Source organism: Monodon monoceros, unplaced genomic scaffold, assembly GCF_005190385.1.
Source record: "Monodon monoceros isolate NGI ecotype Baffin Bay Population unplaced genomic scaffold, NGI_Narwhal_1 Super_Scaffold_11, whole genome shotgun sequence".
Classification (NCBI taxonomy): Eukaryota; Metazoa; Chordata; class Mammalia; order Artiodactyla; family Monodontidae; genus Monodon; species Monodon monoceros.
The window spans coordinates 61,658,025-61,802,203 of record NW_021703767.1 but is presented as its reverse complement, the minus strand read 5'-3'; the positions used below and the strand labels follow the sequence as shown (position 1 = coordinate 61,802,203).

General features: G+C 40.3%; 1 protein-coding gene across 1 annotated transcript; it reads right to left on the bottom strand.

Annotated features, from left to right (window-relative positions):
• Window positions 1–32,815: 32,815 nt before the first annotated feature.
• Window positions 32,816–123,193, bottom strand: GAP43 (growth associated protein 43). Its single transcript, XM_029214848.1, has 3 exons — window positions 123,018–123,193; window positions 74,251–74,860; window positions 32,816–33,508 (listed from the first exon to the last, which is right to left on the bottom strand). The coding sequence occupies exons 1-3, from the start codon at window positions 123,045–123,047 to the stop codon at window positions 33,420–33,422; spliced, it is 729 nt and encodes a 242-aa protein (XP_029070681.1). The 5' UTR covers window positions 123,048–123,193; the 3' UTR covers window positions 32,816–33,419.
• Window positions 123,194–144,179: the final 20,986 nt, after the last annotated feature.

Here is a 144,179-nt window from a genome sequence, read left to right as displayed (position 1 = left end):
AAATTTGAGGCCATCATTCTCCCTGATAAACTCTTTCCTTTCTTTTCCTCTTTTTGATTGGAGACAATGGTAAAGAATGGGGAGGGAGAATCTGGCTAATAAGTTCCTGCGTCCTTTTCAGCCGAAGCAGCTCAAATTATGAGTATGATTTCATGAGAGGAAAAGAGAAAGTGGCCTCAGGGGGTAGATTTTTGAAAAACACAAAGCTATGTATACAATGGCGTGGAAAGAATCAATATGTTACCAATTCATAGAATCATAAAATTTCATGAGTGAGAGATGCCTTAGAGACTATCTAATGTCCTTTTACAGATGAAAATACAAGCTCTAAAACGTATGACTTCTCCCCTCCCCCACCAAATCGCAATTGGTTGGAAACTGAAGAATACTAGGCACGTGGGAAAAGGTCCAACTTCTTCTGCAGAAAGTTCAAGGTATGGACGATCTATGCGCCTATGCCTTTTAAGCCTCATTTCTCACTTTCTCCACACATACAGTCTACACACCAGTCTCACAGAATGCAACATGCACATTCAGACTTCTGAGACTTTGCTGATTCTGTTCCTTCAGCCAGAAACACTCTTCCCTCTTATTTCTGCCTATTAAAATCTAGCATCTGATTTAGATCAAATGTCCTCTTTTCTATGAACATGCTCCTGATTCCCCACTAAAATTATTCTGATTAGGGGAATATAGAATGGTAGTTAAGAGCAGATCCTTTCTTGAGAGGAAACAAGATATTTTCATAGTCTCAAAGTACATCTCCCAAGATACTTATCAATTACAAAGGAAAAAAACAGTAATTTTATGGTAGGGAAGTCTAACAGACATCACCTTAGCCAAGTGCTCCAGAGTAACATCACTAGTCATAAGATATATGGACTTTGTGTATCCCCTGAAATGATGTACGGAGAAGGATACACCATCACTTCTGTGATATTCATGTCCAAAAGGCATAACCTCCATTTACTTGTGAGAAAACAATAGACAGGCCAAAATTGAGAGACATTTTACAAAATAACCAAGCAGGACTCTTCAAAAGTGTCAAGTTCATGAAAGAAAAGGAAAGAATGAGAATCTGTCACAGATCGGAGGACACTAAGGAGACACAAAAACTAAAGGCAATATGTGATCCTGCATCCAATACTGGGCCAGAAAAAGGACATTAGGGTAAACATTGCTTAAATCCTAATAAAGTCTGTAGTTTAGTTAATAATATTCTACCGACATTCATGTCCCAGTTTTTCATAAGAGCGCTATGGTTATGCAAGATGTTAACATTAGAGCAAGCCAAGAGAAGGGAATATGGAAACTCTTTGTACTATTTCAGCATCTTTTCTGTAAGTCTAAAATTATTTATAAATGAAAAGGTTTTTAAATTTTTTTTGAGAAGAAAAGCACATCTCCTAGAAGCTGTCTCCCTGTATGACCATGGGCAAGTTACACTTCTGGCTCTTGATTTTCTCATCCTTAAAACAGGGGTAGTCATAGTGTTTGCTTCATTGAATGGTTATGAGGATAAATGAGTTAAAACATATTAGTGTCTTTAAGATTATGCCTAGCAATTAATAAGCTCAATAAGCTTTGGTTGTCTAATCATTTTGAACAGCTATTCCCCGTTGCCACTTTTAGACCATTCTCCTTTCCTTCTCTCTGAAACTCCCCCAACTTTGAATCCCATGACATTAGGTTATAGCCTCCATTACCCTTTACATCTACCAACACCTAAGCCATTTTCCCCTCTTTTCATGAGTGTTTGTACTTTTGGCTCATTGTAACTCTCTCTAATAATATGATTGCCTTTATTCTTCATGATTTCTTAATAAGCAATTAAAAAACTTTTTTTCTTTTATTAAAATTTATTTTATTTTTGGCTGTGTTGGGTCTTCATTGCTGCGTGCGGGCTTTCTCTAGTTGTGGTGAGCGAGGGCTACTCTTCGTTGTGGTGCACGGGCTTCTCATTGAGGTGGCTTCTCTTGTTGCAGAGCACGGGTTCTAGGCACACAGGCTTCAGTAGTTGTGGTACATGGGCTCAGTAGTTGTGGCTCACAGGCTCTAGAGCGCAGGCTGAGTAGTTGTGGCGCACGGGCTTAGTTGCTCCACGGCATGTGGGATCTTCCCAGACCAGGGCTTAAACCCGTGTCCCCTACATTGGCAGGCAGATTCTTAACCACTGTGCCACCAAGGAAGTCCCTCTTCATGATTTCTCTATGCACTGAGATGATCCTTCCAATAACCTCACCTCTCAGTTTTTTTTAACTCTCTTCCTCCAAGATATCTTGTTCTTCCCCAACTTCAATCACTTATTCTCCCATTATTTTTCATTACCAATAACTGCAGATCCTCAAGAACCTTATATTCTTGCCTCCCATTCTCTGACCTTCATTTTCTAAATTTCTGGCTGAATTTCCTCTAGTATCCGAATCTGAACAATGCTTTGCTTTGGTGAATCTCCAGATTTTGGATCCTACCACTCTGTTATTGCTTCCTGCCCCCTTGTTACCCTCACTCTTCTCCTTACCCACCTAAGTTCTTTAGCCATTAAAATCACTCTCTTAACTCTCCACTTCTTTTGTTTCCTTGTACATGCTTAGTTAAATTTCATGCTGGAATCTAACTGTGTTTGCTCCAAACTGCACCTGTGCCATTGAACATAACTAGAGAAAAATACACAGCCACACTAACTTTACATTTATGATCCTGAATCTGAAGTGGGCTCTCACCAATAGCAAGCAATCAAACTGTGTGATTCACTTCTTGCTCCCAAGCTCCTCTACAACTATTCAGATTTTTTCTTTTCTTGCCTCCAACATCTCCTTGTCTCACCTGATGACTTATTTCCCACCTCCCTGAAGAAGCTGAAACAGCGGAAAATATCCAACTACACTATCATCTACCAGCATCCGTACCTACGTACACCTCTTCCCTCCTGTTACAATAGGTGATTCCCATACTCTTATCCAAAGCTAATTTCTGCATTCGTGGATTAGATTCTATTCATTCTTGTCTGTTCAAAGACATTGATCCAGCAAGTTCCCTTTTCTCTCTCCTAATTCATCAAATGTTTGCTCTCCACTTATTTGTTCCCGTAGGCATATAAACATGATGTTCCTACTCCTGTTCAAATTTCCAAAAGAAACAAGGATGAATGGCTGAGTTTGGATTGAATGTTAAGCTATGGTGAAGGCAGCAAGGCCATGTAATAGAAATCTGGCTTCCAGGGGATTAAGAAGAAAGGTCTGGGCTTCCTTGGTGGCGCAGTGGTTGGGAGTCCGCCTGTCGGTGCAGGGGACGCAGGTTTGTGCTCCGGTCCGGGGGGATCCCGCGTGCCACAGAGCGGCTGGGACCGTGGGCCATGGCCGCTGGGCCTGCGCATCCGGGGCCTGTGCTCCGCGGCAGGAGAGGCCACAGCGGTGAGAGGCTCGTGTACCGCAAAAAAAAAGGTCTGCTTAGATTTGACTAATATATGTATTGCATGACTATTTTTCAGGAAAGAATTTGGTAATAAGAGAGCATGGGAAGTTTCAGGAACAGGATGATTAGAAGGAAGCATGGTCTAGGAGGTGCCATGTGACTAGAAATTCAGGTTCCCTAGTCCAGGAAGTCAAGGAGAAGTGTTTAGGAATGATGTATCAACTCGACACTGATTGGCAAGGGTCAGGGTCTATAATGGCTGGGAATAGCCCCCAAATAGAACAAGTGGTAGAATCGTATCAGAAATCTTTAATATGATTTCGACAGAATTAAAGACATCTTGAAGAGACTGATAAAAATAAAACTTGAATTCACCAATGTATAAGTGATTTTTTAAAGTAAGTTCCAAATATAGTGACTCTTAGAATCCGAACAATATTTGCTATCAAATGAGACTTCTTCCACAGAGACCTCTGATGTTGGAGAAATTACTACAACAACCTGCCTCAACACCGGTGCACATTATAACTGCAAAACACTTGAAGCCCATAATTCAGCAGGCTCCTCTAATACACAAGATAAGAGAAAAAAGAATTGTTCTGCAGTACAAAACAGTACAAATAGTACAAAACAGGATCCGTGAAAATAGGGGGAAAATGAGTTTCAGCTTGAATCATCTGGGGAAAATATCCAAAGCACTATATACTCAATACGCAGGAGCACATGGAACACTAATGCTAATGAAAGAGACCTTGAGGTGACTGTGGGTGGAAAATTCAATGTCAGCTGGCAGTCAGAAGAGGCTTGGCCCACAGGACACAGGAGGAGAGGGAACAGGGTGACCCTTCCAGTCCACCCAGGGAGGTTGTATCACCCACCGCTAAACCGGGGTCATGGGATTACATCACTAAAATAAGAGAAAAATTGAGTCTTGGTAGAGAGGCAGGGGGTAAGGTGAAGGCACTAGCCAAATGGGAACTGAAGATGGAAGACTTAGTTCAATGGCCCAGAAGTCTTTCAATTTGTTGAATTGGTTTGCCCCTAAGTAGAAGTGAGAGAGGGTTTTTTCCTTCTTCTGAAACAAAACAGAGGACTGCCCTAGTTTTCCTCCCCTGAACTATTTATGTAAAGATCCGATAGATCAGAAGTCGTTTCCTGAAATTCTCTTGGCACTCTCAGATGGCAGAATTGCTGAAAGTTATTCTGTCTTTGAGATGAGGGCAATTATGGAAGTGTAGATAAAAGGAATGGCATTGGAACAAATGGTTAGGAATGTAAGAAAATCAAAGTTGAGGGCCTTTCTGACAGATGGTGTGAGAAATGGCAAGATGTATTTCAGGCCTGGCAAGAAGGCTAATCTGGCTGTCCCTAGGGAATATTTATTAGTCAGGGGCTGTTTAGTTACAAGAAATAGAAATTCTCTCAAGCTAGCTTAAATTAAAGGGTATTTAGTCTAAGTACTAGAGTACCTCATGGACCCCAAGAGCAGGAAGGCTGGCCAAGCCTCATATTTGTGTAGAGCTAAGAGCAGGTATGCCTTCAAGAACCAAGGCATCTACTTTTTTTTTCTTTTTTTCTTTTTTGCATCTACTTTTTAATCTCTCTCTCTCTCTCTTTCTGGGCCTCTTATTTTTCTGGATTTTGTCTCCCTTTACGTGCTTCTCTCTGCAGAGTGCTCCTTTTATCCAGTTCTTAGCATCCATGGGCCCCAAGTAGCTGTGGCAAAGTGACAGTCACACACTCTTGCATCCATGTTACCATCTAAGCCCAGTAATATTACAAAACCAACTGAGTTGTTGTGTCGTAAATCCAAATTCTTTGGACAGAGAATCTGATAGGTCTAGTTGGGTCAGTTGTCTACCCCTTGTCCAATCGTCTGTGGTCAGATGGCTGGAGCCTAGGGCTACTCAGGAATATCTGGCATAGTGAGCTCAAAGAGCTTTTGCATAAGGAAATATAGAGGCAGGTGGGAAATGATGGATCAAAGGAGGGTTAGGAAAAGGTAACTTGGGCCTTTTACATCGAGGGCTGTAAATGCTAGGCTGAAGGGCTTTTTTTATATGATAAATAATTTAATTCATTTATTTAAGCCAATCATTTAAGCCATTTAAGCAAAAGAGAGTTAAACCAATAATTGCTATTACAAGATTACTGTAGCAGCAGGGGAAATGGAAGAAAAAAATAACTGAATATACAAAGACCAGGATGAAGATGGCAATAAGCTTCGCTTGGCATAATAAGATTTTAAGCTGGGTGATGGCTGTGAGAATAGAAAAAGAAAGAAGGATTTGAGAGAATCCTGATAGAATTTGTTACACCCCAGTTGCAGGAATAGAGATGATGTACTATATGAATTCATGTTAAGAACAGAGAGGAGCTGTATAAATGTAACAATAAATGTATCTGAAAATAAAGACTGAAATGCATGATGATGATATTTTGCTAACAGACACCATGCATCTGAAGGAAATTCATGCCATAAAGTCTGACAAAATCCTGGAAAAGCCGGCCTAGCAAGCTGAGGAGAGAGTACAGGTGGAAGACAGGGACAAAGGACGATCCTCCTGGACTTGATTGTAATAGAAGGGAACTTGGGAGGGTTTCCTTTAAAAGGGCTGGTTGGGAACAAAGGAGCATCTAAGGGGGGTAACATTATTTTTATCTGTTTATAAAATAATTATAAAACTCCTTCCTCTTACTTTCTCTTCTAAAAGAATATAGGATCTCTTTCCTGGCTTGATCATGAGACTTCAGCTCGGAAGCAAAAATCTATCTTGCTGGCCTTAAAGTGATTCCTCTCATCTGCACAAAAGAAAGAATGCGTATGACCTCACATAGCTGCCTTTCATGGTGCTTCGCTAAATTTTTGATTGTGTAATTTCCCTATTGCCAGATGATTATGCATGGCAGACTGATTCAGAGGCCGTTGTCTGTTTTGAAATGAACCCCTAGAGTGCACTAATGGGATTTTATGCCATTAATGCTGAATAGAGTGGGATGAGAAATCGCTTTTCTGATCTGTCTGCTCCTTGGTCTTGGGGCTCAATGAGAACACAAGTGGCTACCATGAGAAAAAGAATTCACTGAGATGTTGGTGCCTCCATCCCCTTCCTAAGCTCCTGCAGTGAATGAATGTGGCTTTACCTTTCTCATCTTTTTATCTTTTCTGGTTTTATTTAGGACACCGAGTCATCAGCTCCAATTTGTCAGGGTGGGTGAGTCATCTATCACCTTCTTTATAGCCCCACATCATCCAGAATAAAAAGCCTTGTGCCATGGAGACATTTAAAATCAGAGACCGTCAGTTTTGTAGATCAGGCCTTGTAACGTTTTGGTTTTTTTTTTTTAGAGAAGAATTTTCTTTGCAGATTTTCCGTCTCTGGTCCTTCTAAGTCTTTGAAGAATCCACCATTTTTGTGCCCTGTGGTCAAGGAGGAAGGTGAGCTGAGCCATGGCTGAGCTGTTTATACTTCTTTTGTCTTGCTACCATGAAAATCGCCCTCCAGCTCTATCTTACAAGGGAGAAACCTGAGAGAGGTTGAAGCTCAGAGCAGAGGCTGGATGCCTCTTTCTCTGCAGGACAGCTTTTCAGTTATTAATTTACAACTGGGGCTCAGCCTGCTGCTTCTCTTTTCTGGCAACAATCTAGAGTGCTTGTTTTCAGTACATCCACATTAACAAAATCCCTTTGCAACAAAACAACCACACTGCTTTGGCGTGTTTCTTACAAATTGGTTTTACCTGCATCATCTTTCCCTCTTGCTGTGGGGGACACCTGGAAAAAGTAAAGAGGAGCATCTTCACCTTCATCCAAAACCGTTGGTGAAAACTAGTAATCCATTGGGATCAGCAAGGAGGGGGGAATTGCAGGGCTAGAGGGGTCGGTGCGTGGGAGAGCTTCAGAGACTAGCAGAGGAGAGATTCAGAGCTCTGCTAGGACCTGAAGAACCAAGGCTAAGTCCAATGACTATTACTCCTACTTGCAGAGCTCCTGCTTCACTGGCACAAAAGCCATCTCTCTCCCTTGTAGTCCAGCCATACTGAACAGGATGAAGATTCATGTCACCCTCCCTCACATGTCCTAGAGGCGGTGAGAGGCTCTGAACTAACCTCTAGAAGGTGTTGAATTTAATCCCAAGATGTAGGCATTGTTATTACCAATTTACAGATATGAAAACTAAAGCTAAAAAATAGTAACTTGGCTAAGGTCACACAGTTACTAAATGCAAAAGAAGTTTAAAATTCCAAGCTTTTTGTGTCTCATACCCTTTCTACTACACTACACTGATTTCAAGCTTTTTTAAAATTAACGTAAAATGTTATATGTAAAAATTGAAAACTTGAGGAAGAGATAAGTTTTAATTATATACAGATAACAAATGCTAATTCATGGAGATCTTTAATTATAGAATTTATACATGCAGTTTTCTGAATTTTATTAAATAATAGCACTCATTAAGCCCTCAATTTTATAGGCAATGATCCACGTGCAGGGGGAATTTGAAATAATACTAATATTAAGACAATTCTATTTTAGGGTGGGAAGGGTCGTTGATAAATTGAGGTGGGAAGTAGAAATAAAAACCTGTCTCTCTCCTTTTTATGTTTTTCCATATCCAGAGTATGGTAAAACCAAGGTAATATATTTTGTGTCTATACGAAATTGAATTTAGGAATTTGTACCGCCACAGAGTAAAAATGAAAATCGGACTCAGAATTAATACCCTCACAAAATATAAAACTGAATCTATGTGCTGAATGTCACCTGGAAGGGAACATTTCCACCCCTGTGGACTAAAGCACTGTGGCAGCAGTGGGAGTTTACTCTGCTCTCCACCAGGAAAGTGCAGCCTTCTGCCTGCTCTTCGCTGTCTCCAGACAACTGCTCCAACCATGAGGCTTCCGGATGGCTCTGCATCTGGAAAGGCAGGTGGACAGAAACAAGACACCTCACTCAACGACATGCCCCTGTAGAAAGATCTGTGGGAGGCATATGAATACCTGGTAGTTGGGATGATTCTGGGCGCATTAGGATGATTTCATAGCAGCCTGGCACAATCTGTGAACACTTTGATAAACATTTCACCCTTGCAAAGTGCGTACGCGGTCGGATGAACATTTTCATGCTACAAATAAATATGTGAATGCCGTGGCCTCCACTCCCACCCCACTCTGCTACCTTTCAACCATTCTACGAGAAGGGGGAAATGTGTATATGTATATGTATGCACATATGAATGTTTATTATGTATACAAATGTATATGTGTGTATATAGGTATGCATGTATATGTACTGATATATGTATAAATACACGTACACTTGCTCATCCATATAAATATATAGTTTGCTTAGGAAAAAATAAAAGAAGAAGAAAAGACTTTTATATCCTAAAATAGAGGCTTTAAAATAAATCTTTGAAATGATGAGTTCTGGATCCTACCTGTAAACAGGGCAGGCTAACCCCCTGGACATCTCTGTAGTCTTGAATTAGTCTGCTTTGCTGTTAAATGTCAGGGGGACAGGTGATCCATTTCAGACAACTCGGTTGAAATTTCAGCTGTCCCACACAAACATCTGCCAACACCACCATCCCCTCAAATGTTCTACATTGAATCATATTGTCCCTAAACCTCAGAGAGGATGACATCTAGGTAAATAGTAGGCAGTTTAAACTGTACGACTGTAGCTCAGGAGAGGTGTCTTACCTCAAGATACAGTTTGTTTGTTTTTTAACTCATTGGCACACAGGAAGTAGATGAAGCAATAGACAGGAGGAAATTGTCCAGGGAGGATGTATAGACTGGGAAGAGATAAGAATGGAGGACAAAATCTAGAAACATTAGCATTAAGGAACAGATGAAGGAAAAGAAGCCTTGAAGAAGACTGAAAGTGAACTTTTTAGAGGTGGAAAGCAATCCAAAGAAGCCAAGAAGAGAGAGTTTTGAGAGGGTATACTGGATAGAGGTCAAGTATATTTTTTTAATTCTTCTGAATAATTAATAAAAAGAGAAAGCATCTTAGTGAAAAATGCCAAGGGAAGTACTAATATTTTTGAGTATCCACTGCGTGAGCTAATCACTTTGCATATGTGTTAGAATATGAAAACATTTACTGAACTTGGATTTTATGGATAATAATTCAAAATTTAAGAAATTTTTAAAATGTGGAACTATAAGTACATTTTCTGAGGAATCATGGATCCTAATTTTATCGCTGCCAGAAACTTGCACAATGACCTGGAACAAATCACTTTAACTTTCTGAGATTTTGTTTTCTCATCCATAAAATAAAAGAGAGGATTTGGAAATATCTCTAAGTTTCTACCCAACTCTACATATACGCTGATTCTGGTAAGTAGCATTACAGTACATTGCATGCTACATATAGCAAAATACTCTAGAGGTTGAGTCTATCAGCCAAAGATCCAATCCTGACTCCACTGCATTTAGTTACTTATTTGTTGAGGGACCTTTATGGAGATTATTTAACTTTTCTGTGCTTTAGTTTCTTCACATGTAAAATGCAGATAATAATAATAATAGCTCCTACATTACAAGGCAACTGTAAGAATTGAATAGGTAAGTCAATGCTTATAAGGCCTTAGTACGGTCCCTGCAATATAGTAAGTGTTCAAGAATTGTCTTGTATTTGTTGTTGGTTATATTGTCATAATCATCACAGATAAGGTATTTTTGATATCTTTAAATTTTAATATCTTTAAATTCCTATTTCACAATCAAGACTCAGCAGGAAAGAACCAGTCCAGTAGAAGAGCTGTTTCAGACTGTACTTGATTGAGTAATTAAAATCACAGCTTTAAAAATGCTTAGTTATCAGACGAGTTGGCAAAAATTTTAAGCATCAACCTGTGTGCTGTGTTCTTTCTCCTCCTATCCTTGCTTATGTTAAGGAATTATATTAATCTACATTTCAAGTAATAAGGGAAGGTGGTGGTATGGGACTGCACATCACACTGCACACTTTAATTAATCAGTGATAGTGCTGACACTTTAATTAATCAAGGCATCTACTCATGGTGATGTTTGTAGAGTTGGCCATTGTCAACTTAAGGCTATGGCAGGATTGCTGTTTGTTCAAACTAAGATTCCTCATCAAATATGTGCTCCAGTCACAGTTATAGACAATGCACTTAATGCACTGTGAAAAATACTCCTAAAATAAGTGCATATTTCTAAAAAATATGTGTAGAATATGTGTAGAATGCCCAATGGTCAAATCATCCAAACTTATGGGAGAATTTACTGTGTTAGCAATTTAAGAAGGATCTGGCCAGATTTCTGCATCCCATGATTCCTTCCAGGCTGCTGATAAATGATGTCAATTGAGCTACAAATCTTCCTGAAGAGTAGGTAATTTGGACCATCATAGGGAATGTTAATGACCACATGACACACACCTGTTTTATTTGATTTATTAAAAGTTTTTTCTTATTTAACTGGAAATGGTGCTGCACAGCAGAATTTAAAGTTGTGGTTCTCAAACTTGGCTGCACACTAGAGTCACCTGGGGACATTTTAAAAACCCCAGCGCCCAGTCCATACAATATAGCAATTAAATTAGAATTTCTGGGGCTGAGACTCAAGCTCAGTTTTTAAGCCTCCCCAGGCGATTCCAGTGTGTGGCCAAGCTTTACAGTCAGAGCCTTTGAACCTTGCCACTCATTCTTGCCAAAATCTGATTCATGAATTTTTATGTGTAAATATGTGTGTTTGTAAACTATTGCATAGTTTTAGCTGTAACATTTTTCCTTTCTAATTCAACTGAAGGAGACTTTATTTTTAAGTCTGAGATTATAGTTCTATGTCTCTAGCTAGATAGAGATAAGTTCACTCGAAGTGTGGTGTGTATTTTCAAGTTTGAAAAGGGCTGTCTTAGAGCATTGGTTCTTACCAGTCATTGAGTCATTTGAGAAGCTTGTTAAACATGCAAATCCCATGTCCCTTTACTTCTGATTTCTAATTTAGGCCTGAGATAGACCCTAGAAAAGTGCATTTTTTAAGCTAACATCCCAGGTGTGGAGCTGGGATATTATAAAGTTGCAGAAGCCTGTGCTCCATCCCTATGTCTTCTGATCCAGACAATCAGGGTAAGGCTTAGGATATCCCTAAGTTCCTGTTTCATAATAAATCATCCCAAAACCTAATAGCTTAAAACAGCAACCATTTACTATTGCTCTGAAGTCTATGGGTGCTTCTTTTGGTCTCAGTTGGCTTCAATCATGCATCTCCAGTCATCTGGGTAAAGGCTCTGCTGAAGTTGGATGGATTCCCTCGCGGTTGGGGGTTGGCTGTTGGCTCTTTGTTGCCTGGTTTAGGACAGCCTTGGTTCTTCTCCATGTTTCTTTGACATCCCTCCTGCAGGGTAGCCCAGGCTTTTTCATGGTAAAAGCAGCAGGACAATAGAGAGGGCAAAAGTCTACAAGATGCACCATCTCTTCTGCCACATTCTACTAGTCAAAGCAAGTAGGAGGCCAGTCCAGATGCCCAGATTAGGAAATAGGCACCACCTCTTAAGGGGAGAAACTCCAAAGTCATATTACAAAGGACATGGACACATAATGGGCTCAAGAACTGCAACCATTTTTGCAATAGACTGACCACATCCGGGCATCTATTTTGTTAACATTTTTGCATATATTATTTCATGTAATTGTCACAATAATCTGAGGAAGTATGTAGTATTAGCTACATTTCACTGAAAACAAGGGACCAGAGGGATCCAGAAGATATAAAATGGTTGCTAATGTTATGTAGGGACAGGCTGCAGGTACAATTTGCAGATAAATATTTTAACTTAAATGAGCAGCAGACGATGAGGTCATTACCAGTTTGGCAATGAGATTGTCTTAAAGCGTAAATGTGCTGATTTTGTGAGATGGAGGTATTTTATGAAAGAAGAGGTTGGCATTCAAGATTCAGTTTCATTTCACTCTCACAGCCCTCTTTTGGACCCTAATCCTGATGTATTTTATCAGATTCTGACACAGTGGGGCATATGCAGTTGAAACCTGATGCTTATGTTCAGCTCCATCTCAGGCCTTAGAGATGGGAAACTGGAGGATTCTACTCATTTGACCCTTGTAGAGAAGTTGACTGGTGATCTACTTAACTGAGGCGGCAAGGAAGACGCCTTGGAGGCGGCTGTCATCCAAGAGAGCCTTGGAGTTATTTGATTTCTCTCAGCCTCAAATTCCTTCTCTCTCAAAGAGGATTTACTTGACAAGATAGTTATGGTACCTGGCACATAATAGGTACTCTGTAAAGGACAGCTGTTAAAAGAGCTAGACTTTGCTCTAGAAAGGATTCATGTTTGGTAGATAGGCAGTAGTATTAAATGAAAGCTACATATATATATACATATTTTTTTTTCCTGTTTTCACTTTAGTAAACCAGGATTAAAATCATCGAGGGTCCGTGCTATGTCACTGTATGAGGCTATGTTACTCCTATGACTGAGAGACATCAGATGGATGATAGCAGGGAAAGGAGCTGGGTGAACAGGTCTGGAGGTGGAACAGGGGCCCCAAGGTGGTGACGCGAAGGTGCCCTCTTGAGAAGCGTGAGGTCCATTCATGCTTTAGTCTTGTTTGCTGACCCTTCACCAAGCCCTTTCGTGGAGGCAATTTCTCATTATTTGATCCCTGGTAGACCCTTGTCTAGTGGGGAGGGCAGACTCAGGCAGAGAAAAGACATAGTCAAACACCATTTCCCAGAATGCACCATTCCTCACTCCCTTTCTTTCAGATCTGGGAGAGGCTGGCAAGATCCTTGGGAGGATGAGCATTTTCTTTCTGCTCCTGGACCTGGGAGTAAGCCCCTGCCACACATGCACACACCTCCTGCTGTGCTGCTTCCTCTCAGCTGTCTCCTCCAAGGTCTCTTCCCTAATGGAGGAGAAGGTGAGCATGAAAGAAACTGCTAAAGGCCCATGAATATTTCAAAGGGAAAAGCCAAGGGACTCCATTAAACCTTGTACACTTTTCTGTAAATGGAGAAGGAGCTGAATAATGAAATGCTCAGAGGTACTAAGGTGATTTCAGAGCAAAACAGGCAGAGACTAAATAAAATGCTTCTCACAGTGACAAAATCTCCATTTCTTCTCTGGCCTTTCCCCCTCTAGTTTCTCTTGGCCAATTCTTTTCAGACATCCAACATCCTTGTGCCTATCAGCACGAAAAGGCACACAGAAGCCAAATAGCAAGTGGTTAAAGATAAACCTTTCTCTTCCAAGAGTCCTGGTTTCTCACATTGACTGGCATCATCTTGAAAGGCATTTTATTTCCATGTTAAGATGAAGAAAGTCAGGATCAGGGAGAGAGTGATACAGCACTGATTTTATTTATTTATTTATTTTTAAAAGATTTTTTTTGATGTGGACCATTTTTTAAAGTCTTTATTGAATTTGTGACAGTATTGCTTCTGTTTTATGTTTTGATTTCTTGGCCGCAAGGCATGTGGGATCCCAGCTTCCCGATCAGAAGTCAAACCTGCACCCCCTTTACTGGAAGGCAAAGTCCCAACCACTGGACTGTCAGGGAAGTCCCAACACTCACTTTAGAATAGTGTGATGAGACTTAAACATGGCAAATCACATGCATCTCAGAGCACAGATTAATCACTTATTAAATGTTCCTTCTTTTTATTATGTATTCCTCTTCCACACTTTTTCCTATATTCGTAGAAACTCTCTTCTTTACCCAACTTCTTTCCAAACCACAGCTGTGCACTGCCTCAGCCCCATCGGTCAAGTCTGCAGCCAGGCCTGGCATCTCCGACAAGCAGTCAGCGTCGGCCTGACAGACGCATATGTCATAGCTGACCCAGTCCTCTTTCTAATGGCCCTGGGGAAACAGGGCTTTTAAGCCCACACATGCATGCAACAAGCTAGAAAGCCTTTATTAATGTCAGGACCAGTTAATTCAGTAGGCGTATAATAGGGGATACCTTCTGCTTTCTGGTCTGGTGGGAAAATATGCCTCTTTCCCTTTCTTTAGCCCCCTCCATACAATATAAAAATCAATTCTGAGTTGTCAGACTATCCATGTTTGTCATTATCAATTCAGAGCCCAAATGGGTGTCTCTTTTGAACTCTGGCATTACTGGAGTAGGAGAAATGGGAACTCTTTTCCCATTGACGAGCTCTGTGTAAACTCCTCAAGGATAGAGATGGCCTAGGCACTGACCAAGATGCTTTGGAATCAGTTAATCTGTAAAGTATTCTCCAGATTAAAGAATTTTCTCTGGGCCATTGAAAAGTACTGCAGTTTCTACTTGCAAACTATCCTAGTCAGTTCAGGCTGCTATAACAAGATACCATAGACTGGATGGCTTATGAAAAATGACAATTTATCTCTCACAGTTCTGGAGGCTAAAAGTCCAAGATCAAGGTGCCAGCATGGTCGGTTTCTGGAGAAGACCCTCTTCCGGGTTGCAGACTGCTGACTTCTCCATGTGTCCTCATGTTGTGGAAGGAACTAGAGAGCTCTGTGGGGCCTTTTTTATAAGGGCACTAATCCCATTCTTGAGGGCTCCACCCTCATGGCCTAAGCACCTCTCAAAGGCCCCACTTCCTAATACCATCACATTGGGGACTAGGCTTTAAGATACGAATTTTGGAGAGACACAAATTTTCAGTCCACATCACAGACATTATTGCATGACTACTGAATCATCAGCCTCAGCATTATATGCTGGGTGGGCAAAACACACTTGGTCCCTGCCCTTAGTAACCTAGAGTCTAATAGATAACTGAATTTAACATCTAATCAGCAACTCACTGGGTAGACAATTAAATGGGTGATTTTAATTTTAATACAGTGGAGTGCTAGCAGAGAAGTTAAGTGCCATGGTAAGAGGAACCTTAAAGCAGATGGGGACAGTCAGGAAAGACCTCTCAGCAGTGGCGGCATCTGAACTGAGTCCTGAAATATGAGTAAGAATTAGCCAATTGTCTGATACAAGACATAATTTGTAGTTTCATCAGAGCAAATTCTTTCAGACAAAATGCTATATACCTGATCTCAAATTTCGTCTTTTTATGAAGACTCCTGCTTTACTGTCCTATTGCAAATTAATCTTACCTGGTTTTGATCTTCTGTAGCTCATTCCCTTATACCTATAATTTAGCACTTAAACAAAGTCAAAGCTTTCATTGCTGCTTTACAACTATTTCAAGTCTTTTCACTCCCATTGAATTTGTAAGCTTCTCAAGAGTAGGAGTTCTATCAATGTGAATTATATATTTCTAATATTTCCTGTGTGGTTTTGTCAAAGGTCAACTATCTGGAAGGCAAAAACCATGGATTCTACTCCCAACTCTGAAAATTTTTGCATAACTTGCTGAAGTTCTCATGGATATTGATTGCCAGTTTTAGTTGCCCCATCTATAAGATGGGGATGATATCCCTCCCTTAGCCATTTCATGGGATTATGTAAGGTTAATGAGAGAATACCTCTAAAATTCTTCTTAAAGAGTAAAATACTGTAAATTGGGCTTATTGAACATACCTCCTGCTAATTGCCTTTTATTGACTAGAATGCTAGACATTCTATCCATTACTGCCTCTATCAGTCAGGACAGGTGAGATTAAGCTGCAATAATGAACATCCCCCAAATCTTAGTGAACATCCCCCAAATCAACTAAGGTATATTCTTAACTATTTAACTTGTCCCCCCTAGATTGCAGCTGGAAGGTGGGAGCTCTGCTCTGTAGTCTCTCAGGGACACAAGCCATTGGCCATCTTGAGTACCACCAGTTGCAGAGATGGAAAGAAAGAATTTGAGAGTTTCACACGGGCACATATTTGCTTATGTCAGGAAGCCACTACTACTTATAACTCAGTGCCTAGAACTAGTCACATGACCCAGACACAGCCACAAGGAGAACAAGAAGTACAACCCTAGCATGTGGCCAGAAGACAGAGAGCCATGAAGAGTTGGCGAATAGCAGGAGTATTCTGGTGGTACAGGCATTAATGGTCCACCGTTTTTGAGTATCTCCCAGTGTAGTGAAGAAGATGGAAACATAAAGACGGCACAGTGATGGTGAGAAAAGGTGACTTCACAGAGCTAAGGGACACAGTGGACCAATTTATTCATTCAGAAAATATTTATTGGGTGCCTACACTGTGCCTGGAACCAGGGATCCCAAGAATCCAATTCCTGCCTTCAAGGAGCACATGATCTTGACAAGATAAAGAAAGAGACAAGAAGAGCGTTAATTAAGTGCCACCTTTGTGCCAAGCTCTGGGATACCTTTCTGATTTGATCTTCACCACAATCCCACAGAATCGCTAGTGTCCCCATGTTACACGTAACCTAGTTATCTCTGAGTTCTCTATGTTATAGTGACAGAGCAGGATTGGAACTAGGTCTGTCTATTCCAAAGCAGTGCTCTTTTCACCATGCCATGCGGACTCACTAGTCAAAGAGAGAAAGTATATGAGCAGCAAACTACAGCATGGGAAATATAGCAGCATGACCAGTGCATGCACTGTGTACTCTGTGGGCCCTGGAGAGGCAACTAAATGTCTGGAGAGTGTCTGAAAGGTTTCTCCATGGAGGTGACATTTTAGCTGGGGCTTTTGAAAGATGAGTCAATATTTGCCATGCAAAAATCAATTCAGTCTAAGTAGTAATAAATGGGGCTTAAAGAGGCAAACAGCCAAGTTGTTTATCTAATGTCAAATGTCCCTGCGATCACACAGTTCCATATGTCTTCCTTGCCACCAGCATCCTTCTAAATTCTCAGACTCACAACCAAACAGCCACCCTCAATTTCTCTCTCTTTTTCACCCTTTACATCCCGTTGGCAATCTATCACCAACTTCTGATAAATTCTTCCCTGTGTTATTTCTCAGGAGTCCACTACATGACCAAATCCCAAAGAGGGCAGTTTCCTGGAGGAGGGGAATGTTGCCCAGCGTAATCATGGACCTCCAGTCTGCTTAAGTCACAGAAGTAGACCTGTCAGCAGAGCTGGAGTCAATATTGTGGGAGTAGGGTAAAACTGTTTCTCTCACCCCACTTCAGCACCTGCCACTTTAGCTCTGCTTGGTGCTGGCAAAGAAAGAAGAACGATTGTTTCTGAAGGTGTGACGTGAAGCTGGAATAATGGTAAAGGGAACCCTACTTATAATAATTATGCTTCAGCATTTCCCTGCAGATATTTCCTTCTTTTAGCTCCTTACAGAAAAGTAAGAGAAGATTTCTGTCTTTCTAAAAAAATTTCCCCTTTCGTTTGTTAAATAAGCCAACTTAATATGAGAGAGATGAAAAAAGAATCAGCATAGAGTATTAATATAGATTTTGAGGACTCTGGATTTATGCTCTGCTCACTCTCTTAACTATTCAACCTGGTCATACCAATCAGAACATGTTCTTTTCTTTTTTCTAGTCGTCAGCTTTGTAAATTTTACCATCAGCAGAAAATCCAGCTATTCTTTCTTTTACTTATGACGAAGTCTAATACAAAGACAAAGCAGTTAGAAATGATCTGGAAATTTTGTCAGTGATGCATGATTCAGCTTGCTCTTACTTTATATAATTTGAGATTGCTCTCAAGGTAAGGGCTTACCCGTGTTAAGGAAGATTTAGCCGGCAGGATGCCAGAGCCAAGGAGGGAGGTGCCATTTTGCAAATGACATTATATTTACTCAAGTTTTCTAAGCAATTTCATGTTAATTGAATATAAAGTAGTTATAATAAACCTGGAAGATGGCTTCTAAACTGGGCTGAAGATGTTTGAAATTGAGATTTTTGGGGAGTCTTGAGTAACAGGAGAAAGTGTCAGTTCTGAATCTACATAGGAAATGGAGTGAAAAGGTCCTCTCTAATATATCTGAAAAAGATTTAGGGAGGAACTGAGAGGCAGGAGGTCCCTGAGTGCTAGGACAGTCACAACCTGGAAGGTAGACAATTTGAAGATGGGTACAAATTATGTTTTCTGATTCCTAAAATGTGGATTTTTCACATGTTAGTATTTCTAAAATGAGATTCATCTTCAAGAGATGTATATACCTAATGTGATACTGTTCCTTTATTTATTTATTTAGTTAGTTAGTTAGTCAGTTAGAAAAGAAGCTGTTATTTAGAATTATTTTAATGGCTATTTGTATGAAAGCTCTGTTAAAATCTTTTGGTAAGTGTTTCATTGGATCATTTACATATTATATACATTTTATATATCTTATATGTACTTTTACTATTGAGTTGTAAGAATTTTCTTTCAATATTTGTCTCAGTGTGTAGTTTGTCTATTCATTTCCTTTCTACTGTCTTTGAAAGATCAGGTGTTTCAAACTTTAATGAGATTCATTTTATCAAATTTTTCTCTTATAAATCATGATTTTTTTTGTCTTATATAAGAAATCATTGCCTATCCCAAGATTACAAAGATTTTCTCTTATATTTTATAGATGTTTTATAATTTTAGCTTTTACATTTAAGTCTATTACACCTAGAGTAACAGACTCTAAGTGTAATAGACAATGTTTGAGTTCAATTTGAGTATGAGTTCAATTTCATATATGATTTGATGTAAGGGTTGAGGTTTATTTTATTCCATACAGTTATTCATTGTTCTAGTGCCTTTTATGGAAATAACTATCCTTTTCCCCATTGAATTATCTTGACTCTTTATCAAAAATCAATTGAACAAGGCCTTCTCTGGTGGTGCAGTGGTTAAGACTTCGCCTTCCAATGCAGGGGAAGTGGGTTTGATCCCTGGTCGGGGAGCTAAGATCCCACATGCCTTGTGACCAAAAAACCCAAAATGTAAAAGAGAAACAGGGCTTCCCTGGTGGCGCAGTGGTTGAGAGTCCGCCTGCCGATGCAGGCGACCCGGGTTCGTGCCCCGGTCCGGGAAGATCCCACATGCCGCGGAGCGGCTGGGCCAGTGAGCCATGGCCGCTGAGCCTGCGCGTCCGGAGCCTGTGCTCTGCAACGGGAGAGGCCACAACAGTGGGAGGCCAGCTTACCGCAAAAAAAAAAAAAAAAAAGAGAAACAATATTGTAACAAATTCAATAAGACTTAAAAAAAATGGTCCACATCAAAAAAACAATCTTAAAAAAAAAATCAATTGAACATATTAACTGTGGGTCTACTTCCTAACCTGGTATCCTTTTCCTTTGACATATGGCAATACATATTGTCTTGATTCCTGTAGATTTATAGTAAATTTTACATTTATATTAAATTGTACAAGCTAATTCTTTCCCCAATTTATGTTGCCTATTTTAGGCCTTTTGCCTTTCCAAATAAATTTAAAAATCAGCTTGTCAATTTTTCCCAATAAAGCTTGCTGGGATTTTGATCACTAATCAGTGGAAGACAAATTACAAGCACAGTGACATACCTCTACACACCCACTAAAGTGCTAAAATTATAATGACTGACATTATCAGGTACATTGGTGAGGGGCGATTTGGAATAAGTGGAACTATACCGCATTGCTGATTAGAATAAAAAATGGTATAACCACTTGGGAAAACAGTTTGTCAGCTTCCTAAAAAATTAAATATTCACTTACTGTATGATCCAGCAATTTCACTCTTAATTATTTACCCAAGAGAAATAAAAACATTTGTTAGCACAAAGACTTGTATGTAAATGTTAACAGCAATTTAATTCATAATAGCCTCAAACTAGAAACCATCCAAATATACAACAACAGGTGAGTGCATAAATAGATCATATTGTATTTATACAATAGAATAATATTCAGCAATGCAAAGACATGAACTACTGGTACGTTAAACAAGCCGGATAAATCTCAAAAAGATGCTGCTTGAAAGAAGCCAGACACAAAAGCGTACATACCATATGATTCTTTTTATGTGAGAATCTGGAAGGGACAGTTCACATATATAGTGATAGAAAGAGGATCACTGTTTGCTGGGAGTTGGGGCAGGGTTGGAAATGGACTGGGAAAGGGCAAAAAAGAAAGCTTTGGAGGGGTAATGAAAATATCCTGTATCTTGACTGTAATGAGAGTTACACAGGTGTATACATTTATCAAAGCCTATTGAATAGTATAGTTAAAATACATGCATCTAATTGTATGTATATTATACACCAATAAAATACATTTTATATTTAGTACGGTGAACCCATATTTCCTTCCTTCTTGAAACACTCCTCTTTTTCAAGAATTTTACACTTTCATGGCCTTTCTCCTGACTTTCTTGGTGTTGCCTCTTGGTTTGTTTTATTAGTTCCTTTCTATGAGCTTCCCAGGGCTTAGTCTTCTCTCTTCAGTTTGATTGAAATACTATCTACAGTATTCAACTTTTATAGCTCCAGCTCAGCTCTTTCTTCTATGTTAGAGTTCCATAAATTCATCTTCCTACTTGACATCTCCAATTAAATGTATCATACGCATCTCAAAATTAACATATCCAAGCTGAACTCATTTAATCTTTCAAACCTGTTTCTCCCCCACTCTTTGCTTCCCCAGTGAATAGCACCATTGTATACCTAGTTATTCATGACAAAAGTTTGAGAAACATCCTGTATACCTCCCTTTCTCTCGCACTTCAGATACAGTCTATCAGCAACACTTAACCATACCATATGTATTAGTTAGTGTTCTCCAGAGAAACTGAACCAACAGGATACGTACATAGAGGAAAAGAGGTTTTATTATAAGGATTGGCTCACATAATTATGGAGGCTGACAAGTCCAAAATCTGCAGGATGAACTGGCAGACTGGAGAAACAGAAGGGCTAATGTTCCAGTTTGAGTTCAGTCTGTCTACTGGAGAGCTCTCTCTTACTTGGGGAAGGGTTAATCTTTTTATTTTATTCAGGTCTTCAACTGATTGGATGAGGTCCAACCACATATTTAAGGGTGATCTGCTTTACTCGAAGCCCTCCAATTTAAATATTAATCTCATCCAAAAACACCCTCACGGAAAACCTAGAATAATGTTTGATCAATTAGCTGGACACCATGGCCCAGCCAAAGAACACATAAAATTAACCATCACATCATATTTAACCTCTCCCCTCCTTCTCTACCATCATTTCCCCAGTCCTAGCCACCATCATCTTTCAGCCTCCCACTTCCATTCTTTTTTGCCTGCAATCCTCACTTTACACAACAATCAGAGTTTACTTTTTTTAAGATAAATCAAATCACACTGACTCCCTTGAGTTCCTCAGCAGCTTCCTGTTCTACTTAGGGTAAGGTGCAATCTCCTTATCAAGGCTACCATAGCCCAGTGACCTGGCCTATTCTACCCTGGCAGTCTCACACTATCCCACTCTCCCCGCTAATCATCACCTCTAGCCAGACTGCTCTGCTTTTGTTTCCTAGAACACAGCCAGCTCTTGCCCACTTCAGGGCTTTGCACATGCTGTTTCCACTGCCTCATATTTTCCTCCTCACTTCTTCCCACAGCTTCCTTCCTCTCACTCTCATTTCCAGTGTTTCTGTTCATTCCCCATCATATCTCACCTAAAGAATAACTTTAGCCTCCTCGCAAGATGCTTCACCTTTGCAACATCTTTGTACTCTGCAGTGTTTTCAGTTTTCTTTTTTTTTTTAAATCTTTATTGGAGTATAATTGCTTTAAATGGTGTGTTAGTTTCTGCTTTATAACAAAGTGAATCAGTTATACATATACATATGTTCCCATATCTCTTCCCTCTTGCGTCTCCCTCCCTCCCACCCTCCATATCCCACCCCTCTAGGTGGTCACAAAGCACCGAGCTGATCTCCCTGTGCCATGCGGCTGCTTCCCACTAGCTATCTATTTTACGTTTGGTAGTGTATATACGTCCATGCCACTCTCTCACTTTGTCCCAGGTTACCCTTAGTTTTCTTTTTAAACTGCAAATCTAGTCTCTAAAATATCTCTAATATAAAGTTCTTAACCTTTTTTGTTCCATAGATCCTTTGGCAGCTGACCAAGAATCAGCACTCATTATTCTCCTTCTCAGACTATTGCCTGAAAATAATCAAATAGTATGCATACAATTACAGCACAAATTATTGTGAAATAAGTTACTGAATTTTTTCAAAAATTTGTGATACAGTTATCAATGTGCTTCTTTGTTAATAACACGATGTAGCAGTAGATCTCATCACCAAAATTTTGAAGATGAGATTAGCATAAACATTTTAAGGTATCAACAATATGAAATAAAAATACCTAATTTCTTTTGATAACAAGGTCACAGGTATTGGTAGTATTGTAACCAAAAGTGGAGTCCGGCTGCTCACGGCTCAAAAGCCACTAAAGAGGCCAGGTTGGTGGAAAGGAAAGTTTGCTTTATTTTGGATGTCGGCAAATGGAGGCGGAGAGGGCGGATGCCTGCCCAAAAGCCGACTCCCCTCCCGTCAGTCAGGGGTCAAGAGCTTTTATAGACAGAGGGAGGGGGCTACATGCCGAAATAATACAGTCAGCTCTGACAGTCATCTTGAAATTGGTCATCAGTGGTCTGACCTGCATCATCTTGATTGGTTTAGGTACAGTTAATCTTCAGTTCCAGGGCAGGTTTGTTTCCATTTCTTTGAGGCCAATTCTTGGAATTGTGGCAACTTATGTCATGGCTACAGCCTGGTCATCATGTAGTTAACTTCTTCCACTTGGTGGGGGGTTTCAGTATCTATGAGACAGCTCACGGGATATGGCTCAGAATATTATCTATAGCCCTTAAGGAGGAACTAAAGGTCCTTGACTATGCTTAATGACTAAACTACTATTATTTGGTCTCCTTTGACTGTTCTCCTTTGTTTCTGCATTTTCTCACTTGTCCAATTAAACTTATTCTTTGGCTAAATTTTTTCCACAGACAAAAGGCAGGTTGAGGACATGGGGGTGGGGGGCGAGGACCATAGGGTCCTGCTCCATTTCAGTACCACTATATTTTGTTAGCTACATTCATAATTGAAGGTGTTATGACTCAATGTTTCTTCTCCCCCCCAAAATTCGTAGACTAAAGCCCTGACTCTCAACATTACAGTACCAAATGTGAGGCTTTGGGGAGGTAAATAGATTTGGATGAGGTCATGAGGGTGGAGCCCCCATGATGGGATTAGTACCGTTGTAGGATGTGAAAGACACCAGAGCTCTTTCTCTGCCATGTGAAGATACAGCAAGAAGGTGGCAATCTGTAAGCCAGGAAGAGGGTCCACATCAAGAATCAAATCTGCTATCACCTTGATCTTGGATTTCCCAACCTCCAAATCTGTGAGAAATAAATGTCTGTTGCTTAAGCCATTCAGTCTATGTATTTTGTTTTAGCAGCCCAAGAAGACAAAGACAGAAGGAAACACTATAATAATTATTATTTTACACAATAATCAGTAAAAATAAAGATATATTTTATTTTCCATCTAAGTTTACAAACCCCTTGACTTCTATCCCAGATGGATTCTAGTAGTTGAGTCCCTATATACCAACTATTTTTACAATAAAGTCAAAACTCCTTAGTTTTCTAAACAATTTACAAATAATTCCAGCACTTTTTTCCAGCCTCATCTGTATACAAAACCACATATCCCCTTATAATCTAATCTCCAGACATACAGACCTCTTGCCATGTCCAATTCTATCAAGTTGTTTTGTGTCTTTAAGTCTAAGGGTGGTCTCTCTGGCTGGAATATCTCTCTCCAACTTCTTCACCCAACAGTCTTCTTCATCACTTAAGACTAAGCACTTCTGACTTCTTCCTGTCCTCCAGGAAGCCTTTATTATTCTCTGCACAGTTTAGTTACACGTCTACCTGGTTCTCACAGAACTGTTTATTCCCCTACAGCAGCCCTCACAACCCTGCCCTGCCCTTGTTTCATGTCAGCATCCTTTAACTGTATGGAGCACATCTTATTTCTTGTGTTATCTCCTGTGTTTAGGGCAGTGCAAGGGTTTAATACATTTCTGTGGAATCAATTGACGTCCTGAAACTGTAGCAGATTCTAGGCTCCTGTGGAGTAGTCAGAAAACAGAGACTGAGCATGTATAACTAGGAGAAGTGAGTCCATCTGAGTTGATGGCTTTAAAGTAGCAGGTAAGGATTTGAACTTAATAATATACAACATGACACAATAGCACCAATTTATGCATCACAAAGACTATTTGGAGAAAAGGCCAGCAAAGAGGGGAGGCAAAACATCATGACTTTGCCTGTTCAGGGATATGATAAAGCCCCTTTCCAGAGCAGGCCTGGGGTGCTGGATAATCATCCCTATTTTAAGTGATACCCTTGTTAAATGAGTTCTTCCTATATCCAGGATAGATACTAGTGACAACTGGTTTTATTACAGCTGTTAATGTGAGGCTCCAGTGTTTTAGTTTTTATTTTTGTTTTCAATTTTTTATTTCTTACCTCACTTTCTACACCTTATCAAATTATTATATACACATATATATATATACACACACACCATACACATATTAAATATGTATATATGTATATATGCATATATACTCATATTTACATATATGTGTGTGTATCATGTATAAATATAAATATAAATAAATAAATAAATATATATAGTATCTTTCTCATCTGGCAAAAAAATTATACTAATTTTTATGTTATTAAACACCTACTCTATTGCAGCATAACAGTAACATACCCAGAGTAAATATTTAAAAATATTTGTTCAACATAATTTGCTAATAGGAAAGATCCATGTTCATAAGATGTATAATTACTTTCATACCATATGCTGTTCTGTTGTAAAATAAGGTTTGATATTTAAAGGTGATACCTATGATTTCAAAATTAGATCACATCCAATATCCCACTCTTCTAAATATACAACATGCTTTATGACTTTCACTCCGAGTTTGGGGGTGGGGAAAGTGTCATTGGCATTCCTGAAACTCACTTCCAACCTTGGCTACCATGTTTTTCTCCTCAGTAGCCATTGTAGCCTCAGTAGCCTCAGTATTGTCTCTCAGCATTTTCAGTTTGTTAGTTAAATCTTGAAAATATCAAATCAAAATGTGAGGGAAGAATGAGGATATACTATATACTTTGGACAGCAAATCACCATGCTTATGCCACAGATATTGTGAAAATGTCCAGGTGCCAAGGAACCAGGACCAACTGGGTGGGAGGTTACTGGAGCTGGGGCAAGAAGGAGGGACTGATGTATCAGGAATCTTTTACATTGTACATGGCAGAAGCACCATTCAAACTAGCTCAAGCAAAAACGGGAATTAACACACATAACTGAAAAGTCCAAGAATAGTGCTTGCTTCAGGCATTGTTAGAACTAGGCGACCAAACAATGTTACCAGAACTGTGTCTCTCTCCATTTTGGGGGTAGGCTCTTTCCATGTGGTGAGAAAACAGTTATCATCTGTGAAATGCATTCACTTGTCTAGAAATGCTACCAGGAAAAAAGTTTTTTTCCTGCTATCTCTGGCAGAAAATTCCATGGGAGGACTGGCTTAATCCAATCACTGTGTCCAGGAGATGTAGGGTCTGATTGGCCAGGCTTGGTTCTTATATCTATCCTATGTTGAGGAGGAGAGGAAAAGATTCTGAGTCAGCTCCATTAAAACTAAACAGCATAGATTCAACATAAGAAAGAGGTAGTCTATTGCCAGAGGAATGGAAAGGATGTCAGGTGGGCAAGAATAACAGATGTCCACTGCTAAGTAATGTTATGAGACACTGCCCTATGGATAACTCTATTGTTTTAAAAGTGATAAGGTCAAAAAGCATGTGCCAAATTTAAATAAAACACTTAAAGTAAAATTTGTGATTACAGTTTTGAGAGAGAGTCATTCATTTCCATTTACTGAGATCCTACTAAATGCCAGGCAGTGTCTTAAGAGCTGGAAACAGAAACAGAAGAGAGAAAGTTCTTAATTTCATGAAGCTTATAGTCTAGCGATCTAGTGATGGAAGATAGGTGAATAAAGCAATTGAGTAAAGGATACAGTATTTTAATGGAGATAAGACTTATCTCTACTTGAAATACTTTCAGAGGAAAGGGTGATAGAAAATATTGAGCAAGCTGCTCTTGGGAGGCTCTGATGAGAAGGTGATGTTTCAGAAACGACTTGAAAGAAACACGTGGATTTCCAGGGAAGAGCATTCAAACAGAAGGAATAGGAGGGGCAGAAGTGGCAATGGAGGACCAAGATGCAATGTCAGGAGTGGAGCAAGCAGGGACAATGAGGAGGCTGCAGTGGATGGAATCTCTCAGCCACCATTGAGTGACTGAATCAAGACTTGAGAGAGTCATGTAGCCATTGTTACCCCAAGTTCATCATTGGGTAGATACATGAGAGTGCTAAGTTCTCAGGCAAATGCTTCTCTCTCTTTTCGTACAAGGGGGCTGAGTTGCAACTTGGAACTCCCATGGGAAGTTTGCAAAACTGAAGGAAGGAGAAAAGAGTTAGAGAGTGACAGGCAAGAATCAAAGCCCTTGTATTCATTTATTTATTCGTCCATTCGTGCAGTCTTGAAGCATTTATTTCGTATCTGCCTGCTATTTTCAGACACTTGGGTAACCAAAGTATAAGACTAAGTAGGACAAAAATTCTACACCTAAGCAGTTTGCAGTCTGGCAGGAATCGTTTATGCAGACAGGGTGGGCTACATCAGGGATGGGAAGGCAGGATTCCTAGGTCCAGGCTGGCAGGAGCTTAGAAATTCGGCGAGGGCAGCACTGCAGAGCACTGTTGGTGACCCCATTGCTAAGGCAGAGGCTGCCTTCCCTCCCGGGTGGAAGCAATACTTAGAGCCTTCCCTGTCTCTTGCTGCTGTAAGAGCTGAGACCCAGGTGCTGCTTTCCTCACCCTGCCACTGCCTATCCTCCCTTGCTTAATTAACACTCCTGGGCTTCTAGGCGCTACCCTATTCTACTTACTAAAGGAAGAAGGGGGAAGGACCATGAGGGTAGAAAAAAGAAAAAAGACAGACACAAAACTCTTCCTTTTGTTTCTACTCTGCATCATTTTTTCCCTAATATGGTGGGGAATTTTTAAAAAGTATAATTCTTCTCTCCAGGCTTAAAAAAAATTGCAAGGGAGAGAGATACCTTCTTTTTACTTCACTGCATAAAATGAAATATCCATCATCTTCTTATCTAGAGTTTAAAAATAAATTTGTACCAATGGTGTACAATCAATGAGCCCTTCATGAACATGAGTTTTGAACTGACTGAGTCTTGCTTTATAACCGTGCTCTCCCCAGCATAGAGATAAACACAGCTGGGACGGGTGGTGAAAGCCCACCAGGCATCGCAAACTGGTGGTTTGGTTTGGCAGCCCTAGATTATTCTTGTTTATTTTTAATTTATTTTCAGAATGTTAAGGTAGGTCATGAATTCTTTACATTTATTTATTTTATTTTTGGCTGTATTGGGTCTTTGTTGCTGCGTGCAGGCTTTCTCTAGTTGAGGGGAGTGGGGGCTACTCTTCATTGTGGTGCGCAGGCTTCTCATTGCGGTGGCTTCTTGTTGCGGAGCATGGGTTCTAGGCGCAGGGGTTTCAGTAGTTGTGGCTCACGGGCTCTGGAGCGCAGGCTCAGTAGTTGTGGTGCACAGGCTTAGTTGCTCTGTGGCATGTGGGATCTTCCCGGACCAGGAATCGAACCCGTGTCCCCTGCTTTGGCAGGCGGATTCTCAACCACTGTGCCACGAGGCAAGCCCAGGTCATGAATTCTTCAGTTTGTCCCAGCCCTGACCAACTTGGAACCACTCCATGGTGTCTATATCTGTCGAAAGCAAGGAAACTTTTGGGAATATTATACATTTAATTCTCAGGTCCTGATGGGCCAACCCACTCTCAAGCCTTACAGTCCCTGGGTATCACCAAGACCTCACATAATCACAGCTACCCAACCATCATTAGAAAATGTTTATCTAGAGAACACAATTCTAGCATTTCCTTTGGGAGCAGCAAGGCCAAGGTTAGGGTGAGGGTAGTGAGGTATATCAAAAAATGAGTGATCAAGATAAATAATATTTAATGCAATATTTTAAAAATCAAAATTAATGTAAAAATATCTATGATAAACAGAATATTAAAATTTCAAATAAAAATTTTTGTTTGTTCTTTGTTTGTTTCATGACCCTATATTATTGCACAATAGCACCATTCCTTCCCCATCAACCCTCAGCTCCCTGGCCAGGCAACACGGCCCATGTCCACCAGCAGGCGGGTTTGTGAGGGCTGACGATGGTGTGCCAACTGATCGGGCAATGTGGAGCTTTCTATATAGTTATGTTTTTTATTGTAGAGCTTTTATTAAACTTTCCATTTGGTTCAAAATACAGAATGATATTTTAATAAGTGTATACAGAATTGCACACTTTTCCTTTTACCTCAGGCTTCACTAAGGCACTGGAAAGCAGACGTGGAAACCACAAGGTCCTCTCTTATTTAGCAGTCTGAATGAAAATGTCTGCAGTGTGGAAAGCAGTTTACAAAATAATATGTACAGCATGAGCCTATTTTAGCTTTAAATATGTATCTATATACACATAAGAATATAGCTTAATAGATAAGTGGGTAATATATGGGAAAGGAGGAAGGAAGATAAGCACACAGACAGTCAATATGAAGATGTATCTCTAAATGGTTAGATGCTCAGTTCTGGGTGGTAAACTGTAGATTATTTTTAACTTCTTTTTTTAATTTATATTTTCTACCTTTCTACAATGAAAGAGTATTATTTGGGTAATTAAACAATAAAATTATTTTAAGGTTCTAATGACACTCCCATGTGCTTTCATAGCCTGATTATATACAAGGCAATGTTAATTGGCAACATTTTTCTTTGTATGGAGGCATCTCGCTTCATCAAAGATGTACTTAGTAAGGCACCATCTGTGACACTAAATATGCTGTATTTACCAACAAAGATGCATACCTGTAAAAAAACAAACCAGGTAACCAATCTGCTAGAAAATGTACATTTAAAATGTCCTTGCCACTTTAATAAAATTCTCCAAGAACATTTAATGACTCATCATTCTCATAGCTATAATCTTGCCCTCATTCCTTATGACTGTGAATTTCTTTCTAGGAAGGAAGCACAAAATTGCAGTTATATACAAGTAAATATGTAACTGAAAGAGGTGGTGAGTATGGATGCAGCCTTTTCCTACATGATAGGCAGGCATGAGTTTTAATCCCCTAGGGAAAAAAAGTGAGTTTTTTTGAAATAAAGAAAGCCCACAGTTTTTTGCGGTATGCGGGCCTCTCACTGTTGTGGCCTCTCCTGTTGCGGAGCACAGGCTCCGGATGCGCAGGCTCAGCGGCCATGGCTCACGGGCCCAGCCGCTCCGCGGTATAGTGGGATCCTCCCGGACCGGGGCGCGAACCCGTGTCCCCTGCATCGGCAGGCGGACTCTCAACCACTGTGCCACCAGGGAAGCCCCAAAAGCCCACAGTTTTAATGTTCATTAGCTAACATTTAGCTAGAAGGGTCACCAATCATTAAATTATTTTCATAGGCAGCTTAGCAGAAGCTGTTTCCATGACAACAGACAATGTATGGAAGGTAAAAAAAAAAGTGAATGGAGTTTGTGGTGATCTTAATAATGCTCTATGAAAATCATTCATTAATCTGATTTTCCTGTTGCTCAGGATTCCATGCCAACTGCAAAACCAGCTTTCCTGGGACTGGCTGATGTTGGAAATAATGCATTTTTGAGAGCTCCAGTGTGCCTTTCTCTAGGGGAGTTGAGATAGAGAGTTTGGTAATCCCGCCTCGGTCTCTCTTATGAGCTGAATATGGGAAGAGACTACTACTAAAAACAACAAAAAACAGAAAACCTTAGATCACCTCAAAGTAACTACGGAAAGTGTAGGTTTGGTCAGAACGGCAGGCACAAGTTTTATCCTCATTCTCTTTTGGAATCAACATCAGCAGGTTTGCTCATGAATTAAATGTTATATGAGAAAAAGAGGAATCAGGCTGCTTTCTAGATTTCTGAACTAAGCCACTGGGTGGATGATGGTGGAAAAGATTGAAGGATGAGCAAAGTGTGTGTAGGGCAATGGGAATAAAAGGTTCTATTTTAGAAACCTCTTCATCTTCAAAGAGATCAAATGTATTACGTCATGCCAGAACATTTTAGACCTAAATAACATAGCTTGGTCCAAAGAGTTTACTTCATGCACAAATGGCCATGGTTTTGCTATAAACTGAACATTGGGCCTGGTGCCCAGAATGTGATCTTATTACCACCTGAAAGAATCACTTGTCACTGTTGAGAGATTTTTAACTTGTCCTCAACTTAGTTTTTATTTTTTAAACAGTAATCCAGATGTAGATGTTTTAGAGTCATCAAATTCTAAACAGAATTTAGAATCTATTTGTTTTTGTATCTTGAATGGTCTATATTTCCCAGTATCACCTGACTTTGTGTGTGTTGTGTATATATTTGAGTCACATTGTTTTGTACCAGTGTGAGGGCTGCAATTATCCTTGGCATGTCTTTTAGGATCATTACAAGCTTCTCTGATGTGTCTTCCTCCATTTTTATAATTCTATTAAGGAGACAAGTTTTAAAAATCAAATAAAAATAGATATTCATAAGTAAAAACGAAATTCCAACTCTGACACAACTAGTAAGACCACTGAACAGTGTATGTTAATATAGACTTAAAAGGTCATATGCTATTATTTTCTATGAATGTGGATTCAGTGCAAGAAGTTTAGAATTATACTTTGAAGGAGTTGAATTGTGTCAGGTCACAGGAATGTTGCTTTGAAGTGTAGATTTGGGAAAGAAATGAAAGCATTTATCCTACCAAAAAACTTTGGGGTAAAACAACTCTTAAAGCAATATCCTGCCAATATGGCTCCAACCCATGGATAACATTTTTCAACACCTTTTCTCACATCTGATGAGACCATAATCCGAACAAGATTGAGTCCCAGATACTTGCAAAGTCTTCTGTGGAAATCATACCAACTCAGAATAAATTCAAAACTCTTTAATTGTTTTAATATGTTATTGATGCTTTCCTTTTGACCTTTTTATGCTTTTCCTTATAGACCTTTTTCCTTGTGATTTCTTCTTCCACTTAGTGTCAGTGATGAGGAAAAACCCCTTGATCCAGTAAGGACTCATCTTTCATGTGACATCAGCTTTCTTCAAAGCATTAACTGGGCACCAGCTCCACACAAAGCTGAGGAGAGTTCCCGAGGTGTAGGTTGTATCTCCTAAGATCACTTATTTCCATGATCTTCATTATTTTGAAGGCTTTGACACAATTTTCTCTTCCTTGTTGGGAAATTCTATGTGCAGATGAATGCAGAAAGCTTAAGGGAGTCCATTGGCAATGCTTGTCTATGAGAATCAGGGTCAGGACAGAGTATGACATGTTAAGAATTTGTACCAGGATTGACTTAGGAAATTTAGAGGGAGAAAGAACACCATCAGATGCTTAAAGATTTAGGGACATTGTTTTGTTTCTCATGGGAACTGTTTACCTTCTAGTAGAGGGTATTAGAAAACAGAAACTGGAAGGAAATTTGAAAAGGATAGATGTGCTAAATATAGACCTTTTCTTTGTATACTATCACCATTGGCAGGAACAATGATTATGACTAATCAAGAGTCTGTCAGCTGCCTTGTGTGGGGATAAGTCTAAGAGAAGTTAATAAACTGAAAAAATTAAATGGACCATGTCAATACTTGGGTTACAAATAAATTATCTAAACAAAAGCCTGCCGGTTTCTAAGAGTTATGCATGTCTTACATTATTTAACTTAGCAAAACCTAGAATAACTTTCCATTGGATACTTCTCCTGAGTCATGAAAATATGCTGAAGTGATTTTAGTAGAAGCAAGTCTTAGTGCCTGATATGGGTTGAGTTGCGCCCCTCCTCCCCCAATTCACATGTTGAAATCCTAACCCCAAATACCTTCAGATGAGACCTTATTTGGAGACAGGGATTTGACAGAGGTAATAAAGTTAAGGTGAGGTCATTAGGGTGGGCCCCAATCCAACATGGCAAAAAGGGGAAATCTGGCTATTGAGATACCCAGAGACGATGTGAAGAGATGTAGGAAGAAGATGGCCATTTACAAGCTGAGGAGAGAGGTCTGGAACAGATGCTTCCCTCACAATTCTGAGAAGGAGTCAACCCTGCCAGCACCTTGATTTTGGACTTCAAGCCTCCAGAACCATTAGCAAATAAATGTCTGTTGTTGTTTAAACCACCCAGTCTGTGGCACTTTGTTACAGCAGCCCTACAAAATAAAATAGCGCCCAAGAGCCCCATCAAGGACCTACGCCATTGGTTCTGACTGAAGCCTTATGGTTTCATCCATCTTTTCTTTGTCAGGGTGGTTGGCGTCAGACTGGGAGGCCAGAAAAAAGATAAAATGTAAGAATCCCAGTGTGTCAAACCAACTCATGAGAAGATGGAACAGAAACACAGAGCCATTGGGAGTTTGATTACTCTCATGGTTTATTAATATTCAGATTGAAAAAGGAGCCTTAGAGCCGCAAGTTAACGCTAATTGGCACATTTGCTTTATTTCTTTATTTTCAAAACAAACTGGGTTTTGATTTTTTTCCTTTTTGTTCATTCCATCACATTGAAAAGGAGGAAAAGAAAAATGGTTTTGAATTCACTCGATATTTTGGACTCCTCAGATGAACGGAACATTGCACACACACTTGGAACAGAGAGAGAGAGAGAGGAAAGTGGACTCCCACAGGGCCACACGCACCAGATCAAAAAACTTGGATACAGTGCAAGAATTTCCCAAAATGATTGGATCATCATTACCAAAAACTTGCCATAACAACACCAAGAAACAAAAAATGTTTAAGCCACACTGTTTGACTTGGGATCTTTCCTGCTTTTTTTTTTTTTTTTAAATGTTTGCCACACAGAGAGAAAGAGGGCTAGTGGGTGGGAGAGGACAGACTCACAGATGTGAGTAGGATAGGAAGGGAAACTTCAGAGAGGAGTTGAGAAGAGGGTGAGGAGCGACAGGGTTCAGGAGAGGGGAGAGTGGGGATGTGGAAAGCCATTTCTTAAAGTTCAGGCATGTTCTTGGTCCGCCTCGCGTTCTTCTCCTTTACCCTCATCCTGCCGGGCACTTTCCTTAGGTTTGGTTTCGTCTACAGCTTCTGAGGAAGAAAACAGATGGGGTTAGGGCAGGGGAAGCAGAGTTAGTATTTTGTCTCATCTGTTCAGATGATAGTGCAATGCATTTCTTCTTTTCATACCACTTCATAAAAGATTTAAGATAAAAAGAGATTATTGCTATCTCAGTAATGTAATTTCCAGGTTCAGAAGAGTTTACCCCCAGGAAATTGTTCAGTGACACATAGGGAAGAGCTCAGGAACAAAGCTGTGATATCGTGCGCAAGGAGTTCACTAAAGAGAAACTACTATGGTCTTTAATCTTTCGGCCTTACAGTTAAGGTATCCACACATGGGGGGTCCACAATGATCTTGTATTTCTTCTGCATTAATGTCAGACTTATCATGACAGATACTTTATGTGGATCATTCAACATCCATTCCAACTCTCTCACCCCTTATTTCTAGTATTATAAAGGCTGGAAAGTGAAATGCTTGCATTTTCAGCTCCCCTTGGAGCTAGGGATGTCCATATCACACAGTGATGGCCAAATCGATAGAGACAGACTTCCCTGGGAAGGCTCCAGAGAAGGTGTTTGCTCTTTATTTTCTCCTATTCTTGATGACTGTGACATCAAACTACCTGGTAGTGTAGCAGTCATCTTGTGACCATGAAGATAAAAACTATACACTAAGAATGGTGAAGCACAAAGAGAGAAAAAAACCTACTTGTGACCGACCATACTACTCCTGGACACTTTTCCTCAGACTTTTTCTTATTGATGTGAGACAAATAACTAACTTCTTTAAGCCACTGTAGTAGTTTTTAGTTTCTGGCAGTCAAAAACATTCCAAATGAGTACACTTATCCGTAGGGCAAGTGTGTTTTGCTTAATAAGAAAGACTTTGTTTCTTTTTAAAGGATCATTTTTGTCCTTAGGAAAGAGGTGATTTTCTAATTACTCTTCTGCCTGGTTTCCTGCTAGAACTCAGTCAACTGATTTCATACTACAGACAGCTTACTAGTATGCCAGCTAATGGAAAGAGAATTTGCCTTGACATCACATCTGTTATTAAACAAAACTCCTGTATCAGGGTCCCCAAGACTCCCCCCAGATTCAGCGATTTGCTAGGAGGACTCACAAGACTCAGCATATAGTCCTACTCATGGCTACCATTTACTACAGTGAAAGGATATAAAACCAAAAAAAGCAAAGGGAAAAGTTGTATGGAGCGATGTTTGGAGGAAACCAGGCACAAGATTCCATGAGTCCTCTCCTCATGGACTCATACAAGATGTGCTTAATTCCTCCAGCAATGAAATGTGACATGTGTGAGACGTCAGAGACTAGGGAAGCTCACCTGAGCTTACAAGTCCAGGGTTTTTATTGGAGACTGGTTGTGTAGGCACCCTCTACCTAGCATGTACCAAATCCAGACTCCCAGGAGGAAAACAGATGTCCAGCATAAACCACATTGTTGGCGCAAAGAGTTTAGGCACAGTGAACACTCTTAGTTAGGAAGTGGTGAGAACCCTCTCAAAATTCAAGTTCCCGGATGCCAGCCAAGGGTCAATATTTCACACAAGTATTTCTAAGACTTGAGAGATGTTGAGACTAGAGAAATGGGGAACTTTTAGGAGACCATTAGAAGAGCTCATAAAAATGTATGTTTCTTTGAAATCAGTCAGCTATATATTTATATTCAGATAAAGCTGAACACTTATATCCAAACAAGACCACTGCTGCTAAATATAATTTTGGGGATTCCTTCTTTGGACACCTATCTATTAATATTCTTTTAAGTCTCTTCAGTAGCAGAAAATGCTTATCGTTTTGAAAACAGATGTGTTTTTTTAAGAATCAAATGAGGCTGGTCTGGTAAATAGTAACTATGATAGGTCATTTTATCTTACAATGACTTGTTTTTGACCAAAGTTTTTAAGTCTGATTTATTTTGTGGGATTTGAAACAGACTGTAAGTTACTTTCAAAATGTAGTTATCCTAGTGAGGCTATCTACTACAACTCATAAAGAATTTTTTAAGGCTAGATCCCTCCAAGGTGATTATTATTAACTCTTGAAGAACCAGCACACTGATCACATTTTCTAACAAAAATTTTTGGGTGAAACTAACTCAGTTCTGATCTTCATAATACTCTATGTACCAGCAGTGTTCCTCGTGTATTATAGAACTTTGGTGCGCTAATGGATCATTTAATTTTCTATCAGAAGAAAGCTTCCATATTTGTTAGATCTTTTTATAGTAATTTTCAATTCTTTCAGATAATTTATTTAGTTCCCTAGCTATGCCCAAATTTTGGAGACTACAGGTATGCCCACAGTGGTTTATCATCTTTACCGGTTCCAAGAAACCACATATTTAGTGCCCTCTTCAAACTGCAAAAGAAACAGAATATTGATTTAAACTGTCTAGAAGAAGATAGAAGGATTAGCTACAGGAGCAAGAGAAGACTTCAAACCTCTCTTACTAAAATAAAGACTTGGGAGCTATTATGTATGATTTAAAGGAGATTAGGAAACTCAAGAGAAAAGGTGAAATCAGGCTGGTTAAGGTGAGAACAGAGGTATATTTGTGAAATAAGGGAACACAGTTCAAAAGGAGAAAAAGAAGGAAAAAAGATCCAGATAATTTTAAGTAGCCACAGTTTCTGTCCACTTCTGGAGTGGAATCAGGTTAAATCCTTCCAAATTCCCCCACTTTCTCTTGTCATTCTTTGCCTAGGCCCAGGAGAAACAGTGAAACTTGACATGCATCTGTTTATTGTGACAGGAAGTCATTGCTCTCTGTTCCTTATTAAAAGAGCTTCAATATCTACATATTCTTTCTCTCAAATGCTTCTTTCTCTCAAATGCTTTCCAGTGTTTGAAATACAATTATTTATTCATTTAGTTGTTCTATAAATTGGTATCGAACACCTGCAATGTGCCAGACATTCTTCTAGGTAGTGAGAAGAAAAGTGAGAAAACCAGTAAATACCCTCGCTCTTGTTTAAGCCTTTTGTAATAAACATTTCATAGGCAATGAAATCCATAATTATAGAATATTGGCAGTGAGAGGGACCTCTAAGATCACCCAGTGACTAAACCATAAGTCTTCAAGGGTAATGACAGTATCTACTTTTGTACAACTTTGAATCCCCCACGTCCAGCACAGAACCCCGTGCAGGGAAGGCCTTCAATAAATACTTGCTGAATGAAAGAATGAATGGACATCCTCATTTCATAGAAGAGGAAACTGAAGTTCAAATAAAGAGATTTTCCTCTAAATCATATGGTTTGCTCATGTCAAGCCAGGACTAAAATCTAGGTCTTCTACTTGTCCAGGTTTCCCCATTATATCAGGTAGTCAAATTTGACCAGAGAAGGTCAAGAAGGTCTTTACGGAAAGAACCATAAATTGTCACTTTCCTGACCCCTTGTATAAAGTGTTTAGCTATAGCTACCATATTTGAGTCTTTCCTACATGTTTAGAACAGTTCTGAGTGCACTTGTGCCATCTGATTAATTCTCACAGCTATACCTTTTTCATCCCAGTTTTATAGGTGGGGAAGCTGATGCACAACAAGGTAAAGGAACACACTCTCTGTGAATGGCAACAGTGAATTTCAACCTAGGGCAGAGCCATCTAGGTAGCATCTATGCTACATTGCTCTCCCAGCTCATCCCTTTGCCCAAGAAGGGTGGATGGGCTCAGAGTAGGAGCTATAGCAGGGGGTCCACAGGTATGTAGGCCTGGAGACTATGAAGTCTAAAAATTGGTCTTTGTAAAAGCAGTTCAGAATGGAGGGAAGAATTCTGATTAGCCTTGAATAATATGAAATCTGGTCTTGGCCCTTTCCGGCACTAATTACATAATTTGTAAATGCTAGAGATGAGTTAATATGTATTCTTTTTAGGATTTTATGCAAAACCTTTGATCATCATGGTGAGTTCAAAGATGGATGAATGGCTGAGGCCAGCTGGTCACTCCAGTGATCGTGATCCAATTAGTGTAAATAATCACATTCCCCATCTAGAGGCTCAACCTCTCTCTGAGACAGTTGTTGCTTAAGAAGAGGCTGTGGAAGCTAAAGACTGAAAGGGGTTTTCAATACCAAGTGACATAAAACAAGTGAGGGAAGTAAATGGGCCCGGAGCTGGTGAATGAGGAAAGCCTGATGTGACAGCTGAAATCCAGCAAGTTAAAGAACAGAAAGTGTTCTCCTTATTTCAGTTTAGCTCTGAATAGTACTTTTACTCATATTAAACATGAAAACCTAACATTAATACTGTTATTTTGGTTAAGGCATTACAGGAAAAGAAAGATCACAAAGTGAATCACAGTTGACCCTTGAACAACAACTGGGTTGGGGACGCCGACCCTCTGTGTAGTTGAAAATAATCCATGTATAATTTATAGTGGGCCCTCCGTATACATGGTTCATCCATACCTGCAGTTCCTCTGTATCCAACATCCAACGTCCATAGATTCAACCAACACGGATCGTGTAGTACTGTGGTATTCACTATTAAAATGAATCCACATATAAGCGGACCCGTGCAGTTCAAACCTGTGTTGTTCAAGGGTCGACTGTATATATCTCCTATCTATGTGTATATATCATGTGACTAGCGAGCATCCTCACTAGGAATCATTATTATTCTACCTAGGATGGGTTTCTTCCCCAAAATCAGTCTTCACCCCGGAAATCAACCCTGAAATCCAGTTTTATTAAGATCTAGACTATGCCCCCAAATAAATAAATAAAACAAAAACTGATGTGTTTTAGCAGTTTGGTCTAAAAGGGGGAAAAATTTGTCTCTTAATAAAATAAAATTGAGCAATTTTACTAAATATTATTTGTATTAAATAAATTCTCAAAAATTGCAGTCAATTTGAAGAGATAATGTTAGAATCTGATAAAGAGCTATACCCTTCTCCAGCCGTGGCATGTTAGCCTTGACAAAAATATTACTTCTTCTGGGCCCAAAGACCTCTTAGAAATAACTACGTTCACTAGCAGCTGCCATGAATTTTATCATTTTTGTTACTTTAAAAAGAGAAAGTTAACATCAGGACAGTAAAGCCATGTATTCTTCATGTTCTAGAGTTGAAGGTTGCTTCAAAAGGGAAGAAAGAAATGTGTTCATTAATTCATTTATTTATTCAGTAAAAGGTCCTGGGCCTTTACTACATGCCACACACTGTGCCATGCATTTCTAATAGTTTTCTTTTAAATTTTATTTATTTATTTTTGGCTATGTTGGGTCTTCATTTCTGTGCGAGGGCTTTCTCTAGTTGCGGCGAGCGGGGGCCACTCTTCACCGCAGTGCGCGGGCCTCTCACTGTCGCGGGCTCTCTTGTTGCCGAGCACAAGCTCCAGACGCGCAGGCTCAGTAGTTGTGGCTCACGGGCCTAGTTGCTCCGCGGCATGTGGGATCTTCCCAGACCAGGGCTCGAACCCGTGTCCCCTGCACTGGCAGGCAGACTCTCAACCACTGCGCCACCAGGGAATGTGCCATGCATTTCACTTGATCTTAGCCAAAAGGCCGAGAAGTGATATGTGCCATGCATTTCAAATGCAATGCAGTGCAGTGGTGATACAACAATGAAAACATCAAGCAAAAAGCTCTGCCTCCTTGGAATTCATATGCTAGTAATTATTGTTTGTGGGAGAAGGGGTGATAAAGGAAAAAGTAATATCTAGACAAGAAGAGCTCAGCCCAAAGGGGCATATTTTCTCCTAGGCCACTTCTCTTGGACTTGCAAAGTTGAGCATCTCTAATGAATCTCATAAATTTTGAAATATGGAAAACTCTAGTAGTTTTCTTATTCTTGACCCACAACTACCAGTCCTAAGAAAGATCAAGACCACATTAAGTCAGCAATAAAAATAAAAGTCATTTCTACACCCATTTGGAACCGGGTGGTGGTAGGGGACCCCGGTGGATGATTTCACAGTGGTCCTTGAAATATGTGCCTCTAACCGGCTCTCTGATTCTTGCTGAAATAGATTCTGGAAGCAGCTCTTGTCTTTATGCATTCCATTCATTTCCTCGAAAGGGTGAGACCAGCACGTCTGCACATTCTGTTGGTGAGCAAATACCAGGAGCATATGCAGCAGCGGCTGCTTGTGTGCTCAGCCAGGCAGCCCGGCTGCAGTGCTGCTGGAGAGATGGCGGTGTTCCCAGCTGCCATCGCCTACACTGAGCTCTAATGGCCCTGTTTACTGGCACCGGTCCAGGCCCCTCCACAGCCCTCCATTACTGAAATTAGGTTGAGTGGATTTCCCAGTAAAACATTACCTCTTGGGACCTGCCCAGCTCTCCCCAGCCTTGTCAACATTGATTAAATTGAAGCTGCTATCATCCTGGGGCCATGCCCACAATTACTCTACCAATCACCACTGGGCTGGGCTGTTTGTTTCCTTTCCCTTTTGATTTTCACTTTTCTTGAATATTAAGCATCATTACCTCAAAGGCTCAAAGAAGAGTAATAAAAAAAAATTCTGTAGCTACCTCACATACATCCCTTTGTTACTTACATGGTCTTCCTCTTGAGCTGTGTACCAGATATCAGTCTGGAGCCTGGATCATGGCTTTGGGTGGTCACATTTTGCTATTTTTTGTTTTTCATTTTTATCATGTTTTCCATTTCAAGTCCCTCTCAAAACACTGAGCCAGTATACAGCATTTTGTGTCAGCAGAGTGGTGCAAGTATCACCTATGCTCCCACTCAATGCTTTCTGAGACTTTGAAAGCAACTAATCCTATTGTTCACCACACTACTCACTTGAGGATTTCAAAGAGTAGCAGACAAAAACCTAACCAAGGAGAAAATTCAGAGGCGAAGTCCCAGTGATATCTGAAACATACATATACAAGTCTTCTTCTCTCAAAAGTTTCAGCCTAGGACCAAGCTGATTTCTATCTAGCCTTGCTACCAATTAGTCATCTGACCTCAGAGAAGTTACTTTTCTTTGCCTCCACTTTCTAATCTATAAGAAGTATGGATAATAATGACTGCCTCACCTTATTGAAGGAAGGTATTTAAAAGCACTGTATAAAATTTAAAGTGCAGCATATAGTATGTTGAGATTTTAATCCAGCCTGTGGGATTCGGAAAAAACATCCATTAAGTTTAACAGTTTCATCCCAGGAGGAAAGAAAGCAATTTCCCACAGGAAAAAAAAAAATCATCTTTCTCAGATAAACGACTAAGAGGACTTCTCCCCTAGAATGTTCCTATAAAGTCTCTAAATAAGAATACAAGTGATTTATTAGTTAAATAGATCTACTCTGTTACAGAAATTGAGAACGAATCTAGGATTTCTAGCCTTTGGAACAAAATTTAGTGTTTTATTCTGAAACACAAATGACCCAGAGACTTTAAAAATTAAAACAAAAGTCAAAGACGGTACAAGTTGGCCTTGAAAACATCTTAAACATTCTCTCTACAAAATGTCTATCAAACCATCAAAAACGAGTGTCCTACCTTCTTCCTCCATTAGAAACACGCAGAAAGATCAAAAATTGCAATTTATGTGGCTTGCATAGTTGCCTTAAGTCATTTTTGGAGCAAGATGGGATAAACATGTAAAGCTGAATGGAGTTAACATGATCTCTTATCATTATACAGTGAATAAGTCAATTTTTAAAGGCTGAAAATAAAAATAAAAATTTGGGGGATATTTCCACTCTAGCATAAAAGTCAAGTACACTCACTCCTTCATCCCTCCCCTCAGCTACATTGTGCTGAGCTGGAAGTTGAATCTGTAGATCTTCCGAGGCATTCCTTACGGTTAGGATGCGGGAGGAGTGGAGGAATGGGGAGTCAGTACAAACAATGACGGCTCCTATGACACTGAGACACTTTGAGAAGGGCTGTGTCAGGGATAGAGAAGTGATGTGATATAGTGTGTTGATAGTAGTGACTATCCGAAGAAGTTCAGCCTAAAAATTGTCTTACCCTCTTCTGTAGATTACATATATATTTAAAAATTCAAAATCCCATCTGACCAGAGTTCAACTCTGCATCTCCCCTTTCACCTCATAGTATCCCAGGTGAGGAGAATCTAGCTAGGAGAAAATCTTAGCTGCATCGCTCTAAGCCTTTACAAATTCAACTGTCTACGGTGCCAGGCAGCTAATGTGAATGTGAAAATCTAGCCACAGGTAAAATCCAGTGGCGCGGTCAACGGAGGCCTTGTAAGAGCACGTATTGCCTGAGGGCATTTAAAAATTTTAAAACACTATCACTGGAAAAATAAAAGGGGAAGGAGTGTCTGACATAAGACTCTTAAATTATACCAGGAAGATACATTTCTGGACTCTGACTTCAAAATGGAAGCAGTTCCCTTTAATCAGGATAAAAGATAGTCACACTGTATTTGTCTTCAAGAACTAACTCCAAATCAGGAGTCCTAACTAACAGTGTGAACTTTTCCATTTTGCTAAATTTAAATTACTCACATCTCAAGATATTTTTAGTGAATGAAGTAAAAAATAAAGAATGACTATGGCAGATATTATAAATGGCCTACCAAAGCAAAAAGAGATACCAAAAACTCCAATTCTCAATATTCTCTCTCCCCTCACTTGCTGTTCAAATATTCTCAACATCTCTACATCCCTACCTATACCTTCCAGTTGTCCTAGGCTCCTTTTACAGATGTTGTTGGTGACATCCTCAGATCCCTTTTACCAGGCTCATGTCCCCAGCTCCCAGCTGCTGGAGGGGTTGGCTGCCAATGACCCACACCTGCTCCTTGGGCGGGGGATGTAAACTGAACCACCTCAACCTGAGGTGCCTGAGAGGTGATACCCCTTCTGCCCCCTGTGACTCCAGACACAATCTCTGTCTGTGATGCAACTTGTGCTTCAGCACAAATTGTGGGATTAGGCTGAGACCATGCTTTTCCTGAACCCATTTTGCTGTCTTCTTCCCCTGGCTTCTCTTCTTTCTTCATTCCCTTATGGATTTCCACCAATAAAGTATTCGCACAAGAGTCCCTTCTCAGGCTCTGATTCTGAGGAATGGCACCAAAGTTATTCCTTTAACCAAAAATCAAGGACTGGAGATGGGAGGCAGGCCAGTCAATTTCCTTAGTCAATGTACATAGCAAGTCTTCAAGGTTTGAATCATTTGGGTTTGCAGCTTAGCCCTCATGACCCAGCTCAATTGTTGTTTCCATACCTCCAAACCTATCCTACATGGAATTAATCACTTCCTACTCTTTATTTGTATAGAAATTATATCCCTTGCATTATATCCTAGTTTGTGGTATCTTTTCTAGTCTTCTTGACTGTGAACTAATTTCTCAAATGAAAAGTCTGATACATTTGCTATAATTTGAACTCCACAGAGGCAGAGATTTTTAAATTTGTTCACTGATGAATCCCAAATGCTTAGGAAAGTGCTGGCAAATATATATTTTTTTAATGAATCAAGGCATCTATATTAACATCAACTCCTAGCGTCATGCTTATCACAAGATAGGCGTTTAATATTTATAGGAGGGACGAAAGTGATGAAAAAAGGGGACAATTCCAAATATGCTTTGTGTCATGTAGATAAAACCTTAATTATCTCAAGCCTAAAAACTGTGGACCTGTATTGTTGTCATGACCAATAGCCTGAATTTCAAAATATTGTATTATGAAAAGGAAACGATATTATTCTGATTTATAGGCATCAGGCATGGAAAGAATTATTCCGTCATCTTCCTTTTTTTATAATAATTTTAATTTTATGTCTTCTAATTTTATAACAAATTATTCAGATATAAAAAAACCCAAATGTAAAAAATAGATATCTACTATAAGCATCACTATTTTTAGATAGCACAGGGTAGTGGTTAGGACAGCTGGTTCTGGAGCCAGCTATTTGCATTTAAATTCTATCTCTGACACCATGATTTGGAGTGAGTTATTTAACCTCTTATTGCCTCACTTTCCTTATCTGTAATTGGTATTAATATTGGTACCCACCTCATGGGGTTACTAAAACACTCAAATGTGTTAATTATTTAAAGTACTTAATAATGAATGGCATGTTTCAGTAAACTGCTCAGTAAATATTGGTGATTATTATTAAGTGAGTGGGAGGGAACTAACATTGGTTTAATGTTTACTATGTGCCAAGCCCAGTGCTAAGGGCTTTCACATACTGGTGTTCCATATATATCATCCGTGCTCTCCTAGTCCTTTGTCAGTAAAGTGGAAGTAATAATATCTACCTCATAGATTTGTGATGAGCAGTAAATGAGAGGGGAAAAAAAAGACAACCTAACATGGTGTCACTCCCTTGCTCACCTATGTGCCTAATAAATGAGAATTATCTTCTCTCTCTCTCCACTAATTCATGCGTATCCACTCTTAGACTACAGCCAAAGAGAAACTTTCTTCAAGTATCCCGAGAGAGGGAGAGAGAAGTTTGTTCCTTATAAAGTTTCTGCTTGTAGAGTAAAAAAAAAAATAATTCTTTGAATAAAAGGCTTTGAAGTCAAAATCTAAAGTCCAAAAATGATCACCAGGGCAAAGCTGACTGTTGGCCAAACTTGAGAGGCATGATTCTATGATGCAAGAATCAAGGCTGGTAAATAGTAATGTCTCAAAAGGCAAGACCTTCTCTGCTATTGCCTCTACTTCAGAAGAGGACAATCTTCTCTATTTCACACTTAAATAGCAGTCAGTTGATTTCAAAGGAAACCACCTTATCCATGGGCTTCGCTCCATTGGATTCCCTCCGGTTTGTAGCAAAAGTACATTTACTATACTGACTCAGCAAGAATCAAGGAACCCCTTGCCCTCAGATGTGTCGTAAATCTTGTTCCAGTAGGCAAGTTACAGGGGGGATGGCAATTATCCAGGCTTAAGACAGTACATCCAATTTTAAGAAAAATGCCCTGATTCATTATAATTATTGAACCCAAGACTTGAAAGAAAGCTAGGACTTTTTGTCCCTTAACCTTAAGGAAAATGATCATTTACAGTGAAAATTTTCAGCTTTATTATGAGAAAGAACTTTCCATTTCCGGAAAGGCTTGCAGTCCTCTGTGGACAAGGCATGTTTGGGGGGAGAAATCCCTAGGGCTGTGTGGAAGACTGCTCTGAGTGGGTTATTCCTTCTGTCTATGCACCGTACTGTCTCGTTTCTGGGACTTCTCAAGCATGGAATTCCAGCAAACCTTGAAGAGTAAAGAGATTAAAGATGGAGTAGGAAGTGGCCACTTTCTTACAAGAATTACAGGCAAAGAAACGCCATACTTCTTTTGGAATCTTGATCAAACGTGATTGAAGTTAGCATTTTTTTTCTCCACTAAAGTTTATTCATAATTCCTCTTCCTGCATTTCAGAGAAAGTTAATAATTTTCTAAAAATCAAACTTCATGTATTTGATGTTAATTATGTAGGTCCATACTTAGGAGATGAGGAAATGTTGGACAGGCTAATTGTGTTTGTTGGTCATTTTTCATTGAATCTACTCTCTTAGCTATTCTTTCTTGAAGTTTTTCACATCTATCGAAACAAGTTGCTTAGGTATTATACCAGCCATTTCAAACAATTGTGTTTCCTTAGATATTTCTATTGCTCACTGTTTTCAACAATGAGTCATCCTAGATCCTATCTAGTGATCAGTTACAAAAGTGTAGTAATTTGTGTTTGTCAGACCTTGAGAAAGTTAGTGAACTATTTTCTAGATTATACTGGTTTTAAAAATTCAACCAATGATTTGTAATGTTTTAACATATATTGAGTTAATATGCTGTATTACAAAAAAATTACAAATATTTTCAACATTTGTCTTTAAAATCAAAAGCAGATCTAGATTTGCCAAATCTCATGATCTGATATTTGATTACATGATTTGATTATCTGACTCCACAGTTAAAATATAGAAAACCAAACTAGAAACAATTCTAACTCTATAAGGGTCTCTCCAGTAGTGACTACAGCGGCCTAAAAAATTTTCCTACGTATGAATGTCTATTGCTTGGATAACATTTAAATTTTAAAAGAGAAGCACTATACTTATGAGTCATATTCAGCTCATGCCTTGCCATGTCTCACCATGATGTGTTTGGGTAGTAACTGAGATTAGCTAAACAATTATTTATCTGTGTTGTTTAATTTTCCCTTATGGCTGTATCTACACAGCACAAAGAAAACTAAAGACTTGGCAGTTGTCTTGCTAACTTTATCATTGCAAATGGATAAACCACATAATTCAGGACAAAAATACAAAATCTGTATATATTGTTACAGAGTGAGCTCCTCATTGTAAAATTACAGAATAATGAAAGCTGAAGGAGATCTTAGAGATTATCTGATCTCAGCCCCTCACTCTCTCTGAGAAAAACTGAAGGTAGAGCATTTCTGTGACTTGCCCAAAGTCTCACAGCTAATGAGAATTCAGTGATCCTCCCATAACACCATAATGTCTCTCACAACCTTTGGGGATGATGAATTCCACTGCTTGATTTTTAGTGGCATCTCTCTCCACTAATCCTAAATGCACTGTGTAAGTCTGTTCCTCCCTCCCTCCTTCCCCCTCACTCCCTCCATTCCTTCTCTCCTTTGTGGAATAAAAGGTAAACTCAATATAATTTTACTTTAAGAGCTACCAGAAGTAATTTTAGATACTCCGGAGGCTTGCAGAACCAGGGCTGAGGATTACTGTTGCATCAAACTTCAACACATTATGCACAACTGGTGAGAGGTGATGTGAATATTCTATATAGAGAGGGGAAAAAATGGGGACCTCTAAAATTGGTGGCTTAGGCTGAATAGCAATCACTGATTATGGCAGGTTTCATAAACTCAATGACTAAAGAGTTGCTGGGTAATGAAAGTCCAGAAGTAGCTGAAATTACTACAAATGCTGTCACACCTAGAAATCTCTAAGAGATCAGTACTATGTCCTGATAAGAGCAAATAAAAGTGCATATCATTCCCCCATCTATCACCCCCTCCACCTCCCAATGAAAGCAGAGTGTTCAAAAGCCCACTGAGAAGGTTAACTCAATTTTGAAATTAATTAAAAAAAATATTATTGTAAAAAGAAAGCCCTATAAAAGTTGTTTGTTGTTATATGCTTGTGTGCAGGTAAACAGATGCAATCCCCATCTCTTGCTGGGACAATTCATTTTGCACTCATTGTGTGTTTTGGCTTCCTAGGACCTGTCAAATTATGGCACTGCCTTCGAATGAAAAATTGCTTTAAGAATCAATAGTACTCACTGGAACACAACCAGAACTATATCGAAAAAGTGATATTCATATTTGTAGTGATTTCTCTCTTTTTAGGGAAGATCTCAGAGCTCTTATAATTTAGTGGCAAAGAATGTAATAGTCTTGGCTATTTAGAGACATTGGGACAATTAGCAGTTAAAGAATAAAGATTCATGGTGAGTCTATAGCTTACCTTAGATAGAACCATAGAACCATATGTGTCCTGCCCATCCTATAGCACTGCCATTGGAAAAATCATCCTGCTGAAGGCTTTCTATCTTCTCCATCCAGTGTTTTTTCTCCAATAAAACTATTTTCTAAGACATACCTTATGTCTAGAATCTACCTCCTACTCTCTTCTTTCTTTCAAAACCCTATTTATTTGAAAGTAATCAGACTGCATACAGAGACCTTAGAATAGAAAGGGGCTCTGGAGGCCCACCAGCAACAACTCACCTAATACAGGAATCTCCCAGAATCCTCCTAGCAGACAGGCAGACTCTGCTTCAACAGGCCACTCCAGCTCTAACTGTAAATTCTTCCTGATAGTCATCTAACACCTACCTCTCCTAAGTTTTTATGGAGTTCTTTCCTCTAGAATAACACAGAACAAAATATGTCCTCAATATGTTTTCTTTTGTACAAGACAGTCCAAAAATGCAAAGATAACAGCCTCTTTCTTCAAGAAATTTACCAACCTGTTCTTTTCCTCTTCAATCAACAAACTTCATGAAAAAATAAATTCAAATTACGCCTTTTCTTCATCTCACCTCTCTTAGTTCTCTAGGAGCTGACTTCAACTCTATCATTTTTCTAACAGTGCTCTCCTCAAATTCACCCCCTCCCTCAAAATTATATCCACATCATAAGGCCTTTTCTCATTTACCATTGCTCTTGATCTTTTTCTGACTACTCCTTTTGACAGTGTTGACTTTTACTTGAGCTCTATGCTCCAGAAAATAAGGGCAGTTAAGAAATTCTCCCAACCTTTTGTTTTCTGAAGTCTCCCCATCCTTTTATGCTCTAGGAAATGGCTTACTGTAAAATACTCTTCTCCATATGATCTGCTGTCCACTTTCTCTCATGACTCCAGAAGACTCATGGGTGACTCCCTTGTTTACCTGTAACAAGGCCAAACACAGATCTTTCCTCCTTTGCCTTGAACTTTCTATTCTTTGTTTCATGAATGAGGATAGAATTGTTTGTCTCTTTGAAACAAGGTAGACCAGTGATAAATAAATCTTGTTCAGCTAACTGACTAGACTTCCCCTGATTGCAAAATAACCTCATTTGTAAATCACCCCACCTGTAATTTGTCTACTCCTCCTATAAAAGTCTAAGGAAAAGCCACCCTGCCAAGACACTGTGATCTTGGGAGCTGGGGTCCCTATTGCAACAGTTTGAACAAAACCAACTCCTTAATTGTTGGTGTATTTTTGTTTTTGACATCTTCTTAAAATATTCCTTTTTTCTTAACTTTAATGAAGACCATGTTCTGGATCTGTGTTTGCTGTTTCCTCACTTTTCTTTGCCATTCTGGGTCTAGTGTTTGTTCCTTATCCCCTAACAAGACACAATCCAAGATTCAATTCTACATTCTCTTTGCAGGCTCTGCATCAAATAACTCATTCTCTCTAATGACTTTGACCCAGACCCCATAACCAGGTAACCACCACATTTATATTATCATTGTCATAGTGTTAATCCCTATACATCACTGTAAGCATATTACTTTCTTTAACACAAGCTTTAATGACTCCTGGCCTCGTATACATCAAATTCCAATTTCTACTGCCAAATACTTCTCTACATCCTTGACTCTACTCCTGGCTCCAATTCTATATCTCAGTCTATACCGGACATCACACAACCACTATCGCTACAAATATAATGAGATTGGCCTTATCATTCTTTCAGAGATCCAAATTTAAAATCCTCCCTCTCTATGTGCATCTATCTGTGTCTATTGATTCTCCTTTCTCAGCAACACATATTTCCAATTGAGGCCATGAAATGGAAAAAACAATTAAATATAAGTGCTGTACTGATATACTTGATGAAAAATGTGCCAAACTCACAGGGAAAAGAGACTAGCAATACTACTACAGCTTGGGCACGGAGCCAGTAGTAGTCAGAGGAAGGAAGGACAGGTGGGTAATAATAACACAATATCTGAAGTATATATGGTTAAAGGCAATAGTCAAATAGAAGGTCAACAGCAAGGATAGTCAACAGGCGTTGGAAGCTGATAGAACACAGCAGCTAGAAAGAGGCCAGTATAGACAGACCATGGACATGCGGGTAAGTCTCTCAGCCAGCAATAGGGTCCCCTAATCATGGGACCAAGAACAAGATTCCCATCTCTAGGAGACAGGATGAGAATAAGGCAGGGTCTTAGTCTCAAGAGAAATCAGAGTTCAAATGAAATGAATGAGACAGGGACCTAGGTAGAGCAAAACCAAGATGAAGTTTAGTTAGTAGAACTGTTCCCAAGTGAGAGACCAATTATTGGTGTTTGGGCACAAGTTGACTTGAGGCTGAGCCAATTGTGTGTAGGGCTCTTTAATTCTTCCTAGTCTAGGAATGAGAATGACATTGATTCCAGAACCAGACATAGAACTCAACTTGGAAAACAGATGGCAAGTGACCTCATTGGTGTGGCCTAAAGGGACACAGGACAGTACACCAGGCTAGCACTTCAGGGGGTGGTGGCAACACTAACGTCTGAGCCAATAGAGCCACCTCTTAGCACATCTTTCTGCCTCCAAGGTGGCCCTCTTGCATGCTCCTCCGCTGTCGCTGATAGGGGTAACTATAATAGTTATTTAAAGCCTACAGATGATAATGCGAAAAGAAAGAGGATATAGCTGCTGTCCCAACAAACTATTGTACATCACTGAGTCTAAAAGAGGGGACATGACTTTCCTTGCGATTTAAATGAAAGTGTACTAAATAAAATTTTTTGGTCGAAGTCTCACTATAATTTGCTTGGACATGTTTCATGTCTGCTGTCTGACTCTCATGTCTTTGCCATCACTGCTAAGTTCATAGAATTCCCAAAGGCTTTTAAACTCATCCAGGGACCTGGGCCTTCTTGTCCAACGTTGAGACCAAACACAAGAAAATACTAGGGATAGGAAAAATAAAATAGCAGTTAATTTTGTTTTCTAGGTTAGGTTTTTATGAGATCTTAGAAGGAGAATTGGTGAACTCAGGGAGAGTTAGTAATAAATTTGGGGATAAAGTATTGAAAATATTCTGAAAATGTGGGAGAAAATGACTTTTTTACTGAAGCTAACTTGAGTATAAATTATAACATAGAAAGAAATTTTATGTGGCAGAGTCTCACAAAAGACTACTAGAAACATACCCATAGTTGAACACAGCTTGGTCTATTGACACGTCACAGCTAGCGAGAGCACACAACATGGAACCATGAGGCATGGCAGTAAGAGGGGGGTTAGAAAGGACTTATCTGGGCTTGTGCTACAGGATTTGGAGGTAGATTCAAGGAAGCAGAGCTTTGCTCTTTATTGGATGCTATCACAAAATAGGTGTCATTTTATGATTGGGCATCTTTTTTTTTGGCATCACTTTTTAAAAATTATTTTTAAATTTATTTATTTTTGGCTGTGTTGGGTCTTCGTTGTTGTGTTCAGGCTTTCTCTAGTTGTGGAGAGTGGGGGCTACTCTTCATTGCGGTGCACGGCCTTCTCACTGCGGTAGCTTCTCTTGTTGCGGAGCACAGGCTCTAGGCACGTGGGCTTCAGTAGTTGTGGCATGCAGGCTCAGTAGTTGTGGCCCACGGGCTTAGTTGCTCCATGGCATGTGGGATCTTCCCAGACCAGGGATCGAACCCGTGTCCCCTGCATTGGTAGGTGGATTCTTAACCACTGCACTACCAGGGAAGTCCCCATGATTGGTCATCTTAATAAATATTATCTAGAAGGAAGGAAGAATGAGGTAAGCATTATCATTCATACAGCCAGGCTAGGGAAATATTTGGCCATTTTATGGTTTAGACAATGTCCATACTTAGTCCGTGTTCAGACATGATTACAGGGGTCTTGCTTTGTCTGGAACCATCACACAAAGTCCGATGTTGTGTCCTCTGAAACTGTGTATGTTAATAGGAGAAGACTAAAGCCCACCTGTAGGTGCCAGGCCAGATCCTGGCTGTTAGGAGCTGCTTTTCTCTTTCTTGGGAGAAACGGGAGAGATTAAACATAACTTTTCCAGATTTGAGGTGTCAGTGTTCAGGTCTTTCCTTGTAATTGCCTGTATCTCCCTCCAGAGTTCTCCCTCTTGTCGCACTTAACGAATGTGTGATTCCCCTGAGCATAGGAAGAGAAATCACACTGATTGCCCAGAGACAGTGAAAAGATTCTACCTCAGTCCAGTGTCATCAGCCAAAGCCCTATCCTGAAAGGTTTTACTGGCTCTTAAAGATGCTGATGGCTCCCGATGGACTAGTGGCACTGTCCCCTAATTTAACACATTTTAATTAAATAAAATCTTCCCTGAGGAAGAAAGAGCGAGCCACGTCGGGTCTGTCATTTCAGTTGTTTTCTCACTTCCCTGATATGACGAGACAGCAAGTTCGAGTTTTTCACCCTCTCTCTCTTCCCCTCCTTCCTTTAATGGCCTGTCAAAAGGAAATTCCATCCTGTGTTGGCATTACTGCCTGCTGTAAATAAAGAGGAAATGGGAGGAAAGAGGAGGCGGGAGGGGAAGGGTGTGTGTGATAGAAGCTAGATCCACAGATCAATTGCAAGGCATCTCTCAGAGTGTCTAGACACCAGCTGCTTGGTAACCATGGAAACCCACAACTTTGACTGATGGGCTGAGGAGTAACGACTCTCAGGAGATCCTGTTGGGAGCTTGGTGGCAGCGGGGAGAGGAAGGAAGGTTGGGATAATGGCGAGAGAGTGTGAGTAACAGGGGAGAGAGCAAGAGGAAACACAACTCTCTGTGAAATGGGGGCATTACCCCGCTTACCATTTTTCTCATGCACATTCCACAAGTGGTGACAAGATACAAATGTGCCATCCCTAGCAGGTGTCAGGACACAGGTTGCTAAAGATGAAGAGCTGAGTTGCAATGATTACATTCCCATCAACTTCCTCAGTAAACCAAAGCTTTTGACAGTAAACAGACATGATCAACAATTGCCTGAGGCAGCCTTGGGAGTGGGAAATTCCGGTCCCTAAGAACGGTTGTCACTTTTACAAGCACTTAAAGAATACTCACAGCTCTGTACATGAAGTGTCCACCCTTCCTGCTGCTCCCATTTTCCTTTGTCCTAGGAAAGGGTTAGGATGCTGTTTAAATAAAGGAAGTTGGTGGTGGGATTGTTGAGGGAATGAGTAAGAAATGAAGAGATACCAGTTTAGGGCCAAATCATCTGTCATATAAATCTATTTTGTTCTCTTCTTCATAGACAGATGCCTATCATCAGAGGTTTCCAATCCATAGATTTTGAAGTGTTACAGTTGCCTGCTGTAACCCTGGTCCCTTCCCACTACACATTCTTTTTGGATGGAGATTTTCAGGTAGCACTGTCACCCCTCCCCTCCACCCCTCTCACCACCTAATTTTGTACCCATTCCCACCCCCCACCCCATCTCTCCACTCCACTTCCTTGACCAAGTACCACCACATACAACCCCCCCCAGGGACCCCCCAGACCCTTTGGTGATGCAGAGCAGCCCTTTCTCACCAAAGTTTGTCTACAGCTATACAGACTACATTTATTATCTGTCTTCACAGTGTTTTGCCTTTACTCAGGCAATCTTACCCATCACAGTTAGAGTCTAACAGAAGACCTGCTAACTTTATTGGTGTTATCTGGGTCACAAAACTGTTTCCTAAATTGTGCAAAGCTAATAGACGGTGTGAGAGTTAACCGTTGGACTCTGACTGATCAAAACCAAGAGATGTGTGTGTGTGTGTATATATATATACGTTCTGTACATTTTTATGCAGTGTTTCCTCTGAAGAAATGCTCCTGTATGAAAAAATGTTCCAACCGTATTTAGCTATAAGCAACATGTAGGCAAATTCAACATACTCAGAAAGGGCTACTAATAAGTAAATACTGAGTTAACTATCATTTGTAATAAGTAGAACATTTTAATCCACCAGAGACTCCTTATTAGACATTAAAGCTTTCATGACTTTGATTTGATGACTTAACCTGAGAGAAAGGCAGCTCCCTCCTAAGCAAAAATGTGTTTATGTCATCTATTTTCAGTCAGGGCAGAACTCCCAGTGGTCTGGAATTGCTAAAATGGTCCTCTTTTAGAGATGGATACTTTGCATGGGGAGATGAAACCACTTTCTTCCCTATGATTGTGTTCCATGTAGGGAGTGACTATAACGCAGTGTCTAGGACACAGATCTGGTCCTCTGGTGCTACTGACAGCCGGGTTATAGTCACTGCCCAGCTGCCAACATCTTCCAGTCCCTAGGAGGGATGGTATTACATGTAAGAATTATAGGAGTCTCCAAGGAACTTGCAAGGGAAGAGGAAGATGGAGGAATGTCTGTCCAGGAGGCAGAGGAGGAGTTCCTTCAGTGGTGATAAGGAGTAAACCAACTGAGTGTGAGAGGGACTTTGGGTCACCTTTGCTGCCTATGCATTGACCATCAGCACTGACTCAGCTACTCTGTTTGACTAAGGAGGCACCTTCATCTTCACACTTCTACTGAGCATTCTGTTCCTATTCTAGTTGCTGGGGTATAGCAGTGTACAAAATAATAATAAAGCAGACAATACCCTGTCTGTGGAGCTTATATTATTCTATAGATTAACAGGTAAAATATATAGCATGTCAGGTGGTGATAAGAGCTATGAAAAACATAATGTGGGGAAGGACAATAGTGACGGAATGAGGGTGGTGTGACAATCTCCGTCAGAGGGAAAGTCTCGTTGAGACGGTGACATGTGAACAGAAGCTGAAGAAGGTTAGAGAGTGGAATCTATGAGGATCTAAAAGGCGGGGGGGTGGGGTGGTTCTAGACAGAGGGACCGGTAGTTCAAACGCCCTGGATGTGAGCACATGTGGTTTGCCAGGGCCGTAGCACAGGCATTATGTTGCTGGAAGGGAGCAAGAGAGGGGCGTGGAGAAAGTGGACTTCAAGTGGTGACCTCCACGGGACGCTAATCATGGAGGGCTCTGAGGCCATGTTAAGACCTTGGCTTTTATTGAAATGAGATGGATGCAAGAGAAAGTGAAATTGTGCTCAGATCTAGATATATTTTGAACGTGGAGCCAACAAGATTTGCTGACAGATTTAATATTGGAAAAGACAAAAGAGTTGGGGATAATTCCAAGATATGTGGCCTGAGGTTCAGGAAAAGGTGAGCTTGCCATTTCCTGAGGTGGGGAGACTCAAGAAGGAGCAGGTTCAGGGAGAAAAGATAGGAGTTTGGTTTTCAAAATGTTTAGCTTGTGGTGTCTATTCGATACACAAGTTGAGTAAGCGGTGGTCTGGAGTGGGGAGAGAGGTCTGGGCTACTGAGGGATCATTGGGATTTATCAGGTTGTAGGCAATACTTGAAGCCATGAACTGGGAGCAATCACCAAAAGAGTAAATGTAGATGGAGAAGAGGAGGTCCAAGGCTGAGCTGTGAGAGACTCCAACAACTAGAAACCAGGAGATGAAGAAGCAAGGACAAGAGAAACTGAAAAGGAATAGCCAATGTGTTAGCAGAAAAACTCAGGAATAGGTAATATGCTGGAAGAAGAGTAACTAAAGTACTTCAAAGAGTAGAAAGCGATCAACTATGAAATGCTATTGGTAGGCCAAAGAAGACGAGCCATGGGATGGACCACTGGATTTTAGCAATGAGGAAGTCATCTGTGCCTCTGGCAAAAGTTTCATTGGAGGGTGAGAGGGTAGGTGTGATTGTCATGGATTCAAGGTTGGGAAGAAACAAATTTGAGCCACTGAATGTAGACAGCTCTGATTAATACAGAGTCAGGAGCTTGACAGCCTGAGTTTGAATTGAGAACCCACCACTTCCCAAATGTGATACTCTGAGCATGTTATATAACCCCTCTGTACCTTGATTTCTTCATCTACTGAATGGGGATAGTACCTACCTCATAGGATTGCTGTAAAGTATGATACATATAAGATGCTTAGTCGATGTGTTCAGTAAGTATTAACTTGAACAGCCCTTATCATCACTTCTCTTAATCCTTAATAAGATATGGTCCTTGTGAACAAGTTCTATTCCTGGTTCTGGAGACTAAAAGCATAAAAAAAATTGTTTGAGCAACTATAATGAAAATTCTGCCAACCTTGATCCACTCTCACAGTGCTCTATGGCACATTTGGATTGAACCACCTCAAGGGAGTGTCATATTTCATTTTCCACACAGCGTAAGGTTCTGGTTTAATAAAAACTTAGTCTAGGGATCCACAGTGCTTAATGAGTTTGAGGTTTTCCAAGCACTAATATTCTTTAACTCTGAAAGACCCCAAAAGATTTTTTTCTGATCCCATGGAGCTTCAGTGGTGGTTCACATAAAGTACTTTGAAATATATAAAGTTCAAAGTGCTAAGGCATTGATATCTCTATGTCACAAAAACAGTTCATCTGTCATGCTGTCAAACAGACATCTTTATCAACTAACACTTCTGCATCACAATAAAAATTGACATTCGTATAATGGTCCTGAAGCATTTTATGACTATGCTTACTATACTTCTAATGTTGTATATATTTTATTACATCCCAAACCTTTCCCAATTGGAAATCCAATAAACATATGATGGCAAATATTAATCAAAACATTTGATTAGCCAGAATGTCCCATTCCCCAATCACACTGGAGAACACAGAATTTACTGTAAATGTGCTGTTCCTTTTCTGTCTTGAGGACACCAAATTAAATAAAAGGGGAGAATAAAAATAATTATATGCAGGGAGCAGAAATGAGACCCTGATGTATTCACACTCACTAGCCATGTGACCTAAGTCGTTTAAGTTCTCTGACTTCTGTAAAAGGGACAATGATACCGCTCATCATAGGGTCATTATGAGGCTTAAACAAGAAACTCCATGTACAGCATTTAGCAGAGAGCCTGGCACAAGACAAGTAAGTGTTATTTATATTGTTACCATCCTCAGTATTACTGTTGCTATTGCAGTTACTCTATAGTGAAGACTTAATAAGCGAACACCAAACCAAAGGCTGAGTAATTCAAAGCTATCTAATATGCATTAGGTTGGCTTCACATGTTAATTAAGGCTTGAGTTAATATCAGTAATATAGAGTCACCACTGTCTTTGTGAGGAAGCCTCAATTAATTATAGGAGCTCAATAAGCATACGGGGCATGTGATATATTCATATGGATTTATTCCAGATGGATGGCTTTTGGGGTGGGGCTGGAGAAAACAATCTCCACTTCGATTTCTGCAACAGCGGCCGTTGCCACTCAAGGCTTCAAGAGCCACTCACACAGCCTGCTGTACGGCTGCAGCCCCCTAAGTGACGGGGGACAAATAGCTCCTGTCTCATCATACATCTCCCCTTCCCATCTCCTCCCCCCTCCCGCCAGCCCGCCAGGCACGTGGCAGCAATAAGCTGCCTGCCTCACTGGGATCCTCAGCTCCATTAATAAGGCCTGCAAGGCTGATAATTGGGGATTTGCGGAGCCTGCAGTCTCTCAATAAGCCAGGTTGTTATGGAAACCAGAGGCAGACCTCCATGTCCAGGCTATTGATCCTAAAAAAAAAAATAAAATAAAAGTGGAGTATTGGAAATGATCGTTTCAATCTATCCTCTCCTCCCCCATGCCCATCATTTTATTTTAGAAGTTTGCCTCCAATTTCCACACATGAGAATTCACAACTCTTCGCTCTTTTGGGTCCCTTCTCAGCACTCCCCTACCCCTTTCCTAATTATAATTACAACTGATTTTTTTTCCCCTCTAGCAAAAAATCAGCTGAGCAGGGTACTACAGGAACACCAGAGTAGGCACTCTAAATCTAATTTAACACCATGCCATTAATTCTGATGATCTGAGCCAGGAAGTCAGCGATGAATTTCAATGTGCTTTCCCCGCCCTTAAAAGAAAACAATAATTGAACAGGATAAAAAAAAATGGCCTCAGAGTCTCTCCCTGGCCCCTCAAGAGGTATTGTTTGGTAGCAAGATGGCCACCACCCACCATGAGTCATGGTATTGTGTTCAGTGAAAGGAGGGTCCAGCTCTCAAACTGCCGGGGTAAAAGGGGACAGTTTTCTTGGACTATTTTAAAAAACTAGCTGACAATTTCCTTACAGTAAAAATCTGATTACTCCTGGTTAATGAATTTGGGCATGATGCCAGAGCATACCTGACTGGGAAGTCTGTAAATAGCACTAAATGAATCCAGCCTGGAGGCTGCCGTGGGCCCAGAATCACCGACTCAGCCCCTACAGTGCAAAGACCAGGACACCACTGTTTCCTGCTGAACTTCCCAAGTCCTCCCAGCAGAGGGCACCAGTGTAATTCCGTTCCCAGCCTGGAAGCCTGGGTGGAAGGCAAAGTCCGGAATCACTCTCCAGGAAGAAAGGGCTTCGGGCAAGTGACAGAGCCATGCAATAGGGTTGGAACCGCCTATTGTGACTGGATTCTATTTTTAAGCTGTCCTGAAATTATTTTTTATTTTTCAGTCCTTCCAAAACGATTGAAAGCTCAGTCTAAAACTGTTCATTGGAGCTCCTTTAACGAATAAGCTAAAATTATTAGTACGTGTAGATTGTGCTATGTGTAGAACTTGTAGAAACATCGGAGTCATTCTTGGAGCAAAAATAATATAATAAAGTAAAAACTTCAACCACCCTCTATTCACCCTCTATTAACTACTACACTGAGGGTGAAGTCCTCTGACCACTTTAAGGCTTCTAATAAGTAGGTTCGGCATATCCCATCCTCCCACACTGACACGAGCTACTAGGCCAGCATCTTCACCAATCCATCATAGAAATGTTCATTTCTTTCCTTAGGACCCTACCCATCATCCCAACCTCAGAATTCCTTCTTTGCAATTACAGACTGCAGCCTGCAAACTGGCACTTCCGTACATTGCTCTTGACTGGTCCTGGATTTGTTTTTCTTTTACGACACTTACTTTTCTTTCTCAACCAGACTGTAACTTCCATGATAACAGATATTCACTTTTAAGCATGGATATCCCCCATAGTGCCTAGTGCAGTATGGAAATTATGCATATTAATCAATAAATACAGTCTCTGCGACTTCTGGGTTTATCTCCTCTATTCTGACCCAAACTCAGTGTGTGACCATGGACAGACCGTGCAAGCTGGATCCCAGAGCATGTTTCATCTTTCATTAAAACACACCACAATACAACATCTCCTGGAGGGTGTCCGAGTCCAGTGGATCTTAATCTTTATGTGTCATGGTCCCAGTTGAATATCTGATAAAAGACAAGGACACCAGAATATCACCCATATTCACACCCAGTGTAACATTTTGCAAATAATTTCAGGGGATTAAAGGACCCTTCTGAAGTCCACCCAGTTCCCATGTCTAGGAGATTTTTAAGTTTCCTTTTAGGTGTAAGTTTGTAAGATTGAAATCCAAGATGTGACAGTTTATAGGTGGTATCTACCTAGAAAGAGTTTATTGGTTATTTCCCTTAAGGGACCCCAACATTTTCTGTTGAATCCCTAGACTGCAGTTTCCCAGGGACCAATTACATGGAGCCTAAATTAATCCTAACATCACTACCTGGTGGCCTTGGCTGGCTTCCAAGCTCAATCATTACTGATAATGTAAGGACTTGGTAATCTTGCTGAGCTATAAGGCAGGCCAAATAGAATAGTCTCTGACTCCCAGAAGAGGCTGCAAATCATTATGTCTCTCCTTTTGGCCATAAAACACGTCCTATTTGCTCATCAATTTCCTTTATAAAACTAGAAGTAGTACCAAGGGAAAAAAAAAAGTTTCCCAGTAGCTTCAATTGAAAGAAACCAGAAGCAATGGTGACTTTCTATCAGACACTTACTATGTGTTCAATAAAATACCATAGTAGGCACCTTACATGTGATCTATTTAGTACTAGCAACTACCAAGTTCAGCAACGAAGATATTATATTATTTCAAAGATGACAAATCTGATGTTGAGCTAGTGGCATAAAGTTGATTAGAGACCAGGTCTTTGATTCAAACATAGGTAGGTCCAATTCTAGCACCTGTGAGCTTTCCCTTGCACTGCAGTCTTCCAGGAAGAGAGCTGGCTAAAGCCACGGCTGTTGCAATTCTCTGTCTACTGTTGCAGCATCCATTAAGTAATGCATTTTTCTTTTGTAGTACCTGATACTCTTTGAGATATTTTACTTTGGGTCACCAAAAAATAAAAAAGGTGGTTATTTATTTACTGAATAAAAGAATCTCTTCTACTAATAAATTTACACATGAAAGGATGATAGAAGATCCTTGCTTTCACCCTCTTCAGTTTGAAGATCTGTCCAGAGGATTTCCATCTGGGGAGAGGGGAGTATGAGAACTCCTTATTTCAGATTATCAGAAAAAAAGGTAAAGCAAAGTAATGTTCTCTGAAGACCTACCGTGTACCAGGTTCTTTAAATATGTTAAATTATTAAATCCTCACAGCATCTGTTTGAGGGTGGTGTTATTATCTCCATCTTATAAATAAAGAGGTTGGGGATTAAACAAATCATGAGAGCCACACAGTGAGAACCCAGGATAATACAGTTCCAAAACTGTTTCCCTGTGAGGCATTCTAAGTAAAGAATGTTTCTGATACGTGCCTTGGAGTCCATAACGTATTAGGATGAAAACAGAGCTCCATCTAAACTTGTGGGGCAGTAAAGCTCGCCTCCTCTTTTCTTTTCCTGCCTGGAAGCAGGCAGAGGCAGCGTCTCTCGCTTTGCTGAAGCTGCGTTGGCTGCGGACTGATGCTGCAGAAGGGCTGGAACAATAGTGAGCCTTGGGGGTGGGGAGGGGGGACGGGTCTGTCCTTGGGGAGCCGAGCCCCATCTGCCACTAAGATCTGCTCCGAGACAGAAAATCCATTTGCCAGAGAGCCCTTTAGGGCCTGCTATTTGTGCAGTGGAGAATAGAGAGTGCTAGACAGGAAAGACACCTTCCAAACCATATCCTCTTACCAGAGGGGAAGGTAAATGTGTCCCGCCCATTCCAGAGGGTGTGCTGGCAGCAGAGTTAGAGGGCACCCACAGCTCTCATGCCTCTCCTCTGCTTCGCCCATCACTGCCCCTCCAGTCCTGCTTTCTCCCCTTTCTCCTTTCATCTTCTCTTCTTTCTGTCCCCTCTGATATTTCCACTGCTGGACTTTTCTTCTCCCTTTTTCCTCTGCCATTTTCTACCCCATTCTTGCACCCTTCTACTTCCTCTTTCGTCTTTCTTCAGGGCAGAGTTCCCACCAACACCTCACCTGGTTCTTCCTAGGGGTCCCAACTTCTTTTCACACTCAGACCAATTTCCCTTCTGAGCCAAACACCCTCCTCCAGATGTAGAGTGTCTGCTGCCTGGATGACAAGTCATGGAAAAGAGGATCCTGATTTATAAAGTCTATGAGAGTTTGGCTGTAAGCAATAAAGTTGGACCCTTGCCTAAAAAATTCTTAGCTTTTTTTGCGGGTCTTCACATTTCAAAAATAAAATGATGTTTTTTCTTTCTCAAGTTGCTTACAAAGAAAAATCTCTCCATAGGTGAAATTCATATTATTAGTCATTCAGTGATGTCCATTGAGGGCTATCTACATGCTGGGGTCCATTCTGAGCCCTGGGGATGCTGTGCTAAAGGATGCCACATCCCTGCCTTCAGGGAACAGAAAGTCTAGTGAGAGACAGAGAAGTCATTTTAGGTAGATAAACACAGTCATTTTAGACACTGAGAGTGATAATGAGAACACAAATCGGGTAGAACTGATGGGGCTGGCAGGTGTGGTGCTGTTCTTGTCAAAACAGTCAGGGAAGTCTTCTCTGAGCAAGTGGTATCCAAATGGAGACCTCGGGGCTAAGAAATAGCTATGGGAAGATTGAGGGAGAAAGCAAATGCAATGGTCCTAAGTAGGAACAAGCTGAGTGTGTTCAAGAGACACTAAGAAATGTGGGATGGCTGGAGAAGAGTGAGGAAGGGCAGAGTAGCACATATGATCAGAGAGAGAAGCAGAAGTCAGATCATATGGGGCCTTGTAGGTCATGGTTATAAGTTAGATTTCATTCCAAAGGTAAACAGTGGAAGGTATTGTGTAGGGTATTTGTATGGATAGGTGTAAGGTATTTGTAGCTTTGTATGAGTGGTCTTCAAGTTGCCTGTTAGAAATTACAAGTCAAAACCCCTCTAACCCTAAGCCTAAGATTATCTTGTCATTATTGGATCTACTCCTTTTTACCCAGCTGGGCTGTTTCACAACATGATGTTAATCATTCAAGTGACATTTAGGATGTTAACCTGCAGAGTTAAATAAGAACTGACTGTTGCGCATGGGTATTTCACTTTCGGCATCCTTTTAGACAGAGGCACAGACATCCATTATTCACTGGGATTGAGGAGCAGAAGAAAGAAAGGTGACAGATTTTTTAGAATTCTTGAGACAGATTTTGGGCTTTAGCTTTCTAGAAATCTTATTTTTGTGGATATTTCACAATTACATAGACGGAATTCCTTAAGTGGTATCTCATCAGAGAGAATGTTTTGTTTATACAATTATGTTGCAAATTGGAGTAGAACTAAAAAATATTGTTGCATTATTAGTCTGTTTCCTTTTGTTTAGACTCAGAAGCTATGGATGTAGTAATCTTATTTAGCCTTGGTAAGTAACCCTGGGTGAGTCATCCAACTTCCATTTTTTAACAATTTGAATAAGAAACAAATTCTTATAGAATCTGAACAATCCGAACAATTCCTATTTGAATTTGAACAATTAGAATTTGAACAAGTCCTGTATCTGGGAAGATCATCTGTTTGTAAAACAAACAATTGAAGTTGAGTATAGAGTGATGCCCGAATTAAAATATGGGTTCCGAATTACATTCAGTTGACTTTTAATCATGCCAAAACTCAAAGACTTTTGAAATGGCCTTAAGTTGACAACAGTAATTTTCAATTATTATTAGTTAAAATGCCAAAGTTTTACTAAGATCCAGAAATAGTCAGTGGAGGAATAGGGGATTGTGGGATGGTAGAGGACCCCGATGCCGACCAACCTGGCCTCTGTGAAACAACTTAATTCCCAGAAACCACTTCTGAGGTCCTACTCCCTGGAACTTCAGGGCTCCAAGGAAAACGATTCAAAATTCACTGAGTTAGGATTTTAAAACAAGGTTTCAGAAAATAAAACTTGGGCTTCTTGTTTATAAAATAAATTTGCATGGCTTTAATACTATTTGGAACCAAAAGAAAATAGAACATAGTTTAATGTACCTAACACCGTGCCTGGAGGTTACTCAGACCAATCCTATCTATGACTAAACAGTTGCACTACAATATGGGGTGCGGGGGTAGTTCTCTTCACCTTCTAAGTAATATACAGAACCTACTACTTAATCAGTGTGACTGCAGCCATTCATACTCATTTTGAAGACCACTACAGTGAGACTGACAGGTTCAGATCTGACTTGACCATTTTGCTGGACATGTGTAGAAAGTCAGTACCAGAGAAATTCCTTAAATTTATATTTTTCAAACTATACTTCAGAGCCCAGAGAAGGTCCATTTAGGCGGGAGGGAGAGAAGCAGAGTAAAAGGAACTCTGGGCCTCTCCAGCCATCGCCATTTCCCCCTCCCATTCTCAACCAGATCAGCTCTGTTTGGGGGATTAGTATATATATTTGAAACTTATTTGAACAAATGATGCCCAGGCCAAAAATGTTGAAAGCTTCACTCTTCAAAAATTACTCCCTAATCTGATCATACCGTCTGTGAATTCATTGTTTCACAATGCTCTGCCTAGAATTAAAAGCATCATCTGTGGGCTTCCCTGGTGGCGCAGTGGTTGGGAGTCCGCCTGCCGATGCAGGGGACGCGGGTTCGTGCCCCGATCCAGAAAGATCCCACATGCCGCGGAGCGCCTGGGCCCGCGAGCTATGGCCGCTGAGCCTGCGCGGCCGGAGCCTGTGCTCCGCAACGGGAGGCGCCACAGCAGTGAGAGGCCCGCGTGCCGCAAAAAAAAAAAAAAAAGCGTCATCTGCACTAAAAATTACTAGGAGGAAAGGAAAGAGGCAACCCTTGCTGTGCACTAGAAATTAGAAAAGTCAGCCATGGTCACAATTCAATCCAAATGCTGAATTCATCTCTGAAAAGATAAAAGGCCTTTCAATTCATTAAAAAGATGTAGCTCAGATCATTTTTGAGGGCATATATCCATCCATCCCTTCAGTAGTAATTACTGCAATTCTAAACTTTACCCTTTTTCTTAACCTTTATAATAAGGGTACAATGCACAACAGAATTCACTGCAAATGTTAAAACTAGTTCTCAAGGCCTCACATACATATGCATATAAGTAAGTGAATGTTATAAATTGATATTTGTGTGTTTCCATACTAATACATTGTTTGGGAACTGATAATTATTGTTCTCGTATTTTAGTTACCAAAAGTAAAGTTTATTAAATTATTAAAATATATTGATTTGGGATACGATGGAGTTGGCTCCCACTGGCTACTGAGAGCAAGTTGTCAGCCTCGCTTCCCAACTGTGTGTTCAGTGGCAACACATGGGTAGCCTGAAATCAGCCACAATGGGTGTATTTGCAACAAACACTACAGATCAGGGCTTTTTGAGTTTGGGGTTTTTTGTTTGTTTGTTGTTTCGTTTTGAGAGCCAGTTTACCAACACATTACTGCAGATATCTAATAAAACCATCAATCATGAATGATTTTTATGTTTTGGAGTTTTGTTTTGTTTTTTTTACACTGCAACATATACCCACGTATAGTCACAATCATCATGTACCTCAGGGCAGATGGCTAGACAGTGACTAAGAGAAATATAGGGAGAGGAGTGGGAAAGAGAAATATTATTCAGTAGTATCTGAAAGTGTGATAAATGCTCATTCTAACTCATATTTCAAACTAACCTTTTGGTGGAGACTCCTAATGTGATAAACATGTAACCAGAATTCCAGATTAATCTTGAACATGCAAAACAATTTCTTCACTTATTGTATGGCACTCTTACAAAAACCTGCTCTATCAGGATGTTAGGAAAACAGAGAAGGGTTCCTCCTCCCAGGCGTTACATACTTTGACAACTACACCAGCCTTGTATCCAGACCACTCTCCATGTACTACAAATACGATGGTACATCTTAAATGTCTACTTTTCTGCTGGGGTAAAAAGCATACATAAATAGCCAATCAGAAAGTGACAAGGTTTTGCTTCATTTTTTTACCCTCTGTTTTTCCTTTTTTAAAAACAGGCTAGGAAAAGGAAACCGGCTTGTATCTTCCAATAGAAGCCAGGTTCTCTTCTCCACCTACTAGAGTTAAGCCACCTGTATTGAAGGAGAAGGAAGGAGGGAGACAAACATCTTTCATAACTGCTTTTCTTTCTCACAGGATCTGATTACAGCACTGGGGAGAATGCAATAATCACATTGCTAAACCTGGCCTTTCTTAGCCCTTTAAATTGAACTAGAGTAGTTTCACAAAGAGGAGTCCTTTCTGTCTTTTTATCAAATACATGAGAGTTGCTGCAAGTTACAGTTTACATGTGGCAGGGGGAATCTATTCAGCCTCCCAGTCCAATGTCCCCTGTGGTCTGCAGTCTGAACAGCTCACAAGCTGTATGCAAATTATGTTTACACTACTGTGGAAAAGGAGAATCAGCAACGGGAGTGGGAAAGACTATTTTCTGGTCTCTGTCCCAGCGCTGTTAGTTTGGGAACCTATTAACAATTCATCCTATAGCAGGGGCACAGCAGGTTCAGGAGACTCTTAACACCCTGCAAAGATTACTTAAACGTGTCAGATGAGGAAAAGGTGCCAAGGAACCTGGCAGATCATTCCTTCCCTGGGTGTACCTGTCACACACTGGCAAGAGCCACACAGGTCACTCATGGGGCTGGAATGAAATTAATCACCTGCTTTCAGAAGGGAGCAGCTTTGGTTTCCTCTAGTTTTCAATATGTTCCTGAACATAATGCAAAATGCTCACATTGGTCTCTGAAGCCCTAAGTGGTGTGGATTCTGGCTACCTCGAGGATGATGTATGCCCCTGAGTAACAACAGAACTTTCTGGGAAGCTTGTGTATTCAGCTTCCAAAATACAAGAAAGGGGGACAGCGGCACAGCTTTCTGTTTGAGCAAGTGTCTGCGTCCCCTTGTCACTTAGAATCTGCAAATAAGTTGGAAGTGTCATAATGGGCATTGTTGAGCTATCTTAGAAACGGTAGTGATTTGGAAACCCTCTGCCCAACATTTTTGTTTTATGAAAGGGTAAACTCACACTCGAAGTAATCTGAGTGCTTAAAGTTAGAATTAGGTTAAGGTTAGAATTCAGTCTTTTAGGTCAATTTTAGTACTTTCTCTACTGTGATAACATTGTTCATTCATTCTTTTTTTTTAATGATTTTTTTGATGTGGACCATTTTTAAAGTCTTTATTGAATTTGTTACAATATTGCTTCTGTTTTTTGGCGGCGAGGCATGTGGGATCTTAGCTCCCTGACCAGGGATTGAACCCTCAGCCCCTGCACTGGAAGGCGAAGCCTTAACCACTGGACCACCAGAGAAGTCCCTGTTCATTCATTCTTAACTCATTCAGCAAATACTTACTGGTTGCCTTCTATTTCCCATTGTTATAGGTGCAAGAGTTTCAACAATAAACAAAACATATGATGGAGCTACTTTTTCCACTGATGGTTAATCTTTGAAAGCTACTGCTGAATTATGACATGAATTAAGTTATCTGTATTTTTGTGTTAATTTGAATGAAAGGCGGTTTCTCAAGTTTTTTTAAATAAAAGATATCCCTTTTTATTACATACATCTTGTCCTTCAAGATTCAGCTGCAGTAACTCTACACCAAGAAGTCTTCCTGGACTCTCTCTCCCTAATTAGCCTAATCACGACTTTAATTTTCATACACTATAAATTTCATCATAGGTAGCCTTAATCCTAATGCCTAGCTCTCCCCATCTCATTGTAGATTCACAAACACGTCTCAATAACACAACCAGCAGAGAAAAGAGCTTTACTCTCCCCACACCCCCTCTAAGAGACAGAGAGATGTGCCTGGAGCCATTTTCCACTTCTTGTTGGCCTGAAGAGTGAAAAAATGTGTAGTTCATTGTTCTTCTAGATTTTCTCTAATGGCCTGAACCCCTGGGCAGGCCTTTCCCTACATATTGAATCTGTGTATGTGTGTGTGTGTGTGTGTGTGTGTGTGTGTGTGTGTGTTTGTATGTGTATGTATGTGCTTGTGAGTTGGCAGACAATTATGCTATAGTCATGGATACGGTCCTAAAACATATCTAAATTATATTCTTCACTTTTTCATACCCCAAGGCAAAGAGAATATTCTTGTGGATCTATAAAAATGTTCATCTCCACTCTGAGAGACACACAGAAGGGACCATTTAGGTGAATCGTTTCTGGTTTCTATTCCAAATTCCAAAAGATTCTACCAACTCATACTGAAAAAAAATAAAAACAAAAAATTAGCCTCAGGACTTACTTGACCATATATATGCCTCCAGGAAAGAACATTAATATTGAACATGATTCATAAGGAAAGGCAAATAGCCCTCCTAGGGTACTTTCTTTTCCCCTGAAGATGCTGCAGTTTCCATTCCAAATAGAATGGTGTGAGATGATCGAACTAAAATATTTTATCTTCCACAGTCTCCTAATTTGTGATTCAAAAAGTGACAATACATGTGAGAATTGCTGAGTAAGCATATCTAACTTGTGCATCTTTTCTTGGGATGTACAATAACCCAATTCCAAACACTTGGGCCTGTTAGTTTCACTGATGGTTGAAGATCCAATTATGTGACTGTACAGTAAATAAAAGAATTGGAGGAAAGTTGTATTAGGCCTATTCCTATCATTCTTATGTTTTAATGAAGGTCTACTGACAAAATCTTTGAAAAGCTTATCAACAACAACTGTCTGTCAAATGCATCCATTGCTCTACACAAGAATCCAAGGCTTTATATACCCTTGAAGCTGTTTAAATTACTTTAATGAAATAAGATGGGTATTAAAAAATAAACTAATAATAAATTAAGTCTAAGATGAAAGTGAAACTATTGACAGTAAATTATAGCCACTCGAGCTGTAGTTTTCCATCTCAGGGAGGTTAAAAGCAAGTCTAACCATATCTGAAAACATCATTGTCAACCCTTTATTTTCAATCTCAAGTGTAAGGTGGGTTAGAAAATTCCACTGAGATTTCCTTGCAGTCTCCTGGGCTTCCAGTGTAACCATAAACTGTCTTAGTGCTGTCTCTTCCTGAAATCTTCGCCCGTCCATCCAGACTTCTTCTACTATCTGCCCTGTCCCCTAAACCCACTATCTAATAGTTTAGAAAATAAGGCACTACAGGGAAGTGAGAATGGTTGAGTAAGAGGCCATATGCCCACTCTTCCAGATGCCTCTTTAGTCTACCACTGCACACTTGCCTTCTGAAGCTAGAAAGCAGAGAAAACCTAGTTGAACCCATTTACTTTGAAGATGTTGAAACCAGGCTCCTCTAGAGGGCAAAAGAGCTGGCCTGAAATCATCAGCAGAATCTGAACAAGAATCCAGGTCCCTTGACTATAGGCAGTCTTTAGTCTATTACGCTGGAAATACAGAGCATTTGCTCTATGTACTTCCTACAAGATACTGGATCTATTAAAAAACATGATGTTATTCATCATCCTTGTGAAAACAATTTATGGGCAATTCTTTTAAATAAGCCTCAAAATAAATTATTTGCTTAGAGAGCCAAGCTTTAGTGTTGTGAGATTAACAACTGGCTAAAGACTTTTTGAAGAAAGCAGTGACTCAAATGTTCTTGATGATATGAATTGGTCTGCGGTTCAGCACCTGATTCAGTCATTTTCTTAGGGCACAAAATTAAAACATGACTAAGACGGCTGGCAAAACTTACACATCCTTCCAAACCTTTCCCTCCTCTGTGCATACTGTAAACCGTATAGTCTTGGGAGATCTTCAAGGGCTCCAGTCTTGCAGCTTTAAGCAGCATTATTGGTTTCCTTCTTCCCTTCCTTTTATGCCTGGTTATAGAAAGCTTTTCGTTCTTTACTTAATTAAGCTATGATTGTGAGGACAAAATAAGAGTAACGACCACTCAGTGCTTTCTAGTCCATTAGATCGGGTGTTCTGCTCTCTCCCCATGTTCAGCCAAATGGACTGACTATGTAACTCTTGCTACTCTTGGTTTTTCCTCCTTGTAATCCTTTTAGAATTGGGTAGATATGCATGTGTGCGTGTGTGTACGCAGAGAAAAAAGAGGAAAAAATATCTGATAAACATGCATTAGTGTCTGAAAAATATTCTACACTTTAAGAAATATTGTTTGAGTTTCACTTCCAAATATAGTTTCACCACTTTAAAATTGGGGGAGCTACATGCTTTTCTGTTTATTGGCTTTTTTAATAAGGTGATAGTAGTTATTAAATATGAGCTATAAAAGAATGGATAAAAAGCCTCGTAATATGAGTTTCTTGACTCTAAATTACATCTCTTCCTATCTTCTGTCTGCTTAAATTTTTTGTTTGAAGAGACAGTGATTGCTCTCCTATCTGTTCTACCTATTAAGTTCTTTATACTATTCTAGTTATAAATATAAAGGTATCGGGGGTCCTTTGGAAATGTGCTTGCCAAAAGAGAGCAACAATATTAACAAGAATTTTGAAAGATACTAATTCTGATAAATTTAGGATAGAAATTGTCTAGAATACATGAAATGCTTTCATCTGATCGAATTCCGAACATTTCAATTTCTAAATTTCAGCTCTGGCATATTTAATGGAGTCAGCAGTACTCCTGTTAAGAACAATCAATTTTAACTGATCTTACAGCTCTCTGGGGCCTAATCAAACAGTACTTGAAGGATTTTCAAACTAAGAACTCAAGACTCAAAACCAGTTTAATATCCCCAATAACTCTGGGGTGACGGAGCTGTGAGAAAGTTATGACCAAGGAGTGTGGTTAGTTACTGGATACCCGCCTATAAATGCAATCATTAATGATTCCCAGACAAGAGTCTGGAGTATCCAATTATACAAATGAGGGGGATGGTCTTAGATTAGGACACGATGCCTGGGTTCTTAGACATTCCTCTCGTCTTCATTTCTCCCTGGGTGTCAGGGTTCAATGTATGACCTCGGCAATCAAGCTGCCGGGGTTCAGCTTGTGGTTTAGCTACTTGCCAGTTGTTGATGCTGATGAGATGCCTCAATGTCTCTTAACCTCAGTTTCCACATCTGTAAAAGTGGAAGGGGAAATTGAAGCACTTACACCACAGAACGGTTCTGATGATTAAATAGGATAATCCCCACAGAGCACTTAGCACAGGGTCTGACACTTCATATATGCTCATTAAGTGCTACCTATTATAGAAACTATATATTTTATTATTTATTTACTTGGCTGATCTTTTTTTTTTTTTTGAAGTTTATTTCTTAAATTTTTTTATTTTTGGCTGCATTGGGTCTTTGTTGCTGCGCGCGGGCTTTCTCTGGTTGCGGCAAGCGGGGGCTACTATTCGTTGCGGTGCGGTGTCTTCTCTTGTTGAGAAGCACGGGCTCTAGGCGCGCAGGCTTCAGTAGTTGTGGCACGTGAGCTCTAGAGCGCAGGCTCAGTAGAAACTATATATTTTAAACCTTAAAAACCAACTACCTTAACCCCTTCTCTTAATGAAGAGACAACTGAAGCCCAGAGAGAAGCAATGACTTGCCTCATATCACACATCTCATTAGTAAAATTATTGAGGCTATACCCCTGGTCTCCAGCATTCTTTCCTTGGTATATCTTACTGGGCATGGAGGGCACAGAATGTCCTAGGACCTGGCTAGTATTTCCTGACAATAATCAGAAATTGTCACAACTGCTAAGATAAAGAGAAAACGCAGGAATTGAGATAAAACATAGCACCTTAAAAGAGAGGTAAAGAACTGCAAGGCCAAGATTAAGGTGAGGATTTAGGGGGTCTATCAGTTTGACCCCTACTTTGTCACTGTGTCTGTGGGCAGAATATCCATTTACTTTGCCCCTGTTCTCAGAATGTAAAAGCAGAAAGAAAAATATTATCGAATGCCACTGGAGTGTTTTCAAGAAAAGCCAATAAAAATGATTACTAGAGCAATATAAAAGTGCTCTATAAAAGCTTAATAATCAACAGTATTTAAGCAGCGTGCTCCTGAGTAGCTGACAGGGTGCTCCTGTTTTATAGATAGCATTTATGGACTTTCACATCCCAAATTTTCACTCTTTATGAATTGTGTATAAATTTGGGAAGCGGTTGAAACCACATATCAAATCAAAACTGCTTCTGAGGCACTGTGTCAAATAAGTGTAAATATTCTTGGTTAATCTCACATGTAACACAGAGTGTGGTGGAAGTGGGTCTATGCTCCGGAGAGCTAAGAATATTATGGATGGTTATCTTGGGCCTTTGGAACATTTTGTTCTGGGGAAAGTAAAGAATTTCTCCAACTCCAAAAATGTGGGTTGGGTATTTCATTTTTTTACACATAATTATCTTTCCAGAAACTATAAAATTTGCATTATTCTTTTGCTAATAATTTGGCTATAGAGGCACACATTAAAACCTTTTTAGCGTGTAGCAAACTGCACGAAGCACTGTCTCATCCATATTTTGTCCCACAGTATATTGGCATATAAAGATACTCCATATCTTTTTGTAGAATTTAACTGAGTTGAGATGATTACTGTGATAGTTTTCAAAACCGCTCCCTGAATTTCATCCCACGCCTACTACCAAATCAGAACTCCTTAAGATCAGCGACCATAACTAATGCATCCTTGTGACGCTAATGCCTAGCATGGTAGAAAGTAAATATAAATGAAAGGGAAAAAGGAAAGAACAAAGGGAGAGAGGAAGAGAGGGAGGGAGGGAAGAAGAAGGAGGAAGAAAAAGAAGGAAGAGAGGTAGGAAGACACTGAGTTTCTATTCAGAGGAATGATGAATAGAACTCCTCTCTTTCCTGGATCATTATTGATGGCCTCAGTTAGAAAAGGGTAAAGAGACCACGAAAATAAAATGCAGCCAAAATCAACATACAGAAAATCTAGGATAACCCAGTTACACTTTCTACTAAGTGCTAGTCAAGTACCCTGTGAGAGCTACCCAGTCAACATCTCTGATTTCTAGCCTCCTGGATGTGTTCCCTTGGTAATACGACATCACTGAATATAGCCAGAGCAGAAGTTTTAGAGTCCTCTACTAGGGAAAGTCAGCAGGTTATCATGGAGAAGAAGAGACATAGCAGAGAATTCTTTTACCGTGAGTCCAATGAGCACTGTGATACTATCCAGCAGGAGACACCAAAGACATTATCATTCAAAGAGGCTTGAAAGTCCTCTCCTCATGGCTGAAAGGAGGCAGTACCCTAAAGATACCACAAACACTTCTCCTCCTATAAAGGAATCATCGTCAGAAATGCACGGAAGTTTTTTGGCCATAGACATATGCAGAGATGTGCAGAGTGGCAAAGCAGAGACAGGAAGATATAGTTGGAAGATTTAAAAAAAAAATGAAAAAAAAAATTCCAAATGTCCTAATGCAAGTGGCATCCACCTGTAATAAACCCACTAATAGTAAAGGAAGTAAAATAAAGAAAACATTTATAATTTAGAAAGAATTCCCGTTTGTATTAAAGTAGTGATCAGAGTGGTCCAAAATTCTGACCCTCTTACTGACAGCAATTTTTGTCTTGAATCTCTCTTTTGGCTTGTTCTGCCCCCCCAACCCTACTCCACCGTATCAGACTGTCTCTCTACACCCCTCCAGGCAGTCACAGAATCCTAAAGCCACCCAGGGTAGCCATCCATTCCCAAACAGTAGTGCTCAACGGGGAATATTGTTCTTTTAACCAGGATTAGAATGAAATCCAATACGAGATAGATGAAAATGTGGTACAGGGCCCATGGGAATTTGGGCTTGATATGCTGTGATAGATCTCCTTGTCACCTGTAGCTTCTGTGATTCCATAAGACTCATCATATTTGGGTAATTTGTGCTTGTCACCTACAGCAGGCAAGGCTAATAGATACATCGGTCCAGAAAGAAGCTATAGGCAGATCTAACCAAGAGGGCAATACCTACCCAAAGCTCAGAAACAATGTAAAATAAATTGCCCTTTGTGATTACCTTCAAGTTGAACTTCATTTATACTTTTCAATTACCTTTCAATGTACATATTACGCTCAGACTAACTGAGGCATTTTTTAGTCAGAAATTGTAAGATTTAGGACAGAGCATGATCCCTATTGCTTTTACTGACCAGACGTATTTTTAATTAAATAAGTGAATGGAGTAAGCAAGGCTGCACAAAGAATATATGAATGAGTAAACAAATTATTATCTATAAATTGAATCTGTCCAATTTTCATTCATTCATCACTTGACATTTATTGAGCATGTACTACATAACATATTTCATTGATTCATTGGAATTATCATAACTTGAAAAACAATAAAACTGAATTTCCTTTAAAATATATTATTTTTAGACTTTCCATTGATTCAAGCAGTCTTCCTTTCTATTAATCCAAATCACGAGCATATACCTAAAATCACATTATGTCTTTCTGTCTCTACTTACAATTTCAGAAATCCCAGTTTAAAAATATGATCTGAGTAATGTCAAATATTTTCTATATTTAAAATCATGATTAATTTCTAAGATTTATGAAAATTACCAATAGGTAGTCGGTCATATGCAAAGTGATTTCTAGCCATTGTATCTAAGGCTGGAACTTAAAACTAAAGAAGCGTAGTTAACAAGGTTTGTTTTGCTGAGTAAATTAAAACCAAAACCATTTTTATCACATGCCTTACCTTTTCCAGGGAAATATTCCCATCTTCTTAACCTCAAGGTCTGGCCCCTGGGGCAGGTATATAGTTAGAATAAAGATTTAAGATGAGCCACTGGTAGAAAGAGGTGTGTATTTTATCTGAAGTTAGATAATGCTAATAACAATAATAGTTAATATAATCTGGCTGTTTACTCACAGAATTTGGGGGTAAACTGAAAGAAGTAGACCAGAAAATATCTAGAATAATCTTCCACTATCCTGCAGTATCTAATGTGGAGAGATGGATATCATGGCAAATATTCAATAATTACTTTCTCAATCTAATGGTCAGATAGCAAGGCATTTCCCAGAGCATCCTCATGGAGTAGGTGTTTTCCCAAGGGCACAGTGTGGTCCAGTCCAAATTTGGGTCCTTGGACACATAGTGGGTTAAATCACTAAATTCTAAAGGAGTAAACCCAACCTTTTCAACTGGCACAGAAGCAACTTTATCTTTAATGTTTGGGGCTGAAAGGTATTCATGGGTCACTAGGCTAGAGAAAGACCTTGGAGACCATTGGCCTCCTTCACCACTATGGATGGGCTGGAGTGGAGGGACAGATCTAGTGCTGAGGGGTGAAGTTCCCTTAAATTTATCTTGTACTGTGAATGCTTTATTCCAATTCTACACAGGCTCTTTGGGCAATAATAGTGAAAACACTCCAGGTTAGAGCTCTAAACCAAAGAGAATCTAGGAACTTTTTAAAATCACAGTCAACCCTCAATTATGTATGTGTATGGTAGAAAGTAGTGTCTTTGATAATAAAATAATTTATGTTTGACTTCACAACGTGTTCCATATTTGGGGTTTTTCTTTTGTTTTTGGCAACATCAACAGACTTATTTTCCTAATTAGTCTGACCCCGATTAAGGTTACAATTAACATTCTCTGAGCGTACATACACATACGCACACTGCTCACCAATTGATGGGGGAGAACGCCCAGAAACATATGGTGGGCTAGGAATAGGTGGTCTGAGAGTATGTTTTAGCTGCTGGTAATTCACAAACTACATCATCTGAATCAATAGGGAGTTGGCTGCATTTACACCAGGCACTTCCCAGAGCTAAATAATCACATTAGCTAATTCCCATCCATAAAATATATGTAACCTCAGTAATTACTTATTAAACTAAGTCTATCCAGCACACAGAATATTTTTGTCAACCAGGATTACCTAGTTTTACTCTTTATGCCAATCCAGTTAACAAGGTAATTGTCAGACCTGTCTAGTACCGGCTGCTACACAAACCTGCCCAAGTTCTTTCTCAGGCTTGGAGATATTTGGGAACGTAGTGGCCAGAGTTAGCTCTCAGCCCTGCCACTTTGGGGAATTCAGCGCAGCTTCCCTTGATTTCCTGAATACACCTTCTAGAAATGTCCCCTCTCCCTTGAAGGCACAGGGGGCCTGGCCTTCCAAATAGGCCCCCAAGTACAGGTGGCCTGGCCCCCCATGGCGTCTGACCCTGGAGGTCGCTCACCTATCTTCTCCTCCGCTTGGCTGCTCTCCGCAGTCTCCGATGGAGGCTGGGCTGTTGCCTTGGCAGCAGCATCCTCTGCGGCAGGGGTGGTGGCGGCAGCAGCAGCAGTGACAGCAGCAGGCACGTCGGCTTGTTTAGGCTCCTCCTTGGCTGGCGCGTCTTCGGCCTTGGAGGACGGCGAGTTGTCAGTGGAAGCTTTAGTGGCACTTTCTGTCTCAGCAGAGCCGGCCTTCTCCTCCGAGGGGGCAGGAGCCTGGGGCGCTGCCTGCTCTGTGGCAGCCTCGGGGGCGCCCTCCCCCTTCTTCTCCTCGGAAGGAGTTTCGCCCGCTTTGCCGGTCTCTTCCGGCTTGGGGCCGGCGGCTGGGGCCGCTTCAGCGGGAGTGGAACCTTCTCCCTCCTTCTTCTCCGCACCCTCAGCGACGGGGGCTTCATCCTTCTCATTCGCCTCCGCCTCAGCGGTTGGGGCATCACCCTTCTTCTCTCCTTTGAGCTTTTTCCTCGTTATGTGTCCACGGAAGCTAGCCTGAATTTTGGTCGCGGCCTTATGAGCTTTATCTTCTGGTTTGATGCCATCTTGTTCAATCTTTTGGTCCTCATCATTTTTTTCAACCTTTATGGAGAAAAGGGGGGGAAAAAAGGAGAGATGGAGCAATGTTCTTTTCCTTCAAATCACAGCATTCAATAAATGCATACTGAATGGCTTATTCTGTGCCAGGCTCCATACTTGGAGTTAAGAAATCAGCAATACCCTGGAAATTCAAACCAAGCCCCCTCTCTTTCTGATGAAGAATTTAGGAGAGAACACATTAGTTTCTGGGAAAATTAATGTCCTTCTGGCCTTCCCGAATCACTGGCATTATTTTATATGTCTTTCTTCCCCCAACTCAATGTCTCTCCTTTGCTAAACTTAAATCAGCCTTTTTGCGGATGTACTTTGACAACTCAAGTCCACCCAGCCTAGGTTTTCATCAGTGACCTCTGAAAGATATTGGTTTTTCAGGGTTTCTGAGAGGGTCCCTGTGAAAAACTTATGATTTAAAAAAATATTGTGGAAAAGCCTATTTGTTTCCCCAAGATTTCAGGTCTCATCAGGAAACCAGTAGGTTCGGGGCAAAGAATATGGTTCAGGTTTAAACAGCAAATTCCATCAGGGTCTTGTGCAAAATGCAGATGAGTTCCAGGGCTTTGAGGGGTTTGTTCAGGATGTGACAAGTCAGAATGCTGGTCACAAAATGACGTCTGCTTTCCTCTGTGTGTGGTCCAACATCAGTAATGAACATACCAGGCCTTCAAAATTTGAATTCAGAAAATGGTCATTATTCCTGAGTTTTAAAAAAAGAGTGGAAAACACTGCTTCCGCTTTTGAAAGAGTGGCATATATTCACTACATCACAATTTCTTATTCCCAAAGCAATTTCAACTTAAAATTAGTTTTATATTATCATCAACAGAGCCATCCTAGCACTGAAGGCAAGAGACTAGAATACAAAATTTTTACCATTTGATCATGTTACAACGTAACATAGGCTGCAAATAACTTTTTTCCACATGGAAATTAAATCACAGGATAGGAATAGAAGGTATAGTCATGAAAAGAAATGCCTAGGCAAGCACTCAGAATTCTATATAGCTCCGTTGCCCACTATGGTGCCCCAGTGTGGTCACTTATAGTCCCCATATAGCCATTATATTAGTTTCAGGTATACAACACAGCAATTCAACATTTGTATATATTGCAACAATAAGTCTGGTTAACTTCTGAGAACACTGTCTTAGCAATACGGAAATACAGCAGTGAACAATGCAGCAAAAGACCAATAATTAAAGAATGCTTCTCATGTACCAAGTCCTCTGCTTGGCCCCAGTCTCGACCTTGGCCTGACCTTGGCTTTTGCTCCAGTTTAGGATGCAAATCACAGCAGGCCAACACAAGGCATGCTTTCCACCTGTCATACAAGCTCTGCCCGAGGGACCCAGATCCTGTTCATCGTGATGTAGACCTGTCTGACATTCTTTGGACAAGCATATGGGCCTGTATTGCTTAGGTCCATCAACATGCTAGTGCGTATACAAAGGTATTTTTGAAAATAAGCTGCATGTGAGAGTAAAAGCAGGATTAATAAATTTCCAGTAAAACTCAAGGCAAGTTTCTCTTCTTCCTCAGTTAATGGTGCATGTATCCATACAAAAAATGAAGGAGTGCATGAAAGCACTTTGGAAGGGCCCATTCTGCTGCCTCTTTCCAGTGCCATGCTGCCACACTGCTCAGTGCTCTGATACACTACCACCTTCCCGCTCTCCTACTGCTCTTGATGACTCCTACTGCTCTTGATGACTCCTACTGGGGTGCACACAACACGATCTGGGGCACGGGGGCAGCTGTCCCTGCCAGGAGCTCTCTGCTCAGAGATGGAAGCATAACCCTCTTAAATTAATAGTTATGAATGGAGCATGCAGCCAAGATGTTGTTAATTTATTTTACTCTATCTTGCATTTTCTGAATGAGGCACCATCTTACATGATAGGACATCTGCACTTGGGCCTTGATGCCCAGTGGTTCTTTAATACAAATACTGCTCCTTGTGAAGGTAAACAAACCAATTCTTTCAGAGTAGGCAAGTGGACAGAAAAAACCCTCTGGTGACTCAAGAAAGCTACATCACCCTTTTCTCTTTAAGAACACAGAGAAAAGGAGATGAAACTTAAAATGCTAGAAAACATAAAAAGAAGGAAGCCAAGAGTCTGAATGACATAAAGAAGATGCTTTACAAGGATAAAGGAAGAGTCCCTCTAAGTTCTTTACACCTCCAACTCCAATCTCTCGCTCACTCGCTCTCACTCTCTCTCTCTCAATTTCTCAGATCATCTGCCACTGTAACTTTCCACATGATCAGGACTTAAGCTTCTGTGCACAGCCTCTATGTTGAAATGACTATTTAGAAAGGCTCAGACTAGACTTGGGTGCCAAGATTGTGGGATCAGTCTCACCTGAAAAATCCAAGAGTATAAGGGACACAAGACAGAAAGGTGTGGGCAGGAAGGGAGAGAATGTGAAAAACCATAGTTAGGAGAGAAGTGAGACAATCCTGCAAGAGCTGGATACCCAAGTAGGTGATCAAAGTACCCCCACAGGCATGCAGCTTCTCCAGGAGGAATTGCTGGGCCACTTAATATTATTAGAGATTTAGGGGAATTGGATTTTAGAAATTGGTTGAAAATAGACAACTAATACAAATTGTACAGATAGAGGGAAAGAGACAGAGACAAAGAGGGAAGGGGAAGAGAAGGGAAGAGAGGGGAAGGAAGGGGAGAAGGGGAGTGGGAAGGAAGGGAAGGGAGGGAGGAAACCAGCCTAAGATGAGGTGATTGAACAGAGGCATCCAGAAATAAGAATATTTTAAGTTAAAACTGGGTCTTAGGCCAGACAATTCTGGATGTGTTTGTGTGTGTCTTTCTTTTATACCTGTAATTAATTCCATAAATACGGCTTAAACTACAGGTTATTTTCTGGTAAAATTCCTTTCACAGTGCTAGAGGTAATTGCATTGGGAGTGTATTTTGCTGAGAGAGGTGACAATAATAAAGAGAACATTTCCCAAGACTGGCTGTGGGGGAACCCCAAGATGTCAGGCTACATAGACCTTTTCCCAGCTGGAAATAGAGGAGCTTGCCTAAAACAAAGAGCATGTGAGCCCAGAGAAACTGGAGATTACTCATTACATTCAGCACAACCCTTTTAGCTTCTAAAAGGGAAAAACTGTGCCCTGAAAAGTTGTCGCTTGTTTCACTTGATAGCATGAGTGAATCAGTCAGTGGCCCCGTTTGTATTTGAACTCAGGTCTTCTCCCCTCCCACCCAACCCCAAGTCCAATTTTATTGCATCCATGACCTAGAACAGCTTAGTCTTCCTTGTAGCCGATTGTGCATAAAGCATCATGTCAACATCCTGATTCATCTATTCATTTAGCAATACTGAGTGCCTATGCTGGCACCACAGACACACTAGTGAGCAGACAGAGACTGTATCTATCCACACAGGACTCTTTTTAAAATACACTTTAAAAAAAATAAGCTCATAGTATTTAACAATCAATAATTTCCCAGGAATTCAAGGAGACACCCGACATTACACCTGTCTATAAAGCAAGGCCAATAGTCTAAATATGTCAGTTAGAGATGGAGGAAGTCCAGAAAAAAGGGGATTCTGGTACTTAATGGCTAAAAAGAGTTAGTTCATAGTCTCATAAAAATAGATTTATTTTTTAAACTCAGCGTTGCCACAAACAAGCTTTGTGCTGAGCTCTGATAAAATTCTTTCATTTTTACATGGAATTGTTGCTATCCATGAATTAACTAATGTGGACATGCCAATGCAGTTCCTTACGTGTAGGAAGAGGATCATTATTAGTTGCCATACTTTTTTTTCAGGAATCTTCATTGCTATAGTTTAGAATTTTTACTGATTAATTTGTTCAGGAACTCTGTAATTTATGAAGTCTTAAAGGAAACCAAGTATGGGAAATGTTAACTGTTCAACCAAGGCTAAAACCTTGGATGAATATTGGTTTGAAGAAGATGAAGGGTACCATTCTACTAAGTTGCTGGGATCTGGTCAAATTTTAAAGTCCATTAGGTGAAAGGGCAATACTTTTCATCAACATTTAAGAATCACAGATAAGAAAGCCAAATGTAAGAAGTACTATTTCATACCCAACATTGTTGCTCTGGTTAGTAGTTTCCTTTTCCTCTTGGGGGAGGAGAGAGTGAACAAATTAGGATTCAGTCTAAGATGTCCAAAATTTGCATTTATTATGTTCCAAAAGAGCTTTAGGCAAAAAAATCTATAAATGCCTAACTTTCAGGACTTAAAATAATGTCATCCATTCATCTGGGACACTTCAATTCATTTAACTATTTCTAATTATCATAGGAATACTTCAACCTTCCAAGCACAGAAAAATGTGGCCTGAATCTACTTCTGCTAGCTCTAAACACTACGATGATAATACTTCAAATTTTCTCTGAAACAGGATTGAATTTTAAATGCTTTTAAAAATCATTAGTGTGCACCACTTCTTCTTTCTAAGAACATCTTTAGTAAACCAAAATATTTTCAATTTGATTGAGCAAAAGATATTTCCGAGAAGCAAAATTGAAAGGCCAGGGATATCAGAACCAGAATAAAGTGTGGATGGATATGTATGAATCTAACAAATACCTACTTATGGCTCACTCTAGTTTTTATTAATAATTTAGTGAGGTGAAATTCACATAAGAAAATTTCACTCTATTTTTCAGCTTTAGTTGGCTTTGAGCACAGTTGAAAGCATATACTTTAGGAGAAATGTCCAAGTATTAAAGAAGCTCCCAGTGGAGCTTCTGTACCTGCTTTGAATCTAGTCAAAGATCAGAAGTCCAGAGAACGGCCCCTTATGGAGGAGCCAAAGGAGGATGGGCAAACCTTCTCCAGTTCTGTAGCGGAAGTGTCTTCAGGTTTCTGGGCAGTTCTAGGGAAGAAGGTGTCATTTAAAAGATGAATAGGCACAGCTGGGATACAGGGGTCCCTTAACACTCAATGTGGTTTGAAAATCCAACTAACAGTGTGAGGGGATGGGGGGCAGGATGCAAGTAGGTATAATGAAACAGTTGTGCATTTGCCAGCAATGGCCACCATTTTTTTAACTCTGATTTTCAGTCCAGTGAAGAGTCTTCTTTTAGTTCCTGGGCAGGTGGGAGCACTGACATATGACAACTGAGCAATTCTCCAGGGGAACGTGAGACATCAAGAGTGACTTTGCAAATCCTGGCACAGTGGTAGCGAGGGGATTCTCTTTTCCACTTCAGATGAAGTGTGCAGCATAATGCTGCAGCTCCACAGTCCTAATTAAGTGGGCAAGAAATGCTCATTGATTGGCTGACTATATAGAAAACCAAATATCCCACATTGGAAACTGGAATAGTAATGTGAACTTTTCAGAAAATAGCTGGTGATCAAAAGATGGGTCTTCAGCTCATTTTCATATATTATTTATAACATGTACAGCCCAGCTACTTCCTAAAGAATATGAAGTGGCATATTCAACCCAGTATAAAGTACTCCTGGTGGAGAACTCAGTTTCCATCCAAAAGACTTATCTTTTATTTTATTTTGTATATGTAGAACTCCAGCTGTCCCACAAAGATGGAGATGAGGCAAAGAGCATATTATCATTGGCACCTTCTAACAGACAGAAGTCAGCAAATGAAACACTTTGTCTATTTCATTCACACCTGAATCTCCAGTTTCTAGAATGGTGTCTGGCATATAGCAGATGCTCAATTAATATTTGTTGAATGAATCCAAAATTCGAACCTCTCAATTAGTGCCATTTCAGAAAGATGATGATAGGCAAATTAATATGGGATTCCATTTTGTCAACTTTTCATACCCTTCATTTCCCAGTGATGGACTTCAAGAGCATCTGTCTAAGACAGGTATATGTTTCCCCAACACCTAACTGAAGAACTGACTTCATGCAGTGAGGCTGAACAAAGAAGCCAATTATGGAAATAAAGGTACAGGAGTCAGACAAGGAAAGAAGGCACAAAATGACATTGATAATAATAATTTTAAAAGCACTTGGAAATAAATCTAAGATATAACAACTGACATTTTCTCCATGGGTTGTCTGGAATCATAGCAATCAAATTATTTTTCAAATATATATCTCTGCTTCTTCATAAGTTAAAGAGGTGAAAATATTCATAGAGGATTGTTGGAGACTCTCTCCTTCCCTCTGTTTAGAGTTGATCTGTATAATGAGCCCCATGTCCTACTAAGGTTGTAGGCTGGAGATGACTAGTCCCTCAGATATTCAAGGAAGGAAGCCCCTCTTCCTCAGATAGGGGCTGGGAAGATGCACATACTTATGAGATGAGGCACATACGTATGCTGGTCTATCTCTCAGGACTCACGCTAGACAGAATAATTTGACCTGAAAGGAAGGGGCTCAACTGTTGAACAGCAAAAGCAGACCCCCTGATGAGAGTTGCTGACTGTAGTTCACTACCTCTGCTAGTGTTCACTACGGTTACTAGTGTTCACTACCTCAACAAGTCGTTCACTACCTCTTAAGTGGCACACTGGAAGGAGGGAGAGGTGGACAAGGTGAGGGGATACTAAACCTTGCTCTGGGAGAGGTCTCGGTGCCTACAGTGGCCACTGAGCTGGGAACAAGAGAGAGGGACTCCCTATCAGGCTGCTGAAGAGGCTGGACTCACACACCAGACTATGAGAGGGACTGTGAGGCTTTTGCTAACAACTGGGGAAAGACAAGAGAATAGCAGGCAGCCAGTACATCTGGGAAAAGATAGAAAAGCCACCTAACCAGCAGACAGACCACTGTACCACCATCACTGGTGAATTCCACCCAGTTGAGCATTCCCGAGAGCAAACCACACCCCAAGCTGCTGGAGAAGGTGCTCAGAGCCAACCAGCAGGAAGAGAAGGCCCAGGTAACTCTGCCAAAAACTGCCTTCCTTTCAGGTATGATGCCACAAAATGTCTCTGGTTGGATGTTCAGGAATATAAAACATGATGAGATAAATATTTAATTAAATTGCTATTTCTTCCTGCTCTACTGGATAGTGATTATTGATTTATTTTTTCTTAATTAAACCTTTTTCATTATGAAATGTAATTTATTACATTCTAAGTCAGCAGTACCTGATAAATTTTGTTCAGTGAACAAGTGAGTGAGAGAGACATTCCTCACCCGCTCTACTCTATGCCTTTCTCCAAATATTGTCACTGTTGGTCTGTTTATCTTGTTTTTCCTTTTCTGTGCTTATATTCTCCTGACTTACATTTGTATTTCATTTTTCACTGACTCTTCCCCTGGACTATAAACTCTCTGGAAGCAGGACCTTGTCGGTTTTGTACAATCCTCAAAGCCTTGGTGGCTAAAACAGTGCTGGCACATGGCTGATGCTCCAAAAATATTTATTTGGAGTTGTTGTTAAGTAACTATGTGCCGTGTTATGTTAGTGATCAGAGAGCATGTAAATGGGCGGTACACAGCCAACTGGCTGGGTATCAGTGCTTCTCTCTGGGAAACTAATGCTCTGGGCCTTCCTCAAACTGTTCTCCAGCAGCCATATCCCTCTCTCTTACTTTTTTTTTTTTTTTGCGGTACACGGGCCTCTCACTGCTGTGGCCTCTCCCGTTGCGGAGCACAGGCTCTGGACGCGCAGGCTCAGCGGCCATGGCTCACGGGCCCAGCCGCTCCGCGGCATGTGGGATCCTCCCGGACCGGAGCACGAACCCGTGTCCCCTGCATCGGCAGGCGGACTCTCAACCACTGCGCCACCAGGGAAGCCCCCGCCTCTTACTTTTATAATGAGTATACCACATATGTTAGTATTTCAGTTCATTTCTCATCATAACCATGTGAGGAACACATCACTGAGCCTGTTTTATAATCGAGGTAAATTAGGAAACAGAAAGGAGCTCAGTGTGATCCAGCTTCTAAAGACCAGGCCTGCCCTCAAGCCCACTCCATGTTTAGTGCTTTTTAAAATAGATTGTAGGAAGCTAATATTCCCTGGTGGGTAAGAACATGGGCTGTAGAGTTAGATATGTATAGGTTCAAATCACAGCTCTGTCCACTTAATTACCAGCTCTTGACCTTGGGTAAGATAACTTCAGTTTCTTTATCTGTAAGATGGGGGAGTAACAGGGCTATCTCACTGGATTGTTGTGAGGATTATATGAGTTAATATATATAAAGTACTTAGCACAGTCCCTGACATATTTTACGTGCTCAAAAAGGGACAGCTAATTTTCTCATAATCATTGTCATCATCACCCTCATCTCAGAGTAATTTCTACGTTACCATTACTGAGTCCACGAGAACTTATCCTCAGAGAGATAAGCAAAAAACCATCTGAAGTATGCCACATACTCAATCTAGTTCTTTCCCCTCCTTGGCAAGGGGGCAGATCTGTTTACATTGCCAAGGATAAATCCCACCCTTCTACCACCTAACACACACCAACCCTCTCTAATCTTATCCATGTCTAAACCTCTACCTGGTCCAGCAACTTGGTGACGGAAATTCACTTAGACTAGAAGTCTGTTCATTCTCAAAATATATACCTTTTACCTGACATCCCTCATCCCACAAAAAAAAATCTCATATAGCTACTGTGTCATATTTCTATCTCACCATCTGGGTATATCCCTTCCACATTCAAGAAAACAACTGCCCTGCAGGTTCTGAGAGCTCCTCTATTTACACATCACTGGTAAAAGCTGTGGATGCAGACATCAGACACTTTGTGGGGAATTAGCTTAGGAGCATGTGGCCCTGAGGAAAGAGGGACTTCGAGATTTGGGATTTCCAGTTCTACCCAGTGTACCCGCATTGGCTAGTTAGTGAAGCCTCTCCGAGTGTCAGTGTACATAATATGCAGGGGGGTACATAACATGTCATCAGAGCGCACGTCATCATGAAGCCTAGCTGATGGGAGCTGGAGAACTTGAGACGCCATTTGCTTTAAAAAAAATGACAGTAACTTGAATTTTTATATTCCAGGTTATGAAGTACTTTCCACCTCATAAAAAAGTTCCTCGAGGAATTACAATGAAGTAGGCTGAGCAAGTGTGCTATCCCCTTTGTAAAATGAAGAAACCAAATCCCGGATTGATGGAAGGCCCCACAAATGCTAGAACAGGTCTTAAACCTAGGCCTCCCATCTCCCTACATTTTAAGGAACCTAACAGAGAATTCAGTCTAAGAATTGAACACTAAACACTCAGAAAAAGAAAAAAGAAAAAGAAAAAAGTGTCACCGAATATGTAGCAATCCTAATATCAGTACTGAGACTAGTTGAATTACTTTTTAATGAACAGAATCAGAATTGGTCTATATTTCTGATCTTATAACAGAGGTGGCTCCAGAATCTCTATATAGGAGGAATTGGGGGCAGGAACATGTTTGAAAAGGGGAACTAGGTGATTTTTCTTGAAATTGCAGTGGCACAGCAAGCATATTTCTTTGTACAATATGCTTATATCTAGGAGGTGGGATGATTTTGCAGAGACATTGCTATCTGTCAACAATAGTTTGCAGATGCCTTAATGGTCTGTATCAATCACCAGGTAAGTGATTGCACATTTAGAACAGTACCTGAGAAATCTAAAGAAAAAAAAGAGCAGGTATGTTTTCTTTCTGATTCTAGAAGATATGTTGTTTTATTCTTCCATGCGTGGAAAAAGCAAATGAATGTTTTTGGTGGAAAGAGGTGAGGATGTCAGGTAAATGGTGTACAGCTTCAAGAAAAATAGACTTATTTCCATTTTAACTGGATTTCGATCCCCAAGCTGTTGGATAGTTGAAGGGCAAATACACAAAACTCTAGAAAAATCTGTAAATCATACCTGAGTCTAAGTTTGCTAATGTTGTTATTCTTGTCATTCTTCTTTTCTTGCCTCTCCCTTTGTTTTTGGCATCAAATTCTCTCTAAGTCATTGGGCACTGACATTCATTGATTACATGGTTTGGCATAACTTTTTGCTCAAACAATTTGAGTTCAAATTCTGGTTCAGCCATGGCTCAGATGTGTGACCTGGAATAAATTTCTTAATTTGTTTAGAATTCGGCTTCTTCATCCCTCATACTGGGATACTAATACTTACTGTGCAGAATTTCTTGAGGATGAAAGAAAATAGTATTTTTTAAATGCCTGGTATTTAAGAACTCAACAAATAATTGCCTAGAAGAAGACAATACAAATGAAGTGAAAATTGCTGCTTTCTGGAGACTAGGGATTGGGTGCATTATTTGATAAATATTTTATGGTTTTCTATCTCTGATAGCTTATGGAGGAATTTTTCAGGACTATGCATATTTCATAAAAATAATAAATGATCTCCTAAAAAAAAACCTCTTTAAAGGTACTATAAAGTACCTTCAGATCCTTGCAGAAAATAATTCTAATAATAAATTGAAAATTATATAGTACTACGTGCCAACTACTCTTCTAAGCACTTTATTATATGCTTTATATATATACACACACAAATAGATTTATTAAATTTAATTCTAGTGAAGCTATGCAGTGGGTACTATTATTTTACAGGTGAAGGGGCTTAGGCACAGGGACATTAAATAACTAAATCACACAGCTAGTAAGTAGCAGAGCCAGGATTTGAACTCAGGTTGCACGTGAGGTAAGATGACCTAGGAAGACAGGGCTGGTCTACTCTCTGTAGACATTTTCTCCAGGCTCCCAGGCAGGGTGAAAAGTGGAGTGCAGGCTGGGAGAATCCAGAGCATGACTTTGTCACTGCCAGTGCCTGCCAAGGCTGAGCTAGTTACCAGTGTCTAAAAGACAGCTTCAGAGCTGTCACCCCAATTTCATCTTCCCCTGTCAAAATCTCTTTACAGTAGAAAAGTACAAATACATTTTCAAAGCAGGGACTGTGGTATCATGACCTCATCGCCCAGGCGATGCTGTGACTCATTTTCCTTGTGAAGATCTTGACAGGGAAGATTCACACTTGAGACGTTGAGAACAGCCTAGAGACCAGGTTTGCTATTAATTCTGAAAGCAGGAGCAAGAAAATATAAGAGAGCAGAGAAAGCAATACTGGGGGAAGTGTGGGGGGAGGGCCTCAGGTCAGGAATCATGACTAATTAAATGAGAAAAGCAGATGAATAAACTGGAGTCACTCTTATGCTTATCAGAGGGAAGGGGCTGAGCAGGTGGTAAAGATTTATTCCCGAGACTGAGGATTTAAATCCAGCCAGAGTTCCTGAATTAAACATTGCCTTTTTCTTAAACCAAGTATCCCTGTTACTTGACTCACAATTGTACTGAGGCAGATAGGGAAATCTATCTAGAACTGTTCCATGGACGTCATACTTGTTGCTCTGACTATATTCTCAAAAAATATCATACTGGGCTTCCCTGGTGGCGCAGTGGTTGAGAGTCCACCTGCCGATGCAGGGGACACAGGTTCGTGCCCCGGTCCGGGAAGATCCCACATGCCGCGGAGCGGCTGGACCCGTGAGCCATGGCCGCTGAGCCTGCACGTCCAGAGCCTGTGCTCCGCAATGGGAGAGGCCACAGCAGTGAGAGGCCCGTGTACCGCAAAAAAAAAAAAAAAAAAAAAAATCATACTATTTATGCCACACAGCTCCTTGCAGGAGTTTAGTGATGGTGTTCATCAGGGCACAAGGAACCAGCTTTGTGGTTCTGCAGGGGGAAAACACTGCACCCTTTGAAGCCATCAAAGAGAGAAAATCCCCTCTTATCTGTTTTTGAAACTAGGTAAGCAAATTCTCCAACTTCTGGATTAATCCAGATGAACTTACCTTCCAAGGATTTATGATAACCTGATCTTTGAGCCAGAACAATTAGGCTGGGTAATTGGGTAAAATTAAGGAGGTATTAAGTCTGATTCTGAGGTCTTAAAGTCAATGAAAATTCCTTTCCTTTCTTCTTGATGCAGAGACAACTATGAGATGTGCCATAACCCTCTGATATGACCCAAAGAGCCACACAGAACACCAAGTTCGTGCCCGGCACTGTGAAACTCCAAAAAACGGGGGGCTTTACAGACGTGTAGTAACATGGGGAAGCCCTGTCCTGAACTCCAGAGTTCCAGGAAGGTAGAATGATGCAACCACTCTTCCCACAATTCTGATTTACTGATCGGAAATCAATGATACTCCTACATCAGCTCAGGACTAGACCCAAGACTAAGATTAAAGATTCCCAGGGCTATTCAGTAGCTATCTCTCCCTTTGGTTGGGGCAACTTGATGACTCTAGGTTAGAATAATTCCCTAGCTTCTCCCAAAGCTGAAGTCATAGCAAAAGTCATATCAAACCCTGGTACCTGCCTGGTACCTCTGCAGCCTCTAGTAAGTGGGTGCACATCAGCCTGGCCGTGCAGCCCAGAAACATACAACAGAAGGTTTAAATCACTGTGGAGAATCAAGGTAATAACGGCATAGCTGGTGGCAGTAGCGGAGTGGGTGTACAGGAAAGACATAGACAAAGATTCTCCTTTTACCAAATGTCTGAAATTCCACCTTGGAACATTATTCCCTTATTTTAAGGTTTAAAACAGACACTGAAAGCTAACACTATAGAAGCTCTCTTAATTGGTCTGTCTTCCACTCTATGCTACATATTGTATGAGACTAAGCTAAAACAGAGTTATGGTTTCATCATAACGTGGTCTCCCCCTCCCCCTAAAAAAATCTTTAAATATTCCCACTGTTTAGCAAGCTAAGAAGGTATGCATTGCTTCAGCATTTGAGAAATTCATGGAATGGACCCAGGCTGCCCTTCCTGCTTCTCTCATGAGCACACCCGTTACTTTAGCTAAGTAGATCCACACGCTGCTCACTGAACACACTCCTCACTCCAAAAGTCTGTGACCTCACTTACAATTTGGCCCTCCACAGACATCTTTCCTTCTTGCATTTCTGCTGAAACCCCGCACACGCTTCATCACTCTGTTTGTGAAACTAGGTAAGCAAATTCTTACCAATCCTTACCTCGTTGGCTGGAGAGTTTTCTTGCATCCTCCTAAATGGGCAGTCCAGAGATCAGCAAACTTTTTCTGCAAACGGCCAGGTAGTAAATATTTTTGGCTTTCTGAGCCATAAGGTTTCGGTCACAACCACTCAAGTCTCACTGTGGCAAAAATAAGCTATAGCTGCTACCTAAATGAATGAGCATGGCTGTGTTCCAATAAAACTTTATTTATGGACAGTGAAATTTAAATTTTACATAATTGTAAGGGATCATGAAATATCATTACTCTTGATTTTCTGTCAACCATTAAAAAATGTAAAAGCCATTCTTAGCCTGAAGGGGTACTTTGCCAGTTTCTGGGGCAGGGTTTACCTTTATGTTAAACTCCTCAGGCGGCTCACTAAAAACTGCTTTTCACTCCTTGAGTTGTGACTTTTTTGCATTGTAGTAATGGATGTACTTATTCTTCAAACTTTCCATTACTCTGTAAACTCTCTGAGGACAGGAATATTGTCATCTTAATAGAGGCTGTGATATTGTGATTTATAATAAAATAATATATTGATCTTCATCCTTATTTTTGACACAGAGCCCCTAAAGCCCTTGGAATTTCCTTTAATGAGAGCAATAAAGGTGTCTTTTGTTATATTAATGAGGTGACTGGGTGGGAAAACCATCCATGTGATTAGAGTGTTGGAACTTTCAGTCCCACCCTCTGACCTCCTGGGAGAAGAGAAGGGCTGGATGTTGAATCAATAACCAATGGCCAGTGGTTTCATCAATCATGCCTGTGTAATGAAGCCTCCATACAAAACCCAAAACAGGGTTTGGAGAGCTTCCAGGTTGGTGAACATGTGGAGATTTGGGGAGAAAGTCACGCTCAGAGAGAGTGTGGAAGCTCCGCACCCTTTCCCCATACATTGCCCTAAGCATCTCTTCCATCTGGCTGTTCTTGAGTTATATCCTGTTATAATAAACCAGTGAACTAGTGAGTAAATGGGCTTCCTGAGTCCTGTGAGCCGCTCTAGCAAATTAATCAAATCCAAGGAGGGGGTCATGGGAACCTCTGATTTATAGTCAGTCTATCAGAGGTACAGGTAATAACGTGGACTTGCAATTGGCATCCTGAATTGGAGGGGGTCGTTGGAACCTCCAATTTGTAGCCAATCAGTTAGAAGCACAGGGAGCAACAAGGGCTTGTGACTGGTGTCTGAAGTGGAGAGTGTCTTGCGAGACTGAGCACTTTACTAGTGGAATCTGCTATCTCTGGGTAGATTGTGGTGGAATTGAGTTGAATTGTAGGACACCCAGCTGGTGTCTGGAGAATGGCTGATGGTGTGGGACACCTCCCCACCACCCCGCCACGTTGGAATTGGGTTCAGGACCCTAATTTTAGAGGCTAACATTTATTGATCACTTTGCTAAGGCACTGAGCTAAATGTTTTGCGTGGAAAATCTCATAACAAACGCATGAGGTAGGTATTATGATTGTTATAATGTATAAGTGGTATTATTTTTACAGATGATAAAACGAATACTTGGGGAGGTTCCATATTTAATAAGTGTAGAGCTATGATTTAATTATTTAGGCAGTCAGACCCCAGAGCTCACCTTCTCTACCACTCTACAGACTCCCTACCCCTGTTTCACACAGTAAGGCCTTAATAAAAGTCTGGTGAATGTGTGTTATATTTTGGATTAAATTGTTTCTCTCCTGAGAACAGCTGAAGCTGATAGTAAGAAAGAGTGAAAAAAAGCTCACAGAGCAACTTAAAGAGCCATGGCAGAGCACCTCGGAGGCAGGCAAGCATCAGAGAAGTGAGAAGTGGGTGCCACTGAAGCTTGCATGCCTTCGAAGGGTCTTGCCCTGTCGTTGCTCAGCTGTTTGCTCAACTCCGAGTGTGCACAGAGGCATTCAGACCTGAATTCCGGTATCACACGCAGCTGAAGAAGTGCAGGACAGAAGCAACCCGTGGGGAAATGCACAAAGAGACCTGCTGAGCCCCAGGGGCCGGGCCATGGTTATGAGCATGCAGCACGCCAGCTGCATTCCCAGAAGGAGAGAAATGAGCTGCAGCTGGGAGGCCACTTGTGCGAGAGAAAAAAAAAAAAGACTTTTTTAACCATCAGATTTGAGCAAGTTGCTTATGTGTGAAAGGTTTTGTTGGAAGCAAGTTAAATGGTGCTAAGTCACTAGACAAAAGATCACACCCTCCGGCTCAAGATGCCTGTCTCTAGGGACTGTTTCTAACAGTCTCAGGTCTGGGTGAGGACAAAGCAGTGAAAGACATCCAGATTAGCTGAGGGAGCACAGTGACCTGGTAACACGAAAAACAAGGGCTCCTGAAATCCCCAGGGCTGTTCTATCAGTGAGAAAGGAAAGGCAAGGAGGAAAGATGCTGGCCACAGTTTTGCAGCTCAGCACTTATGGAGTGGCTGCACCCGTACCTCCAAGAGCTGGACAGCAATGTGCTCTCACCCTGCCCCAGATCGTCAGGATCTGCATTTTCACAAATCTTTTGCACATCACAGTGTGAAATGTACTGGCCTGCCATGCTCAGACTAAACACACCTGTCCTGGAAGATCCACAGTTCCTTTTGAATATCTCTTCAAAAGAAAGTATGATTTCAGGGGCTTCCCTGGTGGCGCAGTGGTTGAGAGTCCGCCTGCCGATGCAGGGGACGCGGGTTCGTGCCCCGGTCCGGGAAGATCCCACATGCCGCGGAGCGGCTGGGCCCGTGAGCCATGGCCGCTGCGCCTGCGCGTCTGGAGCCTGCGCGTCTGGAGCCTGTGCTCCGTAACGGGAGAGGCCACGACAGTGAGAGGCCCGCATACCGGAAAAAAAAAAATAAAAAAAAGAAAGAAAGTAAGATTTCAGAGGTGCCTGTATTATGAAATTCAGAGAAATAAGAAGCAGCAGGTAAACTAGCCAAAGCCCTGAATTTGCAATCAGGAGACTAGGGTTGTAAATCCAACAGGTCCTATCCCAACTGCAACCTCATGGAAGTCTTTTCGCTTCTCTGGGCCTCAGTTTCTGTGTCTGTACACTGAGGGAGTTGACTAGGAGATTCAAGACTCAGACATTCAAAGTATCAAAGTCCTAATTTTGTGCAAATGTATATATGTTCCATTTTTCTATTTCCCTAAATAAAGAAAGCATCAAAGTTGACTGTGACCTAATCTTACTCTGGTATGGACAGCGTCTCTCCCATACAGTTTAACCTCTACTGTCACTTACCTTTAAAAATTAGTTATATAGTACATTGAACATATCATGAGACTAAGATCTTTCTCAAATGTGCCAGTCCCCAGAAAGAATCACCAAAGTGAGTGAGCACAGAATTTGTCTGCTGGCCAGAATCCTATATATCAAGACTCTTGATTCTGCATAGTTCAAAATGCCTTTACTTGTATGCTCTGCAAACTAGCAAATGACCCACCTTATTAGGAAAGCAGACACCATCTTCCTTTAAGCACCTAATTCCAACCCTCTCAGAATGCAAGAGCACATCATTTATCAGTTAGCAAAAAGCTGTGCACCTTCCCCAAAGCCTTTGTATGAGAGAGCAAAGCCTTCTAAAGGAATGCCTTACTTGACATTTTTTAAAGCCAACTTGTCCGTCTGTATGGAAAATCTGAATAAAATCTACTGTCCTAGTTGGGGAGAAAAATAAAAACCAAGACTGCTAAAAATAAATAAATAAAATATGCAAATCACTCATCCCATGCCACAATTGGCTTCAACCTATTTAAACAAGAAAAAGAGGTCAGAACACAGGGAGAGAAAGCTCTAACTCCCATCAACTCCCTACCCTTATCGCTTGCAAATGGGGTGGATCTTCCTTCCTCCGCATCTCCTTAGTTCTCCCAGGTCAAGATAGAGCCAATCCTGCCCAGGGTGCTAGGTCAACAATCAGAAATTTAGATAATTTTCGTGTCCTTGCAAATGATGCGTTTGACCAGAAACAGTGTAACCAGTCAGCCAATCTGGGCTCTATACTTACTTCTTTGTTCCTTATTCTTTATCCTATAAAAGCATCCTGCCTTCTGCCCCGTTTTGCAGGTGTCTGGGCCCTTGAGACCAGAGACTGCTGGCTTCATGAAGTGTTGAACAAAGTTTGCTTGTATCACCTATACTGTCTTCTTTCATCATTTTTAAACAATATTACTGAATGAACGGAAAATACATGCTGGTGCCATGTTTCCAGACTAAGAAAAAAAGCTCACCGCGGGCTAAATTTGGCCACACCTACACAAGTCATCTCACTTCCCATCTGCTCCAGTTACCCTCCTTTCCCCCAAGCCACCCAAAAGTAACTCATTTGCAATTGTCCGTGGAGCCTGTATTTCATCGTGGGAAATGGAAAGCTCAAATAAGGAATCCTGCTTATCTTTTTTTTTTTTTCAGTGATGAAGGATCATTGTCCCTGGCGCTGACCTTAGCTGATTTTCTTGCCTTTGTTGTACGCTAAAGACAAGGTATTCCTGTTTAGTTTCCAAAGGTCTTTTCCTGCCGATACATAGAAATCTTCCTGCCCGCTGCTCCGCGTCTCCCCACCGCCTGTCCTAGAGAAACAGGTGCCAACAGCCAGAGCAAAGCTAACGTGCTCTTTGTAGCCCCCAAGCAAGGGAAAACTGGGAGGGACAGGAGTGAGACTTGCAATTGACCCAGCTTTCTCTCCTCTGCCTTCCCACCCGCTGTGTAACCTTGAGGTGACAGGGGGCTCGGTTCCTGGAAGCCCTGCGGCTGTGCCGCTGCCGGCTAGAGGTGGTGACGCCCGCGGACTGACGAGGGCGAAGGAGGGAGCCCGCGAATCCCCCCCCCCCCCGCCGCTGCTCTGCCGCCGACAGGCCTGGGGCGCCGGCTTATGCTTTTGTTGTCCGAGCCGCTGAAAGAAGCAATTATCTCTCAATGAGAGTTTGTAAATGTTCGTTAAGATAAAACAAAACTCCCCGTGTTCCGGGGGCGCAGGAATTCTCCCCTGATGTTTGGATCGTCGCAGGAGGGGCTCCCAGGGCTGCTCTCGGGGCGGCGGGTCGGAGCCACGCCTTGCGGTCCCCAGGGTCCCAGCGGCCGGGCCACAGCCGCAGCCGGGGATGAGGGCGTAGGGAGGGGCTGACGGGCGAAACAAAGGGATGAGGTCACCCTAAAGAGAGGCCGGAGGGAACGCCTAAAGGAGGCAGAAAATGAGTCGCGAAGAGGGACTGTGGGACGGAAACTGGAGTCAAAATGCAGGGGGAGGGGCCGGGAGACAAAGGCCGAGCGGCTTGCGGAGGAGAGACCTAGCTGTCAGTCGTCAGCTGTCTGCGCTTGACAGAAACCGGGGAGACACGAATCAGAACCTGTGCTGCTTAGGGTAAATAAGAAAGTTTGCTTAAACCCTTTCCGCTGCTTCCCAGAATGCTGTGCCACAAGCTCCCACGATTTGTGTCAGTTCTGTGAATGAGATAGATAGATAGATAGATAGATAATAGATGATAGATAGATGATAAGATAGATAGATGATACATAGATGATACATAGATACATAGATGATAGATGGATGATAGACAGACAGATGGTAGATAGATGGATAGATAGATAGATGATACATAGATGATAGCTATTAAGGCTGAGATGGTCTAAGAATGGGCTTCAAGGTGTCCCTGAATCTGAAGTAATATGCCTTGTACTTTGTTTACATGATTATTTTGCTGTTGAATGTCCACAGGTTTTCTAAGAATGTCAGAGGTATCCAATACCCAAAAAAGGTTAAATGTTGCTAGGCTTTGGAAGCACTGTGGAAAAGGAAAAAACAAAACAAAACAAACAAACAAACAAAACACAAACACCAAAAGCCCAACAAGCTTACCTAAAATGCAAATGATATCAGAGGTGAGGAATTCTGTAACACCTCCTGTCTAGGTTAATCCGGTTAATACCCGACATCTAGACAAGATAAACATTTTGAAGGCAGGAGGCCAAAGGCTAGTACGTTTTTATTTGAGGAAAGACTGAAGCCTGGATCATGAAAGACCAAGGGGCGGGTTGGAGGGAAAGCTGGGAGGCAGTCTTCCGGGTGTGGGCAGGTTCGTGGAGAAAAAGAAGTACTGGCTTCATGTATCTTTGGTTTTGTCTGGGCTGACACTGAGGCAAGTCACCAGAGGAGAAAGCCTGTACTTCACTACATAAGAAGAATATTAACTAATACTCTAGGGACATTCTTGTGCCAGTTTAGCTTTCCCCCCCAATCGTAAGTTCATTGAGGGCAGGGACTTTGTTGGGTTGGCCATGTCAACATCAGTTCCTAACATAGTTCATGGCACAGTGGGCACTCAGTAAATATTTGTGGAATAAATGAATGAATTACCAAGCGATGCACATATTCTTCTCCCTTTTTCCCAATAAACTGACCAGTAGCAAGAGGCCTGGGATCAATTTCGCCATCTGGTGGTAACTATTGAATTGACAAAATCTCTTACCCACTGTTCCTTTCTTCTGCCTGGGGTAGGGGTGGGGATGGGGGAGGGGCGACCATACATCCAACAAGTTCTTCTCCTTAGACCTAAGCAACTCACCTCTCCTACACTTCCACTCAGGTCTTCACCTGCTCACACAAACCACTCATTTCCTCTTTAATGTCCTTTTTCTCAGTCTACCCCCTGCCCTGAGTTCACCTCCCCACAATGGTACTTCTCCTTTTGCCCAATGGGCATGGGAAATTTCCTTTATAGTCATCCCTCTTCGCATTCCTCTTGAGAATCCCAACATGATACAAAGTTACCTCATAAACAATAGTTTTGTTGTAATTTCCATTCTGGCTACTGCTGAATGGGGCTAGCATAACACCTACAGATCAGAAAAGGGAAGTTTTAAGGGTGTGTGTGTGTGAAATTAGATATAAAGAACTGGTTCTATTACATTCCCAAACCCGATATCATTATTGTTTTCTCCTATGTTTTCACTGCAAATGTACAGAATTCCAGCTACATTTGGGATCAACCTGAATTTTATAGACAGGTCTGGAAACATTAACACCATTTTATGTTATTTCTGTGGCAAAAGTGTCTTAAGTTTCAAGTTTATTTATTTTTGAAAAACAAGCCATTCGTAACTAAGAAATTGCTTGCTCTTCTAAGAAGCTGTTTTCTAAGAGGCTGTCCTACTAAGGTACTAACACTTTCTGGGAAACAGGAAAGATGAATAATATTTCCATTATTATAAAACTGAAGTTTAGGGTAGACTAATGATTTTCTCCCAACCAAATTACAGATGAGCAGAAAAAGTGCTCATTCACCTAGACGAAGGATTTCCAACTTCAGCTTGTATATTTTACCACCAGGGTTCTTGTGTAAAGCAGATTCCATGACGCTGACTGAAGAAGTCTGGCGTAGCACTACAGAGGGCCTGAAATGCATTTTAATAAGTACCCTAGTGGGCTTTGACCACAATAAGGATGATAAGCTGAGCCACATTCCTGTTTGGGAATAGTTTCCTTGATTTTACTGAAAATGTTTATATCAAGCAACAGTCAGAATTTTCTATTCCTACCCCATTGCCTCCTGCTTTTAGACAGTTGGAGCTATCCCACACATATGACCAAGACAGTTGGTGCTATCCCACACATATGACCAAGAATTCCTGTCTTAAATTCCAACATGCATAGACTCACTTAGCCCAACATGTGAGGTCTAGGAGAAATCATCAAACCATGTTCTTTCATAGCCATGGAAACCAAGGCCTAGAGAGAGAGTGATGCAACCAGTGATAGAGCTGATGCTAGGCCTCCTCACCTCCTGTGTTTTCCTTTGAGTCCCTAGGGCCGCAGAGAAAGAGAAGGCTGAAATTGGGACAATGTAGATAGCTGAATTAGATCATTAGTGTCAAAAGGCACACTTTAGCCTAAGGCACTTGGCAGGTCTCTTTATTATCAGTCCATTCTGGGCCTGAAAGATTCAGATTAGCAGACTAGATTGCTCCTCTGTTACATTTCAATCATAGACACCCAGTTTGGTGCTACTGGGTAGTTTATATGGTATCATGAAAAGCAGAAAAGCATAGCCTGGAAAAAGAAGATTACACTTTTTTTGCCCCAGAGGCAAAATTCCAAAGTTAGGCAAAATGTCATGGCATATTATTGTAAACAATGTAAATGCAAATTAACTTCCAATGTTTCATCACGATTACCCATTTACAGGATACATATTGTCTTCTGAAAAGTTTTGGTACATGTGAAGGCACAGATAGCCTTGGTTCAGGAGAAATCTCATCCTTTAGGCACACACTGGATCTCTGTATAACATTCTGTACACGATATATGACATAGATTAGATTTCATCTAATCCTTCTTGTTACATCCAAGGTAACATTGGCATTTAAAATAAGGAACCGGGCTTCCCTGGTGGCGCAGTGGTTGAGAGTCCACCTGCCGATGCAGGGGACATGGGTTCGTGCCCCAGTCCGGGAAGATCCCACATGCCACGGAGCGGCTAGGCCCATGAGCCATGGCCGCTGAGCCTGTGCGTCCAGAGCCTGTGCTCCGCAAAGGGAGAGGCCACAACAATGAGAGGCCCGCGTACCGCAAAGAAAAAAAATAAATAAAATAAAATAAAATAAGGAACCATTGAATTCTAGTTTTCAGGAGAGGACCAGTGACCCCTGATCCCTGCCAGACCCTGCAGTGGTGAGTTTAAGAATATTTTGGTGTTCACAGGTCAAAGTATGACACTTGATGCAATTTGACCTCACTGAAGTCTTGTTATAGGTAGGATGCAGAGACCTCAGGGGTGTGTGGAGCATCAGAGTTTTTCTCATTCGATTCTCTTCTCAATAACTATTTCTTGCCCGGAAAACTTTAGAATCAAAGACCTTCTTGGGCTATGGAGATGTGTCCAGTATCACTAGGAATTTTTAAATGCATCAAATGATCTGCGTCATTTTCTAGGTGCCCCTGGACTTTTCTGCTAGGTGTCGCACAGAAATCCCGTACATTTGAATGTAAGCACATGCAGTTACAGACGCTAAAGAGACCTCCGCACAGAATGTTACAGCTGCATTGCACTGTGTACATTTCTGGAAAGTGGACTTGGCATTATTTTCCTCCAAGAAACCACCAATTTCCACATCTGTTCTTTACATCAACGGATATAATTACCATGATGTTGTTTGTAGACACATGACCCTCTGAAGGGGCACTGGTTAAACATCTGTAAACAGGAATAAACATCATATTGTGTCTCTTTCTCAAGTAATGGGAGCAATTTTTGCTGGAGGAAAAAGAAAACCATCTTTTGTCCAGTCAACATTCAGCAGTATCGGCCTTTCTGAAAGTGTGACACTGTTGAGATTGCTTTTGCCCCCAGGAAGGTAGATTTTGCTGAAGCACTCTTTTGACTTAGTAGTGATCAAATAAAATAGGGCTTTTAAAAAAAGACTGTGAGAGAGGTGTGCTGAAGTAGTATTGGGTTTGCCCGTCATTTTCTCAGATCGTCCTGGGAAGAGCTGGGCTCTTCAGTAAGGAGAGTTTATATTTCCTAAGTCTCTTTCTCCAGAGAAGAACTTTTCAGATAAACTCTTGTAATTTGCTGTTTCATCCTCTGTAGGTAGATAAGTAGACAAGTAGGGGAATTGCTTAGGGTCATACTAAAAACGAGTATAATAGTGTTTGAAAAACTTTGTACTTTGCTCTGAGCACCAATTCTGTTTTGTACCTATGGTGGCCAACTGCTAAATTAAACTAAAACCATGGAATACATGAAATATAGACTATTTTACATCAGAGAAAATAACTTCAAGCTAATGAGAGGCAATTGAACTAAGTTTTCCAGTCTTAAGAATGGCAGAATCACTGCAGAAGCAATGCATAAATTCTTATATGCAGTGGATTTGGGGTAGAGGGAGGAATGGACAGGGAGAGATGGAGAGTGATATTTCCTCCCTACTATTGTTCTATATATTCTGAAAACTCTTCTTTAGGACTAATTTTTAAATTTCAAATGTTTAGTGTTTGGAAAGTGAGAAATCAATCTATTTTTTCATGGGAAAGTGTCTACAAAGTGGAAAGTAAATCGTTTTTCGTGGGAAAATTTATTAAATATGAACAGGGCAAAAAATGTTATTTTATAATATAATAGCAACATTTCCATTTGGATAGAATTACCCAAACTCTAGGGCCAGTACAAATTCAGGGCTTCAAGGATAAGGCCCAGAGGAAGCAGGTCGCATATCTCTAAACAAGAGGTTTGAACTAGATGGTCTAGTTCTTTCCAGCTCATTAATTCTGAGAATCTGTAAACCTAGTCCTGGGAGATACAAAAGTTTAAGAAGTAGAGGTTACCCTTGGTAAACTAATGGCCTAAAACACAAAGTGAGAGCAGAAACTATTCCTCAAGTCTTTTTCTAACCTCTAACACTGAAAAAACTTCCTTATGTTTTGGTCAATAAAAATTAAGAAAATGCATATTCCCTGCTGTCAGTATTCTCCCAAATGAGGCGTAGACATCCAGTTTTTGATGTTTAGCTCAGCCTTACCTCTCATTTGGGTATCTGCATAACCTAACCTAACTCTATATTCTTCCATTTAACCCAAAATTTTTTTGACTTGTAGCTTGCTCTATCAGAGGTTCTGAATAGCAGGACACATTCAGTGCAAACATGTATAAGATTATACAGAACCCACTGTTAACACTGCTAGAGAAAATCTCTTATCAGTAAATTTATTAGCTGCCATTTTGTCTCAAGATGGTGGTCTGAACCACAATTACATCTTCATAGCTACTGATTTTCATCAAAATCTGTCAACTCTTTCAAAAATGACCACAATAAGAGAGGTATATGCAAAATATTAGCAACTTAGTTGAGACATCTTAACAATAAAATTCATTTATTGAATACTGGGTAGCAAGCAGAAATATAGAGATGTAAAAAATGCAACTCTTGCCCTCAAAATATTTATGATTTATGTATGGTAACAAGAAATAAAATTAAAGAATTAAATAAATAACAAAGTAGCATAAATCCAGAGTTAAATGGGTGGTACAGCTAATATGTGCTTTAGAAATTAAGATGAGAAAATCATCACTGAGACTGGAAGAATTAACAGAAAGGGGAGAATTCAAAGGAGAAGATGGATTTTGGAGAAAGGTGATGAACTCAGTTTCAATTACAAACATTTGGAAGGGGGAATCCAACTAGAGATGTAAGAAGCATTTGAGTATAGGAAATACAAACCTGGGAGATAGATTTATGGAGAGATGATAGTTGAAGCTATAAAGGTGGATGGGATTTCTGATGAAAATTAGAGGTAAAAGGTCAGAAAGACTAAGATCTTGTTCTGGGGAATATCTGCATTTAGAAGACGAAAACGGAAAGTTGATCTAGTGAAAGCCAGCCTAGACAAGGAGAGTAAGAATTGAAAAGGGCCAGCATAGGAGCCAAGAGAAGAGAGAATCAATGCCAGGAAGGGGTGTCCAGAGGAGTCCAGTTGGGTGAAAATGTTAAGTGAACACCAAGAAAAGGATTTTGGAAATGGAAATGAAGAGGCCACTAGGGACCTCAGAGGGAGCAATTTTAGAACAGTGGGTGGGGGAGGGGGTGGGGGGGAGGTGTGGGAGTGGGGAGGACCAAGTAGAAGTGCTTAAGAAAAGCATGGCTTGGGTAAAAATGGAGAAAATTACTATACTCTTTTGAATATATCAGTATACTAGAAGAAAGAAATAGAGAAACTAAAACCTCCCATTTCTGCTCTGGTGAATAAAATGTAGAGAAAGGAAAGAAAAATATACAATTTACATATGAAATGAGCTTAGGGTATGCTTACTCTTGTTGACAGGGTCCAATTTAATGTTGTGGCATTCAATAGTCACCCCTTCTCACCCTAGGCAACTCATAGTAATTTTTTTTTTTTCCAAACAAACAAAAATACCAACCAAACGAACAAACAAAAAATTAATGAGATGATTTTCAACACCAAGCCTAACTTTTCAAACAAAATAAAAAGAAGCAACAGCTCTTTTGTGTGTATGAGTGTGTATGTGTGTGTGTGCGTGAGAGAGAGAGAGAAACTGAAACTTCACTTAGCAGGAAACCTAATGCTACAATTTACAGAACTCCATCACTTATGCCTATGCTTCCCTATTGTGGGCCTCCTGACATGAGTCCCAAATAATAAAAGGTACCGCAGTGTGGCAGAATTGGATTTTACTCTTTTCCACACTTTTTATTTCCCCTTTACTCTTTATGAGGAGTGAAGCTAGATTAAGAAACAATGACTGTTTTTGATACATAACAATATATCAATGTTATGCTACAAGAGGTAGTCAAGTTTAGCAAGCAAATGTCAGTTAATCTTCTCCACGTGCAGCTTTTAAAGCTCTAGGGACCAAACGTCTGAAGCTTCTAATGCTGACCCTCTAGGACAGAACATGGCACAATGCACAGAACTGTAAAGATCTAACGTCCCATCTGAAGTCTAGGGGGGTAGGGGTGGAGGGGGGACATAAAAATAGAAAATGTGGGTTGGGGGAAAGAGAAAAGAAAGGGAGCCCAGAGAGAGATGGGGACACCCAGATGCCTACCTGAAGTAAGCTCTTAATGGACTGAATGGAAATTCAGTGGAAAAAATAACTGCTTTATATCATCTAAATTTCATGTGTGCACAAGATCAGTATTGAGGTTTTCTTTTTGGTTATAGATATACCTTAATGCTTTCCCATTTATTGTGGAGCTAACCAAGAACTCATGCAGGTTTATGCTGGTGTGAGTTTTATTCTCTTTCCCATGGAAATACACCTAGTGAAAGGAACACTGTGAGGGATGTGAAGATTAAAATGGCCACAGGATGAGAGACGTTGGAGCTTCTTGCTAGCTTCCTAAATTAGACAGTGTTTTCAAGATAGCTCCACCTCCCAACAAGGCACTGGCTCCCAAATTTGCACGCAAAAGAATCATCAGAGGAGCTTGTAAATGAAGTCTCTCCTCCAGGAACCTTCCTTTTTAAAAGCCTCTCTAGGTGATACACAGTCAGGTGATCCATAAACCACTTGGGAACATGCTGCTTAGTTTTGCTTAGTAAACTCCCCTGAAGGTGTTTGCTTCCCCATTTTTACTCTGAGCATCCGATCAAAGTTCTTCGCCTAGGAAAAAACGGGAGGGGGTTCAGAATTTTGGCAGGATCTCCTGCATATATACCACCCCAATTCAACAAACCTCTCATCCACTTCTGTTTCCTTTCTATTTCAAAGGGGTATCATTTTTCCACAGGGAACCCTCTTGAAATCTAAGAATTTGAACCCATCCCTTCATTGATGTGACATTTATTTCCTCCTTCAGCCTTTCAGTCTACCCTTCTCTATGCTTTCCTCCTTTTAACACAGGTCTCTCCCTAGCTTGAAAAAAACACCCTTTTCCTACAATCTCATTTCTCTTCCTCTCTTCAGTGCCAAAATTTTAAAATGCGTGGTCTCTGCCAATTGTCTGCATTTCTTCCATCTCTATCCCTCCGAAGCCCCTGCTATCTGACTTTCATCCTCACCACTCTACTAAATTGTCCACCCAGAGGTTATTAATAGTCATCCTACATTCAGTGGCCTATTCTCCATTCTCATCCTTGTGCATCACTCTGATTTCATAGTGTTCACCATTCTATTTTGAAGCTTTTTCCTTACTGCCTTCTCTGATTCTGATTATGCTAGTTCTACTGATTTTTGTTTCTTTTAATGAAGTATCTTCTGCCATTGAAGGGAGACTAGGCCCTTCCCTCTTCTCTTCTCTTTCTAACTCTCCCTCGACTGAAGCCCATGAAGATGAATAAGCTTTCAATCTCCCTTTGAGTCACTTGCACCTGTTATCTCTCCCTCCACTTCTGAATCTTCAGCTGGTCATTTCTGGATGCCTCATTCATACTGATCACGCTGGAACTTAAAACCATCATCTTCCTTACAAACCAGCTCTTCCTTTCAAGTGTATGAATTCTGCCCAGAGTATTTCCACTCCACTATCTAAGCTGGAAACCTTACAATCATATTTCATTTCTCTACCTATCACAGGGCAAATTGGGGGAAATTGGCCTGGCTTCTAGAGTTCAGTGGGTTTGAAATGGGGTGATGGAGTTCCATGCTAAAGATGGTGTCCAAGACTAGAGAAGAGAGTAGGATTGAGAGTCCAGTGTCCAGGGGATCCCCAATCTCAGAGGCCCAGAAGGAATATTTGATAAGGTCTACCTGAAGGGGTCAGAAGCAGAAAATAAAGGTGGGATATAGAGTTAGCAATCCAAGAACTAGGGAAATGAAAATGAAAAGCGAATAGGTCTGCAGAAGGGCCCATAGTAATTGCCTAAAACAGGGATTACTTCCACGACGTGCCTTGTCATACTGCCTATACCACATGCCACTTGATCAGAAAAATTAGAAGGGTCACAGACCACAAGTATTGACAGAGACATTTCTTCATGCCCCATAGGAACTGAAAACAGTCCATTTTTCTCAAAAAGTCTGCAATTAGTTTTACATTTCAATTCCAGTTGTGAACACTCTAGTTCAAGGCTTCTTTTGCTCATTCTTATTTTCTTTAAAAATAACCTTGCAACTTGCTTTCCTGTTTCCAGTCTCCCCATGCAATCCGGCATGCCTATGTACCATAAATATCTCTTTCATCATGTCTCTCCCTTAGTCAAAAGCTGCTCATGGCACAAATTTCTTACCACAGCAGGCCACTTTTGTTTTCCTTTTTTAGCTAAGCCTCATCTCCACTCCTATTTCGCCTCCTAACTCTTACCATCAAACAGTCTTCACATTCTTCAGAACGGTCTCCTCAAGGCTCCACAAGAAGCAGCTGTGCCAGCCCACTTAGCTGGAATACTGTCTCTTCTCCCTCATCTTGAACACTCTCCTACTCTTCCCACCCTTAAAGCCCTCAAGTTCCTCTGCCTCCTCCAACGACCCCTCACTGATCTCTCACAGCGCCCGTTTCCTTTAATTGCAGACTGCCTTGTTTTGCTATTTTCAAGAGTATTATTCTTTAGTTTGTACATATTTCTTAAACATCAGCCTTCTTTCCCCTTCTTGATGGTGGGGTTTATATTCCCCTGTCCATCACAATATGTCTCATAGTACATATTAGTAACAGAGTTAGGTCCATGGTAGGGGTTCAGGACACATGAGTTGGTTGTTTAGTTTCCTGGAAAGAGATACATAACATATAAAACAGGATGAGAAAAGGGTTTCTGACACACAATACGGCACCAAATTGCAAATAATTCTCAGTGGAGGGGTCTCTTGTAGTTGAGATCTTTCCTGATTATATCCTCTCTATAAGAAGTGGCAATCTACTAATTTAGGGCACTGCAAATAGTTCTGAGGGTATGTGCTTAATTCAGAATAGCTGCAGAGCGTCCCCTCTTTTGTCTTAGATTATTTCTATTTTCTTCCATTTCTTCAGAATGATTTGAAGCATATGTGTGATCGCCCCCTCATGCTCTTTCATTAGACTCTTTCTGAATCTCCACCTATAGTAACCATCCCTGAGTCCTTGCTCCATCATCAAGACACTGTGCAAAATTAAATGCTGTAATTTTCAGGTCTTGCCCTTCAACTTCTATTCTTGACCAAACTCATGGGTTAATTGAGCCTTTCTTGGCAAAGAAAGGAAAAAAGAAGGAAGGAAGGAAGGGAGGGAGGGAGGAAGAAAGGGAGAGAGAAAGAAAGAAAGAAAGGAAGGAAGGAAGGAAGAAAGGAAGGAAGAAAGAAAGAAAGAAAGAAAGAAAGAAGAAAGAAAGAAGGAAAGAAAGAAAGTCCCAACATAGTAACAGCTAGTTGTATAAGCAAAGCAAACCTGGGAATGACAGCTTTGGAAGTTGCACTGTGCATATAAACAGTTGGCATAAGCAGAGACGCTTGCAGGAAGAATCTTTATAGGTCACAAATGCTGGACAGATTGGTGGCCTAGGCCATACAATCTGTTTATCTAAGGCTGACTTACCCTTGGCCCTGAGTTTCTGGACCCCGACAGTGAGGGAATATTAGAAGAATCTTAAATCATGGTTTAAGAATAATCTTATCAAGAAGCATAATCTAATATGTTTTGGTTTTAGTAGCACATTTAAAAAACTTTGTTAGTCCACTGTTCAATTTCTTAAAATTGTTATTAAACCAAAGTTCTGACAAATGACAGTTGATCATCACCTTAGACCCAAACTAGAAATCTCAAAAATTCCTAAAAGTCCATAGTCTGGGTTTTGTGTATATGTGTATATATTTGCATGCCATTTTATTTTTCATTTTGTGGGAACTCTTAGTACCTAAATTCTTGCCAAGGCCAAATGCTGAAAAGCCTCAATAAGTGTTTTTCTTGAGATATTTCAAAGCATTTGACAACTGTAGGAATTTCATTTTAACGCTCTAGATTTATTCCAAAGCTTGATTTTTGTGTGCAAACAAAACTAAACTGAGCTGATCAATCTTCCTTCATTAAGAAGCGAAAGTGTTCTGAAATGCATTAAGAGGTCTGGGGACACAACAGGGGACTTCCCTGGAGGTCCAGTGGCTAGGGCTCCACACTGCCACTGCAGGGGGTGTGTGGGTTTGATCCCAGGTCAGGGAACTAGGATCCTGCATGCCGTGTGGCAAAAAAAAAAAAAAAAAAAAAAAGAGGTTTGGAGATTTTTTTTGTGGCAACAAGAGAATAGAACTCATTGGTTACAAATATCCAAATTTGGTATTTAGCTCCCATCTCTGGATGAGCACGAAGAATGGCGAGGCACAGTGAAGTTTGTCAGGGATCAAGACAAGAAGACAAAGGTGAATGAGTTCACTAAATTAACTGTCCAGAGCTTCACGTATTCGACTTTGACTTCGAGCATTCTGCATCTGACTTTTTGAATGATGGCGGGTAAGCAAAGTTTTGGTTGGGCCCTGCTAGCCTTTTAAGTGAGGTTAACCTGCTTTCCCTCTATTGAGGAGTGCTATAAATGAATAGCAACAACACCCAAAATGTTGGAGATATTCCAGTGAAGGCTGAACTCCGACCTCATCATGATGTCATGGAGAGGAATTCATGCATCCTATAGAGGGGACAAGCATATGTGATTCATTTTTTCAGTCTACATCCTTTAATTTATAGTAGACACTTAATAAATGTTTCCTAATGAATAAATCAATGATTTCATAGACAAGATGACTTCTAAAATCGCTTCTAACTTGAAGATACTATGAAAGTGATAGGTGATCTATTGATAAACCAAAATAATATAGGGGCCAGCCATACATGCACCTTAAAGATGTCTCTCTTTGGGGAAAGAAGAAAGATTGAATGGTAGCTTTTTTAGGCTCTCTGCCTCAATGAGAATGTCAGAGGGATCCAGGCATGCTGAAGATGCCCCACATTAGCAAAGTTACCACCTCACTTCTGTCCTGGAATGAAGCCTCTGATGAAGATCAGGCTTCGAGAATGCCAGGGGATTAGGTTTTGATTCAAGATCAGGTTATAACCCCAGAGCCCAGTGCCTGGCCACTGTGCCACCATTTGCTATTCTGCATTCTATTCTTTAATTCCCACAAATCAACTGTTCTCTTAGAATGTTGGAATGTCTGGAAATTTTTCATTTTTATTTAAATCTCCATCAGATTATAAGTTACTGATGCTGAGAAAACGTAGATGCAGAATTCTAGCTGCAGCTACAGCCATGCGGAATCACGGCACACTCAGTAACCACAAAGGATTTTTCTTTTTGCCTGGCAACTTAAATCTTTTCTAGAAGATCTTGCTAGTTTTATCTTGGAATGTTTTTGCCACGTTGACTCTTTGAAGTGTAACCTGGAATGCAAATAGGACATGCGATGGATGTTCTATCTTATTCAGTGTTTAGAATGCCTCCTGGTGTCTGACTTATTGCTACAGGTTTGTTATCCTTTCTCAACCAGTGTTTGAACTCCTCCCACTCTCACCCATTCATCACGCTGATAGTCCTGTCCAAAGACGATCAGGTAAAATACAATAATCAGTCAAAGCCAGATGGTGCCAGTGGCAAAAGCAAGCATTTCCCCTTACGGCGCCTGCATCAAATAAATAAATAATACCATCATATTTGACAATTTAATGAGTATAAATTTACCACAGCAGGAAAATTCTCCCCAAATACTTAAACAGTTAAAATGTAAAAGGAGAGATAAATAAGCATTTTTGTAGTGGTATAATGAAAGAGAATAAAGAAGGAGAGAAAGGAAGTGTAGGGTGGGGTCTGCTTTATATAGGATGATGAGAGAAAGCCTCCTTGATGAGCTCTACACAGGTGAGATTTGGGCAGAGCCCTGAGGAAGTAAGGGAGCAAAAGTCACGAGAATAAGTGTGAACAAAGCATTTCAGGCAGAGGAACAGCAAGAGCAGAAGCCCTGAGGCTGCTGCCATAACACGGTGAAAAATATTAGTAGCTTTGGTCTGATTTCTTGAGTACAGGATTGTACCAGTCAGATTCTTGCGTGCAAGCATAGAAACTAGACTGGATTCGGATAATATCAGAGCTCACATTATTGATGGGAAGGCCAGAGAACAAGGCTCAAAAAATAGGCAGGAACCAAGGAAAGCAAGCTGGATCCAGGAAACAGAGTCAAGGTGAGACCCCTGACTGGTTAGGACATCAGTTCGTGGGTACCACAGACACCAGACCCCAAATGCCACCATCTCTGAGAATAATTTATCATTGCCATTGCATCTTTACATCATTCCTTGAAGATTCAGAGTGGCTGAGTCTAGGTCTTGAGATGCTCACATTCCAGTTGCCTGGAAGCGATAAGCCTCTGTACCTTCTAAGTGTGAAGGAAGCTTAAACTTCTATTCTTATTTTATTGACCACATCTGTAAGATAGGCTAATTATGTCTCTGAGTTCCAGACTCCAAGAACCAATATCTATTAGTCCTAAAAACTATTGAGAGCACAGGGTGGGCAAAATTTAAATCAGCAACGTTAGTATCTTATTTCTCAATTAACCAATTGTAAGTTCCTTAAACCTTAGACATGTACACACACACACACACACACACACACACACACAAAATCCAGAAACTAGTCCTTGAAGAATTCCTACCAAAAAATACTTGACATATGATTCCTTTAACATAGACCCCAAAGCATCATCAACAACATCAACAATAAAAAGCAACAGCTAACATTAGTGCTCACCATATGCCAAGTATAGTTCCAAGTATTTTACATATATTAACACATTTAATCCTTGAAAAGCCTCTGGCTTTGCAGTATTTAAGTCTTAATACCTATGAATGTTCTCTTATTCACAAAACTCACCCTCCAGGTCTCCAAGGCAGATTGGATAGTCACATCTACATGAGAAGAAACACTAGTGCATTCCTACAGTGGAAAACATCCCTGAACAATTAGGAAAATACACCTGAGATTAATAAAATTATCCAGGAGCACATTGTAGAATACACACTTTGAAATAGACATAGAGAGGTCTACCACACTATACTGTGAGCTACTTGAGGGTAGAGAGTGTTCCTTTTTTTAAGAAAATTATTTCTATATTTCCAGTATTCTGCATAATTTCTGGCTTAGTAGATGGTTAATAAATGTTTATTGAATGAATAAGTGACTTTCATATAACATTTGAGGAAAATATTTTCTCACAAAGTTAGTCCTGATAAAAAAAGACTAATTGAAAAATAAGATAAATGAGTCAAAAGGTGGAAAACACAAAAACTTCTAGTCTTCATTTGTGAAAGAACCCTGCCCATTTATGAACGACATAAATGCTGACTTCACAAATTTATAATACTTAGGGATATGTACATCCAGAAATTGAAAGCATCATCCTCTTTTTACCCCTCTGAAAGAAGTGGCACTGACATAGGAAGAAATTCCAGCTCAGCCCTTTCTGAGCCGAATACCTTAACTTCCCAACATCCGCACCATGAAGGATTGGACATAGATCAGTGTTTCCCAAATTCTGCTCCCTAGGCTTCCTCAGAGGGGCCTCAGAGCAGAGAGGAGGGGACTGACAGGACAGAAGGCTGGGCCACCAAACTCTGCTCTGGCCAAATAGCACCTGTTACCTATTTTATGTATTTGGATTCCGAGAAATATCTGGGATCAAAAGTTCTGTGGCTCAAAAGAAGTTTAAAAAACAACAACTAGATAATCTCTAATATCCCTTTAGCTCTACTAATCAATGATAATTATTACCATCAGGTATATAGTGAAAGAGAAGGACAACTTTTCCCTGGGAGATTAAATAAAAAGGTAGTTAGTAGGAAGCCTTGAACAGTGCCTTGTGAAATCTGGAACAGTGGCGAACCCCGGAATGAAACTTAAGCAGTGTCTAGGGGAAACAGAAAAGGACAGTAAGTACAAAACATATAAATGCTCTTTCTCTTCTCTCTTTTCTCTCTCTCTCTCTCTGTATGTATACATATATATGTGCAACATATACACACACACATAAACTATATGGGGGGAGAAGACTTACTAGTGAGGTTACTATAGTGATTGCAGCATGGATCCAGACGGAGAATGAGGAAAGGTCTGGAATGATTTTATAAAAGAGGTGATTTTTCAACAGAATTTTTGGAGGCAAAACATAGTTTGGCAGATGGAGGAAAGAAAGCATTTCAGGTGGTGAAGATAGCACCACTTAATGTTAGGAGGAAATAAAAGCTTATATGGATAGAGTGCCTAGTAGAGTTTGTTATCCTCTAGTCTATTTAGTCTATTCTCTAATCTTTTTGTACCATCTTAGGCCTGACCTGTTGACCACCCACTGGAATCCAAGGAAAACTCCCTTCTTAGTTCCAGAGAATTAGGCTGAAATTTTGTTTAATCAGAACAACCCAGATTTATTGGCTATTCCTCGAGTATGATAAGGTCATTGGCAACTTAAAATTTACATCTTCTAGAAATGGCTCCAAGGGTTCCACCCATGTCCAGTGGGTCTTTTAAAGTTCTACCATATCCCACCAATCCAACATTGAATACTTGCTTCTGTCATCTACTTTCTCAGCAACCCAAACTACTCATGTATCTTCTCCACCTCCCCTATAATTACTGAAATAAAAAATGTACAACTGAGAAAAGTGACTCATTTTTTTCAGCTGAAGTCTGCTTCAGCTTGCCTTCCTTATGCTCATCCATTCCCTAAACTGGAAAATTATATTCTTTTGGTTCTTCCCAAATTTGATTTTGGAGTGAGCATTACCCCAACCTATAAATGAGATTTGTTTCCAAAGTTTGTTTTGCAAGTTAGCAGCTTGAAACTTAGAATATCATTTCCTGAAGAAAGAAATCTAAAAGAGTGTTTAAGTTTCCAGCCAGACCAAAAAAAGTATTTTTAATCTCTATGTTATATAGCTTTAGTTCAAAGGGACCTAGCTACCTAATGACCATGAAACATTCTTCTGTTTTCTTGATTCTCATATATATTCTTAAAAAGGAAACAGACTACACTGAAGATTATTTCTCCCTCTCCAGAATTCCAAGGGAGAATCCATTCCTCCTCATCTCCACTCCCCAGAACAAATATTTTTGTAAGAGACATATGCTAGATGTTGTTAAGTCAGTGGTTACCTGGCCATTTGTTTCTTCCTTCCCCTGTAGGAAAATCTTTCCTTTTGTTTATCAGTTTGGGCATAAACAATATCAGACAGGTGGATGCTTCCATAGCACATAGACAGTCACCAGAAAAAACAACAATTAAGCATCATAGTGCATTTTTTTTTCTAATTTGAAATTAAAGAGAGTAAAAGGAGTAAGAGAATGTGTACATGCAACTACAAGTCATATCATTAACAAAGAGGAAGGGTGTGAAACTTCACCAGGATTCCTCTGGGAGGGGTTTCAGAAGTCAGCAGTTTTAGATATTATGAAAAGGTTGAAGGTTTAGCACCTAGCTTGGAAGGCATATTAGTGGGTTAAAAATATATAACTTTAAACTGCTATTCATCCTTAGCCCAAATCATAAGAAGTTTATACTGTCAAGTATGGCTATCTTTCCATGTTGAAGTATCTCTCTACAAAATGGGGACTGTCATTTGCTGAAGCAACCAGCTGGTACCACTTGGGTGAAATCCAAGTCTGTGAGGTCTTAGCTCTGTGTGAGATATCTATCGGGTGCCTAATTATAAAGTGTGCCAGAGTGGGCAGTTTCCATGATTAATTGGTGGGAAGTGGGCAATGTTTGCCTTAGACTTAACCAAATTTTGCCATCACATACAACTCATTAGACACTGATATTTGGTCATATGTGTGGGCTTCATTTACTCAACTTCTATTTAATGGGAGCCTATTATGTGCAAAGCATTGAACTAAGGCTATATACATAGGAAAATAAACGAAACATGATTCCTACACGAAGGGAGATTTTAGAATAGCAAAAGAGACAGACATGTAAATTAATATTTATAATAAAGTCTGTGGAATGTTGTAGTATAGGCATGTACTAGACACAATGATGGCACAAAGGAAAGATCAACATATCTGCTTGGAGGATCAGGGAGTCTCCACAAAGAAAAAAGCAACTCTAGCCACATTATGGAAATACATTAGAAAGGTGTTATGTAGAAAAGAAGGGAAAGGAAGGTATTCCAGGCAAAAGGAATAGTATTTAGAAAGGGGGAAAGGATGAAGTAACATGGGTTGTTCCATGAAATTGTACAATTACAGTGGAGTGTGGGATGTGAAGAGGGGTAGATTTTGAAGTTTGAAGAGATACGCAGGGACCAGAAAATTAGCAAGTAAATTTTTAAAAAATCAGATTGAGAACAATTCTTAAAGAAAACAAAAGAAGTGGGGTGATGTGTTAGAAAGTAACCTGGACACCACTCAGATGGATTTGTCACAGAAGGCCTCTCAAGTAAAGAATAAGAGAAAGAGCATTCTGGGTAGAGAGAGTAACACACGCAAAGGCTTTGAAGAGGGAATGTGCTTGGTGTGTTTTAAAAACTAAAAGGAGGCCAATAGACTTGGTGAGCAAGAAGTGTTTGGTTATAAGAAAAATTCAGAGGAAGGGACAAGTCCTGGATTATGTAGACTTTTATAGGCCTTAACAGTAATGAGTTTGGTTTTGGTTCTATGTGGAATAGGAAGCTATCAAAGGTTTTTAAATAGTGGAAACACATGATCTGATAGAAACTTTTTAAAAGACCATTCTTTCTACTGAGGGGAGAATGATTATAAAACGTTGAGGGTGAAAGACAGGAGATTAGATGGGAAGGCTGTTGTGTCAGTCTCCATGAGAGACAACTGGGTTAGAGATGATAGTGGAGATGAAGAAAAAGGGACAGAGATGACGTATTTTTGAGGTAGAGGGTGATGGCAAAGGAAGAACGAATGGCTATTTTGTTGTTATCTACTTATAGAAACTAGAAAAAGTAGTAGCATCTAACAATAAAAGGAAGACTGGGGGAATTAATCAGGGTTCCATTTCCATTTAGATGACTGGATGTGAATGGGGAAGAGATTTGGGAAAAAGAGATGAAGACTTACTTTTAGGACATGTGGAGATTGGGCTCCTGTGGGTCATCAGGACAAGATTTCTAGTGGACAGTTAGATACAAAGCTCTAGAGCCCGGGAAGTAGACTTGGCTAGAGAGCCTGGAGAATTTAAGACCCATTCGTCATGTAGGAGTTGTGGGCACAGATTAGATTAGTCTTGGAACTTCTGTTGACTAAGAACTTGCAAGAATAAGGACAAAAGCCTGCATAACAAAACTTTTCAGGGGCGGAGAGAGAAAGAGAGCCAAGGGAGAAAAAAAAGAATGTGAAGCCAAGGATAGAGAAGAGAAAAAACAGCAGAAATAGGTGTTATGGAGCCAAGAAAGTAAAGAGAAGGCATGTTTCATGGTTTCAAATGTCCCAGAGAGGTCATGCAAGATAGCTCCACTCGTCTTTCTGAGAGTTTACAGATCCATCTATTTGTCCTGTAAACTCCCTCAGAGACAATCAAATGTGTTTCTTGAGCCAGGCTCTGAACTCGATACCTTACCTTCAAAGAGTTTGCAAACTAGTTCGGGAAGATCAGGTACATACAAATACCAATGGATAACCAAGTAGGGCTCTGTTTAGTGAAGGCTGAATAAACAGGACCGGTAGCATGTGATACTGAAGATCTAAGAGGGGAAGAAGTCACTGGCCATCAGGAAAGCCTTCACAAATGAGATAACTCATGATTCAGGCCTCAGAGTGTGGGTGAAATTGAACTCGGCACCAAGGGGACTTTCCAAGTAGTGGAAATGACAATAAACAAAAGTATAGGGACACTAACACTTAAATTCATGCTAAGTGTGGCTAAGACAAAGTGCCACAGTGGAGGAGGAGCTTTGCTATAGAACATGCTATTCTATAAGTTGGAAAGCCTTAGAGACAATTTAGTTCAATACTTTTATTTTATATAGAGGGAAATGATAGCCCAGAGAGATTAAATTTTTTTAAATTCACAAGTCTAGTCAATGGCAGAGCCAGTAGGAGGTAAGGCAAGAATAGGAGATTGGTACCAGATTCTGATAAGCCTTGAAAAACAATTATAAATAAATAAATTAGAATTGATGCTCTAAACAAAGAAAAACCATGGAAATTTTGAGAAAAAGGGGATTGAAAAGTAAGATTAACCAGCAGGCAGTGTGCAAAGATGATGCCAAGAAAGCAGGGAATTTTGGTGACTATCCAGCCTTTCTTACCTGGGGTTTCTCATGTGAACCACAGAACCCTTAAAAAAATGATTTGAGTGCTTCCTCCATTCTGCAAAGTATGGTGTGTAACTAGTACTGGTCTAGATGTACAGGAAAGAGATTAATTCATTACCTACAATTACGGTCTTTAGGGCCTTAGGGTGTTAGGGCTTGGTTCTCTTCTAGAATGCTGGTTAAGAAAGGCTGGCAAAAGAAGGAAAAAGACATAAAAGACATTGCAAATAGAATTTGGTAACTGATAGTATGGCTTTCATGAGGGAAGATAGAGTAATTATTTCCATATTATGAGCTGCATAACTGGGAATGTCTGGTGTCTCCAAAAAGATATTGTCAAGAGTAGGGGAGTCAGAGGTCTAATCTAGGGAGAAGATAATTAGCTTAACATGATAGTTTCTAAGGTGGTAACAAAAAAATAAAAGAAAAAATAATAATGTTTTTAATATCTGGAAATCTCGGATTATGGGAAAGTTAATTTTTCTATTGGTTTTCCTGTGGTTCTCATAGTTTGGTCCTTTATGGATGGATTTTTACAATATACCTAAGTTCAGTAAAAGTAGCAGTTTTGATAAGACAGACTTAAAATAAACTTCAGCTTATACATGAGCCAATCAGTTTCCACTGACACTAGAATGAGAACATAGAATTATAGAGGCTACAGGAAAACCCATAATTACTGAAAGATACATAGTCTTTTTTTTCACCAAGAATCACGTTTCTTTTCACTTAAGTGAGGATAAAAACTGAATTGGGTCCTAAGTATGCTTAAGTATACTTAAGTAGACTAGTGCCCACACTTCTTGGATTCTTTCCTAAATACTCTTATTCTTGGGCTTACTGTATCGTCCAGATGATGTTCAGAAGTGAAGTCTGAGCCATCTGTGGTCTTACGTTCCCATGACAGTTTTCACTGGAGGGCAATGGCCCAATTCCAAACGGTAATTCTATTTTATAACTTTTCCTCCCTTTTCAAGAATAGTCCTCTTCATTTCTTCTTCTATACTGGTTTCACTCCAAAGGGGTAAGGTATGAAGTTCAAGATGAAAGAAAGTATGCAAGAAACTAGATCTTGTTGATGTTTTCTATACAGCTCTCCAGTTAACTGTCCATAAGTATGGAACACAAGTCTGGCTGAGTTATCTAAAGCTATCACTCCGTATTCTCAGTCAAAGGCAATCAAGGACATGAAGAGCACTGAATTTAGATTAGCATGAAAGATTTATTCAAATGAATACTAAATACAAACCCGATTTCTCCAGAGTAGCTTTCCAAGGCCATAAAGAAAACAGAATCGCCTTCTCTTTCACTGGAGTAAAAAAGTCCTTGGAATGCAGTGGTTGACGGAAGATTGCAAATGGTGCTTACTCTTCAGAAAAAACTAAATAAATTACCAAAACTGAATAAATCAAACCCCCAAATCAGATTCACCTAAAGAAAGAGCCAATATTTTTTAAGTGAGATAATATTTTCTCTTTCCTTTTGAAAATCTCAGGAATTTTTAGAAATATTAATCCAGTAAAACTTTGGAAGAAAAATTCTCCAGATGCCTAGCTGAAGACGAAATGGGGGATGTTTAAGGTGGATGACTTATAAAGTCTCATTATTCCTTTACATCTCTCAAATAAAGATTTAAAGAAAGGGGCTTTGAAAGGCAATGCCCACCCTAAATATACTCAATGCTTATTTCCCTTCCCCCATTAGAACCCCACAAGAGTCTGGATAGCCAAAGTGGGGCTGCCCTCAATACAATATGGATCTAGAAATCTAATTGTAAGTTAGGTATTTAGAAACCAATAATTTCTCTTTAAAGAAATCCTGCCTTGCTTTTTGCGTGTGTATGTGTATAAATATGAGACAGTTGCTGCCTCTACTGGGGTTTGAGTAGAACGGTGCAATGCATCTTTTAGACTAGCTGTTGAGGATCTAGTTTGGCTATTAAGAAGAGCTTTGACTTCTCAGTTTATACTCCAAACTGGTAAATTGATTTCTGAACCAAAAAGCAAGTAGGAGTGGGAAGAGGATTTGCATTTTAACAGCTCCTAGTCTAGGCTAGTTCCTAGGCTGGTTGTGCTGACTAAGAGGTTCTGAAGCCATTTAGGAAAGCAGCCAATTCCTGAGTTTGCTTAACCTTTGGAGATCATTTCATTTATTTTTTCTTTACTTCATCTAGCTCTTTTATATAGTCATTAATGGGAAGACATTAAGGTCTTTCAAATTTTCATTTAAAAATAACATTTTGAATAGTTATTGGAACCGGGATTACAAATAATGGATGTAAAGCTAATTACCAAAATTCTACATTTAGAGCAAACTGGTGCATATGGAGACAACAGCTCAATGTTTTAGAAAGTGCCAATTTGCTAAAAATAGATAAATATGATGATTACTGCTGGAATTAATTTAAGGGCATTCAAAATGAGATGACTAATATCAAGGAGTAGCATTTCTCTGGTATAAATTCAAGGGAGATGTTTTACACCCGTTATTGCCCAATCCTTTTGCAGAAACGAATCCCACAAACCAAAAAGGAGAAGTTAGATCAAAGTTATACCATGCCAAATTAGCAAGAGCATATGATAGTCGATATTCCTCTTAGTCAGGTGGAACCTGCCAGAGTCCAGCTTCTGGAAAAAAGTGAAAACAATGCTTGTCAACTCTAGCTGTGGAGATTTGCCCTAACTTTTCTTTTTTAGGTATAAAACCTCATGAGATCAGTTATCCGTGTGGTTACTGCTTCCTTTCCAAGTCATCGGTGGTGATAACCCTACCAATAATAAGAATATATAATACAGGCTAAATGAAAACAGCCAAAGGGAAAATAGTGATCTACTGCATTTGAGGTAAATCCCTCCTAATCCGGTAAGCTTCCCTATTATGGACGTACAGGAGACTCTTTCTCAGCCAGTTTACTCTCTCCCTAGATTCACAGGTGTGAGTTTCCAGAAATTGTCTAAATCACGTGATCTGGCCCTTCATCCAGTTAGAGATGATTGTTCTATTGGTAACTAGCTGAACTGAGAAGGACCAGTCAGATTCATTCTGTCTCATTCTTTCTCTCATACTCCCTCTCTCTTTTTCTCTCTTTATGTATATGTGTATGTACATAGATACATTTCTGTTTCTTAGCTAGAATTCCTAATTGAGAGCCAGAGAAGCTGGGGTTATTAGTAACTGAGTCTTTTAAATGCAGGGCTCCAGAAAGAAAGTCTATGAATTCCTTATGTTGAAGTTCCCAGATCTACTCTGGTTCCTGTAAGCTTGGCTGTTCAACTTCTTAATTTCATGTGATATCTAGTTTCCTTTCAATAGGTCTCCTTTCTAGACCATTAAAAGTGGTGTCTGTTACTTGTACCCAACAAAAGGAGACATAAATAATACAAGTATGTGTGTGTGTGTGTGTGTGTGTGTGTGTGTGGACAGAGACAGAGACAGACAGACACACACGCACACACAGAGGCAGAGGCAGAGCGAGACAGAGAGAAGTGGCTAGAGTGAAAGATTAAAGGTGATCATTAACCAACTGTAAATATAATCCAAAAAATAATTGCTTCCCTCTGGACACCTGCATATTTGCAAATTTCTAGTTAATGTATCTTTCTATCAAACTCTATATAAGCCCCCTTTATAAAAGTATTTTTCAAAATATCCATGATATTAATTTTTCTATGTTAAACTTCTGGCTTCTAGGAAAAGCAAATCTCTTAGACAAACTTGATCCCATTATTATGCTTAAAAATATTTTCAAATATTATCCATACATTAAGAAATCAGATCCTTTGGGTTGCAAGAATTTATTGCTTGTATGAGAATTGGATAAATTTTGTATTATTAAATAGATAACATCCCAATTAACCAGGGAGGCAGGAGAACTGAAATGTCCTTTGTAGAGATCCTGAAAGTTTAGATTATTTATGGTATTAGAGTTGAGTTGGAAAAGGCTCAGGACTGTATACCACTTCTGATCAAGGTTAATTCCTGATGCAGTGAGAAACCCTGAGGTTGTATGAAAATTGTGCTCAGATGATCATCTTTGAACAGTGCTTTCCCCAACCAGGCTCCATCCCCATTTTCAATCTACCAATCAGCCCCACATTCCCTCTCTACTATTCTGCCTGACTGGGTTCTCATGTGATTGATGTGAGCACAGCATGCCTGGTAATCTTAGTGCTGAGAACCCAGTTTAGAAGTGAGGTGAGGTGGGGGGGAGGATGGGGATAGGGGAGAAGCAGCCAATTTAGCAAGTGGGAAGAGAAATCTAAATGTGCAGAACAGACTAAAACAGAAAAAGATAAAAAGAAAAATAGTGCATATTTCTAATGCCTTTGAACTGATCGTTGGGGTCGCATGACAATTTGAATATTTGCTTATTTAAGTTCTGTCACTGAAGTTTTCGAAGGAAATGATAAAGATATGCTATGCTCCCATCCATTAGCACGTTTAGGTTAATATTTACTCTGTAGAGAATAGGAGAGGAGGGGTAGGAATGGGAAATGTATGTATATTCTATGCAGAGAGCAAGGGTACTTCTTGGCATAGAACTGTGAGTACTTTAGGTTTCAATATGTGGAATTCCTCAGTTAATAATACTTTACACTTGAAAAACACATCGTTTGCAAAGCACTTTTATTTTTACCACTTTATGTGAGCCTCACACCAGCCTAGTAGAAAAGGCAGGTTTGGATCTGGAGTATATTCTTTTTATGTGCCCACTTATATAGATGAATAAACTGAGGCTCAGAAAGACGATGTTACTTACCCAAGGTCACACGACAAGCAATTGGCAGAGCCGGGTCTAGAACCCAGGGTAGGGTTTATTCCACTACAAAGACATGAAACAGGACATTAAACAAACAACATCTAAGAAAATAAGATCTGTAAATAATTAAGGATAGGGAATCTGGAGGGTCACACTCCCATTCTACAACCTGAACTCACTGCAAGGGTATCACTCTGTTCTAAGCAGACAGGAGCTGGAATTGTAACTTTGACCACCACCACCTTGAGAGGACCAACAGAGCTGAGTGTGTATTTACACAGAGCCACCTCTCAACAGGTAGATAGCTATGATCTTCTGTACCAAAACATATCCCCTAATGGCCCATCATGATGATCCCTCCCTTCCTACATTTATTCCCTCAATAAATATTTTTTGTTGAGAGGATACTATGTGTCAGACATACCTTAATGTACCTGTTTTGCCTAAAATACCTATTTGGAAAGTTGGAAGGGACACACTTTTTCTTAAAAGTCTCCTGTTACGTCCTCGCCCACTGAACACTAGAATGAGCTGGCATTACTTAATTAGACAAACTCCACTTGGACCAGAGGGGAGGAGAAAAAAAATAGGACAACTCAAAGAAAGAGATCGAAAGAGATTGAGAGCCATGAGCAAGATATAAAATAAGGGTGTGGAGACTGCGAAACACTATTCAACTTCACCAATAGATCATTTTGTCTTACTGTTCTCAAGGCCATGCCAATTTAGTCAGAGAAAATCCACCACTTAGGGTCTGGCAACAAGTATTTTCAGGTAAAGCTGTAGCCACAGTGTGCCCCATATTGGCCACAAGAGGCCTACCTCAGAATCCAAATTCCTTCAGCCAATTCAAACCTAAGAAAGATAAACCTGACCTGATTCTCATTCATTTAACGGACATTTGAGGGACTACTTACCATTCAACCTCCCTTTACCTTCATGCAAGATTTCACTTTGTGGAATATTATCATGTGGCTAGTTCGGTGGGCAGAAAAGATACCCAAATGAAACTGAAATTAATCCTTGGACGTGGGCCCCTGAGCACAGGCCAACACTACAAGCATTTTTTAAAGTTTGTGTGATCAATGAAATAACTAAGAGTAGTGAGGGATTGAGTCAGGGACTATTTGGAATAGCTGTGCAACAAAGCAATAGGTGTAAGCACTTGGGGCCCAAAAGGAAGGGCACAAGAAGATCCAAGAATAGAATTCTGGGAACAGAAGCCTTATTAAAGTAAATGGTATAGTGAATGGGGAGTGATGAAGAGGAGGAATCAACGACGAGCAGAAGGAACTACTCTCTAACAGGAAAAGGAAGCGTAGTAGGCACTTGACAATCCTGAAGGACTGGCAGTTTCTAAGCCAAGACTCATGTTGCAAACCTCAGAGAGAAAATTTTCTTACATTTGTATTGACCTTTGTTTTCATATCAGTTTTGTTTGGTCCCTACAAAAACCTTTAAAGTAAGCATGCTGGGTTTTTTGTTTGTTCGTTTTCTTTCTTTTTTTTTTTTTAAGACTCCATACTATAGGGAAATTGAAGCCCTAGATTATGTGATTCAGTCAAGGATCACAGAATCAGTAAGTGGTATAAACTAAGGACTCTCAGTACAGTGCTCTTCCCAGTACCACAGAGAATGTTCTGAAGATTAACACAATGGTGCAGGGGCAACCAGACCACACTTCAGAAATTCAGAAGGGAGAATTCCTGCCCACAGTCACTTCTTTGATTGACAACAGACATGATTGGTTGCCTAAATGCCTCTATGACAGCTAATAGGGAAGTGATTAGGTAAATGCTGTATCTTCTCTTTTGATGACCTGAGTATGTGCATCCTTTGAAATGTCCCTTTAATATTAGAGGAAGATTTCAGACTTGTCTTACTTTATCAATATGAGCAAGGGAAACATTTGGTTAATATATACACCTACCATTGCCTCAAAGACACTCCCCCGCCCCGCTTTTCCTTGTGGAGCCAGGTAAAACTGAAGTATGTAGATTCATCAGCCCCAGTTTCACTATGATGGAGGCGAAGGAGACCCTAAGCTACTCTTCCTCTCAGTGAACAGGAGTGCTGCCCTTTAGCATAAAGCATGAATGGTTTTCTGTAGTTTTGCCAGCTCAGCAAGAGAGAAAGTTAACCCTATATTTTCTTATCCCAATTGCCTCAGCATGGGTGGGAAAGGAAGGGAGCGGAGTTACAGGCTGTCAGCATGAGAGAGCAGGGATCATTGTGTACGCACCTTGGCATGCGTTAGAAGGCATTATAGAGTCACCAGATATTAATGCATTTCTAGATTCACCATTAATTCTCTAAGATTCTCTGCGAGTCTAGATAATTTGGCAGAAAAAAAATGCCCTTTAAATGATTTCTTCTTCTGTTTAAATTTGGAAATGTGTGATAGAAATCACCATTTAAAAAAGAAAAAAAAGAACAGTTTCAATTAGAGTAAGTACGATGCTTCCATTTAATTAATTCACTTAGTCCCTGGGTGACACTGGGTGTGGCTCGGTGAGATTTAGGAGGAATCCAGTTTATCACTAGGAGGAATCTGCACCAAGCAGCAAGGCAGCATCCTTCCACACCTTTCCAGCACTGCAAGGGAAAAGCGCAGCCGGGTTGGAATTCTGAACCACAGATCCCGCTAAGATGAGAATTATTTGTTGTATGTGGAAAAATGCAGATGTTGATGGGGGTTGAAGGCGTGAGGGCTAGAAGGGCTTCTTGCTTGCGCTGGTGTTTTTTTACTTCGATTACAAATTAAAGTCTTTATTTTTAAACAAAAGAAACACCTCGCAGTTTTCTTGCTTTGTGGACACAGGTCTTGCCAGTTTTTCATCATCCGTAAAATGCATGGTAATTAAGCTATTTAAAGTTAGCCTCAAGACATTTGAAAAATGAGAAGCCAATGAAATGTCAGGGATTCTTTTATCTTATTCCTCCTTTGACCACTCCTTTACCATCTTCTCCTCTCCACCCCACTCTCATTCTCTTCTTTCTGCTATAATAATCTATAGTGGTAATTAGTGGCTAATAAAGATCATTTATGCTTTCTTCTCAGCCATTCGCAATGTATTACAACTTGGAAATCCAGGACGGCTTCTTTATGCAGCTCAAGTGGAAGAGGAAGGAAGTGCAATCCCTCCAGCCCCCTCCCACGTTTCTGCTGGATTTCATGGGTGTGGCAGAGTTTAGACCTTTGCAGGTTTTTGCCCTGGTTTTATTCCCTATTAAGGGCTAGGGTTATGAATAGATGGCAGAAAAAAGATAAACACAGTTGGATTCTGCCATGAATGATATAGGATCATTTCACCCACAAGCACAAAACCTGTGTGAGATCTAAGTACTCAGGCTATAGAAATGCCAGTCAGTGTAGTGTGAGCCCACGCCCTGAATACACCATTTCCTTTAGTCTGACTTAATGGCATCCTAAATACTGACTTATGTGAATGATACACAGCAGTGGTCAGTAGGGGACATGACCATTTCACACAGAAGTAGACATGTATAAAATGTATGGGAAAATAGGATTATTTCTATAGCTTTCAATTTTCTGTCTTGAATATGAATTATGCAAAAACACATGCCGGCATATGGAAACCACACAGAGTACACACATGACTGTTGTACGTAAAGTATGTGGATACTGTACACATTTACATGTGAATTTCTACAACTCCCTAAACACACAATTTCGGCTTCATCACTTTGCACATATCCTAGTGAATACTTGGGGCTGTTAGTAAGGGGACCCAAGTGAAGGCAGCTGTCCCCTTTTGGGGAAGGGAATTTCTTTAGCCTCAATTCCCTTTCGAAAAATCGTGCTTGGTTTCCTTTGTCAGAGGGGGCATGTGTATACATGTATATGTATGCATAGGGTGGCAAAAAGTTGTAGACCAGCATATTTTTTTCTTCCCCCAAATTAAAGCTTTTTTAATGAATAGCATTGTCTTCCTTAGGGCTCCACCTTCCTAAATTTTATTTCTGTAGCTCACCAGGTGGGCAACCTCAGAACATTTCCTTGACAGTGTGCTTAACCCAGCCACCTGTATCTACTGCATTTATGCATTAGAATGGAGGAAGGCAAGGAGAGGAAATGTCCTGGTTTGAAAAATGAGCCAGCGGAAGCATCAATCTCCGGAATCATATAGCAGTTTAGGGAAGTGCCACATGTAAGAGTCTCATGCTCTTCCTCAAACGCCCTTACACAAACCACTCACAAAACCCCAGGTGCCTGATACTTTATCTATCTATCATCTATCTATCTCCCTATCTATCTATCATCTATCTGTCTATTTATTTTTGCCCTGCCTCTCCACTCACTGCTCTGAGATTCTGCTTCTGTCTCCCTTCCCCTTCCTCTTCCTTCTTCATCCTCACTACCCCGCCCCCTGCCCTCCACCCCCAGCCCCGCTTCCAGGGCGCTGGCTAAATGTGCAAAGCTGGCAGCCTGTTTCTTCTCCACTTCTCCCTCCACCCCCTTCGAATTCAGCGAGTGTATTACAAATTGCCCCCTATGCAATACCTGCACAGGAATAATGCCCAAATCCTATCTCTTGCACCCCACCCCGAAGGCAATCAACGTGCAAAGGTCTTTTTTGACCAAGACCGCCTCGCCTCGCAGGGAGACGCACACACACGTACAAGCACACACTCACCCAAATCTCACACCCATTTTTCTCCTTAACCTTCGCCAATATCACTCAAACGTGTTCCGGTCAATGTTTGAAAGCTCCCTTTGCAGAATGCCGCGGCAGTGTCGGTTGCTGCGGAATACCGTACTAGTCATTCTTCCCCACCCTCACCCCAATCAAGTTTCTAAAACGTCTTTCAAGAAATAAGTGAGCAATTTGAAATGGAAGAAAAACCTGAGCAGTGGGGGAGAGGGGGAGGGGACTCTGATTCTTGCTTATCTTGTTTGTGTCCTGCTTCCTGATGAAAACGAGTCACCATGCTTATTATCCGGAATGTTAGTCCGTCTTTGGTCACTACAATTCCAGGTAGGATGCAAAGGAAGGGCAGAAGAGACCTGATTTCCAACAGGTAATACTCGGCTCGTCTTTCCCATCCCATCGGCGCTCGAATCTCCTAGGGGCGTGGTCCACCCTCTCCTCGGACCAGCTGGTGCACAATCGGCTGCTGGTCTTGGGAAGGGGATTTTCCCCTTCTACTCGGCCAGTTTCTCCCCCCCAGCCCCAGTTATCTCTAGATTCTCTTAAAAAAAAAAAACAACTCCCAAATTACAGTTTCATTCATTCATTGAAAAATAAATTAATTAATTAAACCTTCACATGTGTTTCCATTAATACCTGCACCCATGTGAAGCTCATGCATGTAGGAAATAAGGCTTCTTCCGCAGCACATGTGAAAAAATTGTACGATAGAACAAGCAATACTCATAACTGAATATTATTCTTTCAACCCTGCTTTTTGCAAATAATATAAAGGATTGCCTCCCCATCTTGTAGGTAGAGCTCACATCTTCTCCTCCACACCCATTTCCATATCCACATCCGCAAAACCAGAGACCTAAAACGCTGAACATTTACTAATAGCCAAAAAAATCGTTTTTTTTTTTCTAGCCAAACAGGGGTATTTTTTCTAACCTCATCCTAATTAGTAGCAGCATTCCAAAAGCAGACTGTGAAAGAATAGAATAAAAGCTGGGATGCAAGCATCAGTTACCATATGCTAAGGAAACGCAAGCACCATGGCCAGAGCAGAAGCGGTTCAAATATTTTTTCTACCTTTACAGGGAAATATTGCACTCTGGTAAATTCACAACAGCAAGAAGTAAAAATCTTTAGGTCTACCTGTTTGGTTCTTCTCATACAGCACAGCATGGTCGTATCGTCCCTCGCCTTCTTCCTGCCTTCTCTCCTTTCCTCCTCTCTTTCTTATTCCCCCCCTCTCCACCTCTTTTCTGCTCGCTTGCTCACTCGCTCTCTCGCGCTAGCGCACTCTCTCTCCCTCCCTCTCCCTCCCTCTCCCTCTCTCTCTCTCTCTCTCTCTCTCTCCCTCTCTCTCCCTCTCTCTCTCTCTCTCACACACACACACACACACACACACACACGCACACCAGGGCAGTTAGCAGCAACTGTAAGGTCCACAGCTATCGCTCACCGCACATGCTCTCTCTCTCTCCTCTTCCCTCTCTTCTTTTCTCTTCTCTCCACCCACTCGCTGCCTATCCCTCTTTTTCCTCCCCGTCTCTCGATCTCTTTCTCAGAATTGTTCACTAGCTTTCAATGACTAATCACTTCCCCCGGCCCCACCCCCATTCTAGACAGTCACCCCCTTCCAGTCCCCTGCCAGCCTCATGAATATTTAAACATCTCCAATCTGGACCCAATTACCCACCGACTTTCCCACTGCACTGAGAGGGTGATGGGGTAGCTGCAGAGAAGGATATTCCAGATCGTTCAGGGGAGTATATGGAATATGTTTTAGAGAAGAGGGGCTTGAGGAATGCTTCTATGTCTTTACTAACTCTTTTCTCTTCCCAATATCATAAAAGCCAAGAACGGCTATTCTGAATGAGTAGTCAGACCTATATAGTATGTTATATTTGCTATTTAGATTTTATGCACAGTTAATAATTGTGAGGGTTAAGCTCTCTCAAAAAATGAAATAACATGTGAATATCATATCCTGTACGTACACTGTACTCAGTACTCATATAACTTAAAATAAATACATATGTATAAAACTTAGATATGCACAAGCATGTCTCATATATGCTCCAAAGTACTTGAAAAATCCGCACGAATATACTGCATTTTAAACATTCTAAGCACCTGGGTGCAGAAATAATAACTAATGTTTAGGAATTAGCGTCCATATCTAAAATCACATGGTAGTTGTTTTCTTAATGCACATATACCTGTTTGAAAATTGGAGTTTCTTCTAATTTTACTGAAAAAGCTGAGCACATTTGAACAATAAATCTGTGTAATATGAATGATGCCAGTTGACTGAGATAAAAATGTACAGTGTGAGAGCTCCGAGTTTCAGTTTTACTTGGGGACTTACTGGGAACTACAGCCTGGAGACATCCTCCCAGATAGCTCCGAGGAACTGCTTCAAAGAGGTAAGGGGGAGGTCTGCACATATGTGATTTTGGAGAAGAGGGTGAGTGCAACCAGCACTTACCCCCTTGGTAGAAGATTACTGCTAGTCACAAGCAGCAAATATCTTGGTTAATGGTTTTAGTGCTTTTCTAGGTATGGGAAGATGCAAGAATCCAAGTTCTTTAAAAATTTCTCCTGAAAATATCTATCTGAAGGCCTGTCCTGCCAGTTTGCCCAGAGCACAGAGTGCCTTATTCCTGTTTTCCACCATGAACTCCTTTCAGGGTGTATTAAGGTTCAGCGACCACAGTGGCTAAGGATGTAATCCCCACAGAGCTGGATGGCTAGTGACATTTCTTTAGTTGGCATGCCCAACATGATATCTTACAGTTTGGGCAAGAAGAATAAAGTAAATTCACCTGTTATGAGAAGAAAAAATATATCATGAAACCTATTTCTTCAATTCTTTCTATGGTTCTTCATAATTTGGGTACAGGAAAATGTGACTTTAAAAAAAGTGTACATAACATCATTTTTAGATTTATAGTACTGTGTGATCTTGGGAATGTTACTGAATCTCTCTGCCCTAGTTTTCTAATCTGTAAAATAGGGAAGATAATATCAACCTTGCCAACATGTTGTGAGGACCAAACAATATAATGTATGCAAAGCACAATTAAATCATTCTCAGTACATAGTAGCTTTACCTCAGATACGGTACTCATCTGAAATTTTGGTGGTATTTTCAAGTAAATATCTCAAAGAACTTTTCAAACCCTTTCTTGTTGTTCACTAGTGATGACAAGCATCCCCAATCAAATAGCACATATTCTTTCTAGTCCGTCCCAGATATGAGCCTGTTTAATACCTGTCAACCAGACTGCTTATTATCATACTTATTATCAAGGTCACTGAGCTTAATAGGTGCTCTATACATTTCGACAAAATTCAAGGTACATCTACCTCAGAATGGACTATCTCAGACAGATACCCAGGGGGTAATGGGTTTTAAATTATCCCCCGAGGTCTTCCTAAGCATGAACTGCTTCAGATCCAGCCTTATTCTGTCTTTTACTCCTTTTGGCTTGCTTCTTAGTTTTCATATTTAATGATAAAAAGAAGAATTAAGTTCTGAGTTTAATTTTTTTTTTTTTTTTTTTTTTTTGTGGTACGCGGGCCTCTCACTGCTGTGGCCTCTCCCGTTGCGGAGCGCAGGCTCCGGACGCGCAGGCTCAGCGACCATGGCTCACAGGCCCAGCTGCTCCGCCGCATGTGGGATCCTCCCGGACCGGGGCGCAAACCCGTGTCCCCTGCATCGGCAGGCGGACTCTCAACCCCTGCGCCACCAGGGAAGTCCTAAGTTTAATATTTTTTTAATGTTATAATGAGCCCAATCTGAGCCAAGCTTTCAAAAACGGCCGTCTATGTACTTAAGCGATAGAAGAGGGCAAAGAATGGGTAAGAAATAGCTTCCTCAGAGCCATTCCTGCTGTGGATTAGGATCCTCCTACCTAGCCTGCTGGGGGCTGGAGAGGGATAAAGGGAGGAAGCAGAGGGGATGAGAACTGGAAGCAAGAGAGAAAAAAATTGCTTATTTGGGTATTTAAACAGATTCATAGATAAGGTCACTTCATCAACTCTGTGGCCTAACTTAAGGAACATAGCTGGCTATGGAAAGGGGCCAACTCCTTTCCCTTTCAATGCACTCCCCTCAGCCCCCATTTATATCTTCTTTATCCTTTTATTTGTTGGGAGGAAACTTGGAAACAATGTGGCCTAATTAAATCAGAGTCTAGAGCTCAAAACCAGGCATAGGCCTGGAACTTTGTGACTTAACATGTTAAACCACCCCTGTTAACATCCGTTTCCTCAGCAGTTTACATATACTATTTCACCTAATACTCAAAGTGAGACAGGTGCAATCATTATTTTCACTTTGATGGGAATAAGAAAGCTAAGTAAATTAAGTACTTAGACTGAGACACACAGCTAATAAGAGGTAAAGTCACAACTCCAAACCCTGTTAACTACTAAAATACGTTGACACTCAACAGGCTTCTACACCTCATTACTTCGGTCCTTAAGAGTTTAGACTCTGCAGTGGAAGTTTTCATATTGAAACAAAATCGGCATTCTGAAAGGTCCACCTATTAGGCCCAGCCCTTACCCTCAAGAGCCACGAAGAATACGCTGATACCTGCATCCAATAGCGAGCCCTTTGTATATATATTTCTGACCAAACATTAGCTACTTCAACCACCCTCAGGTGCCTCAGTGTTTAGAGTCCTCACAATTTTGGATACTTCCCTCTGGACGTACTGCATTCTGTCAATGAGCCTCTAAAAACTGCTTCTCAGAAGGGAGCTCAATATTCCAAATTTAATTTGAATAATATGGAATAAATTCTAATATATTATTTTTTCTCTGAGCACTGGAGGTTATAGGATGGCAAAAGCATGAAGAAGGAAAAAAGCACACACTGATATGATCTTGGCAAAAATATATATATATAAAATAAAAATAAATTAAATAACCAGTATTGCCCTGATCCCCACCAGCTAACTCTTCAATGGATTCACTAATCTGTATACCCTTATAACTAATCCCAGAAAATGCCTAAATTTAGACCCTTAAAGAATTTTAGATTAATGATTAATTCATGAGAACATCAGGTACCTTCCTGACTATAGGTTAGGTAATAACATCATTCTAGAAGAAGGTGAAGAGAGGTGAAGGCCAAGTCCCAGTTCCATTCTCAGAGCTCTTTGAATTTCATACTAAAGCGATGCTGCTTTTCATAACAAACCCAGAAGTTGCTAGGCTTTACAAATGGTTCTGTCACATAACCTGCCATTTTACGACTGGAACTTGGGAAAAGAGTGTCATCCAATCAGGTAGAGAATATGTTCATCTTTTCTCTCCCCCTTGCAGGAATTTATTTATTTTTTAACTCTTAGTCTTAGCCTTTCACCTGCTGTATTAGCATGGTATGGCTGCCATAACAAAATACCACAGACTAGGTGGCTTAAATAACAGAAATTTATTTGATCACAGTTCTGGAGGCTCGAAGACCAAGATCAAAGTGTTAGCAGCACTGGTTTCCCCTGAGGGCCATAAGGGAAGGGTCTGTTCCAGGCCTCCTGTCCTTGGCTTGCAGATGGCTGCCCTCTCGCTGCCTCTTCCCCTGGTGGTCCCTCTGTACACTTGCATCCCTGGTGTCTCTCTGTATCCAAATTTCCTCTTATTAAAGGACATCAGGCCAACTGGATTAGAGCTTACCCATATGAACTTATTTAACCTTACTTACCTCTTTAATGGCCCTGGCTCCAAATACAGTCACGTTCTGAGGTACTGGAGGTTAGAGCTTCAACATATGACTTGAGGAGACAATTCAGCCCATAACACCTGTGTTCTCTACCAGTACTTTCTGACTTCATTCACTTACCCAACATCTTCTACATTGCAAAAACATCTCAAGGACATACACACTTGTGAAAAGTAAAACAAGTGCCTTTTGAACAAAACAGAATTCAATGTCAAATGTGTGTTTTAAGAATTCAGAATAGGAAAGAAATCACTGTGGACTTGGGTACATCTTTTATTTCATAATTAGGAGTTGAACAAGTAGAGAAGACACAGTGAATTTCAGAAAAGGAAAAGTGATTATGTCAGAAAAGACAAAATGGACAAATAACCATCACATGATCACAGGACTGTCAATACGCAGAAGAAGGGGAGTTGTAAAGGAGAGTAGTAAGAGAGAACCTTGGAAGGATTGGCTACACCCAGACTAAGAAGGACCCAAGGACCAGGCGAAAGGAGTGTATTAGTGTCCTAGGGCTGCCATAACAAATTTCCACAAACTCAGGTGCTTAAAATACTAGAAATTTATTCTCTCACCTTTTTTAGGTCTGAGTTTAAAGTATTGGTTGGATTAGTCCCTTCTGGAGGCTCAGAGGGAGAATCCATTCCATACCTTTATCTCTAGTTTCTGGTGATGGTGGGCAATCCTTGCTACTCCTCAGTTTGAAGATACATCACTCCAATCTCTGCCTCCATCTTCACATGGTCTTCCCTTCTTCTTATAAGAACACCTGTCATCGACTCTAGGGTCTGCTCTAAATCCAGGAGGATCTCATCTTCCTTAAACTAATCACATCTTCAAAGACCCTTTTTCCATGCCAGGTCACATTCATATCCTGGGGGTTAGGACTTGGATACAGCTTTTTGAGGAACACAAGTCAACTAGCTGCAGGGGATTAGACATAAGGCTTGTGAGTAGGAACACTGTAAAGCATGCCTATGGTGATGTTGTATAGTATGGAATGGAGAGAGAGAAACAGTGGGGCTCAGTGAGAGGAGCATGGAACTGTTCTAATGCCCAGAGCAGGAAGAGATGGTGGAAGAGAAAGTGAACTGTCACTTGTTGAGTGCCTAGTATGTTTCAGGTATCACATATTTTATGCTTTACATATTCTGTTTCATTTCTCAATACCTCACAGAAGAATATCAAGAGGGAAGAGAAAAATGGAAGAACCAAAAGTGGCTTGGAGATTGAACTTGGGCAGCCTGGAGAATGAGAATACAAAGCTCAGATGTGAGAAGGTCCAGAAAGGGACCTGGTATTTTAAGGGAGGTGATGAGTCAGTTTTGAAAGTGTTCATTTTATGGAAGCATTAAAAAGTTCAAGTGCAACACAGGATCAGATTGTAAGAAAGAAGACTCAGAAGTTGTCTGAGCCTGCCAAAGTCTTCCAGGCAGACAGGCTACATCTGGTTCCAAGGAAAGGTGAGCGTCTATGATGTGATGTCACCATATTAATTAGGCTGATAGCATTTCAGTATGGCCTCATCGCCAGAATTCATCCTGTTTCCCGCAGTCAGACAAGAGTCCGAAGCCAAGACCTGGATCATTTTTAGGACCCTCTAAATCTTCGTCTGTCTTTCCAGACTTGCTGCCAATCCTCTCAGAGTTTCTCCTTCCAGCACACTCTGGAGGCCATCTGAATCTCTGAGTAGCCAGTATCCCAGAATGAGGATATCTTAGGAAGGGAAGCATGTGCCGGCGGCACAGGAAGAGAAGATGAAAGACATGTAGCCTATAAGCTAAGACTCAATAGCCACACAGCGACTAAGTTTGAGGTTGCCTGCATGAACAGATTGAACTCAGCAGCTTACTGAGTGTATTAAACAGCTGAGGTGAAAAATTCCATCAAATTATACAAACCTCTGCCACCGACACATCATAAGAGGCTGAAATTAGAGCACTTCATCTAATTTGATCATTAAAGGAGCCACAGAACTTTTCACACACCTCTATTCTATTCCCTTCAAACTATTCACTTCCCTCCTCCCTGGAATGTACATTTGTGCATGGCAAGCACCATTTCTTAATTTGTTTAAAAAAATTGTTCTGGTGTTTCTTCCAGGGGCATATATGGGTTTTATGGGACCTAAAGCTTATATGATTTGGGGAAGCCTTCTTTAAGAGAAAGAATACAAGTTAAATATGAAAGGGAACATTTATTTGAAATAAGAAATCATAAGTGATGTATTTCAAAGATTGATGTATACCACATCACAAAAGTCAGAAAAATAAATATATTTTTAAAGAATTGATACATCTCTATAATTCTTTTTTTTTGACTGCATGTTCTTTGTTCATCTCTTTGTATGACAATGACTTTGTATATAATATTCTAAAGGAGAATGGAAAGGATAATCTAGTTTAACACAGTTGATTGGATTTGTTTTTATTATTGATAGCTGGAGGATTAAAACATGAGATTTGGGACTTCCCTGGCGGTCCAGTGGTTAAGACTTCGCCTTCCAACGCAGGGGGTGCAGGTTCAATCCTTGGTCAGGGAGCTAAGATCCCACATGCCTCGCAGCCAAAAAGCCAAAAACATAAAGCAGAAGCAATACTGTAACAAATTCAATAAAGACTTTAAAAATGGTCCACATCAAAAAAAAAATCTTTAAAAAAAAAAAGTGAGATTTCACATACAGGTTTATTTTCAGTGTAGGGCACTAGCAGTAATACAAAAACACAGGAATTCTGTGAAATTCTATTTCAAATAATTGCTATGGAAAGAAAAAAATATGTACTATACATTTATAATTGAATTATGTGCCATTATCAAATTTATTCCTGACAGAAAAGAGCTTCAGTTTTGGTCAGACTTTGGTAAGAACTTAATCTCCCACTTAAAAATGAGCATAGCTGATGATTGGAAGATTGTCCCACAGACTAGCTTCTGACCTCATATATTTCCAACCTTGTTTCTCATCTTTACCACATGACTGAGGTGCCACATGATATAGGCCAGGTGCTGTTTATATTATAATTCAGCCTCTGGTTCTGCCCTTCAGGTTGCCATGTCTGGTGAGTTGGCACACGGTATTCCTTGGGGCCATGGATGGCTAGCATTAACTTAACTCTACACGAATAAATATAAAATATATAAATATATCCCATTAAACCCAATAGAAATGTAACACCAATGCAACCTCATCTTACCTGGTTCCCAAAATTGCCCACAGCCATTCAACACAACCTGATATGAGGGGAAGTGTTGCAGAGGGAGAATTTGAGTGGGAAGAGGTAGTAGTCTTAATGGATTGCTATTAAAATATCTTGCTATTTCAAATTATATAGAAACACACAAACATGTAGCACGTGGCCCATGCAAGTGAGGAAACCTGGAGGAATTAGCATCTTGGTAAATTTGCTTCTGGTTTCCAGTATTGAGTATAGTAGAGCCATTGAGTCTTGAATACATAATTGTTAAAGAAGAGTAGGAGGGTGGGAGAGAAGGAGAGAAGAAGGGAAAAAGGGAGGGAGGAAGGTTGTTAGAACTAAACATTGATTTTCAGGATCCCCAATGGCTTTAATCTGCAGTTATTATTTTCTACACAGACGTGGTTATGTTTCTCATCGTTTCCACTCATATTGTGATTTTGTCCCATTCTAATTTCCTTCTGGAATGTACAGGGTTGGAGAAATGACAAAATGCAGCTTCCTGGTGGTCTCCAAACATGAAGCTCCCCATTTGGGTTCCATTAAATGTAAACTGCTATCATGTGGGGAATTAGGCAAGTGTCCTTCTCCAAAGACAATATCCCTAATCTAATCATGTTTTATGTTCTCCCATGTCCTATGATACCTCTTTTACTATGATACTTTACTACCTCCTTCTAAAATGCACTGTTTTCTATAGACCAGGGCAGTGTTGGGAGGTTTTGTATACTATACATTTTTAGTTGGATAGTAAAAGAAATTTCAGATATATAGCTTCATATTACTTTATTTACTCATCTTGGCTTGAAACCTCGACAGGTTTTAATTAAACATTATTGATTTCAATTCTCAAAGAGGGCATAATTCAACCCTTTGTGTTATTTTTCCCCCTTTTCCTTTTCTTCAGTCCACCATCATTCTATCAAACCTAGAACTGAGTGTTTTTGCTTAACAAACTTGGTCATTCTTTGTCTAAAATCCAAGTCTACTTTTCTTTACATTAAACTTATTCACAGTGAAGCCATCCAAAACACACCTACAGTGTCTAATGCACTCTGTCCACAGAATTTTCTTGAACATTCTCTGTCCTTAAGGTTCTGGAATATGTATTCCCAATAATTCTCATCTGATCTTCCTTTAAATCCCTCCTAGTACCTGCAAGATCCTCCCAAACTCTTCTGCTGATTCTTTAGTTTTCTACTTCCAAGTTCTTTATTTCTTCCTTCATTTCAAAATCCCAAACTTCTCTAAAATTCAACAAAAAAATTCCATCATTTAGGCTTCTCAAGATTCTTTGTTGATTAAAATCTCTCTGAATTTCCCAGACAAGATTAGCATGTAATAATTCTCCCAGCTTATCCACAAGTGCACTATACCCTAGATCACACCATGGTCTAGATCACACCATGGTCTCTCTAATCCACGTATAAATGTTGAACACTAGAAGGTAATATTATATTATTTCATATTTTTTAATCCAATTCTTTAGATTATACAGCATTGAAAGATTGGAATTATAGAAATTGGAGCTCAAAAATGTTATCTTGTCTATCTCCCTGATACTAACTAATCAAAGTTTTATTTGCTTTTTTTTTTAATTGAAGAAATCTCTGTAAGGTTTTGTCATCCTCATTCCTAACATCTGATGCATTAGGAGTCTCTTTCCCTCACATGAGCAGATTGTCATCTTCTGAACCTTCGTCAGAGTAGATGTGTTTAATGGTCTGATGGACAACGAGGATATATGCTCCCTCTTAATAAGTCTTCAAATAATCAGCTTCACAGAAGTCGGGCCCTGCACACCTTCAGTCATTTTCATTGCCTGCCCCTGAACTTCAAAGATCCCATGAGGTTGGATGACACCTGTAATGTCATCTCGCCCAAGCTCTCCATTTGCTGTTTCCAAATGTTAAAACATCCTGTGCTTGAAGGAAAGCATGTTACTTCCAAAGCTTTTCATTTTTAACTTTTGACAACTGTTGGGATGGTCTTTCCCATAGAAACTGATATTTGTCTCCCTCTAAGGGCCCCCTGATAGTCCTGTTTGCATTCCCTGGGGACACCACAAATATCTCTTTCACATATTATTCCAGCAAATGTTGAAAAACCATTCATCCATCCTCCCTGATTCTTCTGCACACTTTGGTTATGCTCTTACCTCCTCAACTCACTACAATTTATTTATATTCCTTAAAATGTAGCATCCCTAACTGGTAATTACGCTTGAGGTGAGAAAGGAATAAATCACTGCTGTAATTTTAGACGTTAAGTACCAATTAATACATCACAGGACCATAAGAGCTGTGTGTGTGTGTGTGTGTGTGTGTGTGTGTGTGTGTGTATGCGTGTGTGTCACACCACCATATCGAGAAACTGTGAACCTATTCACTAGTGTGCTGGTATATGTTTAACAACTGGCTCTCCAGGGGCTAGGGTGGGGGAGACGTGATTTGTAGTATTTGCCAACTTTCAAACTGCAAATGTGGCATCACTGAATGCAGAGCCGGGGAGAGCTGCACAGCAAAATAACATGGTATAGTACTTTCACCAGATAGATACAATAGACATAAATAATCTCAAGAGCATAGATAATAGTAAAATCTTTAAAATTAGGAAGGGATTTGTTTTGAATATTTATTATTTGTTTTTAATATAATTTATTTAATTTTTAGCTTGAAATTAGTTGAATTTTTAATAGTGCTGTGTTTAACTACTGGCTTACAAAATTCCTGAAAATTTAAGTTAGTTTGCAAAAGCTCATCCAGCCATATCCAGCACATCACTTACTTACTCCAATTTGAAACCTTTGTTTATGTGTGACCCTGGTAAACCAAGTACCTTTCACGCCTTCCTGAAGTTGTCTAGTTCTGCTGTTAACTTTTGTTTTATTTTTTCATCTGGATAAATTATTGTATATGTATTCTTGTTTATTTTCATCTTGTTAAAGTCAACCAATCATCTCACCCTGTCAATAATTCTTTAGATCCTAATTCTGTCATCCCACATTTCTGTCATCTTTATCCTTTCTGGCTTCATGTCATCTACACATTTGACGAGCAAGCCTTATGTATCTCTAGCTGAGGCACTGAATTAAAAAAAACACCCAACAGGACACGGCCAAGGACAGAATCCTTGGCCATGCAAATACAATTCTCCCTCCACAAAAGCATTAAACCATTCATCAGCATTGCTTCAATGAGGTATTTGTCTACTGAATTGCCTTTGCATCCAGTCCAAATTTCTCTACCATGTCTCTAAGACTCTCAAGAGATTACTTATGAAGCACATGACTAAAGACCAGAAACCCTCACCTTCTTTCTTCCCACGTCAGAGAAAAAGACTATACTCCTCCTATGCAAAGCTGATCACTTTCTCCAGGATTCCTTAATTATGCTTACTTTCTTTTGTCTTTTCAATCTCTCTTCTTCTACCTCCACCCCACTAGCATATAAACATAGCACAGAAGCAGTGCTGGAGAATCTTTGTTTCTTCACTCTGCCCTTTTCCCATTTGGAAGATTGTATATTTCATTTTTTTCCACTTATTGGGGCTTATTATTCCATCTCTCCCCTTTATTCTCAGCATGAACAATACCATGTCTTTGCTCTCACTTTGAAAGTAGATGCATTCAGGCAGGGACTCCACCCATCGGCTGTTTTGCCACCTTCAGACTTACGTGCACCCAAACCTGGCAAAGTGGAGAGGAAAGTTTCCCCTGCATGTTTGGAAGACCATCTCATAATTCCTCAGAGAACTTAGTCCTCCTATTCCTTCTCCTGTAACATCATTTTCTTCCTCTCAACTGAATCTTTAGCTTCATCTTTTAAAAGACTCTAGCTTCTTCCACCTCTTCATAAATAAAATACTCTCCTTTAACCCTACCTCTGCATCTCATTGTGTCCCTCTGCCTACCATCTTCACTTCTTCACCTCCTCTCAAATTCTCAGTTCTTGGCGATTAGCCTTTTGTGTTCACCAAGCCATTGGCTTTAATTAGGTCACCAGGAACCTCATAGCTGTTCTCTCTCTCCTCTCTCTCTCTCTCTCTCTCACACACACACACACACACACACATACACACACCTTCTTATTTCTTACCTTATAAGGCTTCTCTGCAGCTTCAAGACTAACCACTCTTGTTTAGTTTTTTCTTTAATTTCTTTTTATCTTTGTTTCAGTGACACTTCACTCGCCTAATTCCCCTTCTCCATCTCTAAATTCCTTCTCTTTCTTCTTGTTAGGTTTCTCTTTCCCGGTCACCATTTGCCTGGGTATCCTCAGCACGGCCCACAGCTTTCACAACCACCACATCTTTCTGTACGACTCCCAGTTCTGTATTTTCAGCTGAGAACTTGTTGCAATTGTGCTTCAAATGCAGATCTCCATGTGCATGATTCACTCTCCCAAAATGAACATCTATCTTCCCCCCACATCTTCTTACCGAAATATGTACCTCCTCCTGTAATCCCTATTCTGGTTTATAGGACTAGCCACTCACCCACTTGCTTAGGCCAAAAATGTGCTGGAAACCTCTCTCTTCCTCTTCTCCCACATTCAGTATGTCATGAAATCCTCTAGATATTAATAATTTAGGTTCTTGTTTCTTGCCTAATTTTTTGGTGTGCATGATAGATTTCTAACTTCTATTTCCCCTGTCTGCAGTCTTACTTCTTTAATCGATCCTCTACCCACCGCCAGAGTCATCTTTCTAAAACAACGTTCCCAGATCATGAACCTCATCTGCTTACTCTCCCACAGTAACTCCCAGTTAACTGCAGGAAAAGGTCCAAATGCCTCACCATCACCTACCTACCTACCTCTCCAATGACATCCCTAAACACCTAATACACTGCATTTTCCAAAGAGGTCTATGCCTTAATTATCTCCACGCCTTCACATGTGCTGACTACAATTCACAGAAATTTTTCCCATGGTTTAGTGAAGTAATTCCCATTCTTCCAAGTAGCAGCTAAAATAAATTCTTTTCTGTGAAACATGACCACTCTCCTCACGCTACCTTTTCTTATATGTTACTATTCTTTCTCATCAGGCCCTTGAGAAGCACTTATCACACATTGTTGACAGTATTTACTTACCTGCCTATTTCCATCATTATACAGAAATTAAGAAACCAACACATTTCTTAAAGAAAGGAATTGAATTTTATTTATCTTTGAATCCCCACTTCTTAGCACACAGCCCAGCACATCCTAGGTAACTCAGTAAATTTTCCAGAATGAGTAACTTCTTTCTTTAATACTTTATATCTCAGTCAAAGAGAGTAATGTGGAAACTAGCATGAATTTCTCTTGGTGAATTAATGCTGGCTTTTGGAGTTCAGTACTTTTACATCGATATTCTCAACCCAGACTTTCAATATTCAACTCTAGATAAATACACCAATATTACACTCATTAATTCATGGGATAAACATTTTTTCTCATTTTAATTTTTGAAAGCAGAAATAAAATATTACCAAATCCAACTCTCCTGTCCCGGAAATGGTACTATAGACACAATTTTGTCACTTACATAAGAGTCATTATTGTTAGGTAAAAGTTTTTGGAGTGGATGTATATGTGTGCTAATACAAAACCAGGAACAAAATGGGTGTATTAAAAAGGCTTTAGAGCTATAAGTAGCTAACCAAATTTAATTAACTATGACTTAAAAGTAAGAGTTGAGCTGTATTCTATACCAAGAAATGTGCTGGTAGGTGACTGTTTGCATTCACTCATCACATGGGTGGATCATTAGAGATCCGGGCTCTTTCTTCGTCTCTGCCACCTTTAACTGCTTCCTGCCACCCCACCTCCAATTCCACGTGTGGCCTCTGGTAGTAAAACAGCTGCTGCAGCTCCAAGTATTACAGATACTTGCCAGGCAGGTATGAGGGGGAAGGGGCAGCGCTGATATCCGTCCCTTTTGTAAGAAAGTAATAGCTTTCCCAGAATCCTCCCTGCAGATTTTGCCCTATGAGTCACTAGTCAGAACTGAGTTGAACTATCATACCTGAAAAAGTAAATATCTTGGAGGGAGATTAGAAAAGTAAATATCTTGCTTTTCTTTTTAGATTCCATAGTGGGAGAAAAGTAAGGAAAATGGGGGTTGGAAATCAAGTCCTGTCTACCTTAGTGGGTGAAATTAGATGGGATTGTCTGATCACTGCTCTGTTTCCTAATTTGTATTAGTTTTTATCTTACATTACTCCATTGCTTTCTTCATTCAAAAAATGCACCAAACTTGTCTCTGGATAGTTTGGACAATGTTTATGCTGCCTTTCCCACACACACAGCATCTATTTTGAATAATTTTTCTCCCTTGATGTATTTGATGGCATTTTTGTAGGCAAAAATCTAATATTTTTTATTCATATTTTTAACCTCTTTAGGCCCATTCATATTATTTTCTCTTCACCAGTGCTAATAACTCAAATTTTAATATAATTTGCAATTTTCACTATCGTTCTGCTTATTCCCTTTTCTAGATCATGAATATAATACTAAACAGAACCAAATCAGAAGGTATAATATTAACCTTTGAGTCATCCTAATAGAAACATTTCTCACCAACGGTACACATGATCATTTTATAATTTCTTCATATCTCTAAACCAAATCTTAAGCCTTTTCATAGAGTTAAAGAAGATCAGATTTAAAAGGAGATTCCAGCACTGTGTGTTCCAACCCCCTACATTGTGGAGGTCAGATAACCAAGACCCAGAAGGTCAAAATGACGGTGTTTAGGCCAATGCTAGAAACACTGGTTTCCTGGCCCCCAGCTTGATGCTTCCTTCACTAGGTTGAGGTGTGAGTGGGTTTTGCAGGGGAAACACGTTAAATATTAGAAGCATTGGGCCAGTGGAGGAGGAGCCAAGGAGATGGACTATAGAGTTGGTCCAAGAAAGGGCAAGGACAAAGCCCAGCTGGAAATTGTAGAGCAAGCTCAGGCACGATTCAAGCAATCTTGGGCACCAAGTTCAATCTGGTAGCACAGGGCACAGCAGTGGGTGAGCCCTTGGGAGCCAGGCAGGTGGCACTCATGAATCTGGGAGATGTGCCCATATGTTGTAGAATCCCCACCAGAAGGCTATGTTTGGGCAAGGCTCCAGTTCCTGGAGTGGAGAGCTGACAGGTGCCAGGTGGGTCCAGGTCCTAGAGAGATGTACAGCAGTTGAGAGTGGGGCTCTGGTCATAGCAAGCAAGCAGATGACTGTCTCTGGATGACTGGTTGCAAACCAAGGAGGAGGAAGTTAAACAGAAATAAGATAAGGTGGCCAGGTCTAACACCAGGGGTAGTACTATACCACAGGCTACACAGGCGTCCAGGACTCAGCCAGGAATTCCAGCATTTGGAGCTGAGGGACAGCAAAGGATGTTTGAAAAACATGAAGAAAACCGAAGAGCCACAGTTGAATGTTCAGGCCTCAGGTCTAGAGATCAGGATTTAATTCAATGTCTCAGCAGCCTCAGTCAGCGGTGGCTCAGGCTGGGACACAGAACCAAGCCTGTAGGTTTGCAGCACTAAAGAATGCAGTCAGGTGATCTGGGCACCACACCCTGCAGTTGCTAGACTCCAATTTACACTTAATGTATGAGCTAAAATTATATTGGGGTGGGGCATGAAAGAAGGCATGTCAGGATCTACAAACCTTAATTTAATAAATTCTACAGGAAAAGTTTATCTTGCAGCTTTTAAAAAAAGCATCTCAGTAGTAGGTGGTGTTCATGAATTCATTATCTAAAATATGTTTACAGATTTGTCTATCTTAATATAGTTACGTTGCTGGTTTGTGTTAATTTTAGATCTCCTTTAGCGGCTCCTTATTTCTCTGAGACTTTAAAAAAACACAGACAGTATGGAAACAGCTCTAAGGACAGTATATGGATTATAAGAATATATCAGTTGGAGATGGAGAGAATACACGGTGGTCAGGTTTCTGCACAGTCAATACAACTGGGTCATTAAGGTGACCAAGACCACCAGACCATGAAACACTTGGTCTAATCATTTCATCCATCTTAATGACCAAATCCAACCAACTGCACAATAATACAATCAATTGCTCAGTAACTATCCATTATGATGGCAGAAAACAAAACAAAACAAATTGGCAGTGTTTTGGTCAGTTCAGTAAAGCTACACAGCAAAGATTGCCAAGCATATGCTGGCTCCTAGATTTTATGCCTTTGTGGTTCAGATGCATTTCTTTCATTCTGATTACTTAGGAATACCAGCTTGCTTTCTGCCATTAGTTTCTATCTACTGTCTTCAATTTATCTTGTTTAATGACAGATTTTTAAAGCACTTGGTACTTTTTAGTCATCATTCTTTTTATATCCCTACTTATTTATTACATCTTATTAGAAAACCTGTTTTGTTCTGTGTTTCAGTTTTTTCTGCTACATGTTTATGAGCCTTCCAATTGGCTTTTTCTTTGAAAGCATTAAACAGAATATTGGTATAAACTATATTTTACATACAAGCAAAAATAAAATAGTTGCATGTGTACTTTTTTAACGTTTACATAGACAGATACTTAGCTTACATTTATCTCTACCTATGCATTTTTAGATTAGCTATAATCCACATCCAAATATTTAGACCATCTGTGCTCATTTCTTGAAAATGGATTGATCTGTATTTTTCCCTACTGGAATCCTACTTTACTATATATCCAGCTTTAATTTTCATATCTTTCTATAGTGGTCAGATTCTACTAAGTTTTACCATTATATTGTACTCCTTAGCTTTTCTAGGCTGGGACTACACAACACTGCCTTAAACAGAGTTAAATATTTGATAATCTACTAGTTGTTTTGTGTGTATTTCTTTAATGAAATTATCAGAATTGACTAACTGCTTTGGTACATGTAGGCACAGAAAATAATTTTGTAAAACTTTTATTTCCTGAAAGAACTTTTGACTAAAGAGGAAACACTATATTAAAAGTTTAAAGAAAAGAGGGAAAAGATTGGAACTACCTCTCTTTTCCAAGAATTAGCTTTACAACAGTCTGATCATTGGCTTTGAGTGCGGAGCTGTTTGTGTATATGTGTGAATGCATGTTATTTTTTTTCTTGGCAGTTATCATTGTTAAATGGTAGTGGTGGGGGACTCACTGCAGTAACTGAATTATAGATACAGTGTGCATGTGCCTCAGGCTTGGCTGCAGGAACAGATGGTATTTGAGGTCAGGTAGGTTCAGATCCAAGCAATTGGAGCAGGGAACTGATTATAAGGATTGATGGTGGGCAGGTGATGGTGTGAGAGGGGTCAGGGTAGGCAGGTGCTGTTGGGGGTACTTGAAGTCAGAGAGACAAAGTTTCAGGCTAGGCACTCAGGGGTGGGGTGGGCTCTGGGTTTGTGAGTAAGAAGGGCACTTCATACAGAAAACTGTGAAGGGTCTGAGCAGGTCTCTTCAAGTAGATTTAACAAACTTGAAGGTCCAGAGAGGCCTTTTATTCTCAAAGTCTCAAACTTCTAACATTGCCTCTTCTAGATAGAACTTCAGTTAGTAGAGCTGACTTAAACCTTTGTCCCATTTATAGATTTCCTCCTATTCCTATGTAAGCAGAAAGGGTAGAGGGTCCCTGGACAAAGAGAACCAGGCATGGTTTTCTTAACATAAGAGAAGCCAGTTTTGGTCTAAGCCACCTTGGGACCTAAGCCTGGCCACAATGTTTACCCTTGAACAGGTCTCAGGAATTAATGATCTTAAGGTATCAAAGAAATGCAGCAACAAACTGTTATCAGGCAAGAGAAGTAACAATAACAAAGATCATATAAATTGTAGAGACTCCCAGTTCTGTTTCAAAGGTAAAGATTAGCCTGAAGTGCTCAACCACCAGATCGACTGGAACATAAGGGATGATGATGTTGACCTTTTCTGACCTTCATGAATATACACATACCCTTAGCTTAAAACTTCCCCAGTTCTCCTGTTCATGGAGACACTGCTTTGGGAAGGATCCCTGGTGTCCTCCTTACTTGCTGCAAGTAATAGTAAGTCCTTCCTTCTCCCGACATTTGGTTTGGTTGTGTCTTTTGGCTCCACACCCACCAAGAGGTGTAACGTTTTTTGGGTAACACTTAGTCTATATGAACTCAGACAATCATTCCATAATCTAAAGAGCTGTTGATCTCCATGTCAGATGGAAATACCATTTTTTTTCTGCCTTGAACTAGGCTATTCAGAGATGTCAAAGATTCTGAAAGATTTGACAAGCTGACGTCGGGGAGACTTTCATTCTTCATAAATAGATGAATCCATCTTTCAGGGAATCCATCTCTCTGAGTAGATTGACCCAGGTTGAGGGCTTTTGCACCCATCTGCCTGGAAGGAACCTGGACTTTATGGATAATTTGCGGTGGAAATGTCAGATGGGGTCTATGAGACTTTTATCAACTAGCACTCAAGGATTATCTGCAGACTTTAACATTCGGCTACTATTACTTCCTCTAACAGGTGTAAGGGTTGACGATTTTATGAACTTCATACTCATCTCCTTAACTGCTTGGGAAAGTACTCTATGGATTTTGTGTGTATGTCATTGTTATGGTTAGCTAGAGGAAGAAAAAGGAATGAGGGTTGTGGTATAATAGGAAATTTGTTTATTCTTTTCCTGTTTTCTGGCACTGAGCTCCAGAAACCCTTGGAATTTCCTGAGTGATAGGAGTAAATAAAGCCCTTTTTCAAAGCACCTGAGTTTATGCAAAGGAGGTGATTTAGGATGGGGCCCTTAGGTAGCCTCTGGATAGAGGCTGGTCCCCAGAAAGACGACACAAGTGATTAGAGGGTGGGGCTACTCAGCTCCCTCCTCCCCTCCCCCAACTCTGGGCTGAGAAGTGGGTTATAAAAACTCTTGAACAGTGAGATTCAGAGAGCTTCTGGGTTGGTGAACACACTCAGTAGCTGGGAGGGTGGCATGCCCAGAGAGGGCATAGAAGCTCTGTGCCCCTGCTCCCCTTACCTTGCCCAGTGCATTGCTTCCATTTGGCCATTCTGAGTTTTGTTCTTTGTAATAAACTGGTAAACATAAATAAAGTGTTTTCCTGGGTTTCGTGAGCCATTTTAACAAATTATCAAACCTGAGGAAGGAGTTGTGGGAACCCCCAACTTAGAGCTGGTTGGTCAGAAATACTGTTGGCCCAGGACTTGCAACAGGTGTCTGAAGTGGGGGCAGTCTTGTGGGACTGACCTTTTAACCTGTAGAGTCTGGGCTAATTCCACTTAGTCAATGTTAGAACTGAATTGAATTATTGGACACTGAGTTGGTGTCAAATTAGAGAATTGGTTGGTCTCAGAAGACCCACCCCACAAGGGAAAATTAGTTTGAAGGTCATTGTGGAATTCAATCAGTCAATTCATAGGTTTAAAAAAAAGATAAAACAGACACAAGGTTTTCGTTTTAATGGCACCATAAATCTTTCCATACTAAAACTTACAAAAGTCTTTCATCTACCTTCTTAGTGGATTAAAAGGAATGTGCAATTTAAGGGAAAGTTATGATACATTAGTTTAAACAGTCTAATGTAATTTTGCTAGTAATTAAGTCTAATTTCTATTTCTCACGCCCAAGAAGCCTAAATATCAGAAGAATGCATTTATTCTTTATCATTTACAACACGATGAGTAGAGACAGCTTGATCAACACTAAATTATAGCTCAGGAAAAAAGGAGAGTGGTTCTCATGTTGTAGCTCAACTCTTCACCCTTTAATCTGCCAGCTTTTTGAAGATAGGACTGGATTCCTAAGAAAAGGTAACGATGCTATCTGGATTGGTTATGATTTATTGCTGCTGTAAGTAACAGAAACCTGAAAAATAGTGGTATAAATAGAGAAGGGATTCATTTTTCTCACATAACAAAAAGTATGCAGGTGGATAGCCCAAGACCCTTGTGACCATTCAGAGATGCTCTTGGGGACCTAGGTTCATTCTGTCTTCCTGCTTCACCATCCTTACCTCAGGGCTTCGATTTTCCTGGTTATGATATGCTGATTATGATTATGCAAATCACATCCGAGGTCTAGGCAGGAGAATGAGCAAAATGACAAAAGCAAAAGGCAAAAGGAAGCAAAAGCCCCCTAAGCTGTCTGTCTTTCTAAAAGGTTTATCATGAAGTCCCTACCAGTGATTTCTGCTTACATCTCATTGGCTAGAACTGAGCCATGTGATGGTATAAATTGTATTCCTCCAAACTCATATATTGAAAACCTAATTCCAATGTGATTGTATTAGGAGGTGGAGCCTTTGGCAGGTGATTAGTCCTCATGCTGGTGTCCCCATAAGTGGAATTCTTGTCCTTATGAAAGAGGCCTGAGAAAACTCCTTTGCCCTTCCACCATGTGTGGTTACAGCTGGAAGGCACCTTCTATGAACCAGAAAGTTCTGGTTCGTAGCAAGTTCTGCTGGTGCCTTGATCTTGGGACTTCCCATCTTCCAGAACCATAAGAAATTAATTTTTGTTGTTTCTAAGCCACCCAGTTTATGGTATTTTGTTATAACGGCCCCCAAGTGACTAAGGCACATGACTACTCCTTGCTGAAGGTAGTCTGGGGTCATTAATATTTTAGCTGAGCATATTACACACTTAATAAGAATCACAGTTCTGAGGCATTGATTAAGGGAAAATGAATGTTGTTCTGACATCTAGCACTGATGCTTTCACTCATTGTAATATAAATAGCGACCATCTACAAAATAAAAAGACTTCATAGCTGTGAACCAAAAAATTCCAGTGTTCAAACACTACTCTTGACTATAATACTCACTCCACAGGAAACCTGTTCCTCTTCCTCTTTTCTCTCCCTTTCCTCTATCCTTCCCTTTTTTTTTTTTTTTTTTTTTGCGTACGCGGGCCTCTCACTGTTGTGGCCTCTTCCGTTGTGGAGCACAGGCTCTGGATGCGCAGGCTCAGCGGCCATGGCTCACGGGCCCAGCTGCTCCGCGGCGCGTGGGATCTTCCCGGACCGGGGCACGAACCCGTATCCCCTGCATCGGCAGGCGGACTCTCAACCACTGCACCACCAGGGAAGCCCCCATTTTTTTTTTTTTTAATCACATCTCCTCCCTGCATCTTATCTCCCTCTCTGGACATTCTGTCATCTCCTCTCTCTTTACTTCTCTTTGTCCATTGTCTTCTCCTGTTGTAACATATACTTACTTTTAGTGCAAATTTACACTTTTCTCTAGTTTCATTAGATAAAACACCTGTTTTATTAATCTCCTGCTGCATAACAAACCACTGCTGAAGTTAGTAGCTTAAAACAGGGGTCAGAAAAATTTCCTGTTCAGACTGTATGGTAAACATTTCAGCTTTAGGGGCCATATGATCTCTGCCATTGTACAGCAAAAGTAGCCACACAGATGATATGTAAACAAA

What these genes read in the sequence shown, in the direction of transcription:
- GAP43 (XM_029214848.1), bottom strand. Translation starts at nt 123,047, where the DNA reads ATGCTGTGCTGTATGAGAAGAACCAAACAG. An exon ending in GTATGAGAAGAACCAAACAG is followed by an intron (nt 74,861 to 123,017) that starts GTAGACCTAAAG and finishes TTCTCCATAAAG; the next exon opens with GTTGAAAAAAATGATGAGGA. An exon ending in CCAAGCGGAGGAGAAGATAG is followed by an intron (nt 33,509 to 74,250) that starts GTGAGCGACCTC and finishes TTTCTTCCTCAG; the next exon opens with AAGCTGTAGACGAAACCAAA.